The sequence below is a fragment of the Bactrocera neohumeralis genome, chromosome 6 (genome assembly GCF_024586455.1).
Source record: "Bactrocera neohumeralis isolate Rockhampton chromosome 6, APGP_CSIRO_Bneo_wtdbg2-racon-allhic-juicebox.fasta_v2, whole genome shotgun sequence".
Classification (NCBI taxonomy): Eukaryota; Metazoa; Arthropoda; class Insecta; order Diptera; family Tephritidae; genus Bactrocera; species Bactrocera neohumeralis.
In genome coordinates, this window is record NC_065923.1 from 76,451,199 (window position 1) to 76,588,663 (window position 137,465).

A 137,465-nucleotide genomic window follows, 5' to 3' on the forward strand; every position below is an offset into this window, starting at 1 on the left:
TGTTCAGCGTAAAAAAGCGACTTAAAAATTATCAGCGCGTTGTTGTTGTTATAACGATTATCTAGTCCCCGTTAGGGTGGTAAGGTTCAGATAAGTTGTCATCGAGGTCATCCAATGGTAGGCCCAGGAAATTTCGCAATTCTCACGACAGCCGTATCTACGTTACCGGAATTGATTTTATCCGACCAAGGGTTGTCCTTTCGAAGGTCTAACCTCGTTTGGATCGGTAAGTTTTAGATTATCAGCGTGTCGAGCTTTGCTGTTTTGTATGAGCTCTGTGTATATCCATTTCTGAGAAGCTTGAGCACAAAAAAAACTGAATTTACAAAAGTACAAATTCCGCCAAATTAGTATTGGAGTCAACATCGTTTATTTGGTCGTTTGGCAATTAATTGGTCAGACATTTTTTTGTTGTTTTTTTTTTTTTTCAAGAATAACTCGGGTATACAGAAAAATGTCTTTAGGAAGAAAAGTACTTTATGTATAAATATAGAACGAAAACAACAAATAAATATACAGAATAAAGAACTAAAAACAGCGAATAAATATGCTATTAAATAAGTAAAAATATAGAAATAGTTTAACTTAATTTGGCAATGTTCGTTTGCATTTTATGCACAGCAAGAAGGAAGTAGGGCAAAATTACGCTTATCCTGTGCAGACGCGTTCACAGCTTAAGCTACTAATAATAAGGATACCGTGCACACAAGAGACGGGTCTAAACAACCGCAAGGGACACGGATTTTTAGCCAGCCAAGCACTATCAATTCGGCACTATTCCTCGAAATTACTTCAGATTGTTTACTGCTAACACAGCAACATTTACTAAAAATTTAGTAACTTTCAGTTGCGGCACGCAGCTCATCCAACAGCGAGGGTCCATCCAACTTCTGCGCACTTGCAGTAGCACGCATATTCCTCGTATGCGCGCTAATGAAATGCGCCAAGTCGCTGCGCAAGCCATCGACTGACGCGTCCAGTTTGTGTAAATTTGGCACACATTGATTGCTACGTTGTATCAGCTCCAGTATGCTGCTGGTCTTGGGGCGGCGTGTAGCCAGCGCCGATTGTTGAATTAACTGTAAAGTTGCGGTAGATTTTATAAATGCATATAACTGTAATGGCTGTGCGAAATACCTTCTTGTAATCATCAATTAAATTGGCAACCTCATGCGCCGGCTCAACGCTACTTTCTTCCAACACAGCCGAGTCGCGTGTATTATGCGCTGCCTTACCCAAATCGGAAGCCTCGAATTTCTGGCGCTCCATTGCTAGAGCCTGTTCGAGTGCCTGTTAGATGAAAAAAGAAATTTCTTTTCTAAAATTTAACAATATTATTGGCTTCATACTTTAATTGTGTTTTGGTTATGCTCGCACTTCAAGCGCATCTCCTCCAACTGCCTTCTGGTCAAACGTAGTTCGCGCAGCTCTTCGCTTGTCTTGCACTGCTCGTGTGTCAAATGTGCGGCGCGTTGCTCGGTAGCACGCAGCGTCTTCTTCAACTTTCTGATATTGCCCAGCAGTGTGTGTATGTGTAAGTCGTAACGCTTCATTTTGCGCCTATACTCCGCTTCGAGCACTTTGGTGAGTATGCGCATGCGTTCGTTGCTGTCTGACTCGCTGCCGCTTGTGTTACCGTTTGCATCGGTGGAGGTGGCTGTTTCTTCGCTGGTCGAAGCGTGTAGCGTGTTCTTAGGTAATACTACAAATTCCGGTGGCAACACGAGGCCATCGCGCTTACTCTTCTTCAACTGCTGCAGCTCTGACTCCATTGCCGCCAGGCGTTCAGCATACGCATTACGTTCGGTTTTGAGTTTGTCCATTTTTGTTTGCAAAGCGCGCAACTGCCGCTGATTACGCGCCATTTCTTCGGCGTAATCTTCATTGAGTTGACGTTCGAGACGCGCATTTTTGCCTTGCAATTCCTCAATGTGGCGCTGCTGTGCTGCGCTGTCTGCCAATTGCGCGCTGAGTTTGGCGCCCAACGCTTCACAGTTCGTTTGTGCATTTTCATCTACTTTTTCTTCATTGCTTTTGGCAAGCAAAGCAATTGCTTGGAGTTGCCTCAACTCCTCGTTCTGCTCGGCGAACAGCGTATTCAGCTCCTCCAGCTCGGCGTGTTTCAACTGCAACTCAGCTCTGGCACTTTCCTCCAACTTTTGTGCGACTTGCAGTGTTGCGAGCAACTCTTCCCAGTCTGCTTGTGATTCAGTGAGCTGCTTCACTTTGCCATTTTGTTGCTCGATCAGCTGCTGTAGGAGACGCACTCTTTCGTTGCGTCGCGCTTCGTCGTATTGCAACGCTGCCGCCAAACGATTTTCAAGTTCCTCAACTTTTGCACGCAGGCGCAGCAGTTCCTCCTTTTCGTTTGGGAATAGCTCTATTGTGTTGCTAGCTTCACTGGCGTCTTCATTTCTTTGCAGCGTTGACAACTTTGCTTTCAGTTCGTCAATTAGCTGTGTCTGCTGTTCAAGCACATTTTCAATTTGAAATTTTGCTTCCAACAAGCTTTGCATCTCGTTTATCAGCCGTTCATTCTCGGTTTGTAAGCGTTGCATGCTTGCCTCGCAGCTCCGCATTTGTACGCCGTGGAGTCGCTCTTGCTCGCTCCTGTCTTTAAAATGTCTTTCGTCATTTTCCTGTAATTTCTTTCGTAAATATTCCACCTCTTTGCCGAAAGCTGTCGCTTTTTCAATGTTGTCTTTTATGTTCGTTAGGTTCATTAGTACATCGGCTTCTCTCGTATTTACAGTATTTTTTAGCTTTTTGTTTTCATCGATTATTTTTCTGATATTTGAAATGTTTTGAATGTCGTGTGAGTTTTCATGTGGACCAGGTTTTTCATTGACTAGAGTTTCAAAAGCTTCCAAAAGCTTTCTTTTCTCCTCAATCAAAAGACTTTGTGAACTTAAATACACCATTAGTTGTCGTTGTTGCTCCGTTAATCCACCGACCGGCTGATTGTCTTCAACATGCGACGTGATGGAAGAATCTAAAAGAAAATATTAGTTATGTTCTAGCTGTAATATATGTACTACAGGGGTTGGAGTAGCCACAATATTGAAAAAATCCATTTTTAGGAGTTTTACTTGCTACAGTATGCAGAAGGAAGGTGCTCGAGAATCACTCTGGATACTCGGTGCAATTTCATACATATATAATCGGCTGTTGTAGTTGTAACGTGTACCTAATTCCCATTAGGATGATAGGGATTAAATAAATTGTCATCGACGTCATTCAATGGTAGGCCCAAGAAACGTGCTGTTTCGACGGGGTCGGACCAAAGGGAGAGGGGTGTCAGATGAGACTGGTTGGTGGGGTAGGCAAAGAGGTGACCGGTGTCATGCGTAGACTCATTGCTATTCTGCTATCTATTCTGGATAAGTAGAAGTTTAACCTGCTACAGTATCCAGAACGAAGCTGCACTAGGGTCAAGGGTCACTCTAGATTATCGGTGCAACTTGAGATCGTGATTTACTATGGATCTACTGTGTGAGAGTACGGGTGTAATGTTAGTTACGCCCAAACTGTGGCTGCCTGAAGCTTCTTCTGCGCTTCACTACAACCAGACGACCGTAGCGTTGCGGCGTAGTTTATAGCCGGCCGGCCGATTGCCTTGTAAGTTGCCAACAACGTTTCTTTGTCTTTTCCTCACGAGCTACCGGTTAGCGAAATTAGGATTTTGGTGCGGCTCTATACCGCGGTCGTTTAAGTCAGTTGGACTAAACCATGTTGTCTTGTTTTTAATTTTAAAAAATAAAATTATTTACTGGCAAAAAAAAAACTATTTCAAAATGTAATTTTTTCAAGTCTCTGACTACACCTAACCCCTTAATTTACAACATTACCGTTATCTAGTGTTGCCGTTCTATTACAAATAAGGTCCTCCAAAGCAGCGATTAATATTTGTCTCTCTTTTAAAATTTCACTTTGATGACTCAATTGTTGCAGCAACGTCTCATTTACAGCGGTGATAGTGGCACAATCTGCATCGTTTAAATATTGTGAGTCAGGAGATTTTTCAATGTCTTCACACTCATTTAAGCTAATGTTGGAAGCTTCCAAAAATCCACTATCATCACCTTCGTTTTCATTTACGCTTCCTATATCTATTTGGTCCACCCCGCAGTCTTTAAAACTATTATTGTGCTCGTCTAATCCTTCCCTTAGCGCTTTCTTTTTCTGTACCACGGTTAATTGTTGACTTTCGTTACTGAAATCATCCTGTTGTGTTCCAGTACCTTTCTCGTACTCCTGCAATTTCGCTTGCAATTCCGCATTTCGGTTGGTTGCACTCTGCAATTTCGCTTCGAGCTCATTTATTCTATGGCCCAAATCCGCTGTATGTTTAAGGTATCCTTTCAACTTTTCCCTAAGCACATCTATTTCGCGTTTGTCACCGTGCGATTGGAATCTCAACTTGCCGTTCTCGATTTCGAGTATCTCCAATTGGAAACGGGTTTTTTCACAAAGCGCACACATGCTGGCGTATTGCTCATGCAAAGCAATTAATTCGCGCTTGACACTTTTCAAATTCGATTGTTCAGTGCACACTTGCTCAAGCGTAATGTCATGCTGCGTGCGGATTTTTATTAAATTCTGCTGTAACTCAGTTATTTGTTGTGTCTTTTCTTCGTCCGTTTGCTTTAAATTTTTTAGCTCACAGTTTTGTGTTTCTAGTGAAAAGTTGAGTTGATCTATTTGTCGCGCCTGCGCCTCATGCTGCGCTTGCAAGTCCGTCAAAGTATTTAATTCCAATTGGAGCGCATATAAAGACTTTTTAAGAGACGATATCTCAGTAGTTTTCGCATTGATTTCGTCGTGATAAGACATACTCAAACGATGCACTTCATCCATATTCCATTCGTTTTGTATATTCTCATTGAAATTTTGTTGCAGCTCTTGAATTTCGCGTTCTTTTTGCACTAACAATTCTTGCTGTGATTTGCTCTGCTCTTTTAGCTCTTCGATTATTGTTGTCATCTTTAATTTCTCAGCGATTTCTGCATTTAGCGCTTCATCTTTTGTTTTCAACGTGTCTTCTAGCATTTGCCTTTCGTTTATCAAACGCTTGCACTGTGCTGTCATATGTGTATTTTCGACCTCTACACCAGCAAGTGTTTCCTGCAGTTCCAAGACTTTGGCGTCTTTTTCCGCATTCAGTCTACTTAAGTCCTCAAGCAGTACATGTTTTTGCTTACGTAGTACACTGATTAGTTTTTCCTGGTCATTAACCAATGCACGTTGTTGTTCCAATTCAAATTTGTTTAATACCTCATCAGTTTCATCACACACATTTGTCAGTTGCTCATCTTCTACCAATTTTTGCATAGCTTTATCTCGTTTCGCTTGCAGCTCCTTTTCCAAATCACCGCATTTCTCATACAGACGCACGCATTCGCGTTGTAAACGTTGATTCTCCTGCATATATTTACGTTCTTGCGAATATAGTCGTTCAAGCGCCTCCAAACGCGTATTTTTTTGTGCGCGTAACTCCTTTTTATACCATTCCTCTGATTTATTGAGTCGCTCCAGTTCACTGCGTAGCTTTCGAACATCTTGCATGGCACTGAACAGTGCTTGATCACGCTCCTTGAGCAATACATGTATGTGCTGACAATGATTATTTAGCTCCATTTCAAAAGGGCACGATATTTCACTGTTGTTTGAACTAGTAGTGTAATTTCCAGAATCATATGCCAAACCGGAATTTTTCGACACACTTAGTACAGACGTTGCCGAAACATCGAAACTGTTACGCTGTTTCGCAGCAATCTCCATGTTTTCTACTGAAGCCATTTTCGTCTCATCTAATATACCTTCATATTCCCAGTTTAAATTTACATTATCAATGGGGGTATCACTCATCATGGACTCCCCGTACGAATCCGCTCTTCCTAATATATAAATTATAAAGTTACCACGAGTTCATCTATGCAAATATGACTTACTTGTCGTGTCTGGTTTATTTATGGGCAGCTGACATCACTTCTGATTTTTTATTGATATTTTATCAAGCTCCTATGAGCGAAAAATTGTATATCTCGATGCTTTCGTTGAGCATCCTTGCAAATTATGCAAACAAATATTTTTTAATTAACTCAATTGTAACGCTACAAGGCAATAATTAATATATTTTATTTTTGTTTTTCACCCAGCCAATTTATGTTTTGCTTTCACGGTTTTCAGCTTTTTTCTTTTGACGTATACATTTTTTTTTTATCTTTCCATCAGCTGATAGTAAGCGACATACGCTTCGGCATATAGCTCTTGCCGTTCGGGACTCGATTTTCGGTTTTATCGGCATTGACAATATGCACATAGAAAATAAGTTAATTATACCGTATTAAATGAATACATACATATTTAAAAATCTAAAATATTATAGATTAAGGTCGAAGTCTTTTGAATCGGTACTGGAGTTTATATTGAACAATCATATTAAATTTACTGTAAAAACAAATAGAAAAATAATTTTAAAACGATTAGACAACGATGTACACAATCAGCTGTTCTATTATACGTCATCACTGTCAATGGATTTGTTTTGAATCGCAGTTAATTGATTTCTCTTTGTATAGTTTTCTTTATTTTCATGCGAAAACAAATCGAGATTTAATATAATTGTGTATTCATATATTCTTTAAAATACAAATAAACAAATACAAACATATGGAAAACAACATTGTAAATAAAATATGTTAAGTTGCAAATGTGCCCTAAAGTAAGGATATAACTAAAAAAATAAATAAGATAAAATAAGTCTCGAAATTCTTCAATCTCAAGGTGAGTATAATATCATATTTGCATATGATATCTGTACTTAAATTGCGTAATTATCTTTGACTTTCTGCAGTTTAACAATGGCAGAGGAAAATACGGAGGAGGCATTTATTATATATCGGGAGGGTGTGGCACAACAGTTGCAATGGGTCACAGTGCCACCGTTGGAACGTCAACCTGCCACACGCCTCTGCGCCGTTGAACAGTACGATTTACTATTAATACTCACCGCTGATGGCTCACTTTACATTGCTAAGAAATCGACACATTCCCCCAACACACTGCATTTAGAACTACACCGCACCTGTATAGTGGATATAGCCTATTGTCGGCAGTTGTGCCAACTGTTTGTTGTAACAGCGAATGGTGATGTGTTGATGCAAACTATAAAGCAAACAGGCAACACAGATTTATGCCAAAATGCTTGGCAATCGCTATCATTTGATCCACTCGAGCTTTCCGAGGAGGGAATTTTTATTGAACGCGTTTGCTGTGCGTCGCGCGGCGTAGTTTTTGTCACACGCGCCGGCGAATTGTATGTAATGGGCAGTTGCGGTGATGTATTTCACGCAGAAGTGCAACCCAAGCATATACGTCTCATTGAAGATAGTAAATATCTACTGGATCTCGTAGCTGGTGATGAGTTTTTTGTTTTATTACTACAACGCGCTTACCCTACAGAAGGCGATCCGTTAAAACTCTCGAGCAATGGACGGCAAACTAATATTGCTTGTAAGTAAATGCAATGTTTTATAATTTTGGCTAAACTAAAAATTATGTATATCACACTCTTAGCAACATCAAATAATTCGCCTTCAGCTGCACGTGTCCGCGCCTATGGTAACCAGCTAGACATTGAAAATTCTGTTGGTGATGAAAATGCAGATAAAAAAGCCGAATTAAACTCGAACTCATCCGTGCGCTCTTATAGTAGCACCAAATCAAGCCAAACACAACAAGATGACATTGACTATAATCTGAAAGAAATACTTAAACAAGGCTACTCGCTGCTGCACACACAAGTTTGCACATTTGGTGCTGCGAATGGCGGCCTACTCGGCACGGGCGATCACATTAAACGCAATACAGTAAATTACCTGCAAAAGCTGGAAGCGCTAGGCGTATGTAGTGTGGCTGCTGGTAGAGAACACAGCGTCGCACGCACTCTCGATGGCAGATTATTCCACTGGGGGCTGAACACACAGCTACAACTGAACAACCAAAAAGATCTAACCGATATAAGTTCACCTACTGAACTGAAATTGGACAAAGTGGAACTGGAAGTGACTCAGCGCAATATACTCAATGCTTGCTGCGGCGATTTCCAAACCGTGCTTTTGAATGCGCGTGGTGAAGTACACTTAAAAGAACAGCAGCTGCTAACGAGTTTCGAACAACACTTGCTCACTTTGAATATGCGTGACGCCACCAATCGCAAAACCATACCTTTGCTGCTCGCCTCTGCGACGTACACCTTGCAGAATCGTCGCAAATTCCAACGCCAATTCCACGCCTACTATACGGGGCTGCAACAGCAACTGAAAATGTTGTTGGTGTACCGCCATGGCATACAAATGATTGAGCTTTTCCAGCAGAAGAGCACAGCTTTCGTGCTGTTGCAGCTGCAACACATATGCCAGTTTTATCACAAACTCTTGTACCTGATCGCTTGTACGTTGAAATCCTTTGAGGAATTTTACCGTTCCGACTTTACAAATCCGACAGAATTGGTTTTTGTGCAGCACTACCGCGAGTGTATCGAACTTTTTACGCAGTACACGAAAGCTTATTGCGACCTTTACTCGGTCGATGCTTTCGCAGAGGCCTCCAAACTCTACAGCCAATTGTCGAGTGTGCCGTTATTGCCCGGCCAGCGCGAGCATAACATCGACTTGCTGCGCATCTGTCAGCAGCCCTTTCAAGTATTCCCCCATTATGTGCAATTCCTCGAACAACTCATCAAAACGCGTCCCGAATTCACAGAGCATCTCTTCGCTTGGGACGCGTATGCGCGACAACAGCGCATAGACTTGGAGCTGGCGGAGAACACCTTGGAGTTTTGGCAGCGCAATGAGCGCAACTCCAAAATTCGGCATTTTCGCCGCAAGCAACGACGCGTCATACTTACCTCCACGACGGTGCCGCTGAAGTTGGCTCACACCACCATGAGCATGTCCAGCAACACTTTTATCCTATTCTCCGATTGCTTCTGTCAGGTTAGTGGCCAGTTGCACACATATCCCCTGGTGACGCTGTGGGTGAAGATGGAAAATGATACCGCCTTACGCATAACAACGCCGGAACGCACATTCACGCTGCTGGCGCGTACGAATCACGATAAGAAACTTTGGTACGATCAAATCGAGTCGGCTGTGAAGCTCGCTACAGGACGGCCCGCGGACGTGAAATTGTCGAGTGTGCGCACTACGGCTCACCTGTTTAGTCGGAATCATGCCAAATATGCCGGTGTGCACGCTTATGGACGTTGGCGCAATGGCGTACTACATGGCAGCTGTTACCTCGAGTATCCAGACGGACGCGTTTACTTCGGACAAATCAGGAATGGCGAAATCGAAGGTAAAGCTTTAGTTTGTTTGTTGGCTAACTGCGCCGAATTCATCAACCCATATATTTTATAGGTTATGGCAAAATGGTAATACCGTCGGTAGGTCTGTACGAAGGTCAATTTAAGGCGGACAAATTTCACGGTCATGGAACCTATGAGCTGAAAGATAATGAGGTTTACGAGGGTCACTTTCGGGATGGTCTATTTCATGGGCATGGCATGCAACGTAGCAACAATTGCACCTATGTCGGCGAATTTCAAGCAAATGCAAAATGCGGTTATGGCATCCTGGACGACATGTTGACGGGTGACAAGTATATGGGCATGTTTGCGGATAATAAGCGTGTCGGTGCTGGCATCTGCATTACGATGAACGGCGACTACTTCGAAGGTCTCTTTGCGAACGATGAATTAGCTGGTCCGGGCATTGCGGTGCTGGAAAAGGACTACTACTATGAGGGCGAATTGTCGTTGCAGGGCCCAATTGGCAAGGGTGCTTATTACATGCCAACCGGTGCAGCGAATACAGAGGTCTCTACAAAGTTAAAATCATACTTTTTACTATTTTATTACAAGAACAATTCATACAGGATTCGGACTTAAACGAGAGCGATGAGTTTGCGAGTCGTCAAATGATAGGCAATGTTTTGAGTGGTCAGTTAGGTGGTACATGGCAAGAAGTGCGCATTATCTCTGGCGCCATGTCTGTGAATAAGCAGTTTTCAAAATATCCAAGGTATTATTAACACAAATTCTGCACCAAAATTTCCAAACAAAATTCATTTATATATATTTACAGTTCTATCGGTGCTCTAGTCGTCGATAACAGTCGCAAATGGCGTTCACTCTTTGAAAATTTTGAAGAAGAAGTGCTCGGCGGTGTTGCCGTTAACAGCTCGCAGAAATCTGACGATACCGTGAGTGCGACAAAAGCACTCTGGAATCGTATTGCTGTTTACATGTATTCGCTGCGTGAGCGTGAACGCACACTAGAGCAGCAAGACAGCGCTTATCAGTCGACGCGCAGCTACTTTGCCAAAAACATATCACTCGGCTTCTCCAACAGCTTCGATAAACTGAGTCTAAAGTCCACAAATAGTTTGCTCACAACAGCTAAAACGAGCATACTGGATTTGAGTAGCAGCCTGACGGACTCACGACGTTCTCATTCACAGGAAATGCTTTACGACGGCGATGTAAACGATTTCGATAACGTGTGGGGCACACAAAGTTTCACACACTACAACAGCGAGGATAATAACTCCATAAACGGTTTGCTCAACGCGCAGATAAACCATTGGCTGGGCGATACCAACGCGCCGAGTTTGCGCTCCTCATGCGATAGCATACTGAATATTGGCGAAAGTTTTAATAATAATAGGTAACAGTTTTTAAGAAAAATAAGAAAAAATGTTAACTTCGGTTACACCGAAGCTTTAATACCCTCGACAAATGCAAAAGATTCTATACAAATGCTTGACTTTGAGCGTTCAATTTGTATGACAATTGAACGAGCCTGTGAATGGAATGGTCTCACAATGGAGGGTGTCAGTGGAGCCGTCCTTGTCGGATCGAAGAATCATAAGGCTCGCGTTAAAAGTAGAGGTCAACAAACTCCCTCCCAGACGTAATCCCTGGAACGCAAACTGGGATACCTTCCGGGATACGCTAAGTAGGAATGTGAGCGGAGAGGGCCAGACTGATAAAAATGTTACGGGTCCAGGACTGGTGAGCAAACTGTCTGCGCTAAATAAGTCCATCATAGACGTATACCATTACAGCTGCCCCACAAGCGACCACCAACTGTCCCTGGTAGTCCAGCAGACTCAAATGTCTTAGGAAAAAATACGGAGGCTCTTTAATAAGGCGAAACGTACGGGGGTCTGGGAGGAATATGAAAGCAATCTAACCGCATATAACAAGGAGATTACATATGCAAAACAGGCAAGCTTTAGGAGATTCTGTGAAAATGTCACCTCCACACCAGAAGCAATTAGGCTGCACAAGGCATTGGCCAGTGGCAAGACTGACACAGAATTAGCGATCAAAAGAAGCGACGGGACGTATACGACCAGCGCGAAAGAACGAGCTATGGCACTACTTCGCACTACCCGAAAAGAATTCGGGAAGACCAGTGTCTAGCTACAGCAGAACACAAGCCATCCATGTCAAGTTTCATCAAGATATCTCATCAACAAAGAAAGTTTATCGTAAAAGAACAAGATTTTGAACGTGCATCTTGTATGATAGCTACACGTTATAGTGGTCCGATCTAAACAATTTCTTCAGAGATTGTACCGTTGCTTTAAGCAATAATCCATGCCAAGTGTCATGAAGATATCTCTTCAACTAAAAAAACATTCCATAAATAGACTAGATTTTGATTGTTCAGTTTGTATTGCAGCTATACTCCATAGTGATCCGATCTGATAAATTTCTTCGGAGTTTATACCGTTGCTTTAAGCAATAATCCATGCCAAATTTCATGAAGATATCTCATCAACTAAGAAAGTTTTCCATGGACTATATTTTGTCGTACAGTGGGTCTCCCTTTTCCTTTTGGGTTATATAACCTTCGGGGCAAACTTAATATTATTCAGTTTAGTTATAGTATAAATCATCACTTAGTAAAGTTGTTTCTCTTTCCAAAAGCTTCACTTCACAATCTGATCTGGAAATCGTGCCCAGCTTCGGTATCACTACGCTGACCGAACAAGATGTGGCCGCTATCAAAGATTACCTACAACAAGCGTTCAAAGATCGCTATCATCCGCTGTATCTGTTGAATCAACGCATATCCAACTGCTTCTACAACTCATACGGCTGCTGGAAAATGAAGCCGACACCCATACTGGCAAAGCAAGCGATGTTGGAATGGGAATCGATCTCGAAACGTGTTTACAGATTTGTGCAGAAAATGTTTCCGGCGCTGCCCGATGACTATTGCGTGATCGAAAGCACGCGCGAAGTAGTTTCGCACATCACCTTGCTGTATCCCATCGTGCTAAGTGAGGGCATTTACTCGACGCTGTTCGTGCTGTACGCCAACAAGTGCAGTGTGAAGGACGAAATGTACAGACAGAATCTTATTTATGCGGACAAGCTGAAAGACGAGGAACTAGCCACTTGTCTAGGACTTGATAGGTAATGTAGTTGCGTGCCACACTAACTTGCTCAGCTATAACTGACTTTCATAACTGCAGCTCATTTTTACCGATCGTGCGTCATGCCTGCTACGCGGACGCCATACAAACGTTGAAGCAACTCAAAGAAAAATATAGTCCCAAAGCGATGTTAACTGTGATAGAGCGTTGCATACAACAAATAACCGACGCACACAAAGCAATTGCTAGCGGTTAGTTACTATAAGCGTCTAATCTAATTGTTGCTCCAGTATGTTAACGGTTTATTTATATTAACGCTTTTCGTTATTTTTAGTGAACTCTGTGATATTAGCCGCCGACGGCATGATGCCGCTCACACTCTTTCTGGTGCTGCGCGCCGCCGTACCGCATCTCGGCGCCGAGTTAGCGTTGCTAGATGACTTGACCGGTGGCAGTAATTTCCAATTTGAAATGAACGGCATTGCCGGCTATTGCTACACGACTCTCAAGGTTGTAATCCACATTTATTTATATTTTTTACTTGTTTGCAGCATTTAGTTAATTTTTTTTTTTGTATTTCTGTAGGCTGCCTATGAGCATATCACCGCCGTGCCTCTAAATAAGTCGTAATGCGCCTCCACACACCTACCGTGATTCTCACGTATGCACGCCAGTTGTGCAAAAAGCTCACCAAATCATATTTTAGTACCAACCGCATTAAGCTTTGTGGTTGAATTTTGAAAATTGTAGCACCTAAGCATAAATTAACAAAATGTTAACGTTTCAAAGTGTAAAGAGTAAGCGGTCTGTTCAAACAGAGCTATTGTGTTTAGTGTAAGAAGTAAGCGTGCTGTTCAAACTGACCCATCGTGTTAATAGTAATGGTGCAAAAATACCTTATGTATGACAAGTGCGAATTCAGAATTATTTATGCTCGAAGGTTGAGTGCAAAGAAGTTAAGCCGGATAATTTCTGAGCAAATATTTGGAGCCTGCTCGAAATTCTGTAATTATCGTTTGACTACTATTATTATATATATATTTTTCAAGGTCATTTGTTTATTAATCCAAGTATTTATTAATTGCCTGTAGAAAGTTTACTGCATCATTTTAAAGTCGGTGTTATTTTTAAACAGCTAACCTCTACAATTCTCAACGACGAAATATTCCCTAAACTATATATTGTTACCGTAAAAGTAAATAGAGTAGACTAATAATTGTGAAAGTTGCATAATTAATGTTAAATGCACACTAACATTCCACGGATGAAAGGTAAACGCCGAAAATATAGTTTATGTCCGGACGAAAAAGCGTAAAAAGAGGATGTATTAATAATAAATGAGATATGTTACTAAAAAGCTGTGCATGACGTACTCGTATAATCATCTTAATAGGAGTAGCAAAATGTGGTGCAATACATGACTACATCTTTATGTGAAGCAATTCCTAAGACAGCGGGTTCTACCGTTCCCTCGACAGTCTAAGTAACCGGAACGGATCCGGATTTTTATCCGGCCAAAGACTACCAACTCGGCACCATTCCGCGATTTTACTTCAGTAGTGTGTTCTACCGCTACAAGATCAACCGGTTCTATCTTACCGGCATTAACTCGAATGTCATCCGGCCGAGGGCTCTAATTTCGGTGATCTCAAACTGTTTGAATCTGTAAGTTTTAGGTTAAGTATGTCATCATTGCAACAGCACCAAGCAGCAGATTTGCTCCGTATCCTCCTAAGAGTTGACCCCGACACACCAAATATATGTCCTGCGTGCAAGGAGTCCCCGCAAGACTCTAAACAAGCCTTTGTATGCGCAGCGAACCCCACTCATCCAACACTTCTCTTAACATGGTCCGTCCACGTCGAAACAGCACGTTTCCTGAGTCTACCGTTGGGTAACTTCAATGACAGCCAACTTGAACCTTACCACGCAATCAGATTTGGATCAGAATTAGATATCCGCCATAAAAACAAATACACTTTTGTATAGAAAATTTTTTTTTTTTATGAAAATATATAAACAAGTAATTTTTTATGGCTTCGTGCATCTATAAGTAGATCTAATAGACCCTTATAGCTTACAGTAAATTTCAGAATATAGCACTGAACAATTAAACCTTTTTAATTAAGATATCCGAGCTCGTGCTCGATACGGAATCAACTTCTTTGCTATCTTTAACGTCTTGCGTGGATAGATTTTTGAAGAAGCCGTCTGGGAACTTGCTGAAAAGAATCTTATCCAAATGCTGTGGGAAATGGCGCGCGTGGTATTTATATGTCACGTACTTGTTCGGCAAACGAATACTGGCGGTCTCCCGATACACGAACATCACATTGTCGTTGTGTTTGATCAAGCGCTGCGATTCGGCGTACAGCAAACCGAAGAGCAGATGCTTGTACAACGAACAGTAGTAATTTTCATCGGTTATACCGTTATAGTACAAAAATCTAACGTTGTGATGCATCGAAATGAAAGTTTCGGCGGATTTCATGCGTGTTATGAAAATGATCAGTGCTTTGGGACGGAAATGTGAGATCTTCGCTGCCATACGACCGGTTAACGAGCACACAAATATCACGGGTGCGTTCATCTCAAACGATGCGCAGGCGACCGAACGCGCCAACGTATCGCTGCCGGTAAGCGAACGATCGCAATATGGCTGCTTACTGAGCGCCTCTTCGATCAGCAATTCCGAAATTGAATCTTGTAGGTAGAAGAAGTAGAAAGCGCTGTTGGACTGATCACACGGTAAAATGTATTTATCGGGATAGTGGAATATATGATGATAGTGCGCTGGATCGACGATCAGTCGTTTGTTGGCGATCAAAGTGGGTGCCAAGACAATTACTTTCTGCAGCTGATATGCGCGTTTGATGAACGCCTCACCAGCCGGACAAAGATGTAGTATATCTTTCTCTGGATGCTTGTCAGAAGGACTCAGCTCAATGATGAAGCCATCGTAGTTTTCGGCCATCCAATCCATGTCGTTGTCGCAACCTTTCACCTCATTAAGCACAATGCGCGCATATATACGCATTTTATCACAACCCAACGTCTTTAGTGCATATTGTAGATTTTCGAAATACTCTTCTGTGCCACCAAAATACGAGACGATGATATTTATGCCCACCTCCTTGCAGAAAGTGATATCCTCCAATTCCTCCATGGACACAAGGAATTTCGTGCAACGTGAAGGGAATAAGACCGGCATGCGTGAGCTCAATTTGCCACCCACCTCCACGGTGCAACGCAAGTGCGCGTCCTTCCTGCGCACAGCGACTTGTATGTCGGTGCCGATGCAAATGTAATCGAAGACATTCACATCGTTGAACAGAAAAGCAGCATTCACGTAAACGCAGCTCTTGCTGCAATGCGTCGAATATTCACGCATACTGGTCAATGTGAGCTCGTCGCCTTTGTTTAGCACGACTTCGGCGTCTGGTGGATCCATTAGGCCGGTGTATTGCAGGCGTGGACTGAGTTTGGCGAATATAGTGGATGATATCGGAAAGCCGATCTCTTTGGAGAGCTTAAGTTCACTTTCGCGTACACGCAGTATCAAAGCCTGATTTTCGACGACAGTGCCGTAAAAGAGGTCCACGGCAAAGCAGCTAATGCCGGCATCTAATTTAAAGCGGGAAGACATATAATTTATACAGTATCAAGAAAGTATGTTAACTTCGGTTGCACCGAAGCTACATATAATAAACGTCATAGGTTCAAGTTTTCCTTGCAAGAACTTGAGTCTGATCGTTCAGCTTGTATGGTAGCTATATGCTATAGTGGTCCGATATCGATAATTCCAACAAAATAGCAGCTTCTTGTAGAGAAAAGGACGTGTGCGGAACCTCAGATTGAAATCTTTAGAACTGAGGGACTAGTTCACGTATAAACCAACAGACGGACGGTCTAAACATGGTCATAACTAAATCGATTGATCGACTCAGCTTAGGTTTCACGGATCAGTGTCATTGAACACTTACTTCTGGATTGTCCCGCAATCGCAAGAAGGAGTCAAATTATTGTGATAGGAAATCCGATGGGAGAACATATTGCAACCATTAATCCATGTGCTTTACCAAGTCCCTTTAAATGAGCTTGTTGAAGTGTTGTAAAAAAAGGAGAAGACACTATGGACCACGAGTCTGAGTGTATATTTATGTATAACCTTATTTGTGCCCACTTACGCAAATAGTTAATTATTGTGTCATCACAATCGCTACATGTCAGCTCTATGCATTTTTTCTTGTCCCCAATGGCACCCTCCTGCGCTTCACTTAATATTTGAAAACCTTTAAAGTAACCTTGCCACACATCACCCGCCTGCTCCTCGGTAGCTTCCGACTTAGCTACTGTTACCTCCTCCTCTTCCATTATGTGTTCTAATTCTGCCGATTCGGAAACATCCAAGCTGTCGGATATGGACTTCTCCGTGCTGTAACTGCGCACGCGTTCAATCCAATCTAGATCCATTTCGTCGACATACTTATCGGTGCCGAGCACATTGGTGAAAATGCTTTGATGTTGTAGGCGCGCCTGCATTTCACGCACATAGTTCAACTTCTCCATATCGGCGGACAGCAGCGTGCAGCGCACTTTCTCGCAGATATTCTTAAAGAGTTCGTCGTCATCCATAATGCGCGAATCTTATTATGCGTTGGCTTCTATTATTTTTTAGAACGCCAAATATTAAATTAAATTTCAAATCTAGAAAATCAAAATGGCATTTAATTTAGTTTAATTTTTTTAATTGGTTTTTTTTTCATTTTGTATATTTTTTTTTCATTTTGAATATTTTTTTTTTCATTTTGAATATTTTTTTTCATTCTGGATTTTTTTCTTTTTGAATATTTTTTTTTCATTTTGGAATGTTTTATATTTCTTTTTCACTAGAAAATCATTTTAAACATTTCTTCACTACGATCTGTGTAAATTACTGTTATTTTTAAGCGCACCGAAGCTAGAATGTCGCACTTGACTTTGCGCAAATCATTCTTCGATAGCCTATGGCCGTTAATTCTATCCGACAATGTTTGCGATACGCATATAAAGCACAGGTGCTCTTACTATTATCCAGACACACAGTTCGGCAATATCTGGCTGCATGGCTACCTCGCGGAACGGGGTTTCAAAAATTATCAACCACCAACAGTGATTCGTTGCTGCTTAGACGAAGACAAAGGCAAGCTTTTCCTGTGTGAGTCGACCGAGGACAATGTCACTGAATTAGAAAGACTCAAGAAACCAATTGGCATCAAGGCAGACGAACTTTCCAACCAATCGCAGGACGAGAAGGACACATTGTACAGCTACAAGAAACTAAATATCCCTGTAGCTTTGGAACAACAAATTGCCGCGTTTAACAACTCGTTCGATACGCGGCGCAAGCTGGCGCATAGTTTTATCAATCGCCAGTACCCATGGTATATGCAATGGCCCGAATACTTAACGCCCTACAAGCTTACCGATGTGGCGCGACAAGATTTCAACAGCAAGCTCAAACAGGCTATCATACAGGATATGATTACCTTCAACTGCAAGCTAATGATAATCGATTTGGCCAAGCAGGTGTGTCTTCATGTGTTGTTCGATTGGTTAAATTTCACGCGCTTTGCTTTTGTTATTGTGCTGGCACGCAGCGAGGATGCTGTAAAGCAGATCAAATTGATGGGACAAAACTTGAGCGCCGTAATGGTGGTGGAAAATATGGAAATTTCATGGCATGAGCAATTGACGGAGTCGTTGCGTGTGGGTGTGACGCATGCCACAGCCCTTGGGGTTTTCGAAAACTGTGCGAAACCGTTTATATACGTTTTCGGACGTAAACGGCACTGTTGCAAATTAAATGTGCATCGTGTGCTACGAAAGACTAATTAGATCGGTTTATGTACATACGTATGAACGATGAGTGGCAAATTGTGTTAATCCTTATAAAATATATATTTTATTTCCAAGCGTGATAATAGATAATTTGCTATACAGACATATTTGGACCGTATTATTGCTTGGAAATCAAATTATATTCAAAATTAATGTTTTTTGAAACACACCTTTAAAATTATTGTTCACAAAAAATAATAGACATGCCAAACTAACCCGAACTCTACAAAAATAATTTGTTGAAGTTGAAATGTCAAGCAATTTTGGCGGATAATTACCGTTAAATGAAGAATTTAATATAACTTCAAATTAAACTTTAGAATATAGGTTAGGATTATCTACATAAATTTATTAAAAATTTGTGTACGAAAACGGCTAATGATTGGATATGGTACACATACAAACATCTTTTGAGATTATAAATTATGAATTGTAGTAAATACATTAAATCTAGAAGTCTGTTTTCACCTTATTATAGCAATATAGTTTTAGTTAGTTGTTTAAATAACTTAAAATTAAAATTCATAAACATTTATATAGTCATCTTTCGCGATTCGTGTGCACTTCCATAAATTTATGTGAGCAACAAATTCATAATGTCACGCTTAACGGTACGTTTCTTTTCTGCTGGCATTTTCTTTAACATTGCCGATACCAATTCACCAAAAATAGCATCTTCGCTGCGATCGCTGTTGTTTGTTACGTTGTCGCTGCTGCTATCGCCCTCCCGTACTTCTACTTTGTTCTCTCGTTTTTCCTCGGAAGCCTCTTGTATTTGATTGCGGACGGCTTCGTCCTCCTTGGCACCATTCCTATTGCAAGTAGCTTCTGCGTCTTCTTTTATGGGGTCTTGCTCAACTTGTTGGACATTGTAGGTCGGTTTATTGTCTACTTCTTCCTCCTTCACATGTACTTCCATTTCAATATGTGTGAGTTCCTCGCCTTCATATTCCTCATGCTGTTGTTCAAGCTCTTGTTGCAGTTCTTTTTTAAGTTCGTTTGCACTTATTTGTTGCGTTACTACATTAGTTGTTTCGTATTCAGGGCCGAGCGTCTCTACTTCCAAAAATACATATTCCTCATTGCCGCTGTCGTTCTCCAAATCTTTTTCGGTAATAACGAATTCTGGCTTTATTACGCCTTCTGGCATAAATACTGCTTCATTTTGCTCTTCTTCCCTGGGTGGTGGACGCAAATATGGTAATAGAAAGTCCATCTCTTTTTTGTATGGAAATTGATTAGACTCCAGAGGATTATCTGCGATAGCATTGCGTTTGTAATGCTCTCGCAAAAAGTGCCAACGAGTCTTCAAAAGTGCCTCTATAAAATTATAGATATCGTATAATTTTTGCAACCGAATCTATAGCAATATGGACGTACATACCTTGCATTTTCATTTGTTGGGCGATTTGTTGCCAACCACATCTACGATCCGATAATGAGGCATTGTTTTTGTAAAGCAAAGGACACTGTCGTACGGCTTCTATTAGTCGATGATTTATATCCATATTATTTTATTTAATTTCTTTGTTTTTAACGTTTGACTGCAAATACGCAATTCTGATGATTTTCATTTGTTTACAAATGTTGTGTACGTGACTGACAGCCCGAAGTTGGAGTAGCGAGACATTAAGTGTTGCCACATGTCATAAATAAAATTGAGTTATAATGTGTACTAAAAAAGTATTTTGCTAACAAAGATAGTGCAAAAACTGTACATAAGAAATGTTTAATAATTATAAAGTATTTCTAATATTTTTAAATGAGTATTCGGTTTAAATATATCTTTTTTTTACATATTTTTACAAATTATTTGTTGGGAAATTTTAAGTATCATTTACGCTGCGTGTATACCGCCCTTATATTTATGACTCTTCTTCCACTTTACACTTCCGTTATTTTGACAGTTTGCTAAAATGGAAAATATGGACAGTTTTTCGTAAAGTGCGTTATAATTTATAAATTTAGTGAAGAAATTAAAGTGATTTTAAAATGTAGTGTATGTTAGTGTATAAAATATTGTTTGAGTCTACTACAGTGTTACAGTGTAAAATGATAAAATAGTGGTATTTGTGCACAGTTTCCCAACAGATTATTCTCTTCATGGAAAAGGATGCAGTGCTGACCTCAAATGTAAGTATTACTGAGGAATTCAAATTCAAAGGACTTACACATAAACTAACATATACACCATGTGCGTCTCAATGGCTTTTGCGTAAGGAGGAATGTACAATAACACGTACACAAGAATTTTGCTAAGAAACTCAGCAAATTTAACAGAAATTTTTGGGTAGCAGGATAATACTATATACATACATATGTATGTATGTATTAGCGAAGCAGCAAATGTTTGTACCTTATATTTGTTTTTCTTCTCTGTTAATTTAACCTATTTTGTTGAAAAGGGATCTGAAAGTAATATAACCTAACTTCCGTACGGAATGCAATTCAGAGCGAATATAAAAAAGTTAAAATCGAAACTAAGTCGCTTTGATATATCCCTGCAGAAAGGCTTTGAAAATTGATAACGAGCTTAAATCAATAACTTACAAACTGAATCCTTTAAAATATTTAGTAAAAAACACGGGACTTGATTTCGTTTAGACATTTCATAACATTTAATAAAATATACATATTTTTAGAGCAAGTACAACGAATTAACAGTACCTTAGAATACAACGAAAGCTTATTTATGAACTAACATATATGAATGTACATACATAAGTATATCAACAACAACAAAAATACACCAACTCTGCTTTGGAAATCAGAACCGGGATTTTGCATTATTTAGTGACGAATGTGTAAAATTAATTTAGCTGGCTGTATTTGGGCTTGTGTTAGATGTTGTGGTCGAGGACGTGTTAATTTTGCCGGCTTTGGACGTGGTGCCGGACGGCGTAGCTTAGCTGGGGCTGGACGACCTCTTGGACGGAAAGCCACTAAACGTTCAACACGTGGCAGCGTGAAGACAGTTTGTGGGAAGACAGCACGAGGATCAATGATCGAGGCAGTTTGTGGTACATCAGCTACGGCTGGTGGTGGGGGTCCATACTCATCAGCTGGTGTACCGGGTGGACCGTACGTTGGTGCGGGGATAGCTGGTGGGGGTCCATAAGATGGTGCAGGCTCAGCTAGAGGCTCTTCAGCAGGTGGTCCATAGGTTTCGTCAGGTGGTCCGTATGTTTGGTCGGGTGGTCCATATGTTTGGTCGGGTGGTCCGTATATTTGGTCTGGTGTTTCCTCAGGTGGCCCATATGTTAGTTCTGGAGGACCATAAGTGGGCTCTGGTAATTCAAAGGCGGGTTCTGGTTTCAAACCTGCTGGTGGATAAGGAGCTGCGTCTACTGGCACTGATGGTACTGCTTCTTGTCGTGCTAAAAATGGCAGTGGCCGATTATTAACTGGTCCGGGAAAACGCAAACGAGAACGTGGCGGTTCAGCGCAACTAAGTGTGGCCAATAAGCCAACGGCGGCCAGTGTGTAAAATATTTTCGACATTGTTGTTCTTTAATTCCTTTATGCAAGCCCGCGACTTTACGTAAACAATCGTGTTGTCCAAGACCGTTAGAAGTAAACTGATATTGTTGAGGGGTCACTGTGTCTATTAAATACGATTTGTCGAAGTCTACGCTTCGGTTGTGTTTCATTACTTGTAACCAATGCGTCGGCAAAACGGTAGTTATGAACGCATTTTGACTTCGCGTTTGACCTCCACGCTACTTTTGTTGTTGTCTCGCATTTCTTCAATTTTATATACGCATGTATGTTTCTTTCGTGTGCTCATGCGAAGGTATGTGTATGTATTTGTAATAAAATTCATTAAAAACCCAAAATTTCCAATGAGTCCATCGCGTCCGATCGACAACGAGCGCTTAAGCCATATGACAAATTTGGCGTCACTGCTGGACGTGATTGTAGTGTTAAATAATATTTCCAACTTACCACGTCCACTGCGGCTTGTAGCTTCTGCTTTGTGGCGCAGAACAGAACGTGTTTGAAAACTATAAAAAAGATTATTAAGAAATCAAGAATGTTTTTGTAAATTATATAAATTGCGTAATGCTTATATTATTATGTACTGTTATTACGGCTATGTGTTTATGTATTATATTTATTAGTTTTAGTGTCTGGTTGTTGGTGACCAGCATATGTCAATTGGCGATATTGGTTAAGGACATGCAATTATCGTGGCTTTTTTACATTTAGTAGACCTAGGCCCTTGGATTAAGAAAAGCACAGGCAGTGATAGAATCCAAATACACTTCAGAGGTTTTCTGCTTTATACCGGCAATTTACAGAGGTTTTTATTTTGGGCTTTGAATTGCTTAACTATTCGGGGAAAGTAAACGATTAAAACAGTTTTCAAATTCTTTCTGCCAGGCATTTTGAATAGAACATTGATTGGCTTTTCTAACCTTCAGTTAATTTTCCTGGGTTTAATGTACCATAAGTATACAGGATGATCCATTTCGAGGTTCCTTACTTTTTTAAATAAAAAACATAGAAACTTCAAATTTAATGAGGAATGTTTGCTATCGTTGGAAAGAACATTCTTTGGCATTTCTGTTTGATAATCTCTTTCAAATGTTGGCCGCGGCTACTTTTGATATGGTCCATATTTAAGTCCAATTTTCGATCACTCGTTCGAGCATTTCGACTGGTAACTGGCGAATGACCCGCGTGATGTTTTGCTTCAAGGTCAGAATCGAAGCTGGATTGTTCGCACGAACAATCTTTAAATAGTTGGCAAACGTTGTGCAGGCGTAAGTCTTCCCATAGTGAAATGCCAAACAACACTGAACAAAACTAACAAGACAGCTTGACACGACTCACGCGTGATCTATCAAAAAAGACTATTGAAAAAAGTACCTCTACTTGGATCATTGTGTGAAAATGAAGACCGAAGTTTTCAAGTATTCTTTCTCCACAAATTTTTTGTGACTATCGGAAATCTTCGAGAAAAAATTCGGGTTTTAATGAAATTGAATTTTGGATTTCGAGCTGCCTTCAAACAGCCATCCATGACCACCATGATAATGCGAGACCAAGAAAACGTTGACTCGTAGCGACTTTAAGACTGATAAACAACTAGGGTTCGTGGAAAAGCTTGGATATGTGAATATCTTGGTTCCTTGGGACTCTCGAAGAACAGGTGAACAACTTGAGTTTTTGAGGGTCTCGGTAGTTCTCGGTGAGTTCCTGACACTCTTCGTACGGCTGTTCAGTTAAAAGTTACATGAACATTTTGGGTTCTTGACACTCTTCGTACGACTGTTTAGTTAAAATACATACAAGTATGAACAACTTGGGCTCTTGAGCCTCTCGGTATGGCTGTGCAGTTAAAAGACAAATGGACAACGTACGTTCTTGAGACAGCTCTCTCGGTACGGTTCTTTAGTTAAAAAACATATGAAAAACTTACGTTATTGAGACTCCCGGCGCGGATGTTCAGTTAAAAGATATACATGAACTTGAAAACTTGGCTCTTAAGTCTCTCAGCATGGCTGTTTAGTTTAAAGATATATGAACAACTTAGTTTCTTGAGACTCCCGGTACATTCGTTCAGTCAACTTGGGTTCTTAAGTCTTTCGGTATGGCTGTTTAGTTAAAAGACACGTGAACAACTTGGGTTCTTGAGACGCTCGGTCCATCTGTTCAGATAAAATACTTTGGTCATACCCACATGTTTGTTGATAATATTTTATGCGAATCCACTTAGCGTAAGCGCTGACCCGCAACGCAGCCTTGTCTGCTGTCTTTCCTGTTGGATGTGTAAATATAAGTGTGTATATTTGTGGTTCCATACCATTAGTAGTGACGTGCTTGTTTGGGCGTATACTTGAATATCCTGCCACACGCCTTATCTACCTCTCTGCATATCGCTGTCTGCTTGTCTGTCTGCGCGTGTTGTTTGTAATGCATGTTGTATTACAATAGTGTTTGGTTGTAGTTATTCCACAAATAGTGTTTGTTGTTGTTCTTGTCATTGTAACATGTTATGCCGCGCTTGTTGCGATATTTTTTGCATATCCTTCTACACTGCGGTGCTGAAAGGACCAACACAAACATAGTGTTGGCGCGCAAGTGTTGCTAGCCTGTGTCTAACATCGCCGACACCGACGCCGCCAACAACGGTGGGCTGCAGCGCTCAGCGCTGTCAGTTTGCTTAGCTGGCCAAGTAGACGATGATGTTGTTGGCTAATATTGAATTTATTTGCTGTTTTGTAGTCCATTATTCTTCAGCTTTTGGGAGCGTTGTTTTTGCGTTTTTTTCCGTTTACCTTGTTCCTTTTCTGGTTGCTGCTGTTGTAACAACGTGCATGTAACGAAAAATTGCAGCCAAGTGGTGGTAGCATGGCGGAGGGTTGGCGCAAATGTTCTTTGATTGTTTGCATTGAATTTGTTGAGTTATGTTGCAAGCTCAATGGAGTTGCGGCTAATGTAATGGTTTCGACACAAACAATTTGAGCGGATTCCCTAAGCAAATAAAGACGTAAGACACTGCAAAGCATATGGCTAACATGGAAAAATAAAGCAAAAAAGTCTACCGTTAGCTAAGCGAGGTGCTACTTTCTGAAACACTCATAGAGGCAACTACACAGACTTGTTGCTGCCGTGCTGCCAGTGTGCACCGGTTGTATATCTTACGTATTTCTGCACTTTGAGGAAAAGAAGAAGAAGCCTGAGTAGCTGTTATGCTATTTCTTTGAAAGCTAAATACACTTTTCGGATTGATTGGAAAATGGCAAGCAGGCCGGGAACTGAGCACTTTAATTAAGAAAATGTTCGAAGTTTTCGGTAGCGCTTTATTATAGAGATAATATCTTCTTCTTCTTCTTTCTTGGCGTAGACACCACTTACTTGGTTATAGCCGAGTTTAAAACAGCACACCAGTCGGTCTTCTTTTTCACTGTTTGACGCCAATTGGATATTCCAAGTGTAGCCAGGCCCATCTCCACCTGGTCTTTCTAACGGAGTGGAGGTCTTCCTCTTCCTCTGCTTCCCTCGGCGGGTACTGCTTCGAATACTCTTACAGCTGGAGTATTTCATCTATTCGGACGACATGACCCAGCCAGCGTAGCCGCTGTCTTTTAATTCGCTGAATTATGAATTATCTCGTACAGCTCATCGTTCTATCGACTACGGTATTTGCTGTTGCCACTGCGCAAAAGACCACACAGAACCTTTATCTGCAAAGCTAAGGTAACGCCGACTGATCTGAGGTTGTCATCGTCCATGATTCTGAGTACCTTGTAGAGTTTGGTGTTTGTTCGTCAAGAGAGGACTTTACTTCTCAATTGCCTATTCAGTCCGAAATAGGACTGACGTTGTTGTTGGTGTTAACGCTGGTTCCAAGATAAACGAAAATACCTACGAATTCTAAGTTGGCAGTCATATCAGTGATGTGGGAACCAAGTCGCGAGTGCGACGATTGTTTCTTTCTGAACTGGAGATATTTCGTCTTGTACTCGTTCACAACCAGACCCGTATAAGGTGTTTCTTCGTCCTTCTCGATCCTGACGGAGCTTTTGGTGTTGCTCAACGTCAGCTTATACAACTGCATTAGCTTTACGGGTATACCAAGTTCAGTTATAGCGGCATAGAGACAGTTCCTATTCATGCTGTCGAAGGCGGCTTTAAAATCGACGAAGAGGTGGTGTGTGTCGATCTTCTTTTCAAGAGTCTTTTCCAAAATTAGCGCATGGTGAAATTCTGGTCGATTGCAGACTTTCCAGGTCTAAAATCACACTGATAAGGTCCAATCAGAATAAGTTTGTTGACGATGGGCTTTAATCTTTCACACAATACGGTCGATAGAACCTTATATGCGATGTTTAGGAGATTATCTCACGGTAGTTGGCGCAGATTGTGGGGTCTCCCTTTTTGTGGACTGGGTAGAGCACGCTTAACTTCCAATCATCGAATATGCTTTCGTCCAATCATATTTAGCAATGAATGCTGATGCATGCTCCTTATCAGTTCTTCGGCGCCGTATTTTAATAGCTTCGCCGGCATTCCATCGGTCGCCGCCTCTTTGTTCTTCTTCAGACGGGTAATTGCTATTCGAACTTCTTCATGGTCGGACAATGCAACGTCTGCTCCATCGTCATCGATAGAGCAGGCTGGAGAAGTTTCCCTCCATAATTTCAGTATGCTCTGGGCATCAGTCTTTATATCAGATCTGGGGGTTCTAAAAGAGTGTCGTATTGCATCATTAAAAATCACACGTAAAAAAAAAACAGCCGTTGTATTTTGAAAGACCGATAAATAGTAGAGTCTCATTGGCCGTTCTTCAGCTTGTCTTAAACATTAAACCAAGTTGTTTTTTTTTTAGATTTTTCGGGTAAGTGGTTTCTATTCCGAGTTGAAGTCTGCTTACTTCTTGTAAGTCCACAGTCTACAGCTCATATGTGCCACCCAAGATCCTTTCATAGCCGTTTGTTTTACCACACACCTGTTAACTATCAACATTCTTATAAAAATTTGGTTTCTGATCTCCATACACGCACATTAACGCAGTCGGCTTCGATACGACAGTTTGTTCATTTGCGCCATTTCACTTTTACTCAGCAATTTTACTGCTAATTGAATACAACCGTTGACCGTTTGACCGATTATGCTGTACCGAGTTCGGGAGCAATAAAAATATGCATGTGTGAACACATACATACATACATACATATATATGTATATGCAAGGTGGTGCATACATTTATGTTTGTTATTTTGGTCATTCATTTTGGCAACGGCCTACAGGCTGTCCAGCTGTCCAGCTGTCGAATGTTGTTGCTGTTATTATGGTGGTACGTTAAGTGAAATGGCAAAATCTTTGCTAAGTTGGTCACGTATTTAATGTCGGTTTTACACACTTCAACACGTGCGACTTTTATGTCTTTCATCTTGGCCGAAAATGACCAGGCAGCGAACGCCAGTCTTCGTGGGTAACGCGGCATGTGCGCGCTGCGTGCGTGTATGTGCCCCTTTGGTAGATTGGGTTCGTGCTCTTTGACCACTTAACCATCATACGGTTTATAGAAACAAGTATCAGGGTCCTACAGCGCCGTTGAGGAGAGATTGGACGCGGAAGCATAGCAACATGTGGGCGAAGCCTGCAAAATTGTAATTAAGAATAAAATAAATTGTGCCACAGATGTTGCATATTGTTTGGCCAAACATGCGTTGGACATTATAAGCCATTTCGGCGCCACCACGCACACATAAAGCCCCAGGTTTTTTTTAATTTTTTTATAGGCCTCTAAATATGTATGGAAAGGGTGATGCAAGAAGAGATATTATTTTCAATAACCTTTTTCGGACCGATCACGCGCTGAGATTGTACACGAAGATCATCGTCAAGAACTGAAGCTGCTCGCCCTACCAAAGCAACATCGCTTCGCTCACGGCGACATTTGATTTCATCAAGTCGGCGCCAGTTCCCACATATCGCATCAATCAATGGAATTATTTAGAGAACACTTCGTTGAGCAGATAATTTCACGTTTTAGGCCAGTCAATTGGTCATCAAGATCGTGTGATATCACACCGTTACACTTTTTTCTGTGCGGATATGTAAGGTCTAAGGTATATGCGGACAATCCCGTTCGATTTAGACCTTGGAGCAAAACCTCAGGCGAGTCATTCGCCAGTTACCAGTTGAAATGCTCGAACGAGTCGTCGAAAATTCAACGAGATGGTTCCGCCAACATTTGAAAGAGATTCTACGCAAAAAAAATTTGAACATTTCCCCGATGTTGGAACGACCATTAAATTTGAAGTTTCTTTGCTTTTCTTTAAAGAAAAAGTAGATAACCTCGAAATGGATCACCCTTTAGGTGTGTGTAAGGAGATCGTGTACCGTTCGTTTTGCTTTGCTTTTTATGCAAATTAATTCAACAGTTACTTTTGCTAATGTGGTTTGTTCTTCCCGTTCTGTCATTCCATGTGGCACATACCGTTAATGCGGCGTCGGGACGACAACGTGTAGTTCGGACTATCAAGCTAATGGTATCACAAGCCAATCTTGGAGCAATCATGTAAATTTTCCTTTCATTTCTTCAGGATTTTCTATCAGCAAACGCAGTAAACGCTTTAAAAGCACATTAGTTCACCTACTCACACACACACACACACATGCACCTAAAGTACCTTGTGACCAGTGGCGTTCATGGCCTTTCGCATTCACATGACTTCCATTATTTCCACATTTCCACATTTCTACTAAAATGTTATTGTAATGTGTTCCAAGTAGCGTCTTCTTCCTTTCTACGAGCCAACTGAGACGGTATTGCTTCTCGAAGTCACTCGTAGCCATTAAAAATTACTGTGTTCTTATGCAAAACAAGCAAGCACTTGAAAGTATGTCTATGTGTGCGAGTAGAAATGTGGAAGAGCTCGCATGCGGAAAAATTCTCGGTTGAAGCTAAGTCAGAGCGACGCTTACACTTACCCGTACTCAGGCATGCTCACATGTAAATTTGAAAGCTAAGAGCGAAAGACATTTCCAGCGAATTACTTAGACCCACTAGAGCTTGGCTCCATTTCTTACCGACGGATGGTTTGCTGGACTACTTAGAAATCTAACGACTCTGAAAAATCTTTTCTGTTTCGAAAGTGCTCTTTTGAATATTACAATAACAAAGTACTTTAAATTCTTGTGATTTTTTTCTATATTGTATTTAAAACTGCTAACCACAATACTATGCTAAATTGAACTAACACTGCAGCCTAGCGCATGCCAGGTGAACGGGTCTAAACTTAAATACCTTAATTAACTACCAGGCGGTGTATTGCGAGGCGAAGGAGAAGCCTTGCGGCTGCGGCTTTGGTTGCGGTTGCACACGCTGCAACAGCTGCAACTTAGCTGGCGCCACACGACGCGCCTTAATCAAACGCGCAGGCACAGGCACGCTAGCCGGTGCTCGGCGTCTGCCTTGTGGGAAACGTTGGAAGACCAAACGTGCTGGCTGTTGCGCTGCCGCCTCGACCTGCGCATCAAACGAGTTGCTCACCGCAATGACGGAGCCATCCTCAGCGACTGCAACGAAAAGTTCCTCACCCTCATCCTCAGCAGGCGCCTCTACTTCTACCGCTGGCTCAACGCTAACTTCCGGCTCTGGTTCACTGGGTTGCTGCTCTTCAACAGTAGCTTCTTCTTCCGCTGCCTCCTCTGCCTCTTCAGCCACATCAACCGCTAAGTCCACATCGCGTGCGGTGACACTTTCTTCGGGTGGCAAGTAGCTGTTGTCCGGTGGACCGTATACAGCATCTGGCGTGACAGGCGCTTCAGTCGGTGGCCCGTAGGTGCTGTGTGGCAATGGTGGGCCATAGGTGGCGTCCGGTTGTGGTGGTGACGGTGGACCGTAAGTATTATCTGGCGGCAAGTAGGTCACATCCGGCTTGACAGTTGATGAGGGCAAGTCGAAGGGAATTTCTGGCGTCACACCTGCAGCAGGATAACCCGTTGGCGCGGGTGCTGGTGCCGGTGCGGCCACCTGGCGTGCAAGGAAGCGCACACGGGCGCCGGCTGGACGGCGTGCCGCTGTGCGGAAACGCGTCGGTGCCTCGGCGGCGCAAAGTGCGACCAGTAATAGCAAACCGGCAATTGGCTTAAACATTTCAAAGTTTGGTTTTCAAGTAAAGTGCGTGTGTGCTTGTGTTGAGCCTGCTTCCTGTGGCTGGGTTCTAAGTTGCGACTGCGTTGCTACTTCAGTGTCTGTTGCTGTGCACTAAATTGCCTTAGCTTTTATAGTATATTTCAGTGAAATATCTGTTAAATATTAAATCAGTATGCTCGAATTATGACGAGCATAAACGTTGACGGGGGCAACGCTGTGAGCGGTCAGTAGTTTTGGGGTTATCATATCATGCATTAACGACTGACATGTTGGCTTTGGTCTACGGCCACACTGTATTTATCAGCAGCGACGTTCGCTACTGCGTTTAATGCCATTTACGTGACGTATTTTCAAATTAATTATGTATGCTGCTCCCACAGTCATAATGCTATTGTGCACACAAACATCGCACCGCCGCCGCAAACGAAGTCGGCTCATATATTTTTTGCGCTGAACGCGCTCTCTTTCTCGCTCTCTCTCCCTCTCTCGCTCCTGCTTGCCTTTTGACTTATTTCTACCTGCACCACAGCCGCATTTTGTATGCTCGGGAGGTAATTATCGTTTTAGCGTATCTTCAATTTAAGCATAATTAATGTCCCAAATTCAATTGAACGTCTCACATTCTAGGTTTGTTTACAACATTAAATCAGCGCCGGCTGAGATGTGTCAAAAAGCGAAATACATGTGAATTAATAAACTTAAAAATAATTTTTTAGAAACCGCGCTTAGGCGACTTTAACGCCAGCACGCATTTGCTAGCTCAGGGGCGCGGTTGAGGTATTGAACTCATCAAGGCAAATGCATAAGGTTTCAATGCGTCTAAAAATTGATATTCCTTATGCAAAATACAAATGTTTTGCACGCGTCTGTATACGAAATGACTGGTAGGTCTTTATTGTTGTTCTTCCGTGTGCACTTCCATATAGACATGCAGACTCAGGCTCATCACAGGGTGGAAAGAATGCTTTACAAATGACAAAATATCAGCTTGTTTTAAAGAGTAATCCAATTCGAGGTTACCTACTTAAAAAAAAAAAACACAGAAACTTCAACTTTAATGGGGAATGTTTAAAACAAGTATCATTCGAAAGAACATTTTTTGGCATTTATTTTTTGAAGATTATCTCTTTCAAATCTTGGCTGTAGCCGCGTCAGATGCTCCTTCCATTGAGTCCTATTTTCGATGACTCGTTCAAGCGTTTCAACTGGTAACTTGAGAATGACACGCGTGATATTTTGCTCCAAAGCCTGAATCGAAGCGGGATTGTCCGCATAGACTTTAGACTTTACATATACCCACAGAAAAAAGTCTAACGATGTGATATCACATGATCATGGTGGCCAACCGACCAGAACAAAACGTGAAATTATGTGCTCAACGAAGTGTTCTTTCCATAAATATATTGATTGATGCGATGTGTAGGAAGTGGCGCCGTCTTGTTGAAGCCAAATGTCGCCGATGTCACGAGCTTTAATTTCAGGCATCGAATAGTCGGTTATCATGGCGCGATAACGGCCGCAATTGACGGTTACGTTTTACCGGCCCACAAACAACACCAAGCTGTTCTTTTTTCTGCATGAAATGGCAGCTCTTGAATCTCTTCAGGTTCCTCTTTGATCCAAATGCGGCAATTTGGCTTGTTTACAAAGCCATTGAATCAGAAATGGACCTAATCGCTGAACAAAATTTGGCTCGAAAACGTTGGGTCTTCTTGGAAGTTTTCAAGAGCCCGTAGAGCTTAGCGATGTCGCTTGGAAAGGCCGAGCGCCTTCAGTTCTTACGCAAACTCTATTTTGTACGCTTTCAATTCAAAACGTTAAATGCGCCAAGTCGTTCTATACGTCAGCCCGAGCTGCAAACGGCGTCGAATCGACTCTCCACGTTCTCAGCTACGGCTGCTATATTTTCTTCACTGCGTGATGGACATGGTCTATTTAGTCGAATATTATCCAGTAATGAATGCTGTAACATAATTTTCTGCTAGAATCTTGGACGATGAACTCACAGTGCAGAAGAAGGCATCCAAAAATGTTTGCTCATTGGGAACGAAATTGTGTAAGAGAAAATGCCTCTGTTTAAGGCGGCTTCAGAAATAAACTAAACTTAGGAAAACAAATACCTTCATATACATATGTATATACATCCAAAGTTGTAAAAGTACATATGTAAATAAATGTACAGTTATATTATCCTCATTAATTTGGTGTTGTTCATTTGTCTCATTGTGACTTGTTGCTTGTTGTTATTGTTTCACTCTCCTGCTTGCTTTGTATAAACACATATATTATACATATAAGCACTTAAGGGGTTTGTTGTTTTTTGGAGGGACTGCGTTATAAGAAAAGGGTCATTCGTTGGCTTAATAACCCAGACGACGACATACTTAATCTGGAAAAACAAAAATAAATTAACAAATTAACTTCACGGCCACCGATAACAAATAGTAAATGGAGATGTTGCCGCTTGTTTGATGGAGAGCAAGAGATTATGCTCAGGTTGTGAGCGTGTGTGGCGACTGCCTGCAGTAGAGACAAAGTTTGCACTTATTTAGTGTTTTTGTACGATATACAACGAACTCGGTTTAGTGCGGAACTTCTTCATTAGCGTAGTCACCGCTTACGCGGTTTTAGCCGAGTTTCCAACTGCGCCCCAGTCGTTCTTCCTCTTCTTTTCTTGGCGCCAATTGGAGATATCAAGTGTAATCAGTTTCTTATCCACCTGGTCTTTCCAACGGAATGTAGGTCTTCATCTTCCTCTGCTTCCTCCGGCGGGTACTGCGTTGAATACTCTCAGAGCTGGAGTGTTTTCATCCATTCGGACGAGATGATCTAGCCAGCGTAGACGTTGTCTCCTAATTCGCTGAACTATGTCAATGTCGTCCTATATCTCGTGTAGCTAGATGGAACGATACATCGACTGCGGTATTCGCTCTTGTCAACGCGCAAAGAAAAAAATCTTCCGCAGAACTTTTCCATCGAAAACTCGTAACGTCGACTCATCACATATTGTTATCTCCGAGGTGTTTTTGTGGAGCGCGAATAGAGAACTGGGTATATGTAACTGCAGAATGTCTGATCTACTCGGACATTAGCGACCAGATATTGTCGCCGAGGTGTTTTTGTGTGGCGCGGGTCGAGGACTGGGTGCATATAACTGCAGAATGCCCGATGTACTCGGACATTAGCGATCTGTGTAGTATAGAGATTAGATGGACCGATGGACGTTTAGATGGTGTGATCTCCACTAGTCGGAATGCCGCACAGTTAGGGTCGGGTAATGTGTATATGGGGTCCAACCCCTGTTCACTAATCCAGAGCAGTATGGAAGCTCAACTGTTAGTAGCTTCGGCTACGAAGTCCGACCGGAGACTTAATTCTGGTACAATGGAGAGCCGGAGGCCTTGGAGTTCACTCCAACCTACTCATGCGGACTGGACCCTCGGGGAGTATCGTTGTGGTTATGGTTAAATGCGTGAAGAATTAACACTTTGCCAGTTGAATGTGGAGTTGCATTGCAACCGGGTGCTGGATTCAAAGTACGGCAGAGGTTTTAATGAACAAAATCGCCGAAAAACGGCCGCATTTGATGAAAAGAAAGTGCTGTTTCACAAAGCCAATGCGCCGTCTCAAAAGTCCGTGAAAACGATCCAGGAATTGTGCTTCGAAGTGCTTCCGCATCCATCCGTGTGCTCCAGAACTGTCACAGGAGGCCAGCTATATCCTGTTCTCAGATCTCAAAAGAATGTTCGCTGGGAAGAAATTTTCTTCGAATGAAGAGGTGATCGCCGAAACTGAAGCCTATTTTGAAGCAAAACGCAAATCGTACTACAAAAATGGTATCGTAAATTTGGAGGGTCGCTATAATCAGTGTATCACTCTTGAAGGAAACTATCTTAATTACAAATTTTCGTGTTTTGAGCTGACTTTCCCAGGTTTCCGTTATACACGAACTTAGCTTATTTATTTTTTTACTATAAATTTTTTTTATTTTATTTTTTATGTATACACATATGTCTTCTATGTGTGTATTTATGTGGTTTCGCCCATTCATCTGCAACAGCGCACCATAAGTCATGCCAGCAGCCAAATATGCGCCCACAAACCCGTATACACACGTGTATATGTTTGCATGTAAGCGCTTGTCCGTTCATTTGTCACACGACTTTAACAGCTGTATGAAAAGTCTGTCCATGCAAAAGGATGCAGAGCATAAAATGTGCTTATGTATTACACTCGAATTCACAAATTTCATAGGCTCACACATACACACCCACACACACACTTATGTATGTGTTAACAAGCGCGGCATGCCGATTTGTCGTTTGTGCGGGTGTTCGCCTTTCCGGGCAACCAAAGGCTTGTTAGCCATGAATGACGGGGCAGGACGCTTGTTTTCGCTCAACATGTCCCATTCTTGTACTTATTTTATGCTTATTTCATGCTTTGGTCGCGCTAACAGCTAACAGCGATTCGCCATTGTATTCCTTGTGTGTTTCAGGCGTTCACTGTCGCCTGTTATTTTTTATTGTTGTTGTTGCTGTTAGTATTGCTGCTTTATACGTTTAGCCCTTGTTGTTGCTGTTGTAATAACGCTTTTTCATCTGCTCAACAATATGATTGTGTAGCGCATAGTTGTTGTTGTTGTAGTTGTTATTGTTTTAATATGTAGCCGCTAATGTATTTTGTGGTGTACATCGCCATAAGTGTTTGTGTATGTCTGGGTGTGTGTGTGTGTGTGGTGCTGTAATGTAATTTACGTTGACTGTTTTGAATAAACCAAGCATGTAATGAAGTTGGCTGCTTTTCATGCAACCCAATGTGGCGTCGCACACCGCCAGCCTCAGTGCGGCGCATCTAACCTCGGGCCGCTTCATCACACACGACTTGTCACAAACATATGTACTTATATAGGTGTATGTGTCGGCATAGTTGTACTCATATTGTTATTGCATTCGCTTGCTTATGTATGTGTCGGTTCTCGTATGTACCGTTATTTGCATGTCAACCTTTTCGTAGTGCAGGACCTTCGGTTATGGCATATTTGGCGCTTTCTCTTTATTGTTAATGTTTTGTTAATTTGCTGTTGTTGTAGCTGTTGTTTTTTCATCTTCTGGCCATTACCGTGGCGATGTCAAGTAGTTGCAGATGTTGCGTCCAAGCAACGAGCAGCGAACGTTTACACCATGGAACTCTTTCATAAAAATATTCATGCGTTCAGATATACTTACGAGTACACAGTGGCGAGCAAGACTCTGTACGAAATACGCGCTTCTCAATATATGTTGTAAACATTATTAAGAGCTATTTAAAAAACAGATCACTAATATTCGACCCTGATGAAGGCACCAAAAGCTACTCCATTTCGAGTAGAGTCCCATAAGGCTCGGTTTTAAGCCCCTTGCTATAGAACCTGTCGTATGATGGGGTGGTACGGAGATACTTACCAAAATACGTGCCATTAATCGCATACGCGAATGACTTTATAGTGACAGCAGTGGCTATAAACATCTCCAAAACACCTCTCAGGTGGCCTTCGGAAAAAATATAATGAGTGTATAAACGGTCTGCCTCAATGGTTCTACTCTATTAGAACAAGATAGAACAAAATAGAAGTCTTGCTCATAAGCACCAACAGCTACTCCATTTCGAATGGAGTATCACAAATATCGGTTTTAGGCCCCCTTCTTCTAACCTGATGTTTGATGGAGTGCCGAGGAGATACCAATCAGAAGACGTACAATTAATCGCACATTATAGTGGTAGTAGGGGCTAAACATTTTTCAGATGACCTCCCTAGACAATGAGTAAATAAATGGTCTGCGTCAATGGTTCTTTTCTATGAGTTTAGAACTAGCTAAGCACAGGGCAGATGTCTTGCTAATAAGCACCAGGAAAGTAGAAGAAAGAATGTCAATCAGCATAGCGGAGTGGGACATTTTTTCACAGCGACAACTGAAGTATCTAGCGGTAAATATTAAGCTCTAGGCTCAAAATTATGGAGTATCTAGTCTAGACTGCAGGTAAAGCGATTGAAGTAGTAAACGATTTATCAAGAATGATGAAAAATGAAGGCTGCATGCCTTGCATTGGTTTTCACTCGCAAAAGGGTCTAAATGGTATGGTCACTCTGCATATCCAGCCACAGGTGAGCTACTCAATCTTTTTTTCCCGTCCGCGCCGAACACCCCGGGCAACGTGAACAACTTTGTTTGAGAGGCGGTAACCAACCCGTGTAGACATCAGGGTCATGGCTAAGAGAGAGGGAGCCTTGATGAGACCACTCTGAGTTAATCGAGCATCTATTCACCAGTAGGTGCGGCTATAAACCGGCGTTTGTCTAGGAGCAAGTTGCTCACTATATAACCCCACGGTTGGAAAGTGTCAGTGTGTCGCACCTAATCTCCGTTAGGGTAATAAAGATTAGCTAAGTTGTCGTCGACGGGTCGGACCAAAGGAAGAGGGGTGTCAGAGAAGTGGGGTTTGTGGGGTATGCAAAGAGGTGGCCAGTATCATGCGTAGGCTTATTGCATGCAGTACATATATTAGATATGTCGGGATCTATTCTGGATAAGTAGGAGTTTAACCTGCTACAGTATCCAGAACGAAGTTTCTCGTTTCCCGCGGCAACTCGAGCTCTTCGTGTGCAATAGGTGGTGGTTTGACTCCAAGTACGTCATTCTCTGAAAGGGAGTCGGTGATGGTGTTGATGGTTCCACTGTGAGATATGACGGAATATCAATTCCCACAATAGCCGGTTCTACGGATTTTATCCGGCCAAGGGCTGTTATTTCTAGATCTAACCCCGTTTCGATCGGTAAGTCTTAAATGGGACGGAATGTATTCCATAGCTCCCAACTTAAGAGACATGGGGCAGCTGGAGTGGAAAAAATAATTTTTTTTTACCAAATCCGCTGAGTTGTTAGATAAGGCATAGGTTGAGTTTCTCGATTTTCATCCGATTGAAGTTGAAGATTTCAAATATTTCATTGAACAGTAAAAAGCCAACCTAATGCGACCACTTCGCCGTGGTACGATTAAAAAAATGTTTAGATATTAGTTAACACTCTCTAGACTTGAGTATTGTTGGATTTTTTTTTAAGTCCACACTAGTTTTAACTGCCGTAACTCTACTTGTGTGTGTGTGTGTGTGCGTTAAGTGAAGTTTAAATAAACAGCAGCTGCGCTCTACTGGTCTCCACTTGTTTACATCCGAAGACCGGCGCACAACATGCCAACCTTTCATTTGTCCATTTGTTTGCTTACATATTTATATGTGTATGTTTGCTGTGCGCTCATAAGCAAAGCTGAGTATGTGTGCCATATCCTTATTTCTATATTTAACGATCTTCCGTTGCGTTTGCTCGGTGTCGTTAAATAATTTGCTCGTTTTTGTGTGTGTATGTGTGAGAGAATCTGTGCGTCTACTCACGTCCAACACAGCTGCTTGCTTCAGCTCAACTGCTCCGTGCTTTGTTCATTATTTTGTGCTCTTAATTTTTCACAGCTCACTCACCAATACACACATGTACATACATACAAACACGCATTCATTAGCTCATATGCACCTGTTTGGGTCGCCCTGTGCTCTTTTGCTGCAAAAAATTACAACAGCAAACCCCACTTAAATTATGCTCTTGCTCATTTTATTACTTGTTTTGATGCCGTTATAGTTTTAACTGCTGCTGACTTTGTTGTTTGTTATTTGTTTTCTTGTTGCTGTCATTATTGTCTATTAGCACAGCTGTTAAATAATTTTTAATTGCATACACTAGAGCTTTCTTGAGCGCATTGCTGGAGGAAAAGGAAGATAATAACGGTGTGTGCGTTGCCTGCATGCTTTTTGGGACGCTGTGTCGGTTAACGGTTTGCGAGCGCTTTAAAATTTTAAAGATCTAAGTTTTTGATATTCTATACAAGGTACAGTTTTGTAATACCCAAAAGGCAACGTTGGACACCCTAAACACTATATAAGTATGTACTTATACAAATGATCAGCGTGATGAACTGAGTCGATCCAACTCAAGTCCTTATATGGAAAACTGTTTTGTTTGATGAGATATATTCACGAAATTTGGCACAGATCATTTTCTAAGGTATCTATATAATATCCAAATCAATTGTTCAAATCGGACAACTATAGCTTATAGCTGCTATACAAACTGACCGATCAAAATCAAGTCCTTGTATGGAAAACTTTTTTATTTGACAAGACATTTTCACGAAATTTGACATGAAATACTCTCTAAGGCAAAGCTACAATATCTGAAGAAATTTTCAAGATCGGATTACTATAATATATAGCTGCCATACAAATTGACCGATCGAACTCAAGTCCTTGTATGGACAACTTTTTTATTTGAGAACGTATCTTAAGGAAATTTAGCACAGACAGTTTTCCAAGGTATCTTTACAATATCCAAAAAAATTGTTGAGATCGAACAAATATAGCTTATAGCTGCCATACAAACTGACTGATAAAAATTAAAATAAAAGTCTTTTGTTTTGTTTTTGTTTTGTTCATGCTATAAAAAATGCACCTGTGAAGGACGTTACAGCTTCGGTGCAGGCAAATTTAACGGTTTTTCTTCTTTTTTAAACTTTTAGATTTTTATTAAAACGTCCTCATAAATAAATTCCACATAAAGTCTTCGTGGCAATTTTTCCTTCAGTCAACAAAAGCTGCACATTTTAATAAACAAATGCTTATTTAGCTATTATTTGTTAATGAAAAATCCCCTCCTTTACAAGGGCATGTGCAAACATCAAATCACAATTTAATTTCAGTAAAACTTGTTTACACCCGCGTGCAATAAAAACCAACACAATTTAATTAAAACAATTTATAGTCAACAGATGAGCAGTTTTAACAAAAATTGAACGAGAAAAAAATATTGGCAATTCGTGGTGGGGAAAAAAGACAAAAATCAATTAAAAATCTCTGCGCCTGCGGTTTAAATGTTCGCGAGCATTTCCGCTGACATTACTTGCAGCTGAATATATGAAAAAAAACGACAACAACAACATATAATTGAAGGCGTGATGGGTAATCAGTATGGCAGCAAATTAAATGCTCAATCACAAGCGAACGCCGCTGACCACAAGACAACAACATTAACAGCAAGTGCATGGAATATTTGCCAGACAAATAGCGCTGCAAATTTAATAATTGAAGGCAAAAAATTACCAAAAAAAAATAAAAATAATAAATAAGAAATAGCAAGAAAAAAAATAAATAAAAACACAAATAAAAAATTGTATGAAAAAATGTTAGTAAATTATAGGGTTACAAAAAATAAACAATACAACAAAAGCGCATCAGTAACAAATTAAATGCGCTGAGTGTTGCAGAAAAAAAACAGGAAATAAAAAAATAGGTAAATTTTATATTTTTTTTATTAGCAGCCGTTTTTGTAGGCAGCTTACTTTTCCCCGACCGCACAAAATTAGTTCTTGCATCATATATAATTGAACATACTGAGTTGATTACAATTTTCAAAGTACATATTTAGAATTAACCTCATACCCCCAGCGTTGCATTTTATGACTGGTGGACTTCTGAAAACTAAAAAAAAACTGAAAATAGTGCAATTTTCTATAATTAATTTAATAAACCATAAGCTGTAAAGGAAAAGCAAAGCATGACGTGCAGAGTCGTTTAAGCCATGTCCTTCTGTCTGTTTGGTTTCCCGTGTGTGCTACGCGAACTGCTCCCTCAGTTTATCGATATCGTTCTGAAATGTTAAACACGTCCTTTGCTCCTCAAGCAGCTGCTCATGTGTCGGAAGCGCCGATGTTGGACCAATATATGATATAGCTGTCATACAAACTGTCCTATCGAACTCAAGGCCTTGTATGGGAAAGTTTTTTATTTGATGAGATATTTTCATGAAACTTGACATGTGTTATTACCAAAGACAATGCTATAATTTCAGAAGAAATTGTTCAGATCGGATCACTATAGCTTATAGCTGTCATACAAACTGTTCTATCGAAATCAAGGCCTTGTATGGGAAAATTTTTTATTTGATGAGATATCTTCATGAAACTTGACATTACTTATTAACCCAGACTATGCTATAATCTCCGAAAGAATTGTTCAGATCGGATCACTATAGCTTATAACTGCCATACAGACTGTCCTATCGAACTCAAGGACTTGTATAGAAAACTTTTTTATTTCATGAGATATCTTCATAAAACTTGGCGTGACTTATTCTTTAAGCCAACTTTATAATCTCCAAAGAAATTTTTTAAATCGGACGAATATAGCATATAGCTGTCGTGTAAATTGAAAGATTGAACTTAAGTTCTTGTATGGATATCTTCTATATTTGAGAAGAAGATATCGTCATGAAACTTCGCTTGTGTTATTGTCCAAATTAACGGTATTATATCCAAAGAAATTGTTGAGATCGGACTGCTATAGCATATATCTGCCATACAAAATGAACGATCAAAATCATGCACTTTTTGATTTTTTTTTAATTTGAGAGATATTTCAAAACCTGTTATGTAGCAAAACTACAAGCGATGACACTAAAAATTAAGTATTATTGAAATATTTGGCAAAACGGCAATTAATCATGTATCTAATCAACCATCTTTGATGCAATATTTTTGCACTCGACAATCAACAAGCTAACATATGTATGTATATTGCATATACATGTATGCACATAAAAGCTCTTGTATTATATACATATAACTGACAACCTATGGCGGAAATAAATTAACAAATCGCATTGATGAGCATCTAGCGTTTTTTTTAATTTGTTTTTATAACATTTTCACTTCCTGAACACAATTCTGCAATAAAAATGCTAAATAAATTATTTTGAAATAAAATTTTTGATTTCAATAATTTTGAAACATTTTGCACTCACATTCTAATGCATTATCATGCGTTGGTTTAAAATACGTTGGCCTGACTCAACGTGCTCCAACTTTCGTATTGTATTTCATGAATATTAAATTTGTTGCGTATACGCCAGGTTGGCCGCCATTAAAACTGCCTGGCGTTGGAACTGCGTTACAAATAATGTTTCCAAATATTTTAATTACCAATAAAACGTACAATATTTCATTAAATAATATGATTATTGCATAAAATCGGCGTTTCGAGCGCCTACGCTTCCACGCATACAAGCAAATATTGTTATTGACTGCTGTGGCACAACTAAACAGACGCATTGCTGTTAGTTAAATCAATATATAAATATTTGCAATAATTAGCAAAATCTGATACTTTATGCGAAAAGCTGTAATTTGACTAATGTATATACGTACATGCATGCATATACATACACACTAAATATATACCAACTGATCATAATTGATCCGGATAAAGGAATTTGTGCAGTTATAGTATTTCTATTTAGTCTTTTATAAATTTTAGTTATAAAAATGTTAATTGAGTAAATATGTATTGTGTGAAGCACAGCTAATTTCGACACGCACACACACAAACAGCCGCATACAATGCATTAAATTCAAACTTAAATACCATAGGCATGCAAATATGCAACAACAAGGGAACGCAACGCGAAAAGTGAAATGAATTTCATTAATGTCAAAGTAGAAAAGCGAAAAGCGTATCACAAATAAATGTCGCGCAAATATTACATTATTAACTGGATATGAACTATAACATAATGCGCTTCGCTTCATTGAGATTACCGAGATTACTCACTTTTTGTTTTTAGCCGCTACTGCAGCCGTTTAATTTTGTTTTTATACCCTGCACAAGATATATTAAGTTTGCCACAAAGTTTGTAGCGTTGAAGACTTTATAAATTTTTTAAAGAAATACGCAGCGCGATGAGTTGAGGCAATTTAAACATGTCCGTCTGTCTGTATATACGCGAGACAACGATCGAAACTTTGGCCACGTTCTTTTCTCGCCAATCAGCTGCACATTTCTTGAAATCACCGTTATCGGACCACTATAGCATATAGCTGTCATACTAACTGAACACTCAAAATTAAGTTCTTGCATGGAAAGCCTTATTATTTGACGAGATATCTTCATGAAATTTTGCTTAAGTTATTATTTAAGACAACTCTATAATATCCATTTAGAAATTTTTCAGATCGAAGTTAACTATAGCATATAGCTGCCATACAAACTGAGCAATCAAACTCAAGTCCTTGTATGGAAAACTTTTTTATTTGACGAGATATCTTCACGAAATTTTGCACAAGTTATTACTTAAGACAACTCTATAATATCCATAGAAATTTTTCAGATCGGTTAACTATAGCATATAGCTGCCATACAAACTGAGCACTCAAAATTAAGTCTTTGTATGGAAAGCTATTTTATTTTACGAGATATCTTCACGAAATTTGGCACAGATTATAACCAAATTCAACTCTACAATCTCAGCAGAAATTATTCAAATCGGTTAACTAACTTTTTTAACTTTTTTATTTAACGAGATATCTTCACCAAATTTGGCGTCAATTCCTTTCCGAGTTAACGGTATAATCAGCGACAAAATCGTTCAGATCGAACCACTATAGCATATAGCTGCCATACAAACTGACCGTTCTAAATCAACTTCTTGTATTTGCGAAGGGTATTATGGCTTCGTTGCAATCGCAGTTAACGTTTTTTCTTATTTTCTTTTTTTTTTGTTTTGTTTTTCTGTAACGGTGCGTGACAACCTGAGTGACATTTAACCTGTGTTAAATGTCAAATGTGTTTGGATTTTGCGGGTTAATAGCATTTGTGCGCTTTGTTGTCGCTTTCGGCTTATCAATATTTAATGAAAATTGACAACTGTTTATTAAGTAATTAATGAGTTTATTTGTACAGATAAATGTGCGCATTTTCCCATACAAATGCTCGTGTTTACATACAGACAAATATTTACTCCTGTTAATATATAACTTGATACCTTTCGTATGTCACATTTAACATTTAATTTATATCAATTAACACATAAACAATGCCAACGACAGCGGCCGTGCTTGTTTTGTGGTCCGTTAGGTTGACAATTTTTAGTTGTGGGTCAACTTGTTGATTTGTAATGAACTATACTGACAGGTCAACAATGTTGTAGCAACAAAAATGAAGTGCGAAAATTCAGTTTAAAATAATTTAGTGCGTCTTAATTAGCAGCGGCAGCGATTTTGCGTTTCCTTTCGGGCCTCAAACGTCAGAGTTATTTTTTTTATATATTTCGCTAAAAAATTAGAAAATTAATATTCCTCTGTTTCTTTTTTATATTTCAGGCGGGATACATCAATACCTCTGTGTAGCTTTGCTTGGAGATCAGTAGTAATGGTGAGTACAGTTGAACGTTTCAATTATATTTTTACATATAGACCAATTTGACTGCTTAAGATGACGATAGCGTAATTTGTTATGACTAAACCTCTTACCTCGTATTATTATAAAGTCCGAACGCTAGGTTCCAAGTGTAGCCAGCTCCTTTTCCATCTGGTCTTTGCAACGGAGTGGAGGTCTTTCTCTTTCTATGCCTCCCCCGGCGGGTACTACGTCGAATACTCTCAGAGCTGTAATTAGACTTCAGCGATCTCTTAACGAGAATATATTCTAGTGGTTCCGCTGAAGCTTCCTTTCTTTTAGCTGTGACCCCAGGTTGGCTACCGCATCTTATACAAGGGTACTCACGTTTCCAGGGTACGTGGCGAGGACGAAAGAGAAGAAGTTGGGTATGATCCTAAAACTGTAACTGCTCACCCAGAAGCATAACTATACACGCAAATTTTACAAACGGCTCAAAAAGCTACTCATTTGTTAGAATCGCCAATATTGGCCGATCAAATTTGAGTTCTCGTATAGGAAACTTTTTTATTTGACGTGGTATCGTCACAAAATTGGCAAAGATTATTTTCAAAGCTATCTCTGTAATAACCTAATAAATTGTTAAAATCTGACAACTATAGTTATAGCTGTCATACGAATTAAACGATCAAACTCAAGTCCATGCATGGAACATTTTTTTATTTCCCATGGGAGCTTCATGAAATTTGGCGTAGATGATAACTTAAAGAATCGCAACAATCTCCGAAGAAATAGTTAACATCGGACAACTATAGCATATAACTGTGACATACAAACTGAACGATCAGATTCAAGCCTTTGTATGGAAAACTTTTTTATTTGACAAGACATCTTTAAGAAATTTGGTGTGGATAATTATTAAAGGCAACGATATAATTTTCGAAAAAAAACTTTAAGATAGGATCAATAAAACTTATTGCTGCCATACGAATTAAACGATCAAAATCAGATTAAAGATAGTTTTGTACACTCCAAAGAGTAATTTCTGCAGTGAGGTGAGGGCTAAGCGCTTAAAATTAACCATTACTGTCGTTGAAAATAACTTTATATTTTTCATTATTTGTTTGGAAATGTTTGCTATGTACATTTCCAATATGAAAATCAATTTTATTTAAGCATTCATTTAAACACCTAAGACCAAGTTGCTTATGCAGCAATTAAATTATGGCATACACGTCGTATGAGTGACATTTGCTGACACATTACCAACACCAGCCGCGCATGCACCGGTTGAAAATTTTAAGCAGGCAAACGAAAAAATCAAATGTAACTGCAATGTAAATTGCCGTAGTATTAGTATGAATTATGGCAAATTGTAAAATGGCAAAAAATTTATGAAAAAATTCAATATCGCCATAAATTTCAACTTTAAAGCGTTTAAAGCATAAATGCAAAAATCAAACAATTTTAAATCAAAAGCGCTAGACATGCTCATATGGTATGATGGTTTATGTGTATGTGTGTTGTTGTATTCAATTTTTTTATTTTTATTTTTTATTTATTTTAGTGAAATATGTTGCGCTCGGCTGCACCAAGTGCGCTGATTTGACACAATGCTTAAACACACACACACACGCGCATATATGCCGTATAGGTATTAGTTGGCAAAAAGAACTGAATGAAGCCGTATGCAATCCAAGCGTAGCAAGCACACACTCGCATTTGAGCGCTTTTATGAATGCATTTGTGTATGTGTATGCGTGTGCGTATGAGTATGCCTGCATAAATATTTGCATTTACCGAGTATGGCCTGTATTTTTATGCATTTGCACATCCCCACACACCCCTTTACCTATATATGTAAGTATGTGTACGTTGAAAATATTATTACCCACTTGTGTAGGTATTTTCACAGCGAATTGCTTTGTCGCATAGAAAATTGAATAAAATTCAATGCGTTGCATGTTTTTTTGCTGCAACATATGCTTTGATTTTGTTATTATACCCTGAACAGGGTTTCAGTTTTTGCACAAGCTGTATTTTGTACGCTTTCAGTTTAAGATCTCGACATAAAATGCGCCAAACCTTTCCATACGTCAGTCCGAGTTGCTGCGAATGACGCCGAATCGACTCTCCGCGGTCTTCGTGTACACGCTCAGGTAAGCCAGCTATATTTTCTTCACTGCGTGCTGGCCTTGGTTTATTCGGTGGAATATTACCCAATAGTGTATGCTGGGACTCAAGATGGGTGATGGTGTTGCGAATCGTACGCTCAGAAGGCCGATTACGTATACCATAAGTTGGGCGAAACCCGCAAACCACATTCTTTGCATAACGTGGATTTTTGTAATATAAAGAGTTCAACGATTTGTAAACGTTGTTCAGGTCTAAGTCTTTCCATGATTCTCTATGATACAAGTGACGGTCCTCAAAGAAAGGAAATCATCTCTAGAGCAGCGCATGGATCCATCCGATACATTATACAAAAAACATAGACCGAAAGTACTTGCTAAAGTGCAGAGGACAGCAGCTCTGAGAGTCGCCTCGGCGTACCGCACAGTAACCAAATCCGCAGAAGCGCTGATAAGTGGCGTTATTCCAATAGATCTACTCGCAAAGGTCAGAATACAACTCTGTAATACCTGTAATTACAACATGGGAAACACAGAAAATCCTGAAGCGAACCACTAGGCTACGCAAACTATAACTCTTTTAAGGGATGACGATACATTAGAAAATAAGCTTGAAAAACTCATTACTCATTACGAAAAATATAGTAGAAAAAATTATGTTAACCAGCGCCTAAAACTGGCAGCGAATTGCCTCGCATGTGGATATGTGCCACGCACTAAAAAAGCTCCATGAACGCCGACTCTTAGGTTCCGGAGAGTTCTTGTCAATATAAGATGAACTAAATGGCTTAATGCTGCATACATAATCGTGGCCATCCCTTGAGGAATCAAATAGCTTAATGCTGGATACAGAATTGTAGGCATGCCTGGACGTAGGGAAAGCAAAAATGAACTGCAATAAGTCCATCTAAGAAACCTGGTCCTGAAATAACGTGACAGGGGTCCCGCGGTAAAGGACAAATGCATGATAGAAAGGGGAAGTGGTTTAGTGGGTCAACCACTCACGTAAGTTAATCATCTCTATATGGTGCGAAGGCATTTTAGGCCCTCTCAGGTCACGGAGAATTCGTGCCAATGCTTAATGCTGGATACAAAATCGTAAACATCCCTGAATGCAAGGAGAGCAAAAACTGACCTGCCTAGGTCTTTACATAGTGCGAAGGCATTTTAGGTCCCCCTTACGAGCTAAATAAAAAAAAACTACCTGAGTCGAGTCTGCGTCCATCTTACCGTCTGTCTGTATTAACACGAATTAGTCCTTCAGTTTTTGAGATATCGATCTGAAATTTTACATACGTACTTCTCTTTCCAAGGAGTTGCTCATTTTTCGGAATGGCCTAAATAATAAAAAAATTCCTGAGTCGAGCTCGCGTCCGTCTATCCGTCTGTCTATATATACACGAATTAGTCGCTCAGTTTTTGAGATATCGATCTGAAATTTTACAAATGTACTTCTCTTTCCAAGGAGCTGCGAATTTGTCCGAACCGATATCGGATTACTATAGCCTATAGCTGCCATACAAACTAAACGTTCAACATAAGACATCTTTTGTATGTGTGAAGGTTATTATATTACAACACGTTTTTTGTTGTTGTTTTTTTTTTTACTGTTAAATAATCATGTGTTATTTTAAATGTGCGCACCACCTGCTGGGCGTTTTTCAAGTGAACACATTGCGGGAGATTAGAAAACAAATATGATCTTTGAGTCTCAATTTCCTCAAACTATTGGCAAAAAAACCGGCAGAGTTTTTGTGTGTTCACCACAGACTAAATAATTGAATGCGCACACACACACAAATGACCGCCCATATTTATCCAGGCTTAATTGCGTAGGCAAGCGGCTCTCTATGTGTTTGCAAAGATTTGCAGTGCTGCAACACACACACACAAATAAACAAACAAAAGCATAAATTTATTGTTTACCGACGCTGAGTAAATATTTTTGCGGTTGAAACGGTAATTACGCATACAAATCCGCAAATATGTCTATGCAGCTTTAAAAATTTTGCTGTTACACAAGCATGTGTGCGTAAATATGCTTTTGCATATGTGTGTGTGTGTGCGTGCATGCATAAAGATGCAAATAAAGAAAATGTTTGCGCAAAGTTTGCTAGTTTGCTTGTTGTTTGCCTTGTGCAAATACCGTTATTGCAAGTTTTTCGCCTGCCTGTCGCAACGCAGCCGTCCACTGTGAGTTCGGTAGCTTGCATTCAGACATGCAAACATTGTACTGCCAGAAAAGTCACTCACTCAGCTATACGACATTGTTTTATTTATCAAAATAAATTAGTTTGAAGCAAAAGAAAAAATATTTATTGTTTATATTTGATAACATTTGCCAAACTGCTTCGCACTCTCACTCACTTTCGAAAGAACCAATAGCGTTTGCTCGGTGTAGGACCAGCAGGGCTTTCTGGTATTACGTCTGCGTTCTCATCCTGCTCTTCGTCGTCTTTGGTGTTCACGCGCGCCTCCGGTTCCGGTAAGGGTTCAGTGTCATCCTCGGCTGCATCGGCCGCGATCGGATCCACATCTTCGGCCAAATCTTCAGCCGCTTCTGCGTCAGTTTCTGCGGCATCGTTCGTCTCCAGCTGTGTGGCCGTCACGGTTGTCACCTCTTCTGCAGGCTCGTCGGCTACCTGGTCGGTTGGTAGTTTAAAGGGCACCTTCGGACTGTAGCCTGCCGCTGGATACGGCGCCAACTGACGCGCTGTATGTGCATTCCGCAAAGCTTTGGCATTTGAGCGCATGTGTTGTGCCACTGGACTGCCGTAGCTGTGCGCCAGCAGCAGCAATAACAGCAATGTCAAAGTGATGTATTTCATTTTACATAAAATGAAAAGACGAAAGAGTACGAGAAATTATAACACAGCCACTGCTGCTGCGTCAGACTTTCAAGCTTTCACGCTAAGTTCACAACTAATTCAGAATTATTTGAAAAAATCGCTCGAAGTATTTTCGGCATTCTGCCAATGACTAAATGTTTCCGACATTTCTGATTTCCAATTAAAACAGGAAAAAAGGAAATATACGTAAAATAATACCCTTCACGGTTGCATTTTTATAGCATGAGGTGCTATAAAAAGAACTTTTTTCTTGATTTTTTTCGGTCAGTTTGTATGGCAGCTATATGCTAGAATGTTCTGATCTAAAAAATTTTCACCAGATAATTTAGTCTTGCTTTAAACAAATATCCATGCCAAATTTCAGGAGGATATCTCTCCAAATAAAAAAGTTTTCCTTGCAAGTACATGATTCTGATCGGTCAGTTTGTATGGCAGCTATGTATATGCTAGAGTAGTCTGATGTGAAAACTTTTCACCAGATATTTTAGCCTTGCTTTGGACAAATATCCATGCCAAATTTCAGCAGGGTATCTCTGCAAACAAAAAAGTTTTCTTTACAAGGACTTGAGTTTGATCGGTCAGTTTGCATGGTGACTATATAATATAGCTATCCGATATAGACGGTTTTGACAAATTAGTAGCTGCTTAATAAGTACGGGATATTTGCAAAATTTTTGATCGATATCTCAAGAACTGAGGGACTAAATTGCGTATACAGAAACGGACAAACAGCCCGTCAAGTCTAAATCGACTCAGGTCTCCATGCTGATCACTTATCAAAGCTTTTGGCAAACTTAATAAACCCTGTGCAGGGTATAAAAGTCGGTTAACGCCTAACCAAGTTTCGGCTGCCAAAATTCTTTACCTTCCTACTATAGGCATTAGTCAAGCTGACGCTTAGCGCACCCAATGCTGCATACTAATTTCAATTCTCCCAGCTTGTTTTTCGATTTTCTATTGCTTTTCCTGTCAAATATTGTTGTGACTATTGTTGTGGTCAGCATAATCATGGTCACACATACTAGTGTTGCCGTAGTTCCAAGTCAAGTACGCAACGCTTCTTCTTCTCATTCCCATTATTATTGTTGTTAGTTTGTTGTTGTTTCGCTCAAAATAGTAGCTCGCTGATTATTGTTCGCAGCCACGTCGCTAAATTGCCCATTCGCTTGTCTACATATGTCAAACGAATGTCAGATGAATGTCATACAATAAACAAAATTGGTGCGCCTGTCCATCAGCGGCGGCGGCGTGGAAGTCGAAATTATAGACAACCAAATAGCAAAGTTTTTGACGGGCTTGTCTGACTGTTTGGGTGCATTTGGTTTCTGAAATTTTAGTGCTTGCGGCAATAAAAATATCATAAAACCCCTACTAAATAATATTGACTCAATTATGACAAGCGCATTGGCGTACGAATGTGAGCAGCAAGGTTTATGGATTTCTGATATCGTGCGTCTGTATACAGCACAGACTATTTAAGTAGCATTTTAGTTAAGCGAGTTTGCATGCGCGCATTTAAACGCTTGCTATATGGCGCTATAAAGTTTTGAAGGTGTCAATGTACAATTGGGTTTTATGTTCCTTTATTTGAGTGCAGAGCTTCACAATCGTTTTCGAAATTCATTGCCAGATTTTAGGTTTTAGTCGTATTTATGTACCAATAAAATAGGGCGTGGGAGCTTGTTCGCAGCCACGTCGCTCTCGAAGGGTTCTGCGCGGAAGCTCTCCCATACTTTCTTTTCGTACTTGGACCGTCAACGTCCGTTCAGATTTCCTTTAGTCAATGTTGCTTCCTCTCTGGTTAGGTTAGGTTAGGTAATACCAGTCGACTATTATTCATACATCGACCAACTTGTCTTTAGTAATATCAGCTGAAGCGAGCTGAAGTTTACGTCGAACGTCAACCCTTTTTGCGAAGTTTATTAGATACTTGATACCTAATTCTGGATGAAATACAGTCCCTCGAACTGCGAAGCTCCTAGATATTTAAGACGCGACGGGGTTTTCGTTTGACGTCTTTTTGCTGAAAAGAATAGCTAGAGTCCAAATCTAGAGATTAGAACTCCCAAATAACTCCGTTTGAGGCAATAATACTTCGTTCTTCTTCTAACGAGGGCAATTCTGGTTGTGATTTCGTATTTCTGCCGTTTCAATAAAGCTATTTCATATTCACTGTCGATGGTTTCTACTTTTTAAAGATTGTCTGTGAAATTATATTTCATGCGCATCCTAAGATTAGGTTAATTGATCGTTCCTAACAGGAACAGTTTATAACGCCAGTCGGTTGGGTTCCTAGAACTTTTTTAAAATTGTTTATAAAGATTCTCATGAATCGACGAAGCGCTTTGAGCCGTCGTTTCGGTTATGTATGTCAGTTTCAGTTATGTACCACGTTCGTCGAAGGAATGACTGTCGATCTGGTTCAACCTCAGTCTTGTAAAAGCATGCCTGGATATATATCCACCATACAACTTTTACAGTCGGTGTCAGACTGGATTATTAGGCGATTCATTAATGTTCGATAATATATTTAACGATTGTGGCAAGATTAATCTTGATAAGGACTAGTAGGTTAATAGAATCATTAGCTTCTAGTCTAGACCAGAAGGATCTTTCAGTCGCACAGAGGTTGATTCTCGACCGACCTCTGCTGAGCACTTATGATGTTCATATATCTAGTGCTAGAACGAAGGATGACAACGGTGATCCAACTTGTACCCACTTTGAGTGTCCATTGTTGCTAGCTTAACGGCTTTGCACTTTCTAGTGAATCCGCTGTGATCAGGCCCCTAAACGAGTCCAATGAGGAAGTAGCTTGCTAGCTTTGCTAGACACTCCTTGACTAACTTTGAGCGCTTAACTCTGATAATGCCGCTCTGCTGTGACTTCTCACCTCCCTAAAAGAAGCTTCACTTCGAAGCACTCTATTGCTGACTTAATCTCAACTACTTCTGTCTGAGGAACACACTACAATAGTCCGGTAGCCTAAATTTAAGCCTGACAGAGAGCTCCTTACAGAAAAATCCCGCTTCAACCTTTCTAGCTTCGACTCATCCGCGCAAAAGTTGACTGCGCCTCTTCTCCAGAGACTCCTTCCAATCCACATAACCCTGGTCGATATGTGAGAAAAGAAAAAGTCACCTGGAGTACCTTCTGCGTCGCTGCGGTCCAAGTTTTCAGCTATGCAGTTGAAGAAGAAGAGAATTTCAGTGTGACCCTGCTTGGTGCTCTTCATGTAACCAGCTTCCCTGTGTCTTAACAGCTTAGTATCTTTACAGCAATGCACCTGCCGGCCATAGCCACAGATGCTATTTGTAAAATGTAATTAAGTGCTATTGTTGGTGTAGTCGGCAGTGCATCGCAGATGCCGATTAGAGTCGGACAGTTACCACAACAGTCGAGTCTAAGTAATCGAAACAGAGTCGGATTTTTATCCGGCCAAGGACTGTCAACTCGGCATCATTCCTCGAAATTGCTTCAGGAATGTTTTATGCCGCTACAACAACATAAGAGTGGGACGTTCAAGTTCCCTCAGACGAATGCACCCAAAATTGGCTAAAAAATTATTAAAAAATATTTTTTCTAATTCTCTTGAATTTTTTACTGGACCTCTCCACACATGCATAAATTAATACAAGTAGTTTCTCGAGTGTTGTTATTTTTATATCTTGCACTGCCTTTGTAAAAGCGAATGCGTTTACAGTCGCCGGTACCGTTGTACGTGCAACGAATATTTTAACTACAACTAATAGTTTGATGTGGGCAAACAACACAAATACACAACCAGGCATAAGCAAAATATACTATATGTACATACACACACACATACATACATGTTTTGATTTCTGAAAAGTTTGCGAAGTAGTGCCAAGGTTAGCTGATTTTCAAGTTCAAGGGAAAGTACAAGTTCGTGCATAAACTCACAAACTAACAAAGCTTGAGCTTCTTCAGGCAGTTGCAGAGCAAGTTTCCACAAGGGAATTCAACGGTACCTTTCACGTTCGATTTCACTTCATAATCGAATTAAGTATTTATCACATTTATGGCAAGTTTATGCATCGACAGCAGGAGAAGTCAAACAAATCAAAATATTACCTTGGAAAAGTGAAGGCGAAATTACTAGCAAGCATAACAAAGACTCCAACTAATGTAGCAAGCAAGCATAATAAAAGAAAAGTTGAGCTTATTATCGTTGAAAAATATTTATTAGTATCGCTTTTATAATCGATTACAGCCTAACAACAAACAAAACAAACATGAATTGATTAATACACTGTCCTATACCTTCAAATTTCGCTGCTTCACTACGCCATAACTCATCCATTTACTTCAAAAGGTAAACAACACCGGGCTCAGCGCGCACGAGCTCTACAACTCCCGGTGCAGCAGGCACAGCTTGTAGTATCAGCGGCTGCGAGCGCACAACACCACGGGCGCGTTGTTTCGCCAAAACGGGTTTACGGCGTGGTTGAATCAGGTTTTCGGATGCAATAACGCCCTCAGCGTTATCAGCGGGTGTCGGTAGTGTGGTAGTCTCCTCTGGTGGCCCATAGGTTGGATCGGGTGTGGGTTCCTCCTCCTCTGGTGGGCCGTAGACTTCGTCGGGCAGTGGAGCCTCTGTCTCTGTCGGCAAATCGAAAGGAATGGATGGTGTAACTCCGGCTGGTGGATATGGCGCAGGCTGATCAGCCGCTACAACGGGTGGCACATCGTCCGCGTTATCGGCGATCGCCGCCTGTTGGCGCGCAAGGAAACGACCCGGAGCGCGTCTGAGTGCTGCACGAAAACGTGGTGGCTCGGCGTGCACCACAGCCAAGGTGGCGGCGAAAAGTAGCGTCAAGAGTGCGGTGTACTTGTGCATTTTGGCGTGTAGTTGTCGCTAAGTTGGTTAAATATTCCTTTGGCCTGATGTTGTCGCTGCTGCCGTGCTGTTGTTGTTCGCAAGAATGCTATCTTAACCTCAGCACTACTGTGCTTTTATACTTTGGCACAAATTCTGTGTCTTTATAGACAGTATTCATTAAAACGATTCTAAAGTTACGGTTACGCTCAATTACACGCACAACTACTAGGCCTCCTGCCAAATTTGGTGCAACACGGCCAATCTTACTGACGTCGGCCGGTGTAATCGTTGTTGCTGTTGTTGTAGCGTATACCTAGTCGTCGTTGTAGGTGAGCGCGCTTCCAATAGTTGTGTGACGACGCATCAATCGCTTGTCTGCTCACTGGCTTTACGTGACAATAACGTTGAGGTTGTTCCGCTCGTTTGACTGCTATGCCAAGGGCCAATGGCTAATCGGGCGCCAAATGTGGCTGCAGCAGAAACTTAGCATTTAACCATATAAAATTATGAAGCAGGGAAATGTTATGAACCGAACTTAAGCAGGTGATGTAAGACTTTTAACACAAAAAATGAGCTTTTGCGATCATTAGCTTCAAAAAATACCCTCAATAGAGTCAAGAGATTTGTACCACCCAGAAGGAAATGGTGAAAACCCTATAAAATATATATATAAACATCCATGTTCGTCTGTTTGTCCATCTATCCGTCCTCAACGTTCAATTGGGTCCGGCACCCGGTTGCAGAGTTGCCTTCATTCAACTAACAAAGCGTCAGTTCTTCCCGCATTCGGGTTTTAACCACAACCACCACGATACTTCCCGAGGGGCCAGTCCGCATGAGTAGGTTGGAGCGAACTCAAAGGGCTCCTGCTCCCCGTGGTACCATAATTAAGTCTCCGGTCGGACCTCGTAGCCGAAGCTACTACCAGTTGAGCTTCCATACTACTCTGGACTGGTGACCATACGCACATTACAAGCACACACCATTCACACAAAAAGCTAGCCTTAATTCCCAGTTAAACGCCTTTGCCGCTTAAACAATTCACGTGCAAACGACCTTAACTGTTCGGCATTCCGACTAGTGGAGATCACACCCCGCTAACATCTAAATGCCCATCAGTCCAGCTAATCCTCATGCCACCCAGATCCTTAATGTCCGATTCCATCGAGAATTCTGCAATTACATGCACTCAGTCCTGGACACACGCCCCACAAAAATAGCCCGATTTGTCAGATAGGTGCCTCTAATGCAAAAATGCATTGAGAGGCTCATGCACCATAAGCAGAAAACCCAGACTCAGACAGAATCAACAAGTCTAACGTACTGGATGTACTCGTAAGTCACCTGACCGTTAGGACTATTGGGAATATTGAACAAAACGGCGGTACAACTTCTGAAGAAATCGCGTATGTCGGACCACTACAGCATATCGCTGCTAAGCAAACTGACTGATCAAAATCCAGTTTTTGTATGAGAACTTTTGTGTTTGACAAAGAATCGTCCCGAAATTAAACATGTTCCCAAAGCAACAATACAACCTCCGAAAAAATTGTTGAGATCGGACCACTACAGCATATCGCTGCCATATAAACAGAATTGAATCAATCTGTAGGGAATCTTTTGTATTTGTGAAGGGTGTTATAACTTGTTTTCTCTGCACTTTACAAAGCATAAATCTAAATTTACGGTTAAGAGCCATAACATATTGAAGTTGTACAAGTAGGTAAGCTCTATGACTCCCACTTTGCCGTCTTGCACATGAAAAAATAACTTTGACAAGAACAACACATCTGATATTATCTCCTCCCTTTTTGGAGTTCATCTACTTTATGCTGAAATAAAATATTAAAGCTAGAAATAGCTTCTCCAGATTTCATATGTACATTCATAAAAAACTACATTGTCAAATATATTATTCCACCGAAATATTTATATAAAAAAATGTGTACCCAAACTTGGAACACATTGACCCTACAAACATTTATTATGGCAAGGCAACCCTCAAACGGTTTTGCGGGACTCAAACAGTGAAGCTCAACAAGCAGCAAAGTCTAGTTCGATGAGTTAGCTTTACGATTGACAGCCCAAAGGGAATATCCGAGCTCATTTATATGCAAGCGCTGTTTAATAAAAAGTTAAACAAAAAAACAGGTGACTAATTATATTTAATAATAATCTCGTATAGGACTGAACGTGCAAAATTGCAAAGTGTCAAACGAAAAATAGTGCGAATGTCAGCTTAAATTAGCTTAAAAACATACTCATTTTGAAGTGCGTGGTGAAAAAGTTTTGGATAGTATAAAACGTTGTCGTCGGACGCAGCATAAATCAGACATCAACAGGCAACAGCAGCAACAAGAGCAACAGCACTCAACTCTTTCAACATTTCAAACGACAAAGTTTTGCATACACTTTCCGCAACTAAAATATTTCGATGAAGATGTTCCACAAGACCGCCATTTTATTACTAGTTTTGGCTGTGGCCTTTGCGCATGCAGAGCCACCACGCTTCCGCCAACGCAATAGCCGTCTACAGCAACGCAGACCGTTTTTCGCACGTCAGGAGTCGGTGCCGTCAGCACCAGAACAGCCAGAGCTTGCACCCTACCCCTCAGCCGATGAATTGAAGCCGGAAAATCCCTTCCAAGCGGAGGAAGAAGTGGAACCCGAGTTGGTTTACGGTCCACCTGACCCTACCTACGGACCGCCATTGCCCGCAACAGATCCCTTGCCCGTAGTAGATGCACCAGCAGAGTTTGCGCCCAATCCTGAAGCCGAAGAGTTCGCACGTCTGACCGTGGCGCGTCCCTCGCGTTTCCAACAGCGTCCCAAGCAACAAACAGCTCAATTACAACTTGTGCAGAAATCTCAACGCCTGCAACAGAAAAAGCCACAACAAAAAGCCATCATTAAGCAGATCGTTAACGCACCCCAGCAGAAAGCGATCATTAAGCAAGTAGTGAGCACACAACGTTTGGTGGCAAAGCCTGCGCCTGCCGCGACAGTGGTTGTGGCAGCACCCGCTGTGGCGTCGGCGCCAGCTATTGCACCCAGCAAGGTGGTGATCAGTTCGGAACGTCTAGTGCAGGTGGAACCGGCGCCACTTTTCAGCGCCTCCCTTGGTACGCCACTCGGCGAGTCTTACGTAGTGATCAATTCGCCATTCGCTTTAACCTCACATTACCAGTCGTGGTAGGAATGTGAGCTCGTTATTTGTTTTATTGAAGTGTTAGAAATGTTATAGGAAAGTTATACAACCAAAAAAATTATATATACAAAACATAAATAAACGAAAAAATCGAAAATCAACTGTGGTTTTTATTTAATCCATAGTTCAGATATATAGTATATTGCTTATTGCTTCAAACATTGAGTCAAAAGTTTTATAAGCCGATTTCATAAAGTTGCATCCGGTAGGAATAGTGCATGTAGGTTACGTTAGATTAGATTACACTGGCTGTCTTTCACGTCATACATAGCCCTAGAGGTCCTCTGTAACGCCAGAGGGCGGTCCAGTGTAGTTTGAGTTAAAGTATTCCCCAAAAGCTTCGAAGAATTCGGTAGGGCTCCAGCTATCGAAGCTGTAACGACTCGCTTATATCTTCATGTCGGGTAGAATGCGCACTTGTCCGACGCCAGCACGTAGGGCTCCACCACTTATCGAAGCTGTAACGATGAAAGATTTAATTAGTACAATACTATTGGCCCTTCTCCCAAGAGACAACAAAACCAAAAATGTTAACTTCATCAAGAAGTTCAAGGTTACCTTTGGCAGCAAGGCTGAATGGAAGGATTCCACTCTCGAGCTAATCAAGTAGTACACTGACGGCTCGAAAACGTCGAGCGAATCGATGCAGGAGTCGCAGGACCATACACCAAACTCTCCATTCCTATGGAATGCATTCTGAACATTTTTCATGCAGAAGACTTTGCCATAAATCGGTGCATAGAGATAAACATCCAACGCATCTCTCAACGAACGTATAGCCATACTTAGCGATAGTCAAGCGGCACTTAAAGCAATCTCCTCCTATGAGATTAAATCGTTGGATCCGTGTTTTAAAAAAGGAATCTCGTGGCTTCGCTAGCACCTAAGGTTATACAGAACGTCAACGCTTTTGACGAACTGCGAGTTCATAGATATGTAAACCGTGTTCTAGATAAGACCAAAGGTGGTGTTCCAACGTCTTTCTCATGCCTAATTTCCTGAACTTTCTACATGTCATTACTAATGCCTATAAGGCTCGCATATGATGCCAGTAAGTTGTGACCTGTGACTGGGCTAACAACTGTCATGCAGTTCTTTCGAGACCGTGTGAGTAGAAAATTTGCGTATTCTCCTTCCGCTCCCTTGTACATGAGCTTGGCGTTCCTGCACTGTGATTCGTTTATCAGCCCTTTCGGAAGCTTTGTTGTGTATCGCTCTAACAACTTGCGTATTTCCAGGACTTGTTCGGTAGTCAAGCGAATAGCACTTTTGGCAATCTTATCAGTTATTTCGTTTCCCTGAACGTATTTGTGGTCTGGAACCCAGTAGATATGCAGCTGCTACTTCTAATAATATTCTCTGACGCAATGCGTTGTGAGATTATTGCTTTTATTGCCGCAGAGCTATCGACGAATATATTGTCATTCTTGACGTCTTTTCCTGCATTGCCAGCTAGCTCAGCAGCTTTCCTGTCCACATAGACTTCAGCCTGACAGATACTGCAGTATTCCGACAGGTTGCTGGATCGGCGGGTTCCACATCCGATCAATAAATCCCAGCGCCCACAAGATTATCTCTTTTTGATCCGTCCGCATAGATGTTGAAAGTTCCGCTGGTTGATCGCGTGCCCCGCTACCATTCACCCTCTTTTAACGTGTAGCGGTGTCTTGAAGCCTTCTCTCCCCGATAAAAGGTGAGGTGGTCTAATTTATCCACCGAAGGAAGCCCTTCCTATCGCGCTAAGTCCGAAGGTTCTGCATGTAAATCTTCTCACTACTGGTAACCTTACATTTCAATTTCAATTAAAATCTCAACTTTTCCTTTGAGCCCCACTGCTGACCGCAATCCCACATACACGCTTACGTAAATACATATATCTTTATTGGTTGTTATAAATGGTCTACGCTTCAAGGCATCGTTAACGATCTTTGACTTCCTTAACCGACGTAGCATAAAGCTGTTGTAAATGTCGTGGCATCATCCTTGTTTGTTTGCAAGTTCGCATCAACAGATTAATAAATAGTCAGCAGCAGCAGAGCGTCGCCGAGCAACATTTACCGTAATTTAAAAACTCATTAAACTTTACCAACATAGCTTCTTCGGTAAATACGCTCACCCTCAACTCAAATCATTAAGAGATTGAATACTTGTGCTTGGCCCACCTTTGCTTCGTAGTATTTACACTGCCTTCGTACTTCACAATCCCTGCCGTTGCAGTCGTATTGGTTCAATGCATTGTTATGCTCGTCCTTGCCGCCATCATCATCATCATCATCAGCTATTCAGTTGCATTTTTCACTTCACACGAAGTGCTTTTATTGCGTCAAAATGACAGCAATCAGTACGGCAGCTGAATATCCTTTGCTCCTCGCTTACACGACCACACCACACCCCCGCCTGCCGCTGCTGTGTTCAACTGCCAGCCAGTTTGTCTTCCGTCGACATTGTCGAGCTGAGCCAGCTGTGGCAACAATGATTTCCACGAGATCCCTGACTTACTTCATCATTCTGTTTTCGAAAATTTTCTGAATTATTTCACTGGCATTTCCTGGCTTGAGCCTTTGTGGGGCTTCATACACATACATACACATACACAATCGTAGCAAATGTACATATATTGGTAGACACAAAGGTACTCGTACATTTATGTGCGCTTTCTCATTGTCCTTAATGTGACTGATTGTCAGCCATATTTTGCCACTTGTCACCTCCGGACGCCGGCGATAAGGCGCGAGCGCCCGCAGCAGTGGCAGGCTTAAAAGGAAAGTGCAGCGGCAAGCAGCAAGCTGAAGGAACTATGGCTGAGGCACCTAACTGGATTTGCAATTTTATTGAATTTTATTTGTCGCGGTCACAGCACCTACAGATGCCACAGGTTGGTTGGTGAGCAAGCGTGCGAGCGAGCTGAGCGGCAAGTGCAGCGTCAAAGCGCGCGGTTAATGGAAGTGTTGGAATGTGCGAATGAGAAATTCCTGGCTGCCTTTGGAAGTGAAATAAAAGACGCTGCAAGACAGCATGAAGTAGTGCACAGATAGTTTGGACAATTTGCATGTCTCTTTGGTTGTTTGGCTTTGAGAGCGACAACAATAGCAAGAAGCCCTCCGGCGCGGCCAGCCTGGATGTGAATGAAGTGGGCTGCCTTGGTGTGTGTGTGTGATTATGTGGCTGTTAGAGGGCACAAAAATGAGGCTGATTATCGCCGCAGCTGTTGGCGCAACAACAGCAACAAAAGCAGACACATTAAAGTATGTCAAAAGAGCTGGAGAAAAAACATTGAATAATCTGAATTTGTACTAGAAATTCAGAGAATGCAGCGCTCTGCCTTATTTGCGCTTGTATGCAAAAGAAAGCTGGGGCGGCAATGTGACAGGCATAGGGAAAATGAGAAGTCTAAAATTATAATTTTTTGTTGCATATAATAATGGCATGACTTTTGTCGAAATGAAATATTCAGCATATTTGCCTGAGGCTGCGATTTAACGAATAGGAGAGAAGAAAACAAATCGCCTGGGTTCGAGTCTCTGTAAAAATCCTCTTATTGCATACAAAGTGGCTTTACTTAATTGAGAACCAAACCTCTCAAGGGAGAGACTAACTGCTGCAGTAACTGCCAGCAATAATAAACATATGGATAGAACCATCCTCCGGCGGGTATTGCGTCGAATACTCTCAAAGGCTGGAGTGTTTTCATCCACTCGCACGACATAACCTAGCCAGCGTAGCCGCTGTCTCTTAATTCGCTGAACTATGTCAATGTCGTCATATATTTCATACATAAATCCGCAGAACCTTTCTCTCGAAAACTCGTAACGCCGACTGATCAGCTGTTATCACCGTCCATGTCTCTGCACCATAGAACTGCAGGACGGGGATGATGAGTGACTTGTAGAATTTGGTATTTGTTCGTCGAGACAGGACTTTACTTCTCAGTTGCCTACTCAGTCCGAAATAGGACTTGTTGGCAAGGGTTTTTGGTGTTAATGCTGGCTCCAAGACAGACGGAATTATCTACGACTTCGAAGTTATGGCTGTCAACATGGGAGCCTAGTCGCGAGTGCGAAGATTGTATGTCCGAGGACAGGAGATATTTCGTCTTGCTTTCGTTCACTACCAAACTCATTTCGTTCGCTTCCTTATCTATTCTGGAGAAAGCAGAACTAACTGCGAGGCAGCTTTACACTCTTATAGAACCATTTTCTATAAGTACCTTCTCTATTTAGTTATGCAGCTCAAATTATTTTCTTCAAGAGTAGATTGAAGAAGTAGCACGAACGGGAGTCGCCTTGTCTGAAAACTCGTTTGGTATCGAACGGCTTGGAAAGGTCATCCCTGATCCTGGCGGAGCTTTTGGTATTGCTCAAAGTCAGCTTACGCAGCCATTTTAGTTCTGCGGGTATAACTAATTCCTAAATAGCGGCATAAAACCAGCTTTTTTTCGTGCTGTCAAAAGAAACTTTAAAATCGGCGATGAGGCGGAATCTATCAATCCTTTTTCCACGCATCTTTTCCAAGATTTGACACATCGTAAATATCTGGTTAGTTCTTCATTTTAAAGGCTTTAAGCTACACATAAGGTCCAATCAATTTGTTGACGGTGGGCTTTAATCTTTCACATAGTACGCTCGATAGAACCTTCTAAGGCATGTCTCGGAGGCTTGTCGCACGGTAGATGGCGCAGATCGTGGGGTCTCCCGTTTTGAGGATTGGACAAAGAACACTCAAATTCCAAACGTCGGACATGCTTTCGTCCGACCATACTCCTTATCAGTTCTTCAACGCCGTATTTGAATAGCTCGGCCGGCAATCCATCGGCCTCTGCAACTTTTTTGTTTTCAGATGGGTAATTGCTATTCGAACTTCTTCATGGTTGGGCAATGGAACGTCCGCTCTATCGTCATCGATTGGGGAATCGGTTTCACCATCTCCTGGTGTTATGCCAAATTTATATACTTTTGTTTTATTTCTGCTTAAAAGTCTTCACTTTCTCACAATTGTACCTCATTTTTTATTGCGCTCCTACTAATTTCTAATTTCTGCTCCATACTCACCATTTTTTATGGCCAGCTGCATTTTATATATTTGTCGTGGTCATGAGTGCCCGGCTAAGCTGGAGTCATGCAGTATGTATGGCTGTCAACACTGCAGCATTCAATATGCCATTCCACAAATTTTTACGATTATTGGCATTATTTACTCAAATGTGCGCTAAGGCGCCCAACAACAATGGGAATCAGCTGTTTATAACACCACATGTTCACACACACACACAAGATACCTACGGCTATACGTATGTACACATAGCCTTCATAAGCGCTAAGTCAACACGCTGGGACATCGCTCGCTCAAGTAGCATCGTTATCAGCAGCCAAGTCGTCAGCGCGCTTGCGTGTGGCAACAGCAGTGACAGCAGTAAGAAATTTATTTGATGACACAAGAAATTGCATTGAGTGTTATTGCGGGAAATTAACTTTGCTGTTGCCTGTCATAGTTGTCCTTTGCTTGGCTGCGGTCAACCGATCCACCAGTCGGTGTCCTGGTTGTTGCAAAGTTCTATTTCATTGGCTTACGGTTCCTGTTGCCGGCTGGTGGGAAGAATTGGTTAGTGTGTACACTTGTGAGCAATTTCCTCTGGTCAACGTCATTATTGATACTTTACTTTGCTCCACACATACACACACACAGGCATGTGAACGCACGTAAATATGTCCATCAGCTCATCCTCAACTCACCGCGTCTGCTGCCACCTACTCTACTTACAGTTGCTGAGTTTTATCTTCGGACATTAACCAACTACATTTGTGTCTTCGACTGCGTTAGTGTTTGTGTGTGTGTAAGGTCTTCTAGTTTGCAGAACAATAATATTATGTTTTTCAATGCTTTTAATTTTAAATCTCAACTTTTAACGGTTAAGTGGTTTATTTATGATACTTTTCAACAGCTGTGGCAGCTGCAAATAAGTGTGTGAGTGCACTTTATGGTGGGAGTAAACATTACCTAAAGCTGGGAGATAATGATGTTTGCTGAAATTGTTCAAATCGACAATAACGGTATATTATCAGCTTATGAGTTTGTGAGATAATTTTACTTTTCGTGTGCGTAACTGTCTGATATCCAACCAAGCTCAGGCAGTTTAAAGTTGCGAACTTTAGTAGCTAAGGCTTAAAAATATGAGAGTAAAAAATAATAATTAAAAATATTTGTTTGGAAAGTATACATATATACTCTTTCGGACCACATCTTTTAAGTAAAACCATATTTTTCTATACCATATAAGACCTAAAACGTGACATAATTTTTTCGTATGAGTCGTCGCTTTTCTCTCTGATCTGCTGACAGAGTTAAACGCCTGGGGTCTGTCCCCGATAGGAAACTCTCATGGAAACCCAACATACAGGAAGGAGCAACGAACACATTAGTTGCCAGGTACTGCTGCTGAGGAGCGATAGATAAACGACGGGTAATTCCAACAGTGGTAGTTAAGTCCCTTTTCTCACTGATCTGCTGACAGAGTTAAGTCCCTTCGGTCCATCCTATACAGGAAACTCTCTTGGAAACCCAACACACAGAAAAGAGCAAGGAAGGCATCGGTTTCCCGGCACTGCTGCAGAATAGCCATAGGTAAAAGGCGGGGACTCTCAACAATGATAGTTCTTTTGTTCTATGAAACCATAGTTAAGCCTATAATGCTCTGCGTAATTTTTGTATGGTTGATGGTTATGGAAAAGATCACATTCGTAACCAAAATTGGCGAGTCTAGACTCCTAATCACTAGCATCGAGTTATTACATAATTGGACTAATTTGGGTGCCTGATCACAGCGGTATTGCAAGAAACTGCAAAGTTAATGAGCTTGTCCCACTTCAGTTCAATTAACTGTGGAATGGGACCGGGTTGGAGCTTCGTTGGCTTCTTGCGCTTCAGACCAGCTCAACAAGCGTTGATCAATCACTAGCAGCTGTGCAGCCGCAATGTTCTTCTGGCCCAGAGTAAAGCGTAAGAAGTCTAGTGAACTCTTCGTTCTCAGCAAGGTTAACCTTACAATGGTTGTAGAAGTTCTAACTGTACACTGTCCGTTTGGTATTCATGCGTTAAGAAGAATAGGAAGAAGATAAGATTTTATCAACACAATATTTCCTTCTCCAATGTATTGTCAGATCGAGGCAAAGGCTCCTCGGATTTTATGTATCTACATATGGACATCCGGGTGAAGTAGGACATTCGAGGAATAAGAATAAAGCATTTAGGCAGATTTCTGATAGATTCAGGGCGCTTTTCCCGTAGCTGATGTCTAACTAAAGGAGTTTTTTTTATTTGGTTTCACAAAGAACAGTCTGCATGTTAAAACCAAATGTCACCGAGCCATGAGCTTCAATTTCAGGCATTAAATAGTCGGTTATCGTCAGTCCGAGTTGCTGGGAACGGTGCCGGGTCGGTCAATATATGCGAAGTAGTCCCTCAGTTTTTGAAATATCGATCTGAAATTTCGTTTTCGTTTTTTTTCTTTCCAAGAAGCTGTGCATTTGTCGGAATCACTGCTATCGGTCGACCACAGCGTATAGCTACCATACAAACTGAGCGATCAAATTCTAGTCGTTGTTTGGCAAACTCTTGTATTTGACGAGATATCTGCATAAAAATTAACAAGGATTATTGACAAAGGTAGCGTTGCAATCCTGGAAGAAATTGTTCAGATCGAATCACTATATCATATAGCTGTCGTACATATAAGCCGAACGTTCAAAACCAAGTGCTTGTAAGGAATCTTGTATTCTAGCTTCGGCGCAACCGAAGTTAATTTCTTGTTTTTAGTTTCGAAACCACAACTCAACATGTGAAAATATATTTTCGTGTGAATTTCAATAAAAACGTATCACTGCACACCAGCCAAAATTGATGTATTCTTTTTTGCGGAGCAACGTAATTTGCATATAATGCTTTTTGGTAACAATTAGAGTCGAGTTGAAGCCAGTAAGTATTTGATTCATGCAAACAAATATCTAACTCATTATAGTATGCCTTTCGAACTGCCGCTCTTGGTGCAGATCAAATGTGCAGTTCAAGCGTTGAGAGCGTGAGTCCAACTAAGCTGAAAGAGTCGTGCTGTTTGGGTTGTAGTCGCAGCTTATAATTCAGCGCAGCGGGATTAAAACAACTTTCGGTGATTTTGTGTAATAACTGACAAACATATATTCTTAATTGCGCGATTCTTGCTCTTTCTTTAACCCCTGAATTGATTACTTACCGCGTCTTCAAAGCAACAATGATTTATTTTTGGCCAAAAAGCCGGTCCAAAAATATCAAAAAAATACATAGCATGCAAAAAAATAATTAAGCGTCATGTTAATTAAGCGATAAGAACGTGGGGCAAAGGTAAAAAACAATCAGCTTGTTATTGCAAATCCCACTTTTTGGGTTATTTTTATTGTTGTTTACAACTTTTTGCTCAGTGATGCTTTTGTGATTGCTTTAGCACTTTTTTGTGACATGAGAATTTACGTTTCGAACAAAGGCAAGTATGGCTCGCTCAAAAACAATTGCTTTGGCAAGTAATTTGTGCTACTGAAATACATATGTACATGCATGTATATACTTTGTGTACATATATAGCTATATGCCAAATGGTGTATACTTAACATAAGAATAATGCAATTTTCATACTCGAACAGCGCAGGCTGGCAAGCAGTACAATATTTCGGTTATGGATAAAGTTATGGAATCGGTTATGACTAACTTCAACATATTTGAAAATATATAAAATACAAATAATAAATAATAAATACTAAAAGCTTAAACTTAAATGTTAGAAATGCGCAGGCGAGCGAATCCATGTGTGGATGCGTTTGTGTATGTAATTGGCTAACACTTTAGCCGAAGAAGCTGCCCCGCGAGTTGATGGCGCCGGCGAAATTCGCGAATGAACCGTTTCTTTGCGCTTCGATCGCCGCGGCGTTGATGAACCAGAAAGGCCTTTGATCCTCGGGCAAGCGATTAAGTATGGCCACCAGCTCTCTATCGTCTTTCGCGTCGATTGGCAAGCGATTGGGCGCACTACCGACCACAGGCGCGCCAGCATTGGTGGGTCTGGCGGCCGCGCTGTTTACTGTATTTATATTTGGTTGCACATTATCAGCATCGCCGCTGCCAAAACGATTCGCAATACCATCGGCTACAGGTCGTGCGGTTGGCGTGGCCAATTGCAGATAGTTGGACTCGGGGAATACTATTGGTATGTAACTCGCTGGTGGCTTTTGTGTGGCACCAAACGCCAGTGCTGGTGGCTCATCTGGTTGTCCAAAGCGATTGCCAATATCCACGTTGCTGTTGTTGTTATTATTGTTGACGTTGTTGTTCATGTTGTATTTGTCCTTCTGATTGAGACCCGGTGGCCGTATGCCCGCAAAGGAGGGACGCTGCGCCGCGGCCATTTGGAGCAGCAGCAAGCTGACAAAGGTGAAAGTGTTGCGTTGTTTGTTGTTGTTGTTTGGCATTATTGTTTATTTACTTTGTGTTTATTTTTTAACGAAATTATAATCACACGATCGCGAATTTACGAAATGTTTACTAATGCGTCTTAATTCACTTTGCGAATGCTACTTTCTTCGGCGTCTTCGCTGTTTTGGCGTGATCTCTGCTGTTTAACGACTGTGATGCTACAACTTGGCGCTCGCTGGTTTTATACTCGCTTATTGTTGTACACAGCTTTGTGGCGTGCTTGTCGCAAATATTGCCATAACTCAGCTGAGGCCGCTCTCCAGCCCGCTTGAGTCATACAAGTTGTTCGTCACGACTCTCTCTCGCGATCGCGTTTATAACTGCCTCACTTGGATCCCCGCACATCAGTGGCGCACGAAGTATGTACTTCTTATCGCGTGCAGATGCTGTGCCCTTACTTAGACCCCGCCATTTGTTGCTACTATAAAGAAACGCCCAGTTATCGCCAATTACTCGCGCGCTGCCGCCTTTGACAGTACATAAATGCCGCTGCAGTTGTGCTCACTATAGTGTTTTTTTTGTAATTATGTTACATACCCATACCGACAACTTTATTTTCCAGTTCAGCGGGCTAAACATGTTTGACAAGCGGATTGTGACTTCACTTTTGCTATTTGGTTTTGACATTGACTTTAAGCGTTAAAGCGTTATTTCTACATGCATCTGTGGCTTTAGTGCGCGCTCAGCGTATAATTTACGAGCATAACTTGTTTGACTGCAATTTCATTCATCTCGGCCGTTGTTGCGCTTTAATCATTTATGGCACATATTTTATGCTGATATTTTGAATTGGAGTGATTGAACTGCATGTCAATAATGTGTTGGGTCTACTGACATACACACTCTTGAAACTAACAGTGCTCATAATAATGATAACGGTTTTTGGAGAAAAGTCATTTTAAGGTCATCCGTTTTTACGACTAAAAAATACCAAAAAAATTTGAAGAAAATTCAGTTTTATCGGACAAGTCGAATAAGAACGCGTTTCATAACCAAAATGGCCACCAAACTCATTCGAACGGACTCGCGAGAGATGTCGGCTCTCTTGCCATCTCTCTCACATGCGTGACGATTTTCAAGTACCACATCTTTCACTCCTTTAATATTTGCATCAGTTGAAGTGGTAGGCAGTCTTCCAGAACTCTCTGCTCGCTTCTGCTCTCTTGTTACTAAAAATAAAATAAAGTTATCGAATAGAATTTACAGGTCAATTGAAAAGACCACGGGCTGCCATAGTAAAACACATTTTTAGCAGAATTAGCTTTTTGTTCAACATAGTTCCCTTCAAGGGTTCTACGCTGCCTATAGCGACCCTCCAACGTATCGATACCTTTTTTGTAGAACGATTTGCCCGCTGCTTCAAAATAGGCTAGTTCGACGATCACCTCTTCATTCTACCAAAATTTCTTCCCAGCGAGCATTGTTTTGAGACCTGAGATAAGGAAATAGTCGCTAGGGTCGCCAGATCAAGATAATAAGGTTGACGCGTAAACATTTTGATTCCCAATACATGGATTGTTGCTATCGTTTTCACAGACTCATTTAGCAACGCGCATTGTCTGCCTGAAGCAGCACTTTCTCTTTCTCTTTCTGAACGATCCACATTAAGCCCTTGTATGTAAAACTTTTTTTATTTGACGAGAAGTTGGGTTAGGTTTGATGGCTGATCAAAGATCGCATGTGTATATAGTAATATGTAGTCCTTTGTAACAAGGCCATAGAAAAGAAGAACTCCTGTGATGGAACTTAGCAAAACACTTAGTTTTGCCGTTTAATTCCTATTCCCGCCAGCTCGGTAGGATGTCTGAAGGTATGCGCTTCCAAATGTTTAAATCTTGAGCTCCCAAACGTAGGTCAGTCAAGAAGAAATTGTTGAGCTGTTTCCACCTCATTTCCTTCATACACCTTTCGCAAATGGTGTCTGACAGGTTTCCTAGCCTTACTGCTTGGACGCTAATAGGCCAATGGCCCGTTAAAAGCCCCAAAACTAGGGAGGGGCTAGCCTTTCTAAGGGCAAAGAGATCACTAGATCTCTTACGTTTGATTTTGGACCAAAAGGCTTTTGCGACAGCGCAAATACCGATAGTGGCCTAGCGCTGGCCAAGCTTCCAAAAAACCCAGCTATCTAGCTGTAGAACACAAGAGGATTCCGCTCCCATTTCACCGATTGCGGTTCTAGGGTGTCTTTTTTTCTGGCTCATCAGCTTTACAGTTTCCTGCGATTCCGCTGTGGACTGGTAACAGGCTTATCACGACATTCTACTATTGATAGCTAGTTTAGGCACTCTTTGACCAGCCCTAAAAGTACTGTTAATATGGATGGTCACTTCTACCTTCTGCCTGCAGCCTCGGCGTGGAAGACACTGCAATAATCAGGAAGTCTGAAGCTGGAATTCATAGAGCGCTTTTGACAGTAAACCGCTTCACAACCCTTTAACTGCTATAAATTATGTTCTTTTATAGAAACTTATTTTTATATGTGAGCGGCTTGGTCATATCGTCCGAATGGACGAAAACACTCAAGCTCTGAAAGTATTCGACGCAGTATCCGCCGGGGCAAGCAGAGGAAGAGGAAGACCTCCACTCCGTTGGAAGGACCAGTGGAGACCTGGCTTCGCTTGGAATCTCCAATCGGCGCCACCTTGCGAAAAGAAGAATCGACGGACGCGCCTGTTGTTAACTCGACTATAACCGCGTAAGACGTTTCTGCGCCAGTTAGGACTTAAACTCTCAAAAAATAATTAGGTAAAATCCAGATTTTACAACTGTAAAATACTCTGACGCAATCTTAACTGAAATTAAACGCTTTTATTTCGGCACAGAGCCTCTTCTAAGCGTTTCAAGTGAAATTAATATTTTAATTTTTGTTTTTTTTTTTGTTTTTGGTTTGTTGATAATTTGAAATATTTCCCACATTCCCACAGCTTCCTTATGAAGCTTCACGTGTCGGAATTCCCGGTGTCTCCGTATCGCGACTACAAATCTACGTGTGCTCAGTGAGTATCTCGCTGAGTCAGCTCATCTCATCATAAACAAAGTCCACGCCGTAGCAGACGTCATAAAAATTAACGACACCACTCGTGATGGAAGTCAAAAAAATCGACTCACTCATAGTCAACGTAATTGATTGAGCAATTTGCTGCTCTCAACAGCTCACACGACGCGCTCAAAAAGTGGGTGTGGGTGCACGATTTGGCTGTATGTTGGTGGGAGAGGGGGAATTGGCTGTGAACTCTAGGCAATAAATGAATATTATCACACCAAGGCGCAATACATCACGCAAAAAACAACAACAACAACAATAGATTGATGTATGATGCATTTGCACTTTTTATGCACACAAAGATGACACAGCAGTTGCAAATGCATATACATATATATGTATATATAAATATGTCATCGAAATACTCCCTTGCCAATACATACATATGTACATTATCGATGAGCGCCGCTTGCCGGCATTTAAGCAATAAAAACAACAAGTGTGACAGCAGACATCCGAACGCCAACTTGCTTCCAGTCACTGCTGCAACAGAGCAAACACAAAACAAAAGTGAGCAAGTGGTTGGGTATTACCCAAAACCGCGACGTAAAAACCCAAACAACAACAAAACACAACAGTGAACTTGTTGTAGGCAATGTTTGATATGTATATATTTGTATTTGTAGTGAACTATACTACAACAAGAGCGGCCTACAGTGACACATAAAGGTACGTGGCTAAATGGGTGTTACAATAGGGTTTATGGAAAGTGAGAAAGCCGCATAAAAATCAGATGTGCTGAAGATTGTAATGTTCTGTTAAGTTGCCAATGTAAGTTGTTGTTTTTGTTGTAACGGGTACCTTATCCCATTTGGATGGTAAGAATAAGATAAGTTGTCGTCGACGTCATCCAATGGAAGGCCCAGGACGTGCAGTTTCGATGAGGTCGGACCAAAGAGAGAAGGGTGTCAGATGAGTAGTGTTAGCAGGGCATTCAAAGAGGTGGCCAGTGCCATGCGGGGACTCATTGCACCCTGGATATATATTTGATATGTCAGGGTCTATTCTGGATAAGTAGGAGTTTAGCCTGTTATAGTATCCAGAACGAAGCTGCGCTAGGAAACTTGAGCTATTCGTCTGCGATGGGTGGTGGTTTGACTCCGAAAACGCCACTCACTGGAGTCGGTGAAGGTGTTGGTGGTTCCACTGTGAATGGCGGTCAGTGCTTGTCGGAAGTTTGTTGCGTCCAAAGTCTGATCGGCCTACTGTCTAATGTCGTCGAATTGAATTGAGGAATAACCTCTTAATGTTCCTAGGAGGCGGCTTCGCTCTAAAAAGGTGACTACAGGTGTGATTTCTGCGAAAACATCCCAGCAGGAACTGCCAGGATAGGAGTTCATTATGCTCCTTAACTAAGAGCATAAGCGCCTCACTATGTAGGATAGGAGACATCCTTCTGTCGTAGTCCGAAGTGCAGTGTTTTGACAAGTCCGAAGCTTTTTCATCTGCGTTCCACTACATTCAGGCGACTATATTGGTGCGATTCCCGATAGAAAATATTTGGAATTCATCAGGCACCAAACCTTGAATGAATAGTAAGATTATAAGCTCCTGTCTATGGTGACGGTACTTCTACCTAACTACTTATAGTACCTATAACAACACATAATACTTTACAACACACCAAATCAAACACCCCTTATTGCCATAGCAATCATAATTACGAGCGAAAAGTGCGGGTGCTTTGAAAGTGTCACGCGAGTAATCACCTACGACTTATCTTTGCGGCAAAGCCATACGTATTTTCCACTATTATGCTCATTTCTATTTGCCTAATGATTTGTTTTTGCTTACTAATGAGCTTCATTGTGGTCTCCAACTTCACAAATTCTAAGAATATTAGTTTAGCAAAATAAAAATGGAATTTCGGTCAGGGTGATGACAACCGCCTACACACTCACACCAAATTGACAAGTTATGAATATTAGCGAAGAAAAAATTCTTGTTTATTAATGAGTTTAAGGTAGCGACAGCTTTTGTTGTATTTTGTCAAATCTTGACAGAAATTTGTAACAGGTTTGCTCACCTAACGGTTGTTTGGAACATAATCTGTCAATTTGACGTCTGTTCTAGGTAGGTAGGTAGGGCTCAATTAGCACTTGATGTGCTATTTTGATACACTATTCGTAGAACCTCCTGCATCTGCTCTTACGTTTCACCTTCTCTCTCAAACCATTTTGAGGTTTCGATGAAACTACTTATGTCCGATATGCTTTTGGTGGAAATCCATTCAAGGTTTGGTGCTTGGTGGATTCCGAGTGTTTTGTGTCGGATCTGTGCTAGAGCTGGGCATTCGCAGAGAAAGTGGAAGATTGTTTCCTTGTTCCCTGCTACTCCGCAGCCACGGCAGATGTCGTTGTAGGGCAAGCCCATTTTGGACGCATGTTCCCCAAATGGCCAGTGTCCTGTTGTGGTAGCTGTTATTCTGTAAATACTTTTTCTTGACCTATTTAATAAGTCTGTTCTTCTTTCGCATTAGAATTTTAAGTGAGACAGAGACATAGACATTTGAAACCTGATGAATTATACGATTTTCTTATGCCCGGGAACACAAATTATGAAAAAAATGGAATTGACTTGCCAGTAAGTTTAAAGCTTTTGTTCATCACGCTAGAGTTTATCTTTGGCGACGACAAAGCTAGCAATGTCGTCTTTTTGTGTATAAAATAGTTCACTGTATTGTAGTTGTTCAGTATAACTCCACTGACCTTCTCTTGACCTAGTAATTCTACTTGTAAGATGCTGAGTTTAGTAGACGAATGAAGATAGAAATGTCAAGATCCTCGGAGTATATATACCCGTCCTTACTCTGTAGTCGATTTTGGATCTGTTGGTTTAGATTGAGATAGTTTTCTCCACCCCTACTAAACCTTCCTCCATTCACCTCTAGAGGGTATTCTCATCTGGAAGCCTCTATAGAGATCCAAGAAGATATAGTCTGATCTACTTATATTTAATTTGATCTGATTTAGAATATCGTTATATATCCAATAAAAAAATGTCAATCCACACTCAAACACATGTTCCCTTTTCTTTGCTCCCAGAATAGGGTCTACCAATATGAACGACATGATGTTAAAATGAAATAAAGCTGAAAATTAAATGTTAAATGAACGACAAATCGCATGATCTTGGCGCCCCTTTGATCATTTCTCGCAATTTACGAGTCGCCAAACTTTGCACACACTTTGATCACGTTTAGACGTGAAAAATAAGGCGGCGCACCGTAGAGTTCGTTCGCGTCGACTTCCTCAAATTCTGTGAAAGTAGTCTGTCAATATCGACAACATTATAACGCTTTCTATTAATGATAATGACATTTCCTGCCCCACTTTGAAAGTCCACAGTCCGCACCAAACTGGTAAATTTTTGGGGATACAATTGCGTTTCCTGAACCACACGAGGATTTGACTCATTCTAATAGTTACGGTTTTATTTGTTGGCAAAGTCATTAAGCCAGAAAAGTGTTTTCTTATCTAAAAAGATGATTTTTTTTTTGTCAAATGTGACAGGACGATATTACAAACCTTACTGAACACACTGACAAAATTTGGCACAAATCCTCAAACAAACATGTTTACCACGCGCTTTCAAAATTCTGTCATCCCTATTGGTAGACGCTGTATGTGTTTTACTCTTACCTTACAATCGCTCTAAGAAACCGTATCGTATTTAAAATCCAAGTTCCGCCGGCGCATTTTATGAATCAAAATACTTCGCGATTTTCGCACTCAACTCCTTCCAACGGTTTTAGTGTGTATTTAGTGTTCGGTTTCACCCAAAACGAGTCCCTAACTACTCGTTTTTGTATTATTGGTAATTTTTCGATTAAATAAAAAAATACAAAATATATTGAATATCTTACTTTCTTCAAAATATTGCGCCTCTCTCTTCTTCATCAAGTGCATAACTCGTTATGTCTTAAATTATATACTATAACCGGTCGTATATTCGTCTCTTTTTTTCGTTGTTTTAATAAAAGCTTTGGTAGTTCACATTTTCCGCACTCGGGTACATTCTTTTGTTTAATTTTTAATTCACAATTTTGAGAAATGCTTACCGCTACTCGCCTCTATGACGTAAATCAAATTTTTAAAAGCCATACTTGAATCGTTTATTGTCTTATCAGGAATGTTGAAGACAGCTAAGAATCGTTTTGTGGTGCTTCACATTCTTAGAATGCAGCATATCGCTTTTTAAAAATGTTATACAATGCTTGACGTTTGGTTAATTTTCAAATTATTCTTAATTGATATTGTGTTAGGTCAGTAAGTATTGAGAATGAGCTCAGCGAGTAAATAAACAAAATAACGAGTATGGGACTCTTTACTTGAGTCATAGCATGTTGTTGAGAACGAACATAAAACCACTCTTTTTGTAAATAATATATGCTAAAAGCTGTCTTCTTAAGATTTACATAAATAACTTGTTTCTTGGAGGTTTGAAGAAACTACCCGAACCGGATCCCACGGTTTATCTGATATCTTTCTGTCTATACGCGTACTAAACAATTAGTTTATGAGGTATTGATCTGAAAATTTGTAAACGTCTTTTCCTTCTCAAGAAGCTGCTCATTTATCGGAACCGCCGATATCGGATCACTATAGCGTATAGCTGCCATACAAACTGATCCATCCAAATCGAGTTGTTGTATGGAAAACTTGTTTATTTCACGAGATATCAACAAGAAATTTAGAGTAATCTATTTTTTAAAACAACAGTACAATCTCCGAGAAAATTGTTTAGATCGAACCACTATAGCATATAGCTGCCATACAAACTGAGCCATCCAAATCGAGTTGTTGTATGGAAAACTTGTTTATTTCGCGAGATATCAACACGAAATTTGGCATACTTTATTTTTTATAGTAATGGTACAATCACCCAGAAGATTATTTAGATCGGACGGCTATAGCATATAGCTGCCATACAAACTGATCCATCAAAACACAGTCCTTATATGGAAAACTTTTTTATTTGAGAATATTTCAAATTAAAATTTCGTTTCATAACCATTTTTGCATTTTCTCAACCCCCGCTCTCTACTCTCCGCCACATTTTACAACAAACACTGCAAATATTTAACTTTGGTTGATTGAAAGCTATAAAAGAAAATTTACCCGCTGTCTTGTTTGAGTGTGCCACTCGTTAAAGGGTAAATAGCACCATGCAGTTAAGAAGAAATTCGGGCGAGTAATAATATCGAAATACTTTCATTGCATAGCGACAGCATAAAACGGAAAGCATAAACGCTTTTCGTCCAAAGGAAGGACTTCAACGGGAATAAACAGGAAAATAGATATGTCTGTCTGTTAAATGCAGCAGCGCAATGAAACTCGTAAAATTTTAAATTATTATGGCCAATGAATGTTAAATATTGCCTAAATAAATTGAGCTACACACAAACAAACATGCATACATACATACAAATACACGTACATACTATACATAAAAGTACTTATGTCTTGCGTGCTTATGTAAATAGCTTGCTTTCAGCAATCAACTTTTACTAGCCAAAAGTTGAAGCAGGTTAATAATATGCGACAACAATTTTAAGTACGAATTCTAGGAAAAATGCATCTGCCATGCTGTGTGGGGTCAGCCGGCTGCCATGGACACGCTGAGAGCGTATAGAACTGAGCCATAAATATAAACGAGCTTTTGTGCAGAAGACAGCAGTTTTCTTATTTCAAATTTATTACACGCCTTAATTGTGAGGAATTTTGAGTGGACTCTTACATTTGAAGTGATGAAAGTGATTTGAAGAGGTGTGGGTGTTGAGAAACTCAAGTTATTTTCCACACTCACTTGGCAGTAGTTGGAAGTCAACTGAGAACGTTTGGCAAAAGGAAGTCAAAGCTTGTATTTATTATAATGGAGATTAATTTTCTAAGAAAAACAACAAAAATGTTAATTTCGGCTTTACCCAAGCTGCAATAGCGCTCACAGATTCAAGTTTGCTTATACTCGTAAGAGCTTGATTTTCAGTTCAGAAATCGATCAGACCACTGTAGCATATAGCTGCCATACTGCTACAGTGGTCTGATCGATTTCTTCGGAGATTGTGTCGTTGCTTTAAACAATAATTCACAACAAATTTCGTGTTAATATCTCGGCAAATAAAAAAGTTTTCCATACAAAGACTGGATTTTGATGAATCAGTTTGTATGACAGCTATATGCTATAGTAGACGAATCTGATCCATTTCTTGTAGAATTATACCGTTACCTTAGACAATAATGTCAGTAAATTTTCGTGAAAATATCATGTGAAGTAAACAAGTTTTCCTTACAAGAGCTTGACTTTTAACGTTCAGTTTGTATGGCAGCTATATGCTACAGTGGTCCAATTTGATCCATTTCTTTAAGGATTATACCGATACCTTAGAAAGTAATAGGTACCAAAATTTGTGAATATATCTCGTGAAATAAAAAAGTTGTCCATATAAAAATTAGATTTTCAACACTCAGTTTGTAAGGCAACTATATGCTATAGTGGTCCGATATCTTTGTTTGCAATAAGTAAGTAGCTTCTTGGAGAGAAAAAAACGTATGCAAAATTTCAGATTAAATTTCTGAATTTTCAGTTTCAATTTCGAAGTTTCTGATACAACCGAATCACCCAAGCGGTATCCCTATCCCTGGCTAATAGTTAATAATATTCCATAAGTATAAGTAAGCTAAGTAACAGCAATGTCAAGCGAATATACATACATACAACCATGACTGCGATTATTTGCAGTGGTTTGCAAGCGACACACCGTCGCTATCGCAACTCGAGAAGTTCAAAAAGGTGTGCGCTTTTTATCGCACGCAAATACATATGCAAATCACACCGACCGAGGCGGTCTTTTGCAGGTGAAAAGCTAAAAGTTTGCCAGTTAAATATTCCACCAAAAACTTCACAATCTTGTTGCATCCCTTGCTGTTGTTGTTGTGCTTTGCTTTTTGTGCTGTGTGATTTTTTGTTTGGTTGCCGAAAGCCAAGGCCAAAGTGCAAGTTGCCAACTTGCCAAAGAAAGGAAGCCACCAGCAGAAACAAAAACAATGCAGCCATTTGTAGTAAAACGTAGAGCAACAACAGCGACAACAACAGCAACGAAAAAGAACTATTTAAAATGCACACAAACCAAATGAGCAAAAGTCATTTGTGTATCTGTGCCTTCGCCGGCGCCGACGACACGACATGTGCGTGCATGTGTGTGTGGTTGTGCTCGTGCATAGGTGTTTGAGTGCCATCGGGAAGCAGACCAACTTTTCGGCAGCGTGGCAAAGTGACAAAAGTGGGCGTGTGTGGGTTGTGGGCGTTGTGGTAGGTAACCTAAAAGCTGCGCTGCGGGCGTACGCTCCAATGCATGTGTGTGTGTAGCAGCTTATATGTGTGAGTGTGTACGTATATGAGTGGCTAGATATGTTATACATTGTAGGTACGCTTGTATTTAAATAAATTTATATTGCACCTTTTGACAATTCGAGGCAATAAAATGAATGCCACTTGTCTTGCACAACTATGCGAGGTGCAGCGACAACAATTTCAATGAGACAAAAAGTTGCTGTACGAAAAATTTGGAAGAACTGTATTTATGTATGCACATATTTGGATCAATCATATATTTTTAGAAAATTAAAGAAGTAGTTGCAACGAAATTGCTGCAAACTTTGTTTGGTAGATGAAGTAACTATTTTTTTATTGACGGAAAGTCGAGATATAACGGTTACCGACCGGTCCGATAATTCTTGGAATTTTCTACTTTGGAAGAATTGTAAGGTTATTCATACAAAATTTGATCATTGAGGAGTGATAATAAAAACAGAAACTATAATATCCTACACAAATAAAAAAATTCCATGCAAAGACTAGATTTTGGTCGTTCAGTTTGTATGGCAGCTATATGCTATAGTGGTCCGATCTGAACAATTTCTTCGGAGATGGTAGCGATGATATAAATAGTATGATATGCCAAATTTCGCAAACATACTTAAGAAAATAAAAAAGTTTTCCATACAAGGACTTGAATTTGATCGGTCAGTTTGTATGGCACCTATATGATACAGTGAAAAATTTATGAATATGTTATACTGTTACAGCAAATAGTAATATATGCCAAATTTCGTGAAGATGCCTTGCCAAATAAAAAAGTTTTCCATACAAGGACTTCGGTTTGATCGGTTAGTTTGTATGGTAGCTATAAGCTATAGTAGTCTGATTTTAACAATTTCTTAGGATATTGTACCGTTACTTTATATAATAATCCATGCCAAATTTTGTAATCATACTCAGTCAAATAAAAAAGTTTTCCATACAAGAACTTGATTTTATTTGGCCAGTTTGTATGGCAGCTATACGCCATAATTGTCCGATCTGAACAATTTCTTCGGAGATGGTAGCGATGATATAAATAGTATGATATGCCAAATTTCGCAAACATACTTAAGAAAATAAAAAAGGTTTCCATACAAGGACTTGAATTTGATCGGTCCGTTTGTATGGCACCTATATGATACAGTGGTCTGATCTTAACAATTTCTTCGAATATTGTACCGTTATTTTATACAATAACGCCTGCCACGTTTCGTAAATATATCTTTTTAAATGAAAAAGTTTTCCATACAAAGACTTGAATTTGATCGGTCAGTTTGTATGGAAAACTATATGCTATAGCAGTCTAATATCAGTGGTTCCGACAAATGAGCAGCTTCTTAAGTAGAAAAGAGCTTGGGTAAAATTTCAGATTGATTACTCAAAAACGGAGGGACTAGTTTGCACATAAGCAGACGATAAATATTATATAAGCTGTTCAGGGTATAAAAAGTGCTTTAACTAACGCGCGTATCGCAACTCTTTCGACGCATAAATTTTCGTGTTGCCGTTGAATTGTTCTCAGAGAAGCATTGCGTAATGCATAGCAATATTTCTGATTTAACTTTAACGAAACGTAAAAACAAGTAGCAATAACTCACACTGCGAATAAATACTTACACTTGTACAACTACAAATGTTGCAAGTTGTTGTATTTGCACCCACTGCACTCCGGAAGCATAAGCAAAGATATTCAGTCATTTTGTACACACACGCACACTCGCAGCGCGCAAGCCCATTGACAAAGCGGATGAGAAGCGCTTGGCAACGGAAGTTGGCGGTCCCAGCGCGGTGCCGCTGCTGGTGCGCGCCCGCTGTGCCAACAATCTTAAAAATTGCACACAATTGCAACGCAATAAAAATGCAATCACATATTCATACAAATTGCAATGGAGGGCGAGTGCTGCACAGTGGCGGGGCAGCGGAATTGCAGCGCTGAGGCGCTTTGCAAGGAACCTCGCAAGGAGCGCGCAAGAAATATTGAAATTCTATGACAAGACGCTGCCATCCAATGCCAACATAAGCGCACATATATTTATCATAAATACACACATCTATATACATATGTGTATCAATGTGCTTGTGTGGGGGTGTGTGCGGCAATCGCTTTGCTTTGACTTGCGCTGTTATATTTCGCATTTATGCAACTCAATGGAGCTTATGCGACGTAAGTTGCATGCGGCAAGTGTGTGTGTGCGCCTGTGTTGTGTATGCCAGCATTTTCGCTATGCAAAAACAACAACAACTACATACATATGTGGGATATTTCAGCATAATAGCGACATTGGATGTATTTGTGCGGGTGGCTCCACATGCACTCATTGTAGTTAGATCTTTTGTGTTCTCGCCTTGCACGCCCCTACATTTGCCCATCAAGCAGATTTATCGTTTGAGCGCAGCACTGCATGCAGCTCTATTTCTTCACTAACTTGTCGCAATGGTGACGGTCTAAAAGGTTAGTGTGCAGTGAGCTGGCGAACAAACGATAAGCGAACGATAGTGAATGCTGCAGATAGTGTTGCTGCAGAAGTGCTTACTGCTGGCGGGCCCGTCAAAGTTCAATAATAGTAGATTTCGAAACTCACTCATACAGATTGCTATTTGTCAAGACTATCAGCCGCATGTGTGTTGTTGTGTGCTATGAGCGATCTTTTGTTAATGAAAATCAAATAGCAGACCTTTACACCTTTGGCAGCTTGCCTGTGCCACCCACGTCCTATCAGTACAACTTACTGTCGCTCATCTCAAAGCACGGCATTCTCTCAGTAGTTCTAGTCACAGCAGGCATACTTGTATTCATAGCTTAGTGCTCTTCTGTTAAATGTTACTTCTCCCAGCGAAATGGACTCACCATAGCTTGTCGGAAACTTTTCATCAACTCGAGTTTTAAGCTTACTGCAACGTCTTTCAAGCGGAGATGACGGCATTAAAATTAGCAGTACATCTAATACTACTCTGGAGCACACTTCGGACTGCTGACTATCCACTCCGATAGCAGGACGGCGTTATTAGCCATGAGTTCGCTGACCGAGCGCTCTAAACTATTAAAAGTATATCCAGAGTCCTCAGTCTCCAGCTAGCGAGGCGGCCACTACATGCTTGTCATGGTATTGGTGCCGGCATTTGCAGGCATCTGCAAGGCTGATCAGCATCCAAGGATAGGTTCTTAAGTTTTAATAACTGCCGAATGAGAATGGGTATGAGCTCCAATGCCTACTTGTGGTTCACTACTGGAATTGGCTAAAGAAGAAGGTTCGAGATAAGCTTAGCAAGCATTGGTCTAGTCTAGTGGACTCTCCGCTCTCAGCAAGGTCCACCTTTTAATTGTTATAGGAGTTCTAACTGGACATTCTTCGATCAGGAGTCATGAGATGATATAGAAAAATCTCAACACTTCCTCCTTAAGAGTACTGCCCTTGCCAGATCAAGAGAGAAAAAACCTCACATCTGATACATTTAAAGGTCAAAGGGGAGTAGACAACACCTAAGCAGATAGAATCGGGGAGTCTTGTCGATAGTTGGTATCCATTTACAGTAGTTTTTGGGCGGACTTTACAAAGGAATGTTCAGAAAAGTCTAAGAGAGTCAGGTAAACTGAGGAAACTGCCATCTCACATAGCCTAATTTACTTGTATACCACATTATAAAAAGCTTCCTTTTCCCTCGGGATTTTGTGTACTTACATGAGTCCCTATTATGAAGTATGGCACACTTCTACTCATTGTCAAAATAAACCATAACCACAGACGTTGCTTATCCCCAATACCAGTCTTGTCTTGTCTTCTGTTTCTTGAGGAGAAGTGAAAGCACTCTCCAGATTAGGTTACGAGTTCGATTCTAACATGGATCTTATTAGGAAAGCTTATAACGCCGGTCCACGTTGACACCTAAAACTTATATATAATTGATAAGCAGATCTTCATAATTCGACGAAAAGCTTGAGACATTCGCAAATTTGTTAAGACGGTTAATATCAGTTTCGGCTATGTCTTCAGGTTCGTCCAAGGTAAAACTGTCGAAATATCTCAATAAAAAAGTCTTGTAAAAGCTGGACAATAGAGGAGAAAGTGCTTGGTTCTTTCCATCTCACCCTCCTCCACACAACTTTTACAATATCCGTCCGACAAAGCTTTTAGTCTTGCGGTATTATTGTCTGTTGGAAAATATTCAATCCGGCAAGATAAACTTTTCTAAGGGCATATAGTTCAGTGGATCTCCTACGTTCGACTTTAGGCCAACAAGATCTTGCAGTCGAATAGGAGCGGGTCGTCGACTAACGCCTGCTAAGCGCACGCGAGGTTCATTGGTCTAGGTCTAGAAAGCAAGATGCCACTGGCGATCCATCTCATTCCTATTCCGATGTGAGCGGGTTAAGGGTACCCCATATAGCTAGCTCATCGGCTTTTCAGTAGTCAGTGGTTCCGCTTTGACCGGGCACGCATACAAGTTAGAGGATGAAGTAGCTTGATGCTATTTTTGAGAGGACAGACATTCCTTGATAAGCTTTGAGCGAGACAAGAGCGCCTCATATTGTTAGTTAATCGGCTTTGCAGTCTCCAGTGGTTCCGCTATGACCGGACACCCAAACAAGTCAGAGGGTGAAGTAAGTAGCTTCATGATATTTCTAGTGAGAATAGGCACTCATTGATTAGCTGTGGGCGCACAGCTCACGCGCTCAACGCTGATATTGTCGCTCTGCTGTCGGTGTAAATGATCACCACCCTTAAACAGGTAGCACTTCGTAGCAGTCAGTCTATTGCAACTTAAATGGCATTACTGCTGCTTGAAAAAAACTACAATAGTCCGGTTTTCTAAAACAAAGAATGACGGACACTTCATGGTGCCTCTGCTTCAGCGACTCATCCCATCCACATATAACTCGTCGGTATGTGAGCAGAGAAAAGCCACTACGAGTAGCTTCTGCGGCATAGTGATCCAAGTTTTTAGTGTTACATTTGAAGGAGAAGAGAGTTTTAGCGTGTACTTTTTCGAACCTCTTCATACCACTGGCTTCTCTAACCTTTAGAGATGGTAATATTAATGGGTGCTTTGTGTGAAATGGTTTTAAATGTCATTGTTTATGTAGTCCGCAGTATACTGGAGATGAAGATAAGAGTCGCTCTTTGAACATGTTCAAGCTTCTTAGCGAATATAATCGTTTCGAGCGCTCTTCATCAGACGGAGTACCAATAGAATTAAAATTATTGGCTTGGCTACGATTTCGTTGAGCCAAAACATCATCTTTTGTGAGAATACTCTTCTTTTCTCCTCTATAGCAATATGCCTTTCTAACTCTCTTCTCAATACTTGGTCTTCATGAAAGCTTTCTAGAAAGGTTGAGCTGGCACCACCGAAATCGGTTTCGACTTTTGAGCCGGATACGTATGGACATACACACAAGTATAACATAAGTATATAATGCACACACGATGTATGACATAATCAAAGGAGGCACCTTATAAAGAAATTTTCAGATTCACAAATGCGTGCGGTTTGACACGTACGCACTTTCTCTTTAAGCGATATTCGCCGCTAGATATACATCACATAGAGTAACTGTTATTACAATTCAAGAAAATTCATAATTTCTGAACAAAGCAAATATCTTTGATTAAAAGTCCGTTTTCTGATAAATATAAAATTATAAATAGCTACGAGCATTTAACTTATTAATTACCTTTTGTCCGATTCGCCTTGCTACCGATTTCCATATACCAACGACACTTTCCATAACAAGCGAGCACGCAAAGCTTAACTGCGGAACCGGCGAATTAGCATTGACAACAGCTAGCAACAGCCAACCGGCGACTGACTATGGACGCCATGCGATCGGATTTGGGCGGTGTTTGTAGTTGGCAAGTCAATCAATCGATCGCACAGCTGAGCAGCAACAACAAAAAAATATTATTATTTTCGCTTTCATTCTGTCAATTAACACGAATTTATCTGTTCTGGAGCTGCCGTACACTAGAGAACTTTGTAGTTTGGTACGCGGCCGGTAAAATGTTCGTCACGTCTAGTCATAAAATCAGCATAATTCCCAAACGCCGGCAGTCAGCACTATGGCGACTTTGCCTTACTTGCCGAACGCGCCAAATAGGGATGCCCGTGCCACCACGCAGTTCCTGCACGCCAAACTACCGGCGGCTGGACGTGCGTCCAAGACGGTAGCGCTGTGTGCTGGTTCTGCGTATAAAAGCAAAGCGTCCACGACCAATCGATATCAGTTCCCAGTGTTCGCCTACTAAGTCGCACACACAAATTCTCCTTTCTTAAATTAAATTGCACAATTCGAAAAAATTATCGCGAGTCTTTGATTAAAAAAAATATATCCTCGAAAAACTAAACGATTTAAAAACTTTTTCAACGTCCACTTGTGTATCATCCACAACAACTTAAAAAAAAATGGTTAAATTCCAAATTGTCGCACTGTGCGCCGTGCTCGCCTTCATCGCCTGCATTGCCAGCATCGAAGCTGAACCACAACAACGTGGCCAACGCGTCTACTACCGTCCGGCAGCTGCGCGTTACCAGCGTCCACGCACCCGTTATCTGGCGCGTCAAGAGGAAGCCGATGCCGTACCCGAGGCACCAGCAGTCACGCCATATCCCTCTGCCGATGAACTGAAACCAGCTGTGCCCTTCGATGAAGGCGCACCCGCCACCAACATTCCCGACGAGGTCTACGGTCCACCAGAGGCCAACCAGCCCGATGAGGTATACGGTCCACCAGAGGTCTCCGGCAACGAATTGCCCGCTGATGCCGACGTCGCGCCTGTCGATGACGTGCCAGCTGCCGACCCAGCTGCCGAAAGCTTCCCCGCTCCCTTGGACGAACAACAAGCGCGCCTGGTCGCTGCTCGTCGCGCCGCTGCGCTGCGCCAACGTCAACGCAAAGCGGCTGCTTACCGTCAAGCCTTGGCTGCCCGTGCTGCCGCGCGCCCTCTGAAGTACAAGGTTGTTGCCCAGCGCCGCCATTGAGTTGCAGGTGTGAGGCACGAGTGTGTGCGCTGCAAAAGTGCAGCAGAAAGTTGTAAATTTTTGTAAAAATAGAAAAATTTGACAAACCTTTATTGCTAAAAAACAAAAAAACAAAAAACAAACAACAAAAAAATTAAAGTGTGCTCCCACTGTAATAAACTAGTATGTATGTATGTATGTGTGTAATATAAGTTAAAGCTGCGCGTAAGGCGCGGCGCACCAGAAAATAGATAGAAGGAATCTACAAACAAGGACACCACCCAGCCGATACAACGATGACATCACAAGATTTTTAACATTTATTTGTATTTGTAATTTTAATCCTGTTAACAGTACTGAAAATAAAAGTTTTCTTGCAAAAAAATATCAAATCTTTCGATATAATAGTTGCGACAAGGGATAAGGAGCAAGGCTTCAACATTCACGCGGTTTTTAGTTAAGTCAGCATTGCTCTCCTTTCGTAGTATTTAAAAACCATTCTTGCTACTGTAAGATCCCTATCTTATAATGAAAAAAGTCCAGCCGAGAAGCCCAATTTTCGATCACTTTTTGCAGCAGTTGGTTGCATATATTAATAAGTCGCCGAATTTTCTCCTCCAAAACGTCAATTGTCTTGAGCTGCGTAGACAAGCGACTTCAGATAACCTCACATAAAATATTCCAACGGGTTTAAATCGCACGATCTTGGAGGCCACGCCACACGTCCAGAAAGCGAGATAATGCTCACCAAAAGTTTCACTCAATAAAATGATTGTTTCGTTGGCTGTATGGCATGTAGCGCCGTCTTCGGCGAAGGTGTTGATGGTTTCACTATGCAAATTTAATTTGAATAACGGTCGGTGCGTGTCCAAAGTTAGTTGCGTTCAAAGTCTGATCAACATAACTGGACCGAAACCTCGAATTATTGACTCTGCTGGGTATTTATGTTGACCGAATATTGGACGCAGCGTCAAGCATACAACTGCAGGGATGGTTTCTTCAAAATTAAGTGCTTAGAGGGGAGTCCATAACTTGATTGGAACCCCGAATTATTTACTCCAGCTGTTTATGGAAACCGAATATTGAAAGCAGTGTCAAGCAGACGACTGCAAGGATGTTTTCTACGAAAAGAGATGGTTTCTTCGAAATGAGGAGCTTAGAGTATGTTCCTTGACCGATACCTCGAATTATTGACTCTGCTTTTCAATATGAATTGGTAACCAAACTGAGCATAAATCAATTAACAGCTGTCAAAAAAGCACCCATTTCTATCACTCAGTTCCCTAAAGTAGCAGCCAATCATGTCGCCATGCATCACGACACCTTCATTTAAATCCAATCAGTTCAGGTCCACAAATCATGTTTGCAAAGCGAGGTTAAAAGCGAGCGCGCACAAAGGGTCGCTTTCACTCATCAATGGCTTACAAGCGATCATCTGTGTGAGGTCTTCTGTGCCATTTGCCGCGTTACAAGCAAACAATGCAGCTTAGACAGCAGGGCGGGCCAAACCATCGTGTTTGCCGCACAGCACGCATAACCTGTCATTCACCAAAACGCTTTCATTCATCGCGTTCACGCGAATTCATCCGTGCATTTGACGTCCACTCACTCAGCCAGCGTCCGTCCACACGCTTGTGACTTAGCTTTACAAAGGCAACTTAAATGCCGCAGGTAGCTAATCGACTACGCAAATGAAATTGCCGGCAAGCAACAAACACAACAACAACAATGTGGCACTTCAATGCAGTTTGGCTACGCGCAGTTCATTTGTGTATGCCAGAAGTAGGCACACGCACACACACATGCGCGTGCTTGTAATTGCATACCGGTGCAGTTGAATGCCTTTCGTAGCAAACGCAGTGTATGACCGCTGCATGCATGCCAGGCAAGATTCATAAGCGCCAAAAAGTATGCAGCAGCAGGCACACCCACTGCAATTCAAGCGCATTGAATGTTGTGAATGCCGAATCGGCAGCTGACTGGCGCGCGTTAATAGCTGCGGCGCTGGGCTGCTGCGGTCCTAGGGTGGCAAACGCACAAACCGTTTACGAGACCAGTCTTGGTACGCACACACGCAAACAAACATGGAGGTGGCTGCAGCAGCGCGCGCTTCGAGCAGGTGCTGAAGCCTCTTGCAATCCAAAATTTCACAAGCTGTTATTGAATTGACAACGACGCTGTAATGATAACTTTTGGGCCATAAATATTACGAGTGTGGCGTTTTTCGACATCAAGGCAGCGTAGGAAATTGAAAGTGTGCGGCTAAATGCTTGCGTGTATGCGACCAATTAAGGCTGAAAGCCAGCTGTGGCACGGCTGCACTCACGCCAATTCAATATGTTGCAAACAGCTAACCGCTGCGGTGAATCCTTAATGAAGTGTCGGCCCAATTGTTAATTAAATAAAAATTATATTGGCGTTGCTCTATGTCTCTATATGTGCTGTTGCTGACTTCCGGCCTTGTAAACAGCCGGTGCTTCGGTGTACCACGCACTCGAAACTGCAGCAGCAACAACACCGCCGCACACAAAATCCGTTACGTTGCATTGTGGCATGAAAAAATCATTGCAAAGCCTTATTTACACAGTTATTTACGAGTACTTATTTGTGTCCATACATCAGCATGCCGCGGCAGTCACACTCAGTCACACACACACGTAAATAGTGTACTGCAACGCCAGCATCCGCTTGTGTTTGCCTGCGTAACCATTTGTTCACTCATTGCCGAACAACTGTATTTGACAACACTTCTCGACATGCCATGCCACACACATGCACATGCACACGAATACCAACACCAGCGCATAAACAAAGTGCTTAAAATCCGGGCGCCGGCCACATCAACCAAAGTTTATTATTATGAATTGGCCACGTAAACGGCGTTGCCAGACGTACGCGGTGCTCTGACGCATAACGGTAGCTGTGTTTTTATTGCCATATTTTTAAGCCGACAAATTTTTTATGAAGTTTTTAGTAGTTTTCACTTTTGCGGCCACGTCAGCCGCTGCAATGCAATTAAACGCATTTTTATCGCTTTTAAAATTTCGATGTTGTGGTTGACGGCAGGCGTCAGACGCCGGCGTGCACTGTGGAACAAAGTACAGATAGAGTGTGGGGTTTAAAAAGTGTTTTTTTTAGAAGTGTGGCTTTAAAGCAGAAATAAAAGCCATATAATGTTATGACCAAGAATTTATTCTTATAAAGATACGGATAAGAGCTTGCAATTTTTCAATGCTTTATTTCATATATAATATCGTATATAACGACTCCTCCTACAGCTACAGCTGTGATCTCCAACTACGAAAAAGCAAACGCAGGAGGGGAAGAAATCTCTAATTCAGGTTAGCAAGAGCTGCTACCAAAGGAGAGCCTTTATACTAGGCAATATTACTGAATATCAGGCTGCCGGCATCTCAGTTGATGAAAAGGAAATAAAGCAAGTACTGAAGCCATACGAAAGTTTCCTTAAAAAGAAACAATCATAACATCTCGTCGAAACCAACACTGAAAGCAGTTTCTAGAAAAGGAGTCGCTCATGGAATGAAGTGATGGGAACTCTGGCCAAAAGTCCAAGCAAGGAGAAACAGAGCAGCAGCAATTTGACAGTTCAGTAATGTGGTCAAAGACAGCCTTCAGATAGGTGTCCTAAAAAAACCGTTCCTCAACGAGCACCTTACAGGAGGGATGGGTGGATATTTACTTCTTCAGTGTCGACTCCTGTTTTAAGCTATACACAATCCGGTGGGTCCGCATCCAAAGTTTGATTCGTCATAAACTCTAAGGAGATACAGTCATCAAATGTACGGAACAGCCTCCTTGGGTTTTTAGACGATTAATGTAGTTAAAATAATTGACGTCTTTGTAGCCCTCAAATTAAAGCTTATATCCGTCTACTATATCCCAAGGAGTCTACGTGCTCGCATTTGGCTGCAGCCTCTAGAGAAGTTAGGCGAAAGGCACCTGCTATGTAGCTTCGATATCGGCAGAAATGAAATGAATCCTACATTACGATAATACACCATGTCATACTGCATTGCTTCTTCACGGCTTTTTTGCAAAAAACTCAACTCATTTCATTCCGCAACCATCATATTCGCCTGATTTGACTTCGTGTGACTTCTGACTTTTCAACGAACTCAAAAGGACAATACGAGGATGCCGTTTTGACACGATTGCGGAGATAAGGTCCGAACAAAAGTAGTTCTTGAAGGATATACCGAAAAAATAGTACTCCGACTGTTTCAAGGCACGGGAAAACGTTCGCAAAAGTGTGATCTATTGAACGCGTATCACTTTGAAGGGGGTTAAAATCGATTTGGAAGAACAAACAAAGTATTTACATTTTATAAAGGAATTCACCTTCATTTTTGATCACGTTAACTTTATATACAGTTGTAAGCATTAGTGCCCAAAAAAATATTAGGAAAACTGTTTTTTGATTGAAAGAGGAAGTCGGAATCTTGTTCGTTCACAAACCATCATTCTGCTCAATTTGCTCCCAGCTAAGTTTCAAATAGGCACCATTCTACGAAAACTCCTAGCTCTATAACTCAATAATTTTTCTTGCCGCTGCTAGCAAGAGGTCTAATGAACGCTTTGGCTTCGGCAATGATTACCTTGGAATGGATTTTAGAGTTCTAAATGGACACGGTTCGATCGGGATTCGTACACATCGTCCGGAAAAATAATGGCATCTTTAATGATTCCCCCTCCGGGGAAAAAAAGTGCGGTAATATTGAAAAGTTTACTGCATGCAGTTGCATTAGCTGTTTGGAAGAAGGCGAATTAGAATCATCTCAACACCTCCTTCCCGAATGTAGCGCCTTTGTCAGATAAAGGCAAAAATAGGTGGAATTTCATACCTTTAGACATCCAGGTGAAATGCCTAAACGGCTTTGTGAAAGCTTCAGAGCGCTTTGCTGATAGCTGGTGCTTTTTCAACTGGCTTCACAAAGGTCGGCAAACATCAGCCCAAGTCTGCTCCTCCCGCCATGTGGAGGCATTAGCCATCTAACCTAACCTAACCTGTGATATGAACACGGAGCAGCGTCAATGCTGGCGAGTCAACTGTCTTTGTGCCGCTTCCCATTCATTTAACGCTTATTATCTATGCCATTTTCTGCTGTAGAAATTAACCAGCGCGCGTAGATTGAAACTTTTGTTCGTCTCGGCTTTGTCCTGGCCAAGCGCTGGTCCATATACTCGCGCATAATTACATGCACTCACACACACACCCACGACAGGCGTTTCGGCGCGCACTGTTGTTGACATAAAATTTGCGCGATTTTATTGTCGCTCGGTTGGGCTATTTGCTTTAGTTGTTGCCACAATGGCTGTTCGCTTGCGCGCTGTTATTGTTGTCAAGTGTGTGTGACTGTCTGTGTGTGTGTGTTGTAATGGTTGATGCTTGAATGCGTTGTCTGCTTGTTCGCAATGTTGTCGTTATTGTTTGTTGTACACACTTGTTGTTTGTTGTTGTTTTAGTATGTAGTCGCCAACGTAATTGGCCGCAGCGACAATTGTTTCTGTCGCTGTTTGTATTGTTGTTGTTGTTGTCGTTGTTGTTTATTGAAGACAAATAAGTGTGACTTAATTAATGCAATCAAGCGGCGTCCTCCACATTCTGCCGCCTCGTGTGCCCGCCAACATTGTTGTTGTTGTAGCTGTCTGCTATTTGCCTGCTGTCCGTCGCTTCGCTTCGTTGGCGCTTGACATTTGTTTGTGCAACAATTGTTTGACATACTCGTTGACAACACAAACGCCCTCAGTTGCAGTGAATTTATGCTCGTGACAACGCCAACAACAACAGTTGATTTTTGGTGATTTTTTTTCGCCACAGTAAATTAGGCAATCGAGGTTTTCGGAATGTTTTGCCATAATAATTGGTAGGCAGCTAATTCATTTCAATATGTTATTAGGAATATGTATTTCACGAGCTCTAATGTAGGCCCAGGCATGGTTATATCTTTCTCAATGATGAGTTGGGGATTGGTTAGTTTGCTGGGCACGCACACACTATACGAAATCTTGAAAGCTCACTTCCAAGCGGACATCATCAAGTGGATTTGGATCTTGGAAAACAAAGAATTTATTATACCCTGAACCATGCCCCGTTAGGGTATATCAAATTTGCCACGAGGTTTGTTATACCCAAAAGAAAACGTCGTAAACCCAAAATGTATATACTTATATAAATGATCAGCATCACTTAGTCATATCTGTCAGACTTTCCGCTTGTCAGCCTGCATAAACGCGAAGTTACAGGTAATTGACCCCGGCCTCGCACATAGATGGCTATTAGAATTAAATTCATTCGATTATCAGTTAAATTTGACCTAACCTATATTATTTTCGAAAAAACGAAAACGTATGCACAAAAAATTTTTTGACCGTAAAAAGTGATGTTCGAGGGGGATCAATAATATGCATGAATTATATTATTTTCGAGAAAATGGAAGTGATCTAGCGTAGTAAATCCACGAAGTTTTTGTATGGGTATGTGTCAATGGATGAAACATGGCCCTACCATGGGCAGATGAACACGCTTCAAAGGGTAGAAAAACGCAATAGTCGTCTGGCAAGGTTGTGTATTTTGGGATGCCCATGGAATAATTTTTACAAACTACCTTAAAAACGAAAAAATAATCAACAGTGGCTATTACATAGCGTCATGGGACCGTTAAAAAGAAGAATCGCCCAAAAACGAAGGCGAGAGAAGGAAAGAGAGTGCTGCTTCACCCAAACAATACACCGAGACACAATTTAGCGAAAATGGAAAATGGGCTTCAAACTGCTTCCACATCCATCGTATTCTCCCGATCTGGTCTCCGTGACTATTTATTGTTCTCAGGTCTCAAATAAAAAGCTCGTTTGAAAGAAATTTTCATCGAATGAAGATATAATCACCGAAACTAAGGTCTATTTCGTAGCAAAAGACAAATCGTACTACAAAACTGTCAACGAAAAGTTGTAGGGTCGCTATAATTTGTGGATCACCCTTGAAGAGAACTACGTTGAATAGAAAAATGAGTTTTGGCACAAAAAAAAATGTGTTTTACTTTGATAGGCCGGGGCTTTTCAATTAACATATGTTTTTTTGCGGATTTGAATATCATTCCTTTTTCTCATTGAGATATTTACGTCTGCGCACCCGCGTCCAGATCCCGCTTTTTGTTTCGACTGCTCCGATGCTTGGCCATCCATTTTATAACTAATATTGCATCAGCTGACATTATTCGGTATGCTGACGCAACTCTGAGGGCTGCGGTGTGGTGCACTCTGGTCACTACATACGCCGGTTTTCCTTTTTAGCACATCTGCCCAGATCTTAGCGCCATCTAATCCGCTGATTGTCGTCGACATTAAGAGCTTTTTCTTTCCTTGGCTGGGGCGGCCCCTATGTTGGCCATTAGTCGGCTCAGTTAGGAGGTGATTTTCTCTGTCTTTCCTGCGGCGTGCTGGATTTGTACGGTTTAGACAATTAGTCTGGGGTTCATGTTTACACCTAGGTAGTTTACTGTTTTTTGTATCCTAGGAATGTACGTGGTCGTTACTTACGTATGTGCTTATTTGTTAAGAGTAGTAGCTCGGTCTTTTCCGTAGCAAACTGGAGGTTGTGTGAGCAGAGTCATGCTTACGTCCGCTTCATAACATGATTAAGTTTCCTTCTTGCTTCTTCTATGTCTCTTGCTGTTAATACTGTTGAAATGTCGTCCGTGTCGCTAATTAAGTACGATTCATCTTAAATTTCGAGTTTTAGTATTGCGTCGTAGCTGATGTTCTATAAGTCTGGGTCTAGAATGGATCCATGATAATCCGTCTCTAGTTTCGTGCAGCCTATTTCTGTTACTAAGATAACTCCGCATCGGAGTTCTAAGATAGTCGGCAGCAACACTATTCTTTTGTGCGGCTTCTACACTTTCAATGCCACATTCTATAGCTCTTAGAGTTGATATTCTGAGCCTAAAGCCGTGCTGTCTTGGGGACATTCCTCCAGCTTCGAGTCTGGGTTTAGGTAGTCTTAAGTAGCCTGGATTATAAGTGGGTTGGTAGAGTGAAAGTTTCACCTAGGCCTTTGGGAGATCCTTTTGAAATCACTGGCACCAACATCCACACACTCCTTTATGTGCTCTCTGAACCACCTTTTGCTTCTGATGCAGTTCATCAGTACAAACAGCTTTATTTCTGCAACCTACGAGACATCGTCTAGAAACCCTCTAGCTCTAGAAGTAGTATCATAAACAACTATTTTTCTAGCTCATTTTCTTCATTACTGTAGTTCTTTAAGTACCTAAATGTCTCCAAAAAGTCCACGGCAGGAAAGGTCTTTGTTTCCTCTTAATTTGCGCATAAGCTTTCGTTATGGTAAAGTTGTTGCTTAAAAAGTTTGCGATACCCATAAGGCTCCGTAACCAGAAAATGGTTTTCCCACAAATTTAAATAATATTTTGTGAGGTTAAAAAAAGAGGAAGTTACGTTTGCTTTCGCAGAAAACGTAATTGAGAATATTTTGTATATTAGTAAGAATCAATATAATTTTAATATGCTGCTCATGAATGCCCTATCGCCCACTGGTATTTGTGGAAAGCTTTACAAACACATTGAGCGATATATTTATAGACAAATATGTGTGCTGGCGGCGTTATGAATGGACGCACAAAAGATAGGCAATGTGAAATATAGATACATAAAACTTTATTATACTATAAACATTTATATACATTATAACAAAAAAGTACCCAGAAATTGTCATCATTCGAACGGATTCGCGAGGGATGTCGATCTTGCCATCTCTCTAACACTTCTCTGACGATTTTCAAGCACCATAAACCTAACGTTTTTAATGTTTTCATCAGTTGAAGAGGTCGAAGGTCGTCTAGAACGACTGGGGAACTTAATTACAATTTCTGGGTGCTTTTTTGACACAATCTGTATTATACATGTCGCTAAGAAGCAGAGCGCTGTATTCTGAAAAAAAAAGCGAAAACATCAGAACAAATGAAGCAAAAGGCGGATTATAATGCCAAGCACGTAAACATTTTTAATTTCGCTGACATCGCCGGTGATTATGCATTTTAAATTTTGTTTTATTTTATTTTAGTAAATTTATAATTTTATGTTGAATTTTTCTCGTGCCATATTTAAGGCGAATTACGAGCCTAACGTATGTGTAGAATGAGAATTATTAAGCAATAAGCGCTTTTTGTGAAAAAATGTATGGAGGCATATATACATATATACATAAATACATACATACATAAATGCATGAATACATACATATGTATACGGTTGAACTTAAACGGCAATTCCCTGTTAACGTGGCATCGTCGATTTTGCCTGAATCTCACAAGTTAGCTGTGCCCAAGCACAGTACTCAAGTCAATATTTGTGTATTTTTGTGCGTAAGTGGCAATATTTGCATATATATATGTGTATGTATGTGTGTGAGTTCAATAATTTGTCAATCGAACTGAAATCGAGTGTGATCTGTGAGGACGTGATCGATCAGCGCGCTGTTTTAGGGAGACGTTGGGGCGTATGCGCAACATTGAAGCAGTTGCGAATTTGATTGTCGCCGCAGAGCGCAGTATAGGAGCACACCTGTGCCGGAGAGGACTCAAGCGCGTTTATAGACGGCAGCACGTACGCAAATTTGGCGTTTGATATAAAAGTGATTGTTGGCAACTTTATGAAAAACAGTCGGCATTAAGTAATTGAATACGCTAATTGACGAAATTTAAGTTGAAATTTAATTTAACGAAGTTACAAAGCCTTTAAAGGACAACACTAAAAACTCGCATTTTAGCTTACTTCATAAAAATTTGTGCGAAAAATGCTAAGCTTCGGCTATACGACATTCCTCCATTTGCTACTTGCGGCCGCAGTGCTGAGTGGCGCCACACAGGCGCGTCAGCTGCGCAATAACCGCATCTCGGCACGCATCGAACAGGCTGATGGTGCCGATGGCGAAGTGGCTGTGGTAGAGGAAGTCTATCCAACGCCATATCCTGCCGCCGGTTATAGACCTGGCCGTGCATTCAATCTGCCCGGCGAAGCTGATGACGAACCAACGGAAGGCTCCGGTGCCGCCGACACCACTACCGAATTGCCCGCGGACGAGTACACCACAACGACGGAGAGCGTTGTAGATGTCACCACCACCACTCCCTATAACTGGGTACCTGCTGAGCTGTTGAGTGATGACGCTGCTAAGCAAGGGCGCGCGGCTAAGGCACCCTATCCAGCTGCTGGTTGGCGTCCAAGTCGCGCTTTTTTGTTGCCCACTGAAATTAAAGCCATAGAAAAAGCAAGGGCCGCTGCTGCTGCAGAAGCTGCTGTGTCAAACGATAAGGATATTGTAGATGCGTCCGCAATCAGCGCCGAGGAAGCTGCTCTTCCAAACGATAAGGATATTGTGGATGCGCCCGCAATCAGCGCTGAGGAAGCTGCTGTGCCGAATGATAAGGATATTGTGGATGCGTTTGAAACCAGCACTGCCACACCGCTTGCGCCCTTCACAACGCAACTGCCCAATGTTTCTGAAACAGTAACTGAAGTGGACGCTGTGGATGCTGTAGCAGAGGCTGCTGCACCTACCGCTGCCCAACCAGCAGCAGATAAAGCACCATATCCACCATCTGGCTGGCGTCCAAGTCGTGCTTTTCTATTGCCCACAGAGATCGAATCCGCTAATCAGGACTCCAGCATTACTGTGAATGAACCTGAGGATCCAGTGTCGCCAGCCGACAAGGCTGGTCATCCGGCTTGCGGTGTAAGCGACAATCCAGTAGCGCCAAAGCCGGAGGAAGGCGCCAAAGAGAATCCGGATGCGGAGCGTGTCTATGTCACAGCGAACTTGGCGCCGGCGGTGGTGAACTCGCCGCTGACGTTGCCGATATTGTTGCGTTCACAACGCTTGATCACACCGCCCATTTATGTGCCTGCTGGTCGCTCCTACGCCTACTCTGCCAGCGTGCAGAGCTGGCGCTAAGGTGTATACTTAAAAAGTATTCATATAAATAGTGTTTGTAGTGAGCATGTGACATTCTTATTTTTAAGGCTGATCGTTTTTTATAACCTTTATTCGTTTTTATATAATTTTATAGAAAATTAAAAAAAAAATCCAAAAATATTTTTTTTTAAATTACAACAAGATTTTATAAATAATTACCAAAGAAATACTTTTTCTGATTTACTGGCGTTGCACATGCAAAGCTTAAATTTCGTTTTCGCCGTCGCTTGCTCGGTTGTTGAAGTTTTAATTACATTCATTTCACACTTTGCGCAAAAATTGCAAAGTCTGTCCGCAAGTTGTTGCCTCATAATTCTGTGAGAGTCTTCATTATTTTACATTTCGAAATTTGTTTACAAGTCGTTGGCGCACACTTCAAACTTCAGCCTCACAGCGGTGGAGAGCAGTACGAGTGCGAAGGCAAAGTGACATGCAGAAAGTGGAAAATGTTGCATGTTGCAAATTGACAGCCAGAAACTATTGCGTCTACTAGCTATTACAAGTACATAAAAAAAAAATAATAAGTATATAAAATGACATATGCAGTTTTGCTCGAAAAAAGTCCACTTGAGAAAATTGGTGGGTTTGTTGTTAGTAATTAATTGGCTCTCGTGGTACCTCATCAAAGTGCTAAAAATGGACTGACAGTGAATTTTCTTTAAATAAAGGACGATACATTTGAGGTTCCCTACTTTTTTTCTAAAGGAAAAACACAGAACCTTCATATGTAATTGGGAATTTTTGATATCATTCAAAAGAATATTCTTTGGCATTTATTTTTTGAAAATTATCTTTTTGAAATGTTGGCCTCAGCTAGGTCTCAGATGGTCCATCCGTTGAGTTCAATTTTTGATGTCTCGTTTGAGCATTTCGACTGGTAACAGGCGAACGACACCTGTGATGCTTTGCTCCAAGGCCTGAATCGGAGCAAGATTGTCGCATAGACTTTAGACTTTACATATCTCTAGATAGATATCTAAAGGTCTAACGCTGTGATATCACACAATCTTGGAGGCCAAACGACCGGCCCAAAATGTGAAATTATCTGCTCACCGAAGTGTTCTCTCAATAATTCATTGTTTAATGCAATGTGTGAGAAGTGGCGCCATCTTTTTGTAACCAAATGTCGCCGAGATCATGAGCTTCAATTTCATGCGTCAACTAGTCGGTTATCATCTTGTGATAACGGTCGCTATTGACTTCCTCACCGTCAGCATTTTTGAAGAAATATAGACCAATAAATCCACCGGTCCACAAACCACATCAAACTGTTGTTTGTGCGGGATGAAATGACAACCCTTGAATCTCTACAGTTTGCTGTTCGTACCAATTGCGGCAATTTTGCTGGCTTACATACCCATTGAGCCAGAAATGGGCCTCATCGCTGAACAAAATTTGGCTCGAAGACGTCGGATTTTCTTGAAACTTTTCAAGAGCCCATAGAGTGAAGTGATGCCGCAGGGGAAGGTCAAGCAGCTTCAGTTCTTGCACAAGCTGTATATTGTTCGCTTTAAATTTAAGATCTCAACTTCAAATGTGCCATACTCGTACGTCAGTCCGAGCTGCTGCGAACCGTGCCGAATCGATTCTCCATGGTCTACGTTTACACTCCCAGCTACGGCTACTATATTTTCTTCACCCGTGACCTGTCAAAAATGCTTTTGTAAAAAGAACTTCTACTTAGATCACCCGTTTTTCACCTCGTTTCTTTTTCTTAAGAAAAATTTGTCATGTCTTTCTCTCCGGTTGAATAATATATAAGATTTTTAGATATCGTTCTGAAATTTTTCTTAGGTTCGTGTATAACCAAAAAACTGCTCATTTGTGAGAATCGCCGATTTTGGACTACTACAGTGTGTAGCTGCCATATAAACTGACCGTTTGAACTCAAGTCCTTGTAGAGATATCCTCACGAAATTTGGTATGGATTATTATACAAAGCATCACTTCAATCTCCGAAGAAATTGTTGAGATCGGATAACTATAGCATATAGCTGCCATACAAAAAGATTTATCGAAGTCAAGTCCTTGTATGGAAAACCTTTCATTTGTTAATATATCTTCACAAAACTTGTTACAGTTTATCACTAAAGAAATCGAAATAATCTCCGAAGAAATTGTTCAGATTGGAGTACTACAGCATATAGCTGCCATACAAACTATCTAATCAAATCAAGTTTTTGCATGGAAAACTTTTTTACTTGACAAAATATCTTAAAAAAAATTGGCACAGAGTATTATCTAGTACATCGCTCCCATCTCTGAAGAAATTTTTCAGATCGGATCAGTATAGCATATAGCTGCCATATAAACTGACGGTTCGAACACAAGTCTTTGTATGGAAAACATTTTTATTCAACGAAATATCTTCACGTAGTTTAGCATATATCAATAAAAAATATATTTTATTCCCCTTCATGTCCTAAAAAATAACACTGTGCAGGGTATTATAGCTTTGCTAGAGTCTTTTTTGTTTTGTTTTCACTAATATATTTTATCACTCATATACATAGTTAGTATTACCCAATCCACATATTTTACATAGTTGCATATTTAGCTAAGAATTACGTCATTTAGTTTATTTATGATTTATTTTTTCCAAATACATATGTACATACATAGTTATATACACACTCATGACTATATACAGCAAGGACATTCGTACGCTCAATAAAATTCTAATATTCATTACTAAATATTCTGAATAAATTAAACACCGCCTTCACAAACACACGAAGGGATGCGTTAAGAATATTAAATTGACAACAAAAACGAAAATTGAAAATAAAATGAGAAATGAGACATATCCACTTAACTCATACCTACATATGTATATATTCTTTGAAAGTTTACTACATGAGCGGGGTCAGGGTGGGTGCGGATGGCGATTAAAAATTTTACAACCAATTCTGGGTCAACAAATGGTGATGTCACCATAGAAAAATAACCGAAACTAAAAATAGATATTTGTTTTGCAAGACTAAATATATGAGAGAATTCATAAATATATGCACACATATTAATAAACACAAAAATGTGGCAAATAAAATATTGTAACAATAAATGATGTAACACAAAGAGCATACAAAAAAGTTCGAATAACAACAGTAGATAAACTAAACAAAGAATATACAATTGTTTTAGGCATTTCGGGTTTGTAATTTATTTAAAATTTAAGTGGCAAATATAAGGAAAACGAAAAAATTTAACTTCGGTTGCAACGAAACTATTATACCCTTCACAAACATTCATCATGCAAATAATTTTTTTGTTTTTCCATATAGCAACTTAATTTTGATAGTTCCGTTTGTATGGCAGCTATACGTTATAGTAGGCCGATATGGAAAATTTCTTCAGATGTTTTAGAGTTGTCTTAAAAAATAAGCTCTGCCAAATTTCGTAAAGATATCTCGTTAAATAATAAAGTTGTTCATCCAAGAACTTGATTATGATCGTTCAGTTTGTATGACAGTTATATGCTAAAGTCATCCGATCTAAACAGTTTCTTCAGATATTGTAGCGTTTCGCTAGGCAACTATATATGCTGAATTTTGTGAGAATATCTTGCCGAACAAAAAAGTTTTCCCTACAAGAATTTAATTTTGATCGGCCAGTTTGTATGGCAGCTATATGTTATATCGAACCGATCTTTTCGATTTCTGCGTAGATTGTAGAGCTATCTTGAGAAATAATACATGCCAAATTTCAAGAAGATATCTCGTCTAATAAAAATGTTTTCAGTACAAGAAGTGGTGTTCGATCGTTCAGTTTGTATGGCAGCTATATGCTATGGCTGCTCGAACTGAAAAATTTCTTAAGATATTACAGCATTGTTTTTGGAAATAACCTACACCAAATTTCGTAAAGACAGCTCGTCAAATAAAAAAGTTTTCTATACAAAGATTTGATTTAGATCGTTCAGTTTGTATGGTAGCTATATGTAATAGCAGTCCGATCTGAACAAATTTTTCGTAGATTGTTGCGTTGCCTTCAGAAGTAATGTGTGCCAAATTTCATGACTACTTCTTTAATAAAAGAGTTTTCCATACAAGACCTCTACGTATTATAAACTTCGTGACAAGGCTGTATGCAGCAACCTGTTCGGGTCATAAAAATACCAGTGCTACAAAAACAACAACAATAGCCAGCAACTATCGGAAACCGGAAATTAAATGTGCGACACTGCGCCACCTGAATACAAATATTTTGACAATAAAAGCAATAGCAACCGACTAGCTTTAGCCTTTTGGAACGAAATTGAAAGATGGCGAATATGAAAAAATTGCTATCAAATACCTCAATCAAATAGACCAACAACAATAAACACATTTCATAATACTATAAATATTTGTAACAGAAGATAAAAATAAATAAGCAAACACAAAAATTCTGTGTATGCCGCTCCCTCCTCCCCCGCTTTGTGTTTGTAAGACCAAAGTAGAACGTGTAGATTGGCACAGAAAAGGCCAACGTACAAGCGTACAGTGGCTCCTGCAAGTGTGCGTACAAAGGTGCAAGCATATAAATTCAATAATTATAGCCGAGACACACACACAGCGGCACACGTATGCATACCAAGTATCAGTGAACCTCACACACCCTGCCACACACACGCATACAGCGACGCTTAAATTCGATTTGAAATGACCACCAGCAGCAACAGCGTCGTCGGCCGCTACGTGCTCGGCATGCGTGATTGGCTGCCGACCGCTGTAGCTCAGACGCCGCCAGAGCCAGAGCCATTGACAGTGGCAGTGTATGTCCGGCGACCGCAACAGAGCGTCCCCGGCAAACACGAAACAACGTAAACAACAACAGCAACAAAGAAAAAGTATGGCAAAAGCAATTTATTCGCTTGTACGTTAGATCTGTGTGACTATGTGTGTATGTTTGTGGAGCGAAGAGTTTGTAACTGTTCTGTATCTGTTTTTGATTTGGCTTTACGTGCGCTGCGAAACTTCGGAAGTTTAACGAAGCGCCTTAAACGCTTTAAATTGAATTGTAAGAACGTTGAACTGTGGCAGCGTTGCATTTCGCACGATTTTGCCACATCAAATTCAGGATTTGCTGGTCCACGGGGGTTCAGCTCTGCAACCGGCAGTTGTCTTCTGCTCATTGTTTTACTTGTCGTTGTCTTTCTAGCTTACATTTCGCTCGCACTGCCAGCTACACATGTCCTACGTCGCCACTATTACGTATGTATGTGTGTGTGTGTATATATGTATATCAGCTGTTGCTAACAAAATAATTTTGCTGTTTTTGTTTACTTTGTTGCTGTGTCTATTTTGTATGCAAGCTTGCAGATTTAGTTGTTTGAAGTTCAATTTTGACACTTGTTGAATGTGATTAAATAGGCAACACACTCAAATATATAGCTGCACAGTGTTCAAAAATATACTTTTTGATACAGCATTTTAATTTTTGTGTTACCTGCGCTGCTTGTCGATTCATAATAATAAAAATAAATACATATGAACTTGATTTTGATTAATGAGTTTGTACAGCAGCGATTGCATATAGTAGTCCGATTTCAAAAATTCTTAATGGTCGGGCAATGGAATGTCTGCTCCATCGTCATCGATTGGGGAATCGGGTTCGCTTTCTCCTGGCGATATGCTTTCACTGCCATTCAGCAGGGCGGAGAACTATTCCCTCTATAATTTTAGTATGCTCTGAGCATCAGTCACTAGATTAACTCTGCGGGTTCTACATGGGTATACTCCGGTCTTGAAACCTTCTGTTAGCCGCCACATCTGTATACGTAGAATTTTCGAGCACTGCCCCTGTCTTCCAGCTGGTCAAGCTCTTCGTAGTCATGCATTTCGGTCTCTCTTTTTTTTGACTGCAAATGCGTCTCGCTTCCCTCTTCAACTCTCTAAATCTATACCATCCCGCACGTGTTGTGGTTGATTGTAACGTTGTGAGGTAGGCAATCTGTTTTCTCTCTACTGCGACACGGTTCTCATCGTATAAACTGTTCTTTTGCATTTTCCAAAAACCAATGGTTTCGTTTCCACACAGTTCCTTACACCGAGTTGCTGACAAGTGCTCTCAGAGAGCAGGAGTTCAAGTCGAGTAGGAAATCATTCGGCTGTCTGTTGTGATTACAGATTCTCGACGTCAAGCCTTCCTTCTGTTTGTTGACGTAAATTTGCTGCGCAGAGGCGGGTGCGTATCTTGGTTGCAACAAGATAGTGGTCCAAGCCGATGTTAGGACCTCGGAGCGTACGCACGTCTAAAACACTGGAGACATGTTTTCCATATATCACAACATGATCGGTCTGGTTAGTGGCTTTTCAATCCGGAGACGGGAAGGAAGGTTGGTGAATTTTCCTATGCCTGAATCTGGTACCACAAATAACCATATTTCGGGCCCCGGCGAAGTCGATCAGCCTTAACCCATTTGAGGATTTACAAGACCAGTGTGCTGTATAATTGCCTTGATTTTGGACATATATTACGCAACTGTAAAAACAATTAAGATTTTACTGGGTCCACAAGGCGGAAATAAGCACACAATGGTAGTTACAGCCGTCCAGCACACAAAAAGATTGTTAGAAAAGTTCTAACAGATGATTAGGTGCCTACAATTAAACCTAAACCACTGTTCAACAGCTCAAGCACTGCTAAAAAAAAACTGCATCAGCCTTAGCATATATGTTTACGCCGCAAACAGTACGAAACCCCAAGACAATAACTGGTCAGAAGACGAAAGCCCACATACCTGCGAGGGTGTTGTGGATGGGTAGAAGCCATCGGAGGAAAAGAGCAGTGAACTTATTTACGAATGGCTTGAAGTTTGCAGGGAATGTTGGTGAAGGGGTATATTGTCAGGAATCTCTATCAACACCACTTTTAGACTTCCTGACTACTACAGTGTGTTTCAAGCCGAGATTGCTATCACTGAGGTAGCGGTAGATTTATTGCTCGGTAGTGAAGCCTCCTTCAGAGAAGTGACTATCCACTCTGATAGCAAAGCGGCGATAATATCCTTGATTTCAATAAAAGTGCGTTTAGCGTGACAAGTAGCGACAATAATTGGTCAGAAGGCGAAAGCTCAAAATCCGCGATATGGACCTAAAGGTCTACCAAGCTACCATTTGAAAAAGTTCTCAAGAGGCAAGATAGTGACATCGTGCGAAAGTGAAGGCCTACATTTCTTTAGTGTACTACGATTTCAGCAAGCAAGCTTACAACGCACGCAAGGGGAAAGCTGGCGATTTTAATGCATGGGCGGTTGAAGGGACGTAGAAATACAAACGCAAGGGCTACAGCTTCACTATCATCGTTTTCTAATCTCGGTTTAGAACTTCTCAATAACGCACTCAAACTAACTTTTATTAAAGGCAGGGTGTCATCCTATACCCACCCAACATATTTTTCTTTCATTAGGTATTTATTCTGTTTGTTCTATATTCTTTGGAAACGAGACACTGTGCTTGTAACATCACCGGGCAAAGTGATGATTTCCATATAAGCTATTACTAATTTGCAAGCGATAAAAATGAATCGCAAGCTCAATATGCTAACCGAGGTCACACGGGTAATCGGTTCACGTGTGCACCAAACGAATACATTTATACATTTGAGGTTATAGTGGCGGCCAATACGCTATCAACCGAGTTGGCAGGTGGAAAACTGGCATTTATTCAATATTTTTTTGAATGTAATGTTTACAAATATTTTCAAGAAAACAAAAAACAAAACAATATTCTATCATATTTATAAGAAAGTTGAACATTTGCCAAGTTTTCGCATGAAATTTTCGCTATAAAAGCATTACAACAAATCGAAAAGTCATAAATTTGCAGAGCAACTGGCAGGAGAGCGCTCAGCGAGTATGTCCAAACTAATATTATTTAACACCACATTACTGCTGGCGCTAGTTCTGAGTATTGCCGAGGATGCCGAGGATGCGACACGTCTAGCGCGGCACCGCCACCGTATTCTGCATCACAGATATCCACAAGCATTTCGGCACAAACCCAGTGCCGAGGACGATGACACACAGCGTAGAGGTGGATATCGCCCAAGCAGTTATCGGCTATCACAAACTTTTGAACTGCCCAATGAGACGCGTCAGCCATGGACTTCACAAAGCAGCACACGTCTGCGCGGCAAAGCGCCACAACAGCAACAGCACCGACGACCTATCGACGTATATGGATCGCCGCCAGTTAATTGGCCAATACGACCGCCACCATTGGGTAGACCCAGGCAACCCAGCCCTCATGACATTTACGGTCCACCTGCGGAGTTGCCCAGCACTGCTGATGAGGATATAGGCGATGGTGGCTTTCGTGCCGACTATGAATACGAGCAATATCCAGAGGAAGAGGGCAATAAGGGAGCGCAACAGTCCGGCGTGGAACAACAGAAACCAAACGCACAAAAGTCCGAACAATATGTTGATACGGTGCAACCAGAGACGCAACGAAAGGAGTCCAAAGATGATAAATTAGAGAATTTTGAAATACCGTTAGAGTTATTACGCGGTCCACAGCGCTATGAGGCTATTTGAAATATTTACTAAATGAACTTGGTCTGAGAGGAGAAAGACAATTTGTGATTATAAGATCAACAACAAAAAGATATTCATTTTTGTTTTAACATAAGATCAATTTATAAAGAACTTTGTTTGTACTGCACCAAAACCCTTAAGCCTTCATCACATTTAAAAGATCGCATATATATATGTTTTGTTCGAATAACGGTTTTATATTTATCAGTCTAAAAAAATCTTTAACAACTCTCCATTCCGATTGTTAACAATTCTCTATACTATTTACTTTCATGAAACGTACAGTTCTTTCAGCTTACCACTGTTGCAGTTGACCAGCGGTGTAGTAGAAGACAGGTTGTTGGCGTTGTTGAGCCGCAAACTGTTGAGGCACAAAGAACTGTGGTTGTTGTGGCAACTGTTGCAGACGAGCTGAACGAGCTTTGGTCGTAACCTTGGCCCTTACAATTCTGGCCGATTTGGCGGAGGTTGGGCGAGCACGAACGGCAGCGCGCAACTTGGCTGGACGAGCGGATTTGCGTGCGTTGATGCGACGACCGAAAGTCAAACGTGCAGATTCGATAGCCTCCTCCTCAGCGGCTTGTTCATCTTCTTCCTCAGCGATGGTGGCTTCGATTTCTTCAACGGGAGTAACTTCATTGACAACTGGCACATCCTCAGCCTCTGGTGGGCCATAGATAAGGTCTGGTTCGTGTTCGCCTTCAGCCTCATCGGCGAGCGCGGGTTCATCAGCTTCTTCTTCAACTGGTGCCTGCTCGGCTGGAAGCTCAACATTCACAGAGACATTTACGTCACCCTCTGGTACAGCTGGTGCTTCAACGGGTACCTCGGGAGCGGCAGCGGCGGCAGCTTCATCGAATGGAATCTCTGGTATCAGTTCCTTGGCGGAGGGGTATGGGGTTACAGCAGCTTCCTCAGCGGCTTCTTGACGTGCCAAGAAACGGCTACGTTGCTTGGAGAGTTGTAGGCGCCCATTGCGGCCACGGAAACGTGGCGCTTCAGCGGCGCAGAGTGCGAAAGCCAAGGAGGCGACGAGCAGGATTTGTAGGAAACGTGCCATTTTTTTGAAGGATGTATGTGCTTTACTGGGTGGAAAATACCAAGTACTGATACTATTTGCTCAGCAGTTCAGGCTTTTATACTAATTATTGCAATTTAACGCAGAAGCTTTGGTTTTAGGTAAAACACTGACGAGTACACTAACGCCTTATTAATATTTAATGTTGCATTTACTTGTCTACGCTATCAGAGTTTTCAATTCTTGCTTCATTTTTGATTTTTTTTATTGCTTTGCTTGAATATTCGTTATTATCCACCAACAACTGTAATTGCAGAGTTATCATTGAGCTTATGATTTTATATTCAAATTATTGTTATCGTGCTTATTTCCATGAACAATCGCAGCACATAGAATAGTTAATAGTTGTTTAGATTTGTTGTTGTATGAAGTATTTAATTCATTTTGCTTTGGTTGAAATACACTTACAGTTATTTTGTGGTAACTGTCTGTAGGTTACTTCAGTTTGAATGAAGAATTTCTGTAAAGGAATTAATAGTGATGAGTGCAGAAAGAATAAATTACTGAATATAACAACAATTCTTTTTTCTGTTCTTGAGCTTCAACGTAATGTACTTATTAGCCTTGACATTGTCATAGTATCGGAATCGTGATCGGTCGTCTAAACTGCGAAAAAATGAAGGACATGTTGCTGAAGACTGTTGGAAATGAACTGAGGCGGTGACGTAATGGCTTCCACTACTTAGCTTAAAAAAGCTGCTATGATCACGGCTAATTTCTGAGAGAATTCCAAATCATAGGTTAGAGTTAGGTTAGGTCGTAAGGTTGTTGTTAAACGATAAATCTCACTTAGGCGGATGTTCGTTTTGATGTTAGGGTTAGACTAGGTTGTAGGGTTGATCTTAGTCGGTAGATCTCACTGGGACAAATGTTCGTTCTTTGTGCTAGAATTAGTTAGTTGATCTTAATTAATGGATCTCACTTGAGCAAATGTTCGTCCTTTGTGTTAAAATTAGGTTGGGTGGTTGAATTGATACTAATCGATGGGTGGAAAATCCGGAGAATAGAACAGAAAATTACAAGATGATTCCACCCTGCCTTCTTTCATACAATTTTGACAAAAGGGAGCCGACAAAATACTCGAGAACACCTACATATATGGCGAGCACGTAGTTCGGTAGACCACTCGGATGAAGTTTTGGTATGGATGCCCTCCCCAGCAAAATCATCGGCTTTGCAGTTTCTAGCGATTTCGCTGTGGCCGGACACCCATACAAGTCTAATATGGAATAAGCTTGATGCTATTACTAACGAGGCAATGCCCGCCTTGATAAGTTTTGAGCGCACGGTCGGCGAGCTCAAAGTTAGTATAGACACTTCTCTGAAGAAAAGTGAGCTTTCTACTGCGTCTACTGTTGTCTTGATGGCAGTCACCTCCGCTAAAAAGACGTTACAGTCTGGTAATCTGAAACAAAAGTTGATGAAGAGCTCACTGCAACTCCTTTCTAACGGCTTCGCTTTGCCACAAATCACTCGAAGGTGTGTGAGCAAAGAAGCGACCGCAAAAGTTCTGCGATGCATTGTTTAAGATTGTAACCACCTGTTTCCCTCAATCTTATAGTAGCCTTCATCGCAAAGCATATAAAAGCTACAGGTGTCGTATGAGTCTTTGAACACTCTCCAGCAGCTTAGCTTGTGTGTTTTTTATGAGTGACTCCACCCGACAATGACCTCTTAAAACATTACTAATTAGCTACGATTTCTTAGAGCCAGGAAATCACTATTGGTTAGAGGCCCACATCTTCTATAACAACTTCCTTTCAAGGATAAGCTTTAGGTATTTTGCCCTGTCCACCGGTTGAAGAAGAGAGCCTCCTAACAAGTAAAAAGTAACATCAGGAATTTTGTGTCTGAAAGCTAAAAAACCTGCTCAGTTTTATTTATGTTGTTGTTGTAGCGGCAGAAATTTGCCCAGTTGACAGTCCTCGGCCAGATGAAACCCCAGCTTCGTTCGTGAGTTGTTGAAGGCCCCATCGATATCAAGGAAGTATCCGACAGCATAATTTTTACCTATAAAGGCTTTTCTCGTCATAACACAACCGAGTGCAAAGCAGTGTCGATTGATCTGTCTTTGATGCAGGCAAGCTGAGCCCAATACCATTGTCTCAACCAAAGGCAAACGGTTTATTTAGAGGGCTTTTGATACTGAATGAGGTTTGAAACAGGGAATCTCTATGACTTCTTTGAAGTTGGAGTATTAGAAAGAAGTTTGAGTGTTAATACGGATTCATCCGAAATCCCTATAGTGAAGTACTGCAAATCATTTCTTTCACACATGAATAATATTACCGAGGCTCATGTACTCAAATGGTTTCCTATTCGTAGAATATTCCAGAAATTTCCTTATTTTCCTTCTCAAATACTTCAATTATATAGATTTCTTTCGTTCGCTTTGTATATTTCTCTTTATTATCAGTCTAAAAAATTCTTTAACAACACACACTTTTATATCCTAATTTTAATTGTTAACAATTTTCTATGCTACCGTATCTAATATATAATCGCCTTTGAGATCTACTTAGATTCACACATTTTTACCACTGTTGCAATTGGCCAGCGGTGTAGTAGAAAATGGGGCGTTGTTGTTGTTGAGCCGCAAATTGTTGAGGAACAAAGAACTGTTGTTGTGGCAATTGTTGCAGACGAGCTGAGCGAGCTTTGGTCGCAACCTTGGCTTTAACAATTTTGGCCGATTTAGCGGAGGTGGCACGAGCACGAATGGGAGCACGCAACTTAGCTGGGCGAGCGGATTTGCGTGCGTTGATGCGACGACCGAAAGTCAAACGTGCAGATTCGATAGCCTCCTCCTCAGCGGCTTGTTCCTCTTCTTCCTCAGCGATGGTGGCTTCGATTTCTTCAGCGGGAGTAACTTCATTGACAACTGGCACATCCTCAGCCTCTGGTGGGCCATAGATAAGGTCTGGTTCGTGTTCGCCTTCAGCCTCATCGGCGAGCGCGGGTTCATCAGCTTCTTCTTCAACTGGTGCCTGCTCGGCTGGAAGCTCAACATTCACAGAGACATTTACGTCACCCTCTGGTACAGCTGGTGCTTCAACGGGTACCTCGGGAGCGGCAGCGGCGGCAGCTTCATCGAATGGAATCTCTGGTATCAGTTCCTTGGCGGAGGGGTATGGGGTTACAGCAGCTTCCTCAGCGGCTTCTTGACGTGCCAAGAAACGGCTACGTTGCTTGGAGAGTTGTAGGCGCCCATTGCGGCCACGGAAACGTGGCGCTTCAGCGGCGCAGAGTGCGAAAGCCAAGGAGGCGACGAGCAGGATTTGTAAAAAACGAGCCATTTCTGAAAGATTAATTAGTATGTACTTTACAGAGTATATAATACCGAGTACTGATACTATTTTCTCAGCAGTTCGGGCTTTTATACTAATGAAATTAACTTACTGTAAAAGCGTTTGATTTTCGCCTAGCAGTAATGACCTTAAAAGTTCAGAAAACGCCTTATTAATATTTCATGATTGTTCACGGTACGCCATGCCGTAATTTGAAGTTCTGCTTTCGAATGTGTATTCGTTCAAATGGTGTGCATTTGCATATTCTTCATGTCGCTTTTATTCTGCTTTGCATCGTGCTAAGCAGTGTATGCTTCAGATAAATTGGTATAGTTTTAAGCCATGATGACTATTAGCCAAATTTTGAGTCCAGTTGCAATAAATTAGATTACATTATTGTCATGAAAATTTTCAGAGCATTTTCAGAAGTGTTTCTTATATCTTCTTTCAAAGGTTAGGTGCAAAGTTTATATTGTAAACAGGCGCGATCAGATCAATGCTAAGCTATCAAAATAATATCAAGCAAGGAAGTAGAAATTTATCCAATCAGTAAGCCGGATGGAAAGCATCCAACTGTAACCTGTGGAAGCGGTAAAGTATTTGGGGTTCGTCATAAAGATATTGGTGCGGCTTAGTTAAAGACTTATCGGCAAATTGCCTTGTAAGTTGCCAGCAACGTCACTTTGTTCTTTCCCCATGTGCTGCTGGCTAGCGACTTGATAATTTTGTAGCGACTATGTACTTTGGCAATAACCGCGGTCGTGTGAAGAGTAAAGGAGCACCGAGTGTTAGGGTTATTGACATTATTATCGTCAAGTCTGTAGTCCTTCGTCCAGTGTGTGAATATGGTCGCTGTGGATTTAGTGGGAAGTGTGTTAGGTTCCGTGCAACGAGAAAGGTCGGGGAGATAGCCGTTTACTTTTGAGCACATCGATTCCATTGGCCGACGTTATTAGCGGGACTTTCGAGATGTAGATGTTAAACAATAACGTGGAGAGGACACTACCCTGTGAAACTCCTTGTTTAATTCTTCTCAGTTTTGTGTTTTAACCTGAAAATAGTATAGACGATTGACGGCCGCTCAGGTAGTTCATGGTCCACCTCTTCAGTCATGAAGGGAGCGTAGTTTTTTCGATGTCCTCAAGTAGCTTTTGACAAGTCCAACGAAGGTCGTTCTCTCGCTGGGTGGTTTCTAGTTAAGGCCACGAACTATCTGGGAGTTTATGACGCTAAGTGCTGCAGTGGTACTGTGCCCTTTTCCGAAGCCATGCTATGCTGTTGTTTTACCAAGATCAGGTGTGTTTAAAGGTTGGGAGTAGTAAGGCCTCATCAAGGAATGCCTTACCTCGTTATCAATGGGTTCATTTGTTGTCGCAAGATGCTTTTGTTCGAAGATCGAATGTACGAGATCAGTCAGACTGGCTTCTCCCTAGTTTTGGGGGCCATTGCCCTATCGTCATCTATGCTGTCAGGTTGGGAATTTTACTGGACGCAGAAACTGTATGGAGGTAAATGAGGTAAACCATCTTAACACTTCTTTCTTGATTATCCAACGTATCTCGTATCAAGGATTAACACTGGGGAGTTCACACTTTCAGATATCCCACCAGGATGGTTGGGATAAAAATTAAACGCCTGGGCAATATTGTATTGGTCACAAGGCGCTTTGCTGACTTATAAGATCGAATACAAGAGTTTTTATGGATTCGCAAAGGACTCCATATATTAGTTCAAGGGCGATCTAGATTTTCCATCAAACCTAGCCTAATTTATTATATATGGTCTTGAGATAATTTAGACGGTGGGTCCTCGTAATGTGGTATGGCATAGTTTCTAAAATATAATAGCCTCTGGAACCCAAATGGATGAAGTCAGATCTCCTCTTCCCCTAACCAATGTAATACCCAATTTTGCTAGCGCTGCTGGGGCCAATACATTAGAACGCTTCCTGGAATGTCTAATGTTTCGATATCTCGTAAACGACATATATAATCAGTTACCATCATGAAAAAAACCAAAATATGTACTTCTTATATTCCAACTTTGTCGACCCATAAATTTGACCACATTAGCCCATTTACAACACAACAAACTTAATTCGCTTTTATTAGGTTTCTTTTTATTTTCAGTCTAAAAAAATCTTTAACAATTCTTACATCTGTTTCTATTTTTAATCTTAATGTTAATTGTTAACAATTTTCTATACCCCACAGTATACTTGTAGTAAACTCATAATACCGATTGTATTCCCACCACCTTCTCCCAGAAAATTTAATTAGAACGTAGGTGTCTTTACCATTGTTGCAATTGGCCAGCGGTGTAGTAGAAGACAGGTTGTTGCTGTTGTTGAGCCGCAAATTGTTGAGGAATGAAGAATTGTGGCTGTTGTGGCAACTGTTGTAGACGAGCAGAGCGAGCTTTGGTCGTAACCTTGGCTTTAACAATTCTGGCCGATTTAACGGAGTTGCTACGAGCACGAGCTGGAGCGCGCAACTTAGCTGGACGAGCGGATTTGCGTGCATTGATGCGACGACCGAAAGTCAAACGTGCAGATTCGATAGCCTCCTCCTCAGCGGCTTGTTCCTCTTCTTCCTCAGCGATGGTGGCTTCGATTTCTTCAACGGGAGTAACTTCATTGACAACTGGCACATCCTCAGCCTCTGGTGGGCCATAGATAAGGTCTGGTTCATGTTCGCCCTCAGCATCGTCGGCAAGCGCGGGTTCATCAGCTTCTTCTTCAACTGGTGCCTGCTCGGCTGGAAGATCAACATTCACAGAGACATTTATGTCACCCTCTGGAGCAGCTGGTGCTTCGGGTTCAACGGGTACTTCAGGTGCAGCAGCGGCGGCGGCTTCATCGAATGGAATCTCTGGTATCAGTTCCTTGGCGGAGGGGTACGGCGTTACACCTGCTTCCTCAGCGGCTTCTTGACGTGCCAAGAAACGGCTACGTTGCTTGGAGAGTTGTAGGCGTCCATTGCGACCACGATAACGTGGCGCTTCAGCGGCGCAGAGTGCGAAAGCCAAGGAAGCGACGAGCAGGACTTGGAAGAAACGAGACATTGTTTGTGAATTGTTTTTAGTTGCTGTACCGTAGTTAGGTAACTGTGAACTGATATTGATTGTAGGAAATACTTGTGTTTTTATAGGTACAAGCGAAGTTTTTATTTCACAGGGTCTTATCAAAGGCCTTATTAAAATGTAATTACATATTTTGTTGGCGTTTGCTTTTGCCTGCATGCTGTTTAATTTAAATCGTTTTTCATTTAACTAATTTAATATGTTTTTTTTTGCTGAGACTTTTTTTAATTTATTAATGCGTTTTGCCTTTAAGTTTTCGACAGTGTTCTTGACTTCCACTGAGGGGCACATGCGCTACATGCAATGCATAATTGAGCCCACTAAGTCGTCTAAGTTCAATTGTTAGGCGCCACAAGCGCAAAGAATTGCCTTCGTTCCGATTAAATCGATTAATTTTGTTCATTTTTTGCATTTGTTGCTTATATGCTTCCTAATAGTGCTGCAGTTCTGCTCGCCGTTCGGTGCGTACGTGAGGTGTCGACGTCGGAAATGCTCTACTCATAATTCCAGCAGCAAACCGCAACTTAGACGCACACATGCAAGCTCACATACCAGCAGCAATCAACATTGCTTCCTCTTCTTTTTTTCTTTTCCTTTGTCAACCCATATTCGCCTTTGATTCAGCCAATCGCTGCTCTTGTCATGCATTAATTCCAAACACATTTCATATTTATACGAGTTAGCGTACACAAAAAAGCGATTCCGCCAACACCAATAACACCGAACTTCATAAAGCGCCGCTAGATTGCTCATTCTGTTGTTAGTTAAGTCATTAATTTCATATTTAATGTTGCTCACTTTTATTGCTCCTGAAACGACGCCACTTATCGAACTTGCGTCTGTATGTGTGCTATAAATTTTTGTCGACGTGCTAAAAATTTCTGTGAATGCATTCAGCGTGTCCATCGCAGTCGCGTTTGGTGGTCACACTTAGGGACTGCGTCCCCTGTGAGTTGCAAGCAATTATTTCTGCTGTGAGTTCGATTGTTTGGTGGAAAGTGTGATTACATGAAAATCTGGATTACTATATAATCCACGTAGGGGTTTACAGAGAAAACCAAACCAGTGTACAGCCCAATGACAGAAGTGACTAATCACTCTTATAGCATAGCGCCGATTCAAGCTTTGAACTCACTAACTGTACTTTGAAGGCTGCTAAAGGAATGCCCAAGTTTATTCTAAATAACATTGAGTCACTTTGTGATAAGATTAGTATGGGTGCCAAGTTACAGCGTAATCGCAGGTAACTGTTAGGTTGGCAAGCTGGCAAGAAAAGGCTATCAAGCCTAGTTATCAGTAGACTGTGAACGGGTCGGTGCTCAATACCTCGTATTTTGTACTACTGTATAGCTGGGTTTCGTGTCAGCTTGGTACACGCCCTTTGGCCCAAAATCGATCGTAAGAGATTCAGTCCGCTCTTTTCTTTCAGTAGGGCTAGCCTTTTTATAGTTGTGGGGCTCCAACGAGCCATTCTACTAGTGACAGCCCCGCTGTTTGGTTGACAATCTTACCACATGCCAGCTGCATTAGCTATATGGAAGAAAAGGAGGTGCTAGCGTCTCAACACTTCCTGCGGCTAAGCAAATAGTTACTAGTCACAAGACATTTTGAGAACTCGATAGTATATGAACGGATGTTGGAGTTCCATTGTTATGGCTTTACAAAGGATAGGATAAGATAAAATATAGTAGTCCAGGTGTGATCTCTGGATCAGCCATCGATCCTTACCGAATTGTTGAATTTCAACGTATAAATTAAGTTCCTAGGTTCGACGCTTGCAATCGACCATCTATAACATAAAAGGATAAGGAAACTGTCGAGGCAGAAGCTCATAACCTCCCAACCCATCGGTGGATTGCAGTAATTTTGCAGTGCTTTACTTTTTATAAACTCTTTTTGAGTTTGTTTCAAGCGCATGGTTCTAGATAGTGTAGCTGTGCGTTTAGAAAAAGCGGCACTTGCATCTTTGTTAAATATTTGGCTGGGCTTCTTCTCCACTTAGTGGCGTGTTTCCGCATTTGTTAAGTGTCGACCGAATGGACTTTGTTTTTTATAAGAAGCATGTTTTGCCAAGATCAATTAGGTTATCTTTTCTGTAAGTCTGGTGTCAAGTTCAACCCATAACTCAACGAGTGGTCGGAGCCAAAGTAGTGATTTGGTGCCTGATGCCAAAGCAAACATAGTATTTTATGTAGGGTACACTTCTTCAGCTTGCTGAGCGAAAGTCACACACTAACACCAGGAGATGACGAACCCGGTTCCCCAGTCGATGAAGTAGATGTTTCATTGCCCTACTAGGAAATTTGAAATTTTTAAGCTCATCAGCTTCTTTGTGGGATATGGTCCTATAAAAGCATGTGCGATGATTGGACCCTAGGTATGCTCTGCACTTCTTCTCCGAAGACTTCACAATCTGTAGAAGACTAAACAATTATTTTAATATTTACGCCAGGTAAATGAAAATTTATGTTAGCTTCTGAAAACAAAACTGTCTGGAAAGGTATAAAACTCCTGTCCTCGCCATGCTTTACCTTTCTCACGAACAACGTGCTCTTGGGCAATTCTTTTGCTTTAAGGTAAAATCAATCAGGATGGCAGATTAAACGTGACCTTTGCCACAAACACTTCACATACATCAAAGTGGCAACAACAAAAACACCTATGGAGTTCACACGAACTGTGGTATTTGCGAACACACCTGCTATTCAATGAATATTTTTGCGCAAAAACTGCTGCTGAGCCGAACTGGCCCCAAAGCTCGCCGCTCTAGTATACTTTGTTTAAGCTGGCGCACACAGCACTACACTTTAAATCATCGATTGCGGCGAAAGAAACGTAGCCTCACCTACATAAAGCAGCCTCGCCCATCAAGTGTCACTGCCACAACGTCGTTGCTTTAGGCTGAAGCCAGCTGGCTGCTGGAGCCCTCTGCGCAGCCAGGCAGGTGTGCGTGTGACACTGTGACAGTATGTCTCTTTGCAATACGTCAACATAATCTTAGGTGAGTAATCTGGCACCTTTTTCACTGCCACTGCCACTGCTGCTGCCATAATGTCACAGGGCGCTGCACCATCGGGGCATAGTTCAGCTGCAACCGGCAGTTGCAGCAACAACCGCCCGCACACCGTTGAAAATCCGTCATTTTCATTATAGCTGTTGCGGTGGCAACTTTTCGAAGTTCGGTCGTAAGACAGCGCCGTGTGGGTGGGGCAGTTAGTGCCAAGATGTAGTGAGAATGATATGCAACCTTTTCAACTCAGCTGCGTTATCGGCTGCCACAATCGTGCTTTTGTCTAGCTGCTTCCTGGGACGACTAAACGTTATTTGGTGTGAACACTGGGCGTAAAGGCTTGGCTAAACAAAATCGGGTTCTCTATCACAAGAATATATGTATAAAAGCGAGTAAGCGTTGCTTCTTATTGATTCAATGTCCGTCAGCTTGTTTGTTAAAGATAAGGGTTTGCAGCCGAGAGGACCAATTATCGACCACGACGGTCGTCTCGCTCCTATATACGTAGACAAGCGGTGTAAAATCGCACGATCTTGGAGGCCACGCCAGACTTTGTGGCCGGCTTCATTTTTAAAGAAATATTGAGCAATGATACTCTCTTCCCATAGAGCACATCAAACAGGCTTGTGATATCCTTTTTTGCTTATTTTCCGAATTTTTGACGAACTTGATAATCTTTCGTCTTCAATTCTTGCACGATATTGGGCGCAGCTCCAATCATTGAGCGCGATGACGTGTGGGCTTATTCGGGTCTTCTTTGATACTGTGCTTTACAGCACTAGCATAGAGTTAATGCGGTGCGAAGCCGATCTATAGTTATTCAAGTACTGCAGTTGTTGTTGTAGCGGTTGTTTGGTTGCATTGGTTGCAGCTTTCAGCGTGGTTCTCACCTTCTAACGGTAAGCTGAGGACACGTACTGACTCGACGGGTTCGGACTATATAGATAAGATAATAAGGAGGTGGTTGCAGTTAGGTAAGGACTCTTTACACGCTAGCTATACTTTTGGTATATCGAGGTCGAGAAGTCTAGAAAAGTAGCAGTTTAACGCGTTAGAGTATCCAGCACAAAATTGCGCAAGGATTACTCTAGATTCTCGGGTCAACTCCAGCTCTTCTTCTGTAATGGATGGTTTTTAGACTCAAAGTATGCCATTTACTAAGAGGGAGTCAGTGAAATTGTTGATGACTCCACTGTGAATGGCGGTCAGTGACTGTCTAAAGTTAGTTGCGTCTGGAGTCTGGTAAACCTTTTCTTTGATGTCGTCGACGTTATCAAGTAAAGACTTCTTGATATTCCTAAAAGGCGGTTCTACCTCAAGCAGATGACTGCGTGGATGACTTCTGCCTAAAAGTTCCAGCGGAACCGACTTAGAAAGGAGCTCATTATGTTGCTTGACCGGAGTCTCGTATTACAGGGTCTGCTTTGCGATTATGTCGACCGAATGTTGGACGTGGTGCATAACAAACCAAACTTAATAAAAACTCAGCAACAGTTGTCCAAAAGACCGACTCCTAAAAACCGTATTGCCTACTTAAAAATCACAAGTCTAAGAAAAACGGTCGATATACAGACGCGCAAGCTTCTGATAGAGTAAGACTTTATCTAAACTCAGCGCTTACTTTCTTCTTCCTGCACACAATTACAACTCAACCGAGCAGCGAAAGAAGTAGACAAAGAGTTGCTCCTGAACGTATTGACAACTAACGGTACTCAACGTAGTAGCCACAAAGAGCTTTTGTTCCGGCATTCACCATATGCAACAACTACTCGTCCACGCTTTTGCGAGACCGGTCACCAGCAGCAGCATATCATTGCATGCATAAGCATGTGTGGATATGTATTTTCCGACACCGTCAAACATTTCAGCGCAGCTTAGTGGGGATTTATTGCCAAAGCTTGTTGTCAGTGTAAATTGACCGTGGCACAAGTCTCCGTCATTGTCCTGCTAGCGGCGGTGCGAGTAGGCGTCCCCGCACTGAAGGAATTTAAAAGTTTGCAAATCTCAAATACCAAATTGGTGTAGTGCCTGAATTTCATTGTGGAGGACAACGGAGCGTGACGAAATGCACATATCCGCTTACCGATGCGTATGAGCTGCGTGAAATGCCTCGGCACCACCAGCAGCTGTTGCATTTGTAATTTCGCATAGAACAACAGTTAACGCATACAAATAACGGACACTTACTCACTTTACCCACTTCGTACGCACACTACGGCACCTACGCCGTAAGCGGCTTATACGCAATGCACTTACAAGCCGAACAACTCGAACAAATGAGCCAATTACATGAGAATTTTAGTGTCGGAATGAATGCAAAGTAATGCGAGTGTATTTATGAAAAGTCTAACTGAGTGCCAATGGCATAGGCCAACACTTAACAGTAAACATATGTTGCAATTTTGCGATTTATTTGCTGAAGGAGCTAATATTTAGTTGATTTTTCATTTCATATTTTTTTTGTATAAGCAATGCATATGTATATTTGTGTTGTTGTAATTTAAATTAAAAATCTTTTCGAAAGCCGCAAGAAGCTTGTGTGTTAAAAATTTCAGTTCACCTCTCCTTCCGCCCACAGTGCTGACGAATAACAGAGCTAAAGCGCACCCATTGCTTTGCATGTGGGCCAACAGGCCGTATGAGTGATTGTTTCGGAAAGGATTTGGTTGCGGTTACCTGTTGGTTTTCGGTTGCTACAACGGCCGACAACTGAGGCAATGTTTACAATTTATGTGGTGCAAAGGAAGTTGGTGATTTGCTGGTTTATTACCCACCATACATTTGCTGACCACTTGTGGGCAAGCGAATAATTTTCGGTTTTTGCTGAGGCACAAACACTCAATCTGAATTTTGTATCTGGTTAGATTTTTGAAAATATTTCTTACGCTAAGTGCTCTCGTATGAATGTTATTAAATTGTTTCACAGATATTTTTTTTTACTTGGAAGCTTTGTTGAGAAAGAAGTGGAGTTCGCCCATTATTAATTTTATGTCTTGCACAGGCTCCATTAGTCCTTCAGTTTTGAAGATATCGATCTGAAATTTTGCACACTTCCTTTTCTCCCCAAGAAACTGTTTATTTGTCGGAATTGCCGATATCGGACTACTATAGCATGTAGCTGTCATACAAACTGCACGATCAAAATCAAGTGCTTGTATGGAAAACTTTTTGAGTTAACGAGATATCTTTAAGAAGTTTGGTTCAAATTATTTTTTTAAGCAACGCTGTAATCCCCGCAAAAATTTTCTAGATCGGACCACTATAGCATATAGCTGCCAACAAACTGAATAACCATAATTAAGTTCTGGTATGAACAACTTTTTTATTTAAAGGGATATCTTCACGAAATTTGCCATATATTACTGTAGGAGATAATGGTACAATACCTGAACATTTTTTCCAGATCGGACTACTATAGCATATAGCTGCCATACAAACAGAACATTCAAAAGACAGTTCCTGTAATGAATTTTTTGTATTTTTGAAGCATTTTCTAGCTTCGGTTGTACCGTTTAACGTTTATTTTTATTTTTTGTTCTGCTTTTGCTAAAACCCTACTCGATACAAACGAGTTCTCAACGCCTTAGCGCTTAACCAAAGTTTATAAGAAAGAAAGATTATTCTCTTCACCCAGCAAACTGCTCATCCCCATTGTCAGCAGTCATTTATGAACCTCAAATAAAACGTTAATGTGCCTACAAATTTCCATATAAATCAATTAAGAGTACGCTCGAAAGAATTTATGTCAAAAGTTGTGCCACAATTTGCGGTTAATAGTGTCTTTATTTAACCCACTTAGCTTTGCGCAAAGCAACGTGCGCCCTCAACCCCTCAAAGACAGCGAAGAGCACTCAAAGCGAATGCAACTAACTGGCGGGCAAAGCAAGCCGGCAAGCCACATAAATCTCGACCGTCGTCGTCAGCGTCGCGACGACTGATGGCCCAAAATGCTTTTTAACCTTTCCGCATTTGGCATTTGGCACATAATCAACACGTGGTAACATTTACAATTAGGCGCAGCGCCAACACGGCGGCCCAGCAGTGATATATAGTATACTAGCATACATTTGTATATGATATTGTAAAAATCGGCGTGAAAAACTGTAGCAAACTGCAACATGAAAAAGTGTACGTGAAATTAATGAGTTAAAGGCCAAAAGAAATAACCTGCCAGGGAAGCCAGATCGGCAAGCGGGTAGACATATTCAAATAAATCTCTGCTTTTTTCGCGCTGTTTGGGTTTTTTTGTTGGCGCCCTGACATTAGTCACCGTGCCGCAACTGACTGACAGCCGGTTGAGCGCCGTGGCGCAGGGCAGTTGAAAGGCGTTAGTTACGCTTGCTGTGCAAATATGCGCATTAATTTTATTTAAAAGATTAAAAAATCCGCTTTATGCTACAAAAGCTACCCCCAACCGGCGTGCATTAGAAACGTTTTTTGTACTAGCGTCTAGTTGGCGTCTCCATGCGCCTTTATGCTGCGAGCCATTTGAAAAAGTGTGAGAAATAAAAAATTTTCGCGTTTTTCGAAGAGCTTCCGGTGCAGAAATTGCGGTTACCTTGAGCGTGTTTTACAATTCTAAGCCGCACAGTGGAGCGCACTTATAACAAACCACACGAGAAGGAGAGTATAGCTTCGCCTCAGCCTATATATATATCTATATTTTTCTATATATTTGGAATGTCAGCTGATTTACTGGAAATCTGCTTTCTTCTTTATATTAGGTACACAATTTTTTTGTAATACATTCGTATCTTCATTCAGTGCCCACTGAGTGGACTATATCGCCAACTTAACGATGCTTAACACACTTGAGAGGAAAGCATCGAGCACTTAAAAGAAAGCATCGGTTGCCTGCTTAGTACAGCTGCAGAGCATCTATTGACAAAAGATGAGAACTCTTAACAAAGTTTAACCTTTGCCTCTATGAAACCATATTAAGTTCTACGGAATGTTCCGAACCGGAACGGAATTTTTGTATAGTGAAAGGCGCTACTCGAAATCCAACGCAGAATAACTCTTGCAGCTACTTCGGACTGAGTAGGCAATTGAGAAGTAAAGTCCTCTCTCGATGAAGAAAGACCAAATTCTACAAGCCACTCTTCATCACCGTCGTGTTATATGGTGCAGAGACATGGATGATGACAACATCTGATGAGACGGCGTTATGAGTTTCCGAGAGAAATGTTTTGCAAGCGATTTATGGTTCATTGCACATTGGCAACGGCGAATACCGCAGTTGATAGAATGATGAGCTGTTCCTTGGGTGGGTCATGTCGTCCGAATAGATGAAAATCCTTCAGCTCTGAAAGTATTCGACGAGGTATACGCCGGGGTAGCAGAAAAAAGGGAAAACCTCGACTTCGTTGAAAATATCAGGTGGAAAAGGTACTGGCTACACTTGAAAACTCCAATTGACGCCAAACAAAAGAACGTCTGGCGAGCTGTTAGGAACTCTGCTATAACCGCGTAAGCGGTGTCTGCGCCAATAACCAAGTTTGGAAAAAAAGATGAGATGGTATCTTCTCAACACTTCCTCCTCAAATGTCCTCTTTTTGCCAGATCAAGACAAAAACACCTCGGATCTCAGAATTTAAGACATCGAGATGAAATAGCGGAAATATAAAGCAAGTTTGTGATAGGTTTCGCGTATTTTAGCCGATAGCTGACTTCAGTTAGGACTGTACATAACAGTCTAAGTGTGAACCCCCCTCCTTGCCAAGAGATCAACCATCTAACCTAACGCTACCCACTTAGGATGGTGAGCATTATTTCTCTTACTCCAGCCCACTGTGCGGGCACAATCACAGGAAGCACACAATTAATGACCACAAGTTGAGGAAAACTGAAGCGGGTAAATTGAAACTCTAAACATAATGTGTAGAAAGCGTTTAATCACGATTTTTATCTGCAGAAAAAATGTCGAAATTGCCAAGAAAAGTTGAATTTATATTTTGTTGTACATCCACTTGATATTTATTGTCTCTAGCTAACATAATTCTTATTTTACTTTGCTCTTCCTTTCTTATGATAGACTTTAGGTTAGCTTTAATTAACGGTATTGCATTTACAAATCCACCTAATTTATATTGGTTAAGAGAGTTCAAAGCAAATTCTCAAGAACTGTATAAACTTAAAGCTAAACTCTATAGCCTATACGAGTATATCTCGCTTTCTTGAGCTACTGCGCACTTTCAACCAAGTAAATGATGACCGAAACGGCATCCGTTCCTTATGCTGTCATTTATATATATTCCCTGATTGATTTTCATAACTACAGCAACTTTAAAAAAGCAAAAAACGATAATTTGCTAACTGCTCTCCAACCACTATGCACTTCTAATCTCTTTTGCTTTCTGATTGCTTTTATGTACTTACAGTACTGCCGAATGCACAGCGTTTCAGCTAGTCCTTCCGGCTGTACTATGCCTTACATTCGTGCTTGTCTTTCTGTATCCGCCCGTTTGGCGAGCATCCAATTATGATAGTTCCCAGCGCCATTAGTGTTCTTTGGCGGCGTCGCCTAACTAGCCAAAGACGCACTCTTAATCCACAGCTGCACTATGCACTCACTGCTCTCGTTCTGCTATGAAATTGCCGCCGTTGTATTGCCGTCGTGTCTATGCCTAGTGTCTCGGGGTTAGATGCGCCGGAAACGCCATGCGAGCCAGCTTGCTACGTCCTTTTGGGGTTAAATTCGCAAAGAGACTCCTAATAAGACCGCTGTGGCAAAGAAGACTACACGCAGTGCGACTTACAAAAACAAAAACAGATACTTTTGTAATGACACAAATCCTATGTGGTCCCCAGTCACGGCAATGGGTAAATAATAGTTAGAGTTGTAGCCGCTGGTTATTCACCTGCCGCTCCATTTACCCTACTTTCTTCCCACGTCTACTGATGACCAGCACTTTTGCTGCGGTGCCAGCTGTTTGTTGCTTAAGAAGCTTAAAAATCCGAAGTGACGAAATGGCAATGGGCGGCCACCACCTAAAACACCAAACAGGCAGGCAACCACCCGCCACTAGTCACAATTCGCCACTTGGCGACCAGCAGCAAGGCATGCCCGAGCCATAAGTTTGTCTTGTGGCTGCGCAGGAGTGTTGGTGGTCATTATGTGACAGCGTAAATTGCGTAAATTGTTCGAATTCGAAGTGAGTCGGTGGCGTATTACGATTTTATTGTCGCAGTCAGTGGAGCTAAGTATGCGGCCATGACTAGCAACTCTGCGACAAGGAGAAATCATTATTTATCATTATTTTGCATTCTCAGATTTCCATTACGGACGTTATGGCAGAAAAGTTTGTTTAGGAGCAGCCGCTGGCTTGCGGTGTGGCGACCTAGCAGCGCGCTCATATCGAAAAGGTGTGTGGCTGAGCAGAAAATGGAGACTTTGTAAATGATTAAATGCACTTTGGTGCTACTTAGCAATAAATGTTTGCCGCAAGCACATTTCGCAAACAACACCACTGACAAAAGCCATACGCTGCAACAACAACAATACTGTACTATGCTGGCAGAACAAGCAAATGGCAAGGACAAGTTCGCAGTAATCATGGAACTTTGCGAAACTTTTTTTTATAAGCGCAACAAGAATTTCTTAAAGGAGAAGGGCTGTGGAGAGCTTAGAGGAGGCTTTGAAGCAGCAAATAAATTCTTTTGTGAGTCGCAAATTAAATTTTTGTCAAGACTTGTTAGTATGAAATATTTTCTATTACAACTGTTGCGCTTTGCCGCAGGTTGGGGGTAAGGTTTTTTTTTATTTTGTTAGTGGCTACACACAAACATTCTTACCGGATTTGTGATTAAGCATAGTAAAATGTGTTAAAAAAACTGGGTATGCATTTAAGATTGGCTGACATTTATAATTTTTTAAAATGGCATACAAAATTATTTGAATTAAAATTGCCGAGCTTTTCATGGCAAGAGATTAAGCATCTACTTGTGAATGGTAACCAGTCTACCGGTTACATGAAATTTGGAAGCATTTATTTTCGATTCTCGTTTTTATTACACGCCGAACAAGATACTTTAAGTTTGTCACTAAGCTTGTAACACCCTGAAGGAAACATCGTAGACCCTAAAAAAACAACAATATCGATCGAGGATTATCGTGACGAACTGACTTGATTTAGCCATATTTGTATATCTGTATATATGCGAACTAGTACCTCAATTTTTGAGATACCAGTCTAAAATTGTACACACGCTACTTTCTATCAAAGGATCTTCTAATTTGTCGGAATCGCCGATATCAGAACATTATAGCATATAGCTGTCATACAAACTGAACGATCAAAAAGAAGTGCTTGTATAGAACACTTGTGTTTTTGACGACATATTTTCATGAAATTTGGCACAGATTATTGTGTAAAGCAAAGATATAATCTCCAAAAAAATTATTCAGATCGACTTACTATATCATATAGCTGTCATACAAAATGAAGGTTAAAAATTATACTCTTATATGAAAAAGTTTTTGTTTGGAAAAATATATCCATGAAATTTGACATGGATTAAAACCTACTAAAAACCTATAATATCTGAAGAAAATTTCCATATCGGACCATTATATCATATAGCTGTCATATAAACTGAACGATTGCAATCAAGTTCTTATTTGAAAAACTTCTTTAGTTGATCTCGTCAAAAAACTTGGCAGTTTTATTGCCCAAGGCAACGGTATAATAATCTGAAACAATTTTCTAGATCGGAGCTCTATGGCATATAGCTGCCATACAAACGGAACGATCAAAATAAAGTTTTTGTATGAAAAACTTCTTTAGTTGACAATATATATTTATGAAATTTAGCAAGGAATATTTCCCAAACCAACGCTATGATGATCTGAAGAAACTTTCTAGATCGGACTACTATTTCATATAGCTGCCATACAAATTGAACGATTACAATAAAGTTCTTGTATGGAAAACTTCCACAATTAACTAGATATCTTCACGAAATATGGCATGTATTATTTTTTTGAACAAAGCTATAATCTCCGTGAAAATTATTCAGATCGACCTACTATAACATATAGCTGCCATACAAACTGATCGAGTCCTTCCATGAAAACTTCATTATTTGCGATGAGTATGCTAGCTTCGTTGCAACCTTAGTTTAAATTTTTTTTCTTATTTTGCTTTCTTTTTCACCACGACCTCTTTTGAAACGAGCTCTTTAACTTTTACAAACTTTAAAGTGCTTTCTGAGGCGCGAAATTGAAATTGCGCATTATGCGCAGATTATACGATTTTGAAATGCTTTGATTTTAGTCCGCCTTCATATATATTTTTTACACACTTTTCAGGCTGTGTCGGCGCTGTTTTGCCAGCACTTCGTTATGCTTGTGTTAAATTCAAAGGCAACAATGTAGCTATAAAGAAACGCAGGTTCTACAGCTTAGTTCATATATACTTCACATGTATGTATGTATGTATGTATATATACACATATGCGCTGATATCTCCAGTTGTACTTGTTTTTGTACATAAATATTTCTGCAACATATGTACGTTGGTCTCGGTTTAGCTGAATTCCAGCACACACACATACAAGCACACACAGCTGTATTAACAAAATTTAGCACTCAGAAATTTTAAAGCAATGAAAGGTGCCCCGGTCCCATACATTAACACATGTGTACACTGACACACACACACAAATGCACTAATACTTGTATGCGCAGAAATTATTACCTCATGAAAATTCAATTACACTTCCTTTCTACTATACGCTCCATCTACTGTGTACTCGCACGTCGCCTCACCGCTGCGCGTCCACATGCCATTGTCGTACGTCGCTTTGCAAGAGTTTTTCCTACAGTGGGGCGTGTATACACCAACACACGCAAATTTATATGCACTTAAACAGCGCACATAATGTGGCACTCCATGTTGCACATTAGCCGCGCTAGCCGCACGCTGGCAACAAATTTTCGCACCGCGCCCCACCCACGCCGCTGCTCTAATCAACTGGCTTTTACTTTGCCAAGTCGGCGCACTGGCGCTACATGCAGCGTCGCCTCAACTTCTGCTGCCAAAACATATGGAACTTTTGGTCTCCGCGTCCACAGCTCTGCTGCTGATGTGGTGCTTACTTTGTCGTCGCCGCTGTTCGCTGTTGCTCTTAAACATTTCAGCGCTTTGCCAAAACATCGCCACATTTTCACCACTTTCGCGGATTTGCACATTCAATGAAGCTTGGCGACTCAGAAGTTAAGAGCGCGCGCTGCCACGCCGTTGTCGCATTACGAACGGGCGCCGAAGTGCAAAGTGTTGAAGCCGCCGTCAGTTGCCAGCGCGCTGGGCTCAAATGCGCCCCGCGCCCAGAATTTATTATAACTCCGCACCACCGCTGCGCTTTCTTTGCATAAGTTGGTGTGTTGAAATACGTGCGTTATGAACTCACACACACGCACACCTGCTAATGCCCATTCAAAAGCACATAAGTAGGTGCTCAAGTTTATTGAATGTGTGTTGGTGTTCTGCAACCAAAGCCTTGCACCTGCGTCAGCTCATCAGCGGCTGTGAAAACTATTTTCAAGTCCATTTGAAGTAAATCTCCAGCCAACCCACAACCATAGGCCACAGCGCGCGCCAATGTGACTACTCACCGCAGCCCGCAGTTACCTCATATACCCACAGCCCCCAGTTGCCCACACCTTCACTGCCGTTTGACTGTAACGGATCCTCCTGTGTCAGGTGAGTTTGTGCAGCGCTGCTTGATGACATCCTATTTTTATAAGCGCTGCTGCTGCCGTTTGCCTCCACCCTATTATAAAGCGTCGAAACCAGCTCTTGGCCGGCTCTTCAACTCTGTGCTGCGTGGTGGTGCACATGTAGCTGTGGTGGCGTGGGCGCTGGCGCTGGTGGTTTGCTGGTCACATTAGGGAAAACTTATGCAGCCGCAGTAATGTACTTTCCATATTACATGTGCGCACGAATGCAAGCGTATCCATGTGTCCATGTGTTGGTGATGCTCAAAGTGTTTGAACGGAAAATTGCTTATACCCGTGGCGTACGGTCACAAAAAAATGGCAAAATATTTGTCACCTAAGTATGTGTTGAAAAGTAAAATAAATGCTGTAAGGTCATCATCAGGGGACAGCCGGTGCTACTGGTGACAGAGTTGCCACATTGTTCGAGTAATGTAAGATTGTTTCACAGAACACCGTTAGTCCAGTGAAAGTAGAACCGGCAATCATGTTTGGAGTGGGTAAAAAAATTATCTTTTTCTTCCATTCCTGTTTCTTCCTCTTCTTTATTGCCGTAGAAACCGCTGTTACAGCCGTGCTTACAATATCGCACCAGATGCTCTCCCTTTTCGCTGTGTCTCTGCTTCCTCCGGCGGGTACTGCATCGAATACTCTTCGAGCCGTAGTGTTTTCATGCATTCGGACGGCATGACCTAGCCAGAGTCGCCGCTGTCTTTTCATTCGCTGAACTATGTCAAAGTCGTCGTATATCTCATACAGCTCATCGTGCCAACGACTGCTGTATTCGCCATTACGCCATGCGTAAAGGACTATAAATCTTCTGAAAAAATTTCGCTCGATCACTCCCAGGCCGCACCATATCGCAGGACGGTAATAATAAGAGAGGTCTTTGTTCGTCGAAAGCTAAATCTCCAGCAGTAGACTGAAGAAGGCGCACGGTAGGGAGTCGCCTTGTCTGAAACCTCGTTTGTTGTCGAACGACTTGGAGAGATCCTTCTCGATCCCGTCGGACGTTTTGGTATTCCTATTTTATTTATCTACGATCCGAAGATTGGGAGAGACTCTAAAATTCAATGGCCGAACTCAAAACAGACTTTTAAGAGAACGAGCTGATGATATATCGGTGTTGGATCGTCTAGAGTTATGCTTTTAAACCACGACCGTAGTGAAGTGAAAAAACTGATGACATACCAGTGATACCGAGGACCACTATTTGAAAAAGGAGTTCTAAGCGAGAAGACTGATGATATCCTGATAAAGCGCGACCATTGGATCGAATAAAAGAAGACGTTCTAAGCGAAAAACGTTGATGACATCCTGGTGTTGGATTGCCTGAGTTACGTTTTAAAGCTGTCCCGAAGGCCGCCACTGCAAAAATGAGTTCTAAGCGAAAGATTTGATGATACCCCGATGTTGGATCGGCCGGAGTTATATTTTAGAAGCACAACCGTAGGCCAGCAATGCAAAAAGGAGATCCAAGTGAGACAATTGTGGATATCCCAGTGCTGCATCAGCCAGGTTTATGTTTTTAAAGCGCGACCTAAGGCCGCTATTGCAAAAAAGTTCCAAGCGAAAGAACTGAAGTGAAGAAACCAAAGAAACTATTTTGTTGAATCGGCTTGAATTATGTTTTTAAAGCGCGACCATAGGCCACCAATGCAAAAATAAGTGTTTTGGGAATTTTGAAATCGAGGATTTGAAGGATAACCCCTAAAATGCAACAAAATATGGCAACTTTATCAGTAAATTGTCTGTTATGTGGATAAACTTTTTATCTGGTGATTGAGTTTGCGGTTGCAGCCATGCATGTCGACACTGAGGGTCTGCGCATATGCAGGACGCCGTCGACACCCGAACGAGTTTACAGCAAATCCCCTTTGTGACGGCGACATACACACAAAATGAAATTTCTATTTCAAAGTGAAGAACTAACTAGCGCAAACTAAATATTTGTGTAAGCCAATAAGATGCGCGAAATTGGATTCAGGCGGTTCCCAGGCGGTGATGATGGCAAACCAACTGAAAACACATTTTCTAGTTATATTAAGAAAAAATATTCGTCTATATTATAAAATCGTTACTTTACACTTTGGAATGGAATACTATAACTATTTGCGCCAAGCATGAAAAACAGAAGCTGCGAAAAAGCAAACGCAGAGCACAAGCAACTAAAACATGACATTAAAATTAGTTTAACAATAACTGCTTGCCACGATCCACGCTGTCCGACTACCAAGCGTGCACGTAGCTGGTGGTGAAAAGCAGCGGTTCCTCAAAATGTGACGGCACTACTTCCACGGAGTGCACAATGGGCTGCAAGTATTCCTCGCTGTCAGCATGTGTGAAACTGCCCAGATGCTCCAGGTGCTCGACATCGCTGTCGACGAGCACATAGTCAGCCTCGGTTTCGATTAGCACCGCGGTCGCTGCATTATCATTATGTGGCGCTGGCGTCTGTTCTGCAGCGGCTGGTTTGGCGGCCTCTTCGTCTTTCTTAATCTCAGCCTTATCCGCCTTCAACAACTCATCGCTCGGTGTTGGTGCAACTTCTTGCTCATCCAATTTTGCTGTGGTTTCGTCCGCTGGTTTTTTGCCAAAAATTGCATCGCGTACACGTGTGAGGAAGCTGGGTTCTTCAGTGGCGGCTTTTGTGTCCTGCTCTTCACTTTCCGCGCTGGACTTGTCGTTGTCACTTTGATTCTCAACGCTTAGTTCGGTGGTGTCATCCGTGGATAAGGCGGTGTTGATATCAACATCTTCGGGTTCGGCAATATTTTCCTCCTGCTCGCGTGCCAGTCTTGGTGTGCTCAGCAACAACAGCTTGGATGACTTTTGTGGTGTGCCTGTGATTTCCACGCTGCTGGCTGGTACACTCTGTGCAAGATCAACAGTTTCGTGCGTATTGACTTTGATGGTGGCGACTTCATCTCTGCTGAGCGCGGCTTCGGCTTGCGCTGCCTCCTCTGTTTGCGTTTCAGCCGCCTCCTCTTGCTTTGGTTCCTCAGTTTTAGCGTCCACTGTGTCCAACGTGATTTCAATGCCTTCGACCGTGTCCGGTGCCGGATCTAAGGAGGCAATAGCAATCTTCACAGTCGCATCTTCATCTCTGCTGAACGCCACTTCATCGCCGACAATAATATCGATGGTTGTGCTCTCCGTTTGTTCGCTCCCGCTGGCTTGTGCTTCTGTTACTGGTGACTCAGCTAGCTTCTCAGCGCGTAGCACACCCGCTTGTACGGTTGCTGTGGTATACAAAAGGATACTGAGAACTGCGTAAACAACACACACTTTGTGCGACATTTTGTGTTAATTTAATGCTTATTTGTGTAGACGCTTCAATTTCTAGTTATGAACTAATTTTTAATACCAAATAAACTAGTATTTATATGGATTTACGCAACGATTCTGTTGTTCCCCACCGACAGCTGAGCTGGCGAACGCCGCGTAATGTCACAAACTGTAGATCATCCGACGCGAGGCTAACCCTGACAGTGACCAATGGGGATTTTTGTTTTGATTTGTTATGGAGTTCCGTAGAACCTGACGATTGCACGTCAGCCGGACATCAATATTCTCAACATTACTGGAACGTTTCTGTATTTGTGTGTGTGTTTGTTTGCGTAAATTGGCAGCTGAACGCGCTTTGTCACCCGCTTGCCGGAAATTGTAACGCACTTTTGAGTGTGTAAGTGTAGCGCAATTGGCGCTTATTAGTATATGCTTTTTCGCTAGTAAACTCACCTATATTATTCACTTATTTACAAGTACAGGCAGGAAGGCTTCCACTGGCTCGCTTACAATAACTGGAGAGCTATATGTGGGAATATGTGTGTGTTTGTTGACAGATGAACAATAAAATATTAAAAACAACAAAAATCATTAACTACGGTTGCACCGAAACTACATATATACCCTTCACACATACAAAGGATTACATACAAGAAATTGATTTTGAAAGTTTGGCTTATATGACAGCTATATGCTATAGTGCTCCGATTTGAATAATTTTTTGAGAGATTGTATGGCTGCTTTAGGTAATAATTCGAGCTAAATTTCGTAAAGATATCTCATCAACTAAAAAAGTTTTCCATACAAGAACTTCATTTCGAAAGTTCGGTTTATATGGCAGCTATACGCTATAGAGCTCCGATGAAACCTTTTTTTTCAGAACTTGTGTCGAAGCTTTAGATAATAATTCTTGCCAAATTCCGTGAAGATATCTCGTCAACTTAAAAAGTTTTCCATACAAGAACTTGTTTTTGAAAGTTCGGTTTGTATGGCAGCTATATGCTATAGTGCGCCGATTTGAGAAATTTTCTGGGAGATTGTATAACTGCTTCATATAATAATCCGCGCTAAATTTCGTGAAGATATCTCATGAACTAAAGAAGTTTTCCCCACACGAACTTGTTTTTAAAAGTTCAGTTTGTATTACAGCTATATGCTATGGTGCGCCGATTTGAGAAGTTTTCTGGGAGATTGTATGGCTGCTTTATATAATAATCCGCGCCAAATTTCGTGAAGATATCTCATGAACTAAACAAGTTGTTCATACAAGAACTTGATTCCGTTGTTCAGTTTGTATGACGGCTATATGCTATAGTGCTCCAATATCGCACAGGGTATATTGAACGCAATTTTTACATACTAAGAATATAATAGAATTTCTGAGACTCACTTGCTTCCAATCGGCATCGGCAAATGTGTTTGGCTGCTGATGGTCACCTTAACGCGCCGGTCGTTTACACGCAGCGAATGTGCGACGATGACTAGCTCATTAGCGCTTATTAATTTTCGTCACGTTTCCAATAAAGCTGTGACCGCAAGTATGCGTATCGCAGCTTGCCAAGTGAAACGAAAATTCAGGCATATTAATTACTACAACAAAGTTAATTTGTTACAAAAATATTTTGATTAAAAAAAAAAGTTTTAAGGCGTAAAAATGATACAATATTCTTCTTCCTCTTTTTGGCGTGGACACTTTTTTTTAAATATTATCATGCCATAAATAAGTAAGCACGTTTAAAATGGATTTCCCATTTGCTGTCCAGCTGCTCGATAACGCAATAAAATATCCTAAATTATCCAAGTGCTCGTTGCAACTTCGCCGGCCTGCCGACCCATCCGACCCAAATGCAATTCAAATGCGTTTCCGCGTCACTTCTTTCCATTTCAATTGGGTTTTATGTGTGTCGCTGTGGGAGATCAACTTCTAATACGCCCGCCACCCAGCGTTTATAGCATACTTGGGTCCCTTGCACTCCAGCAGCAGTTGCAGCAGCGCCCGGCACCGACGGCCCTATTTGACACTAACTTACGTGTGTGTGTGATTTTATTTGCACGCTTTGTTTTGACTCCTTTTTTTTGCTCAGTATTTGCAAGCCAACCACCTTTGCTCCAACCCTCCTACTCCAGTACCTCCGCCACTACCTCCGCCACAGCGCTGACAAACGACTGGATGGAGCCTTTTTCGTTAGCTCGCTTTTTGTGTTTTTCGGATTGCCCGTCGCATTAATGCCAGTTGACCGATTTGTTGTCATCGCTTCATCGTAATATCAGCTCACTAAGCTCTCGTTATTTGCAACTCCATGCACTTGTGCCGGCCCACAGCACTCCACGAGACCGCCTGCTCATCCGTTCGCCCGCCAACAGCTTGTCGCTGGCAGTATGTGCAGTACTGTGACTCCTCACTTTTCAGCTGTGCAATCAAGTGTACAGAGCCTGCGGAAGTGGACCACTTCAACACCCTCGTAGGTGTGCCGCACGTTAAAACGTCCACAAGCTAGGCGTTCGAAACTCGTTTAAAGTGGACGCTTCATGCTACTTACATATATCTTTACAGCCTTACATATACCACTGTTTTCATTCATGCATTAACTCTTACCTACACACACGGAGACACACACCGAGATACTGTTTAGTATATATATAGTAAGCACTCAGCGGTAAGTGTCCACCGCTTTGCTGTCTGTGGTGGACCTAAACTTGATGCGCTCCTGTGGACTGTCATATGCAATCGTGCGTTAAACTTACGACCTGTTCGCCAAACTCTACTCCATTTTGTCGCTAGCTCGTTCCCTGGCTGGGCTGGAGCGCACTCATTCCCCTCTCCAACTCTATCGAAGTTGGTTATTTCTGTGTGTGCATTCGTTCCTTTGCTTTTTGCCATTGCATTCCGTTATGTGCAGTTTTTCCCATTTCTCCAGCAATATTTCTTCAGCAACTTTCTTCTTGTTCTTCTTGTCCATTTTAGCCTTTTCCACTTTTATAAATTAGAATACTTTGATTTGTTCATTCATTTTGGCGCTGATTTCTTCTTATTGGCGAATTCTTGTATTTTTGCTTTTCGATAGTTTTGCATTTTCCCCATTGACGATTTAATGGATTTTCACTATTTCTTTGTTTTCTGTTTTTGTTGTTGTTTTTTCCTTTTGTTTTTGCGTAGTTTTATCTGCTAACGATTCTACATTCTTTCTCTGTGTTTTTCACAGTTCTAATGTAATAAAAGTTTAATGCATCGATAAAGTGGAAATTCGCAATTTTTCCTTGCCACCGTCAGCCCGCCTCGGCGCCGCTCGTCAAGTTTTCGCCTGGAAACAAAAGAATCTGCAATACTTACGCTTAATGTTCGGGGATAACGAGTAGCATAAAAAATGTCGGATTTCAAGTTGGAGCAGCAAAGATTTATTCATGGACGAGTGATGAAGTACAACGGTTGCGGCTGACTGCGAAATTATCTACGTGCGCGGAGTGGATGGGGCAGACCTCAGTGGTAGCGGTAAATAGTGTGAGTATTAAATTTGAGTTTAAGTAACCGTTATTATGTGAAGAAATAGTAAGATCTTTGATTTTGTGCGACGATTTTATACTCAATAATATTTTTATGAAAATCTGAGGCCTTAAACATAACTGCGGAAGTTAGAAAATGGTCAAGGTTTGCGAATTTAAAAAAAAAAATGGAATTTTGGAATTAAATACTGAAAATTTAAAATTAAATACACGATATCGAGTTGCTTGGGGTTAAAATATTTCCATGATTTTGAGATTAAAAATTAAAAAACAAATTAAAAATATTAATTTTTGAATTTAGACTTTGGAAAAAATTAAAACTATATTTTTCATGCAAGATTTATGGTATTAAATTTTTTTTTATATAATTTAGTAGTAAAAATTAAGCTCTTAATTAACTAACACAAAATTTTTGGATTGAGAATTAAATTTTTCATTATTTGATTCCGATCTTGGAATTAAAAAATTAAAATCAAACTTTTAATTCAGATGTTGTGATATTTGGGATAAAAATTTCAACATTCTTATTTTTCTATACACTATTTGGACTTAAAAAATAGTTTTTAATCCGATTTTTTTGATCAAAAGTTTTTTTAATTTTAAACCGATTTTTCGGAACAATTTTTTTTTCTAAAACCGTATTGTGATTATTTTTTTATAATGTTTGGAATTAATAATACAAATTAAAAATGCTTTTCTATACCCATTTTTTGAGACTAGTTTTTTTTTATTTTTTAATACGGTATTTGTGATTAAATTAAAAATTAAAAATATATTTTTTTGAACCGAGTTTTTTTTGGACTGACTTTTTTATTTTTTAATACCGTATTTCTGTTTAAATATTTTTCTATATTGCTTGGAATTAAAAATAAAAATTAAAAATATTTTTTTTAATAAAAATTAAAAATATTTTTTTTATTTTTAAAGCGATTTTTATGTAATTGTTTTTTTTTTAATACCGAATTTGTGATAATATTTTTTACAAAGTTTGGAAACAAAAAATTAAAAATTAAAATACTTTTTTTAATTTAAAATATATATTAATATAAAATATATAGATTAATATATACATATGTATATATTTTTTTAATTAAAATAAAATTTTTTGAAACCGCTTTTTTGGACCAATATTTCAATTCGGCGAACGTCTATTTCTGATAATAGTGTGTCTGTATGTCAAATATGGGTAGAATCGGATCAATAATTCCCTTAGTCGCCATATACCTAATATAAAAATTTTCGAACTTCCAATTAACTTTGGCTCATATATAATATGTTTGTGTATCGGCCAATGTGGAAGAAATTAAAACAACAAAAAAGTACCCGGAAATTGTACATAAAACGGAAAATATTTAATTACTCATCAAAATGTATTATGTCGCCTCCAAAGTAATCCTCACAAGATGTAAAACACTTATGCCAACGATTTTTCCAGTCCTCGAAACACTTTTCATAAGCACTTCTTGGAATGACCTTCAGCTCCTTCAGCGAATTTTGTTTTATCTCTTCGACCGACTGAAAACGGGTTCCACGGCGCGGCAGATACGGAGGCTGATCAATTAATGATGCATTATCAACGTTTAAAATCCATGAATTGTTTTTCCATAATTCCGACCGTTTTCGACGAATGTTCTCGCACAAATCTCAATACGGTCAAATGGAACTCCTTATTGACCACCTGTCCTTCCAGAACAAATTGATGATGCACCAAACCACGAATGTCGAAAAAAGACAAAGACAAAAAAACTTTGATTTTTGAGCGACTTTGGCGTGTTTTTTTGGTTTCGGTTAGTTGTTTTCCCTCTATTCCAATGATTGTTGACTTGTTCGCATATCAAACTCATAAACCCATGTCTCATCGGCAGTTGTAAAGCTCTCCATGTAATGTTGGATTGGTACTCGTACGATCAAGTATGTAAAAAAAAACCTATTTACGGTCCTCTTTTTGAAAAAAAAAAAATCAGCTTTATCGGGGCGAGTCGAGCCAGAAGACGTTTCATACCCAAAATATCAACCAAAATCAATCGAACGGACTCAGGAGGAATGTCAAGCTCTCTTGCCATTTCCCTAATACTTGCCTGACGATTTTCACTTCTTTAATACTTTCATCAGTTGACTAGGTCGAAGGTCGTCCAAAACGGGGCATGTCTTTAAAGATCTCTCGAAGGCTTTGTACCACTCATAGGCTTGTGTTTTTGATAAAACTGAACCACCGTAAGCCTTTTTCAACATTCGAAAGGATTCCGTTCTCGGTTTTTCATTAGAAATACAATATTTGAGACAAATTCTCTGTTCGCTAATTTTATCCATTGTAAAATCTCAATGCACTGCTAAGGTGTACCGACTTAAGTCACTGTAAGCAAACTGTTTGACAGCTCAATATCTACCCTAATATCATTAAATCAAAAACTTAACGTATGAGAAATTGGAGCAGACCTCGATCATATCGTTATTTTTTCAATCCACGGCAAAAGTTGTAAACATATTACGATCATTGCCCAACGGAATACAACTGTATTAGATATTATATCATATTATGAACTTAGTTATTTGATTGAGTGATTTTATCAAAAATGATATCTTCATATACATAAATTTATTCCCACCAGTGCCATTAGCGGCTGTCATTACTACGCCTTGGTATCGATAACGTCGTTACTCGGTCTGCTAAGTTTGTCGGTCGGTAGTGTTGTTGCCGTCATCACTCTCACTTTTTTCACAAGTTACTCTAAAACTGTTTTAAGTAGCAGGCTCACAGCAATACGGAGTAGTGAGAGTGACTAAATGGAAAAGCACAAACAATTGCCAGCGTCTGTCTCAACACAAGACACACAGCATATGTAGAAACTTGGAAGTTTTAACGCAAAACGCCGAAAGCAACAACAATCATTGTTGTTGTGCACATGTTTTATGACGTTCAGTTCCGTGTGTTGTACTAAAAATTTCGAAATCACACACGAAAACGAAAACCTTATCAGCAATCGTCAAGAGAGTGATTGAAGCGACCGAGCGGCAAAGAGCAGTGAATGATGGAGAACAAACAAAAACAAGTGTTTGATAAACTGCGATCAGTATGGGGAAATATGGACACAAGTGGCGGCATATATACTCAGAAATATGCAAACTTACATATGTATGTATGTATATAGAGAAAATGAGTAAATATCAGAGTAAAGTAGGAAATATGGAGCAGTCAAAAATTAGTGCAAACAAGTAAGATGAGGCTAAGTTCGGTTACAACCATACTGTTTATACTCTAGGAATTTGCATTAAACAAAGGCGAGAAAGTATTTTGAGGTGTTCGATAAGTTTATATCAGTTAGTCTCATTATTATGCTTTGCTTCGTATTCGAGATATTGGTATTAAAATTAACCTAGGAAACCCTAACGACATACTGCGTCTACCAATAGGGTAAACCTCAGCCATTTAATCGTGACAATGGCTATTCGCAACAAATCACAAAGATATTGGAACTTTATATTGTATTTTATGTTCGGAGCCTGAGCAGAAATAGTTGGAACATCTCTTAGAATCTTAGTCTGAGCAGAATTAGGACACCCTGGAGCCTTAATCAGATTCATGGCAAACTTTGTCATCGTGTTCAGTAAGGTTTGCGGTTTCATCATGTCACTTGGTAAATGTCTCGCACTGACGGACGTACGGACAGACAGACAGTCTTTTGGATTCAACACGTCTAAACATCCTGATAATTTATTTAGTCTTACATACATATGTAACTTCATACCTGTCTCGTTTTCATTTAGGTCATACAAACACCCGTTAGGTGGAGAAAACTAGAATACCCTGTAGCAAGATGTTACCAGAGTATAAAAGCCAAAGACAAACTTACCATACTCAATTTGAATAAATATTAGCAGCAGTGCGCTACAAAAGCACACGGCATTATTTGATGAGTTGTATTAATACACAAAGTCGCATCAAATTACTTGCTACCACGGTGCTTCTGCACTCTCACACCTGCTCAGTGGATTTTTCTCTACATTGCTGCCAAAATTTCGACTCGATTTCCCTTGCTTATGCGGCGTCACTCAAGTGACCAGCCGTACGACCTTGTCGCTGGTTTGCATTTCACAAACATAACACATACAAACGCGCACAAACATATTTGTTGCTTTGTTTTCGCTCTGCCCTCACATCTCATTCACATAATTTCACTTGCGCTCTCCCATTACGCTCTACCTGCACTCACCTACTTGTGTGCCTGTGTGTATGCACATTGGCTGGCGAAGCGTGCATTGTCTGACCAATGCCAACAACAATAACACCAACCACGTGCACATGCATATTTCCATTATCGCTCGCCTTGGCTTTTGAACCGCTACGCGCTGTCGCCACTGTGACGTCGCGTCATTGCTCTTTCGAAAGTTATTTGCTGAGCGCTTTTACTTAAATTGCGGTTCAAAGCGCACGAGTGCCGAGTGCTTTCCATTCGCAGTGCCGGTTGGCCGCTAGCAGTCATTTGCTGTTTGCCTGCTAAATAAAATTTATAATTTAATTTATTTAAAAAATTATTTCAAAAGTAAACATTCGACGGCGAAGATTCCGCCTGCAAACAGCAGACAGACGCAGACATTGTGAACGCTGCATGTTGTTGGCAGTTTGGTTGTTGCTGCTAGTTGCCGTGTGAGGTGATGAGGAGATGGTGCCAAGTGCTGCATTAATTTTAAAATTTTTGTCTGACACTGTCAGCGGTGTTTACACTCATTTGCAAGTCGCCAAGCCAAGGCAGCGCAGCCGGAGTTAGAGTTTCAGTCTGGCAGTAGTATTTGCATTTGCCTTCTTGCTTGCCTTCGTTTGCAAAGCCGAAAATTCGTCAAGTAAATTTTATGAAAGGCCAACACAAATTGTCATAGGCTGTGCACGTGTCTGTCGTGCAGCTGCTGCGAGTTGTGCGTGTACGTATATAAGTGAAGAAAATGTTATTTTAATTATAAAATGTTTCGAGTTTAAAGCGGAATTGCGACTGACAGCGTGGCATGGCCGTATGCATTGTTATTGCAGCGCTTGTGCGGCTGAGCAGCGAGAAATATGTGCATAAGAAGGGAAACGTGGCCTCACTCAGCTCTTGTGCTTTATAGAAGAACCATATTGATGCCTAACAATTCGAACAAATTCAACATATTCTGATTTAATTTTACATTTTTTTATCTATTAAATTTTATAAATTTAATTTTTGCTATTTGAGCTGTAGAATATTTAATAGAATTAAAATTAAACAAAATTATAAATATTTTTATGTTTTTTTCAGGTAACAGACGAGGCTGGATAATTTCTGAAAGTAACAAAAAGAAATCAAACTGGCATGAAGCACTTTGGAAGCAAAAGTTATTTTAACAAAACTGGAAGGAAAAATTATTTATGACGAGCTGAAGTTGGGAAGAGGAGTGGAATGGACAATAGGTTGTAGCATATTTAATAGAATTAAACTGAAACAAAATTAGAAATATTTTTATGCTTTTTTCAGGTAACAGACGAGGCTGGATAATTTCTGAAAGTAACAAAAAGAAATCAAACTGGCATGAAGCACTTTGGAAGCAAAAGTTATTTTAACAAAACTGGAAGGAAAAATTATTTACGACGAACTGAAGTTGGGAAGAGGAGTGGAATGGACAATAGGTTGTAGCATATTTAATAGAATTAAACTGAAACAAAATTAGAAATATTTTTATGCTTTTTTCAGGTAACAGACGAGGCTGGATAATTTCTGAAAGTAACAAAAAGAAACCAAACTGACATGAAGCACATTGGAAGCAAAAGTTAAATTAACAAAACTGGAAGGAAAAATTATTTACGACGAGCTGAAGTTGGGAAGAGGAGTGGAATGGACAATAGGTTGTAGCATATTTAATAGAATTAAAATGAGACAACATTACAAATATTTTTATAATTTTTTTCCAGTAACAGACTCGAGTAGATAATTTCTGAAACCCAAAAAGAAATCATGTTGAAATGAAACTCATTGGAAGCAAAGATATAATAACAAAACTGAAAGGAAAAATTGTGTATGTGCTATCTGAAGTCAGGATGAGAGGCGTTGTTGAATTTTTAAAAGTTGCGGGCTTTAGCTCGATTTCCAGCAAAACTACACGTCCTATATGAAAAAGTTATATGTCAAAATTGTAGTTAATGAGAAGATCTACAACTTTGGTATGAACATCTTTTAAGGATAACATCACAATTTATGTGAAAATGCAAATACTCCAGTTTTTGGGTGTTTTATTTTTTTCTGGCGCAAATTTCATTCTTTCAGGTAATTTGATGCAAACTTATCTTCTTATGCCCCAATAATGCTATGTTTTTTTTAATAAAACTAATTTATATTTCCATATAATAATACAAATATCATTTCGCTTGAATTTCAGATAGTTGAAAGTGAAGGCAAGGATGCTGCAGTAGTTCTCCCACGAATGGGGGTCTAAGTAAACCGAACGAACTGGGATTTTTATTCGACCAAGAACGGTCAACTCGGCAGCATGCTTCGAATTGCTTCAGCGTGCCTCGAATTACTTCAGCAAACTTTTCTGATGTTACACAGCAGCAACTATTTCTGCTTATTCAAGGATACAAATAAGTATATAGCACCGCTTCCACGACAGTTGGCTCTACATAATCGGAAGGGACCTGGATTTTTATCATTTTTCTCCGGCCAATGTCAGCAGCATGCCTCCAAATCAGTGCAATGATGTTTTTTGCTGCTACAGATACAAGTTTTTTCTCTAAAGCGCTGCCCTGGTGTACTGCAAACCGAAATACTTACCAATAGATATATTTTTAGACTGCTATTTCTTACATTTTAACTATTATGAACATATAATTACAGTAAATTCTCAATAAAAATAAAAATATATATAGCTGAAAGCC

At 40.9% G+C, this 137,465-nt stretch overlaps 16 protein-coding genes and 1 long non-coding RNA gene across 19 annotated transcripts in view; 6 read left to right on the forward strand and 11 right to left on the reverse strand.

Annotated features, from left to right (window-relative positions):
• Window positions 1-347: 347 nt before the first annotated feature.
• LOC126761402 (interaptin) lies at window positions 348-6,224 on the reverse strand. 3 transcript variants are annotated; one of them, XM_050477521.1, is made up of 5 exons: window positions 5,952-6,224; window positions 3,849-5,893; window positions 1,350-2,992; window positions 1,138-1,290; window positions 348-1,079 (listed from the first exon to the last, which is right to left on the reverse strand). In XM_050477521.1, exons 2-5 carry the CDS (start codon window positions 5,869-5,871, stop codon window positions 834-836), a joined length of 4,065 nt encoding a protein of 1,354 aa, XP_050333478.1. In that variant the 5' UTR covers window positions 5,872-5,893; window positions 5,952-6,224; the 3' UTR covers window positions 348-833. The 3 variants fall into 3 exon arrangements, with proteins under 3 accessions (XP_050333478.1, XP_050333479.1, XP_050333477.1); XM_050477522.1 differs by having other exon boundaries at window positions 5,948-6,224; XM_050477520.1 differs by having other exon boundaries at window positions 3,849-5,897; window positions 5,952-6,223.
• Window positions 6,225-6,573: 349 nt separating this feature from the next.
• On the forward strand, window positions 6,574-13,810 carry LOC126761401 (alsin homolog). The gene is made up of 10 exons (XM_050477519.1): window positions 6,574-6,786; window positions 6,857-7,515; window positions 7,579-9,360; window positions 9,423-9,880; window positions 9,940-10,085; window positions 10,149-10,730; window positions 12,002-12,493; window positions 12,553-12,704; window positions 12,788-12,963; window positions 13,039-13,810. Exons 2-10 carry the CDS (start codon window positions 6,864-6,866, stop codon window positions 13,081-13,083), a joined length of 4,485 nt encoding a protein of 1,494 aa, XP_050333476.1. The 5' UTR covers window positions 6,574-6,786; window positions 6,857-6,863; the 3' UTR covers window positions 13,084-13,810.
• Window positions 13,811-14,563: 753 nt separating this feature from the next.
• Window positions 14,564-17,194, reverse strand: LOC126761408 (uncharacterized). Its single transcript, XM_050477543.1, has 2 exons — window positions 16,641-17,194; window positions 14,564-16,077 (listed from the first exon to the last, which is right to left on the reverse strand). Exons 1-2 carry the CDS (start codon window positions 17,086-17,088, stop codon window positions 14,564-14,566), a joined length of 1,962 nt encoding a protein of 653 aa, XP_050333500.1. The 5' UTR covers window positions 17,089-17,194.
• A 94-nt stretch (window positions 17,195-17,288) lies between these two features.
• LOC126761415 (uncharacterized) lies at window positions 17,289-18,479 on the forward strand. The gene has a single exon (XM_050477552.1). The coding sequence runs from the start codon at window positions 17,419-17,421 to the stop codon at window positions 18,328-18,330; it is 912 nt and encodes a 303-aa protein (XP_050333509.1). The 5' UTR covers window positions 17,289-17,418; the 3' UTR covers window positions 18,331-18,479.
• Window positions 18,480-18,657: 178 nt separating this feature from the next.
• Window positions 18,658-19,946, reverse strand: LOC126761416 (uncharacterized). The gene is made up of 2 exons (XM_050477553.1): window positions 19,718-19,946; window positions 18,658-19,653 (listed from the first exon to the last, which is right to left on the reverse strand). The coding sequence occupies exons 1-2, from the start codon at window positions 19,839-19,841 to the stop codon at window positions 18,908-18,910; spliced, it is 870 nt and encodes a 289-aa protein (XP_050333510.1). The 5' UTR covers window positions 19,842-19,946; the 3' UTR covers window positions 18,658-18,907.
• A 1,044-nt stretch (window positions 19,947-20,990) lies between these two features.
• LOC126761424 (uncharacterized) lies at window positions 20,991-22,322 on the reverse strand. Its single transcript, XM_050477560.1, has one exon. It carries the CDS (start codon window positions 21,832-21,834, stop codon window positions 21,124-21,126), a length of 711 nt encoding a protein of 236 aa, XP_050333517.1. The 5' UTR covers window positions 21,835-22,322; the 3' UTR covers window positions 20,991-21,123.
• Window positions 22,323-29,107: 6,785 nt separating this feature from the next.
• LOC126761418 (proline-, glutamic acid- and leucine-rich protein 1-like) lies at window positions 29,108-29,950 on the reverse strand. The gene has a single exon (XM_050477555.1). The coding sequence runs from the start codon at window positions 29,948-29,950 to the stop codon at window positions 29,108-29,110; it is 843 nt and encodes a 280-aa protein (XP_050333512.1).
• Window positions 29,951-52,507: 22,557 nt separating this feature from the next.
• On the reverse strand, window positions 52,508-53,063 carry LOC126761429 (translation initiation factor IF-2-like). Its single transcript, XM_050477568.1, has one exon. The coding sequence runs from the start codon at window positions 53,042-53,044 to the stop codon at window positions 52,508-52,510; it is 537 nt and encodes a 178-aa protein (XP_050333525.1). The 5' UTR covers window positions 53,045-53,063.
• Window positions 53,064-55,386: 2,323 nt separating this feature from the next.
• LOC126761421 (uncharacterized) lies at window positions 55,387-56,244 on the forward strand. Its single transcript, XM_050477558.1, has one exon. The coding sequence runs from the start codon at window positions 55,461-55,463 to the stop codon at window positions 56,220-56,222; it is 762 nt and encodes a 253-aa protein (XP_050333515.1). The 5' UTR covers window positions 55,387-55,460; the 3' UTR covers window positions 56,223-56,244.
• Window positions 56,245-64,620: 8,376 nt separating this feature from the next.
• On the reverse strand, window positions 64,621-65,891 carry LOC126761426 (uncharacterized). The gene has a single exon (XM_050477565.1). It carries the CDS (start codon window positions 65,720-65,722, stop codon window positions 65,099-65,101), a length of 624 nt encoding a protein of 207 aa, XP_050333522.1. The 5' UTR covers window positions 65,723-65,891; the 3' UTR covers window positions 64,621-65,098.
• Window positions 65,892-82,372: 16,481 nt separating this feature from the next.
• On the forward strand, window positions 82,373-83,109 carry LOC126761428 (uncharacterized). The gene has a single exon (XM_050477567.1). The coding sequence runs from the start codon at window positions 82,534-82,536 to the stop codon at window positions 83,107-83,109; it is 576 nt and encodes a 191-aa protein (XP_050333524.1). The 5' UTR covers window positions 82,373-82,533.
• Window positions 83,110-92,687: 9,578 nt separating this feature from the next.
• On the forward strand, window positions 92,688-94,217 carry LOC126761413 (uncharacterized). The gene has a single exon (XM_050477549.1). The coding sequence runs from the start codon at window positions 92,921-92,923 to the stop codon at window positions 94,076-94,078; it is 1,158 nt and encodes a 385-aa protein (XP_050333506.1). The 5' UTR covers window positions 92,688-92,920; the 3' UTR covers window positions 94,079-94,217.
• Window positions 94,218-102,915: 8,698 nt separating this feature from the next.
• On the reverse strand, window positions 102,916-103,680 carry LOC126761420 (translation initiation factor IF-2-like). Its single transcript, XM_050477557.1, has one exon. The coding sequence runs from the start codon at window positions 103,678-103,680 to the stop codon at window positions 102,916-102,918; it is 765 nt and encodes a 254-aa protein (XP_050333514.1).
• A 2,552-nt stretch (window positions 103,681-106,232) lies between these two features.
• LOC126761423 (fibrous sheath CABYR-binding protein-like) lies at window positions 106,233-106,994 on the reverse strand. Its single transcript, XM_050477559.1, has one exon. It carries the CDS (start codon window positions 106,992-106,994, stop codon window positions 106,233-106,235), a length of 762 nt encoding a protein of 253 aa, XP_050333516.1.
• Window positions 106,995-109,156: 2,162 nt separating this feature from the next.
• LOC126761419 (cyclic nucleotide-gated cation channel beta-1-like) lies at window positions 109,157-110,058 on the reverse strand. Its single transcript, XM_050477556.1, has one exon. It carries the CDS (start codon window positions 110,046-110,048, stop codon window positions 109,278-109,280), a length of 771 nt encoding a protein of 256 aa, XP_050333513.1. The 5' UTR covers window positions 110,049-110,058; the 3' UTR covers window positions 109,157-109,277.
• A 15,816-nt stretch (window positions 110,059-125,874) lies between these two features.
• Window positions 125,875-127,131, reverse strand: LOC126761414 (uncharacterized). Its single transcript, XM_050477550.1, has one exon. It carries the CDS (start codon window positions 127,091-127,093, stop codon window positions 126,023-126,025), a length of 1,071 nt encoding a protein of 356 aa, XP_050333507.1. The 5' UTR covers window positions 127,094-127,131; the 3' UTR covers window positions 125,875-126,022.
• An 8,014-nt stretch (window positions 127,132-135,145) lies between these two features.
• LOC126761434 (uncharacterized) overlaps window positions 135,146-137,465 on the forward strand; it is a 2,325-nt gene continuing 5 nt past the window's right edge. The window contains exons 1-6 of the long non-coding RNA XR_007667364.1: window positions 135,146-135,499; window positions 135,853-136,004; window positions 136,069-136,220; window positions 136,285-136,436; window positions 136,503-136,854; window positions 136,967-137,465. The exon at window positions 136,967-137,465 is cut by the window's right edge and continues 5 nt beyond it. This is a non-coding gene — a long non-coding RNA (uncharacterized LOC126761434). The remainder of the gene's footprint in view (window positions 135,500-135,852; window positions 136,005-136,068; window positions 136,221-136,284; window positions 136,437-136,502; window positions 136,855-136,966) is intronic.

Bases quoted from the DNA above. Each gene is read 5' to 3' on its own strand.
- LOC126761423 (XM_050477559.1), bottom strand. From the start codon at position 106,994: ATGGCTCGTTTTTTACAAATCCTGCTCGTCGCCTCCTTGGCTTTCGCA.
- LOC126761429 (XM_050477568.1), bottom strand. From the start codon at position 53,044: ATGCACAAGTACACCGCACTCTTGACGCTACTTTTCGCCGCCACCTTG.
- LOC126761428 (XM_050477567.1), top strand. From the start codon at position 82,534: ATGGTTAAATTCCAAATTGTCGCACTGTGCGCCGTGCTCGCCTTCATC.
- LOC126761414 (XM_050477550.1), bottom strand. From the start codon at position 127,093: ATGTCGCACAAAGTGTGTGTTGTTTACGCAGTTCTCAGTATCCTTTTG.
- LOC126761420 (XM_050477557.1), bottom strand. From the start codon at position 103,680: ATGGCACGTTTCCTACAAATCCTGCTCGTCGCCTCCTTGGCTTTCGCA.
- LOC126761402 (XM_050477521.1), bottom strand. From the start codon at position 5,871: ATGATGAGTGATACCCCCATTGATAATGTAAATTTAAACTGGGAATAT. The intron at 2,993-3,848 runs GTAATGTTGTAA...ATTTTCTTTTAG, and splicing joins AACGGCAACACTAGATAACG to ATTCTTCCATCACGTCGCAT. The intron at 1,291-1,349 runs GTATGAAGCCAA...TTCATCTAACAG, and splicing joins ATAACCAAAACACAATTAAA to GCACTCGAACAGGCTCTAGC.
- LOC126761418 (XM_050477555.1), bottom strand. From the start codon at position 29,950: ATGTTTAAGCCAATTGCCGGTTTGCTATTACTGGTCGCACTTTGCGCC.
- LOC126761408 (XM_050477543.1), bottom strand. From the start codon at position 17,088: ATGGATGACGACGAACTCTTTAAGAATATCTGCGAGAAAGTGCGCTGC. The intron at 16,078-16,640 runs GTAAGTGGGCAC...GCTTTAAATTAG, and splicing joins CACAATAATTAACTATTTGC to ATGCCGGCATTAGCTGCTTT.
- LOC126761413 (XM_050477549.1), top strand. From the start codon at position 92,921: ATGCTAAGCTTCGGCTATACGACATTCCTCCATTTGCTACTTGCGGCC.
- LOC126761419 (XM_050477556.1), bottom strand. From the start codon at position 110,048: ATGTCTCGTTTCTTCCAAGTCCTGCTCGTCGCTTCCTTGGCTTTCGCA.
- LOC126761416 (XM_050477553.1), bottom strand. From the start codon at position 19,841: ATGGATATAAATCATCGACTAATAGAAGCCGTACGACAGTGTCCTTTG. The intron at 19,654-19,717 runs GTATGTACGTCC...ATAATTTTATAG, and splicing joins CCAACAAATGAAAATGCAAG to AGGCACTTTTGAAGACTCGT.
- LOC126761421 (XM_050477558.1), top strand. From the start codon at position 55,461: ATGAAGATGTTCCACAAGACCGCCATTTTATTACTAGTTTTGGCTGTG.
- LOC126761415 (XM_050477552.1), top strand. From the start codon at position 17,419: ATGTCGCACTTGACTTTGCGCAAATCATTCTTCGATAGCCTATGGCCG.
- LOC126761401 (XM_050477519.1), top strand. From the start codon at position 6,864: ATGGCAGAGGAAAATACGGAGGAGGCATTTATTATATATCGGGAGGGT. The intron at 10,086-10,148 runs GTATTATTAACA...ATATATTTACAG, and splicing joins CAGTTTTCAAAATATCCAAG to TTCTATCGGTGCTCTAGTCG. The intron at 12,964-13,038 runs GTTGTAATCCAC...GTATTTCTGTAG, and splicing joins ATTGCTACACGACTCTCAAG to GCTGCCTATGAGCATATCAC.
- LOC126761424 (XM_050477560.1), bottom strand. From the start codon at position 21,834: ATGTCGAAAATATTTTACACACTGGCCGCCGTTGGCTTATTGGCCACA.
- LOC126761426 (XM_050477565.1), bottom strand. From the start codon at position 65,722: ATGCCAAACAACAACAACAAACAACGCAACACTTTCACCTTTGTCAGC.